General features: G+C 42.2%; 9 protein-coding genes across 15 annotated transcripts; 3 read left to right on the top strand and 6 right to left on the bottom strand.

Moving 5' to 3' along the window:
• Nucleotides 1–33681: 33681 nt before the first annotated feature.
• On the bottom strand, nt 33682–58742 carry nf2a (neurofibromin 2a (merlin)). Of its 3 annotated transcripts, none has more exons than XM_034594902.1 (17): nt 58451–58742; nt 58153–58335; nt 56193–56318; nt 55936–56058; nt 53148–53231; nt 47593–47661; nt 47285–47367; nt 45087–45162; nt 44549–44683; nt 44335–44409; nt 44126–44239; nt 43883–44005; nt 43567–43784; nt 42022–42127; nt 40149–40267; nt 38977–39136; nt 33682–34024 (listed from the first exon to the last, which is right to left on the bottom strand). In XM_034594902.1, the coding sequence occupies exons 2-17, from the start codon at nt 58264–58266 to the stop codon at nt 33974–33976; spliced, it is 1776 nt and encodes a 591-aa protein (XP_034450793.1). In that variant the 5' UTR covers nt 58267–58335; nt 58451–58742; the 3' UTR covers nt 33682–33973. The 3 variants fall into 3 exon arrangements, with proteins under 3 accessions (XP_034450793.1, XP_034450792.1, XP_034450794.1); XM_034594901.1 differs by having other exon boundaries at nt 58153–58402; nt 58566–58741; XM_034594903.1 differs by having other exon boundaries at nt 58566–58741.
• fbxo21 (F-box protein 21) lies at nt 58661–67814 on the top strand. Of its 3 annotated transcripts, none has more exons than XM_034594898.1 (13): nt 58661–58731; nt 59858–60290; nt 61358–61493; nt 62291–62415; nt 62630–62751; nt 63310–63456; nt 63610–63746; nt 63849–63985; nt 64113–64292; nt 64592–64724; nt 64865–65055; nt 65156–65313; nt 66644–67814. In XM_034594898.1, exons 2-13 carry the CDS (start codon nt 60067–60069, stop codon nt 66883–66885), a joined length of 1932 nt encoding a protein of 643 aa, XP_034450789.1. In that variant the 5' UTR covers nt 58661–58731; nt 59858–60066; the 3' UTR covers nt 66886–67814. The 3 variants fall into 3 exon arrangements, with proteins under 3 accessions (XP_034450789.1, XP_034450791.1, XP_034450790.1); XM_034594900.1 differs by having other exon boundaries at nt 58662–58731; nt 62321–62415; XM_034594899.1 differs by having other exon boundaries at nt 58663–58731; nt 62306–62415.
• A 172-nt stretch (nt 67815–67986) lies between these two features.
• tesca (tescalcin a) lies at nt 67987–76000 on the top strand. The gene is made up of 8 exons (XM_034594904.1): nt 67987–68218; nt 70140–70209; nt 70712–70792; nt 72785–72924; nt 74043–74104; nt 74956–75063; nt 75147–75194; nt 75295–76000. The coding sequence occupies exons 1-8, from the start codon at nt 68155–68157 to the stop codon at nt 75385–75387; spliced, it is 666 nt and encodes a 221-aa protein (XP_034450795.1). The 5' UTR covers nt 67987–68154; the 3' UTR covers nt 75388–76000.
• Nucleotides 76001–76146: 146 nt separating this feature from the next.
• fbxw8 (F-box and WD repeat domain containing 8) lies at nt 76147–92530 on the bottom strand. The gene is made up of 11 exons (XM_034594897.1): nt 91895–92530; nt 91561–91665; nt 90299–90463; nt 89928–90016; nt 87670–87827; nt 87314–87510; nt 86508–86726; nt 80959–81086; nt 77437–77613; nt 76923–77039; nt 76147–76537 (listed from the first exon to the last, which is right to left on the bottom strand). Exons 1-11 carry the CDS (start codon nt 92354–92356, stop codon nt 76372–76374), a joined length of 1983 nt encoding a protein of 660 aa, XP_034450788.1. The 5' UTR covers nt 92357–92530; the 3' UTR covers nt 76147–76371.
• A 2734-nt stretch (nt 92531–95264) lies between these two features.
• Nucleotides 95265–103763, bottom strand: rnft2 (ring finger protein, transmembrane 2). Of its 2 annotated transcripts, XR_004614871.1 has the most exons (11): nt 103646–103763; nt 103463–103540; nt 102124–102641; nt 101937–102013; nt 101174–101274; nt 100701–100854; nt 98283–98432; nt 96900–96965; nt 96677–96778; nt 95889–96169; nt 95265–95841 (listed from the first exon to the last, which is right to left on the bottom strand). XR_004614871.1 is itself a non-coding variant. In XM_034594894.1 (10 exons), the coding sequence occupies exons 2-10, from the start codon at nt 103507–103509 to the stop codon at nt 96035–96037; spliced, it is 1350 nt and encodes a 449-aa protein (XP_034450785.1). In that variant the 5' UTR covers nt 103510–103540; nt 103646–103763; the 3' UTR covers nt 95265–96034. The 2 variants fall into 2 exon arrangements, 1 of the variants encoding a protein (XP_034450785.1); XM_034594894.1 differs by having other exon boundaries at nt 95265–96169.
• Nucleotides 103764–103805: 42 nt separating this feature from the next.
• spring1 (SREBF pathway regulator in golgi 1) lies at nt 103806–107007 on the top strand. The gene is made up of 5 exons (XM_034594895.1): nt 103806–104286; nt 105179–105335; nt 105417–105568; nt 105760–105873; nt 106456–107007. The coding sequence occupies exons 1-5, from the start codon at nt 104188–104190 to the stop codon at nt 106537–106539; spliced, it is 606 nt and encodes a 201-aa protein (XP_034450786.1). The 5' UTR covers nt 103806–104187; the 3' UTR covers nt 106540–107007.
• Nucleotides 107008–109768: 2761 nt separating this feature from the next.
• LOC117767953 lies at nt 109769–112565 on the bottom strand. The gene is made up of 4 exons (XM_034595914.1): nt 112501–112565; nt 111354–111493; nt 109935–110495; nt 109769–109885 (listed from the first exon to the last, which is right to left on the bottom strand). The coding sequence occupies exons 1-3, from the start codon at nt 112535–112537 to the stop codon at nt 110034–110036; spliced, it is 639 nt and encodes a 212-aa protein (XP_034451805.1). The 5' UTR covers nt 112538–112565; the 3' UTR covers nt 109769–109885; nt 109935–110033.
• A 1791-nt stretch (nt 112566–114356) lies between these two features.
• castor1 (cytosolic arginine sensor for mTORC1 subunit 1) lies at nt 114357–133803 on the bottom strand. The gene is made up of 9 exons (XM_034596380.1): nt 133488–133803; nt 127403–127473; nt 123270–123463; nt 122875–123010; nt 119899–120022; nt 118968–119084; nt 118778–118860; nt 117081–117175; nt 114357–114758 (listed from the first exon to the last, which is right to left on the bottom strand). The coding sequence occupies exons 1-9, from the start codon at nt 133598–133600 to the stop codon at nt 114687–114689; spliced, it is 1005 nt and encodes a 334-aa protein (XP_034452271.1). The 5' UTR covers nt 133601–133803; the 3' UTR covers nt 114357–114686.
• On the bottom strand, nt 128756–141905 carry nipsnap1 (nipsnap homolog 1 (C. elegans)). Of its 2 annotated transcripts, XM_034596382.1 has the most exons (12): nt 141609–141905; nt 139418–139545; nt 138522–138567; nt 137943–138037; nt 137551–137621; nt 137291–137431; nt 136792–136823; nt 136586–136680; nt 135978–136061; nt 135773–135844; nt 133461–133471; nt 128756–128769 (listed from the first exon to the last, which is right to left on the bottom strand). In XM_034596382.1, the coding sequence occupies exons 1-10, from the start codon at nt 141680–141682 to the stop codon at nt 135780–135782; spliced, it is 831 nt and encodes a 276-aa protein (XP_034452273.1). In that variant the 5' UTR covers nt 141683–141905; the 3' UTR covers nt 128756–128769; nt 133461–133471; nt 135773–135779. The 2 variants fall into 2 exon arrangements, with proteins under 2 accessions (XP_034452273.1, XP_034452272.1); XM_034596381.1 differs by lacking the exons at nt 128756–128769; nt 133461–133471 and having other exon boundaries at nt 135292–135844; nt 141609–141902.
• Between the last annotated feature and the right edge of the window lie 583 nt (nt 141906–142488).

Raw genomic sequence — 142488 nt, 5'->3', positions numbered from 1 at the left:
AAACACTGTAACGTTATGTAATATGACAGAAAATAAGGAGAATCATAAAAGATCCCCTTCAATAATAACCTCCCTCAATCAGCTCCCCTCTGCTCCCCTCACTCTGAGCCTCGCTGTCTCTATTTACAGTGCAAACCTGAGGTTGATCACAACAGTCAATGAGGTCTGACACTCACACTCTCTCACTTGTATTTGTTGGCTGTCAACAGCTCTTCTCCACTTCACCCCCCCCTCCCGAATACCAAACGAGGCTCCGGCTTCCTGTGTCGGTATCTTAACGGTACATTACTAAATTGCTGTGTGACCGAGGAATAAATCTGAGGAAGAGCGGCGATTCCATGAGTTTCCTCTTTATCAGCCTTTTCCTCTCGTATGCTCCCCCCCCCCCCCCCTTCCCACATGGGTCTGCTCCATGAGGTGGAAGCACCAGACTGTGACCGAAGAAATGGAAAAGAAATAGTGGTTGATATGAATTATATATATAGATGAATATATTATATTATATTTACATGCAGTCCAACTTCTCAGTTTTGTCCGTCTCGTTATGAAACAGCAGGAATCTTGTGCATTGACGTTTTTACGCCATTCATTTTGAAATGTCATTTTACTCTCATTTCTCTCTTTGTGATTTTCATTATTTATTTAATTTAAACATCCGACTAATTAAAATGTTTAAATGTCATTTATTTCCAGCTTCTATAAATTGATTTGTGCACCTGCGGCTGTGAGAAATGTAAATATTGGAACGCGTTTAATTGAAAATGGATAAATTCTTCCTCTTTATGGTCTTAATTGGTCTAATTCGCTTTCAGACCTGCACTAATGACATGTACAGGATTCTCTGGGGAGTCCTGCACTGCAGCAGGCACATAGAAAGAGATTATTCTTTAAAATGTAAATGAGAAAACACACCTCATTTAACATCTTTCAAACCCAGGAAGGCATGAGTAATAATCCTCGCCTCCAACTGTCAAGAGCTTACTCTTATTCCAGCGATTTTCTATTATTAACGTTCCGGAATTAGCTTTGTCCAATCGAAGTTGCACCGACTGAGACGTGTGCAGGTGAAATCACTGAGCACTCAGGTGGTTTGTGGGGTCGCATCCTGTCAGAGGAAAACAGCTGGTGTCAGTCTGCGTTTCCCCGACAGCAGTGAAGAAGAACGTGGAGCCTTAGTCGTGGGTGGATGGACCCCGCGGGGGGGGGGGGGGGGGGGGGGGGGATGCTGCAGCGAGGGGTGACGGACAGACCGGTGTGGTGCCCCTCATTCCTGCTCCATTTTCAGGCAGCTCTCTCGTGCAGAAACACCCGCTGCTGATGGATGGACTTGTAACAAAGCAGTAATTCTGCGGAGCCACTCAATGGCTCCTGTCCATCAACCTGGATCCCTGTTATTTCCCCCCACTCCAAACTTTCCATCAGCAAACAGCCGTGTTTGTCCTGCAGGTAACAGCCCGTGGTCGATGCTCCCCCGCCGTCGAAGACTCCATTTCCCCGTGACACCATGACGACGTGTCTGCAGCCAAGAATCCTCGCAGATGGACCCAGTGTTATTTCCCCTTCCAGTCAAGCTGTGTTGGATGGTGACACGTTATATAACTGCGACACAGTAAAAAGCTCCAGAGTCATTTGTTACATCCATGTCAAGATATCAGAGGCAAGGATGTGTCCCTGCCTGCATCAGGGAGGCTGCTGAATTAATCACATTTAACGAGGGCTGAGATATGGACACAAACCAACTTGCATAAAACGTGTTCAAAGAAAAATGTTGTTTCAGTACGGTGAAAAGAAAATGAATTTCTCCAGAGAAATAGATGAAGGATCAAAATCAACTTCTCACATCTCATTTTGACATTTTGAGAATTCCCAATCTGATCTGGGGCACGAGGTGAGGATGAGAAGAACACCCTGTTAGTCTAGGATGACAAAACTGACATGTTGCAAAAGTGACACGTTGAAGATGTTCACTCACTTCAGGTTCAGGAGTTTTGATGATGGCAGCAGCGTTTGCACAACTACAGACTTTGTAAAGTCGACAGCTATGAAATCAAAGTCAAGTTGATGTTGGCTGATGACGTCGTGAATAAAACCACCAGGAGAAGAAGAACGTTTTTGGCAACTGGTGACAATCTGCATTCAGAGAGCAGAATGTATTGAGACAACACATCAAACACACAACGTAAACACAACGTATGCACAGAGCAGAGAGAAGTAAAAACAGCAACAGGTTGGAACTCGGCTGCAACATATGCAACAGTGACTTGCTTGACACATGAAACTCATGCACATTTCTTTATTTTTAATAACTAAATTGACCATAGCTGTGCATATTATAACATGTAATCAAAGGAAGATCATGTTTTTATTACTACAACCTGGAGAGTTCAATTGTTTTACAGTGATTTCTGATAGAGAAAGAACGTGTCTTTTTTACCTTCAAGCAAAAACACCAATGCAGTTGTTTTTATGCTGTGATGCCAAATACAGGTTTAAACTGGAATGTCACTGAGCAGAGCCAACGCCCCCCCACATTTCCTTTGGATTCAAGTTGCTCCAAATTGCTCACACTCAAAGATAGCAGTCCCACAATTGTGAATGATTTTTTAAAATCAAGATGAATGAATCATTTCATGGAAAAGCTGTTAAATGTGAAATCAGAATGTTAATGAGAGAAAAAGAAAACTCCTAGAATTACCCTCTGATTTCATGATTTCATTCTTGGGTCGTGTCCCATCCCTTCACAGAATATCAGGGAAATCGGTTGAGTAGTTTTTTTGCGTAATCCTGCTCAACAACTACCATGTACCTTCAGAAGTACAAGACACGTCGAGGTAAATGTTTCTCGGGCATTAATAAAGACGTTTGATTGATTGAGACCTTGGACTAACCTTCTTCAAAATATCATAACAATCTATCAATCTTTATTTATTTATAAAACACCTGCAGGTTTGAGCAGTTTAAAGTGCTTCACATGATAATGAGACATAAGAAAAAACATAGCAAAGCAAAGAAAGAAACATTTTACACAATTAAAAACTATTTCAGACTAATACATGCAGTAAAATGTAGATGAAAAAATAAAGTAATGAATAAATAGAATTTTTTTAAATAAATTACAATAAATAAAGGTAAGAGTGGTGAAAGGAATACAAACTAAATCTATCTATTTGTCTTTGTTCATATCAATGATAAAAATGCACATTTTGTACTTTATCTTACGCATTGTATACACACACACATTTGAGAACACACAAACTCGTCTTCTTCGAGGTGGATTAAGAGACTGGGGGAGGGGGGGGGGGGGGTGAAGGGTCCTCCTGACCACAGAGCCTTATCTGCAGCAGCTTTACAGCAGCTGCGATGAGCCGGACAGATAACGGAGCAGCAACAGAGCCAGCGTCAGCAAGGTCAGCAGAAGACTGACGGAAACAGTCACGTCCGCCAAAGACAATCTGACGATCTGTCTCTGAAGAGTCCACAACTATCAAAGTCCTAGTCTAACTTTTTTCCTGTACAGTGTTTGACACCGATTATCAATGCACCCTACATAAGTGCAGTTCTGCTCTTAGCAGCAGGATGGATGTTTAACAGAGCAGGTCAGAGGAGCAGGCCGAGGAACCTGCTCTCGGCTTCAGAAGAAAAACTGTGAATACACATATTAACAGAGATGTTCGACAGATACACACACTGCTACACACACACTGCCTCTCTCCTCTGGTGCTCTGCTGGCGGAGCTGCACGGCTCTAATAACCCAGCTCTGATTGTGACCATCGGACCAGAACTATTACACGGGCCGCATACCAATACGTTGCACTCGCTGGCTGAACGGTGAGCGTTCAACAAAACGACTCATAAATCATTTAGCTTTATCGGCAGCTGATTTTTTTTTTTAACTCATTGTTACACAAAGAAAAATTGTCCCCAGCATTTGATTTTCAGCAGCATCTGTGATTTATTGTTTGCTTTACCGACGGCGGAGACTCGAGCCGTCAGTCAGAGCCTCACAGGAGGAAGGAAGAAGTTCTGAGGCGGCCCCTCGGTGCGCTCGCTCTCCTGCCGCTGCCCGCCTGTGTAATGCTGTCAAATGGGAAGCGGACTGTCAGGGGGTAATTTATTTCTGCCTGTCGGGGAATATCAAACCGTGTGCGAGGAGCCTTCATTCGCTCTCCCCTCCTCCCCTCCCCCCACTCTATACTGTCTGAAATGGGATGCCCTCTCCATCCCCGAGTACAGATTAGGGATTCCATTGCTGCGGGATTCAGGTAGCTGATAAAGCCTGGATACTAAAGACTATTAAAGTTTTTTTAATGCAGCTTTGCATCTACAGTAGTTTCCCATTAAAGCAGAGGGAGTAAGAGGTTTTTCCTATACGTCCACATGGGAAACTGCTTAATATGAACTGACAGTTTTAGATTTGAATCCTTGTTATGTCGAGCACGTATGCATGTGTATGTGTTTGATGTCTTTCATTGTTGTGGTCACACATCAGTTTTAATCCCTTGTCAGTTTCTACTGCGTTTACTTATTTGTTTATTTGATTTATCCGCCTTGTTTTATCTCTGTAATAACCTTTAATATTGTTTATTCTTTATCTGCCTTAGCGCCGCTGTTATTCCGTCCCTGCCTTTATTTAATCTGTTGTGTTACATTGTAAAGCTCTTTGTCACATTTCTTCTGAAAAGTGGTGGCCTGTGGGTTGTGGGATAGATTAATATATATTATATTCAAATGGTATTTTTTTTTAAATGGTTTCCAAGAACTGAATCATTTGAACTTGAAAAACCTGAGGCAAGAAAAGGTTTTACATTTTGTGGCAAAAATCCCTTTGTGAAATAGAAAGTGGTTTAAGTTCCACTATCAATGTCTTTTTACAAAACTGACAGCAAGCGTTGTCAAAGGGGGTCGCTTTGGTAATGAGCCCAAGTTACCCCCCCGACAGCAGTGTTACAGACGCATCACTACATACTGACCCCAAGGCTGTTGAAGTTTTAAAGTCCACAAGTGTTTTACTCAGTCTTACTAATCTTATCATTCTCTTTTCTAAGCAGAAAAGGTGTTTGCTAGTTGACAGATAAAGTTTTGCTATAAGCTGAAGTTGAACATCTCAGAAATATTCATATCAGCAGCTGTCAGGAACAAAAAAAATGAGAAGAACAACTGCTAATGTTGTAATTTACCTTGTTTAGTCACATCATCATCATCATCATCATCATCATCATCATCATCATCATCATCATCATCACCTGATACCAGACATCTGACCCCTTGCAAAAGGACGGTTCAAGCTGTTGTTAGGATTAAAATGAAAAGAGTAACATTACAAGTAAGTAAACGTGCGTACTACTGTTCATGCCAACATGCTTCTATTCGTTTCCCTGCAACAACAAATAAAACTGAAACTTGGTTTTCACTCAACAACATTTGTTCACAATCCTGACTCTGGCTGCTGCACTAAAACGTGGACGCTGTCAATGTTGCAGCTGTGGATGAAGTCATGTTAATAGTCTGTCCAGGAAAAACCCCACTGGCCCCCGACCATGTTAACATAGGCCCTTCATCCTGCAGTCAAGTCAATTCTCCCTCTGACAAGTCACTTGACAACTATGGTTATGGAAAGACAGAATGAGCCGGTCATGCCTAAGTGATCTTGATTGATTTCGGATCCAGCCTTCAGTCAATGTTTCAGTGCTGGCGTCAGTGCCCACATGAGGCCGCGCTGTCAATCACAGCCGGAGACAAGGCCTCGGCTAGGTTTGGTGCCGCAAATCAATGCGACATCACCGACTGCCATCACGGGGGTAAATGAAGCCTTTGTGTGGAAGTGAATGAGACGGAAGGAAAATCTTTGTGATATCTTTCTGTCTCGAGTCGACAGTGACGACGCCGACAGAAGCAAATACACATTTTAATATCGAAGGAGGAAAAGGAGCCAGCTGTGGAGATTGAGACGTATTTTATTTCAGTGACAAAGCCCGAACATGCATCATAAAATAAAAGACACACGCTGCACAATCATCTCTTCAAATTGTGACTATTACTTGAACTTATACATCAATGACATATTTACCAGCTGCAGTAAAATGCTGGTATAAACTTTATTGAGATTTACAGAGATAAACAGAACAGACTGGGCTAATCATAAAAAAAACTAGAGCTCTATATCTCAGTAAGTCTTTGTTTTCATTGATCTAAGCTTCACGCATGGATTGGCAGAATTAACGACATGGAAGTTTCCGGTGAACTTATTAAAAGCTGCAGATGAGTAGGACTGGTCCGAGGTTTATAAAGACCCACTACGCACAGATGAGACCACTTCTGCAAATTACTAGGTTATATAAAGTGAGCTCCATGATGGCGATGAATCTGTAACACAAACTCTTGTATTTGAAAGCAGGTAAAAGTTTCCTCCCACACAAACCATACGGATGTGAGCACAGTAAGATGCATCCTCCTCCTCATGAGCTGATCCACTACAACTTAAAAGCAGCAGTCAAGTCAAGAGAGTCTTGTATAAAATGAAATGTAGCTTTTATCTAGCTACAGTATAACACATAAAATCATCTGTAAAATCTTCAGAATTAATTGAACTCCAACTGGCAACTTGTGGACAAACTCTCAACTTGGAGATACGAGCTTGTTTTAGCTGAGCACAGTTTCTAAAGCATGTGTAGCAGGGATACAGATGAGGACTACAACGACAACAGGATGAGAAAAGACACACATTTCCCCAGATGTGTGAAGGTTATGAAATGAGATTACCTCTGACGGACGAGGCATAACTGTCCAACCAAACCATCTGTCGGTGAGACGTAATCCTCTGTGAAACAAAATGTCCCTCCTGTCACAAACTATCTCTGGCATCTCTGGAGAGTGATGCACATCATGTTCTCGTAAAAGCTTTTCAAAACTTTGCTTTGATCTAGAATGACGTCTTTTCAATATGGTCCGAGCCGGCTGTTTCTACACAGCACGTACAAACCGAAAGCTTGGATGCAGCCGTTCATTACATTCACACCGATCTTTCTTTTTCAGTGGAGCGTTCGCCAGCTGGATCAGGTCCACGCTCAGTCGGGAAAACGAGACGCCACTTCCAAACTCATTATGATTGGACAGCTGTTCCGGCGGGGACTCTCCAAAATCAACAATCACTTCCTGGGCAGTCGCTCATGGCTCATGAGTCTCGTCACGGCGCCAAAGACACTCTGGTGCTGCCGCTCTACGTTTTTAACACGTCTCAATTTGGCCCGGTGCCGTAGAACCTGACTGCTAGAACCACACATATCGAGCTGACACCTCTTACCACTATTTTATGGGTATGACAGTCGCGGGGAAGGGAAAAGTCTCTGCAGCAAACTTGAACTGATGAGATTCTCAGCACGTGGTCCTGCAAACTAGAGCAGTTAGAGTTTGATTCCCTGGGGCCACTTGTGCTGAAATGAATGCACTTGACCACCTATCCACCAAATGGCACCTTTCATATTCTACTGAGAGTTAGCAGCCTCATGTTTATTCTATCATGTTGCTTTGGCATGTCATGAATCAACTAGCATTCCTTGACAAGTAAATCTCATTAGGGGTATATTTGTTTGTCTCTAAGTATGTGTGTGTGTGTGTGTGTGTGTGTGTGTGTGTGTGTGTGTGTGTGTGTGTGTGAGTGAGGGTCGATGTTACTCATGTTGTGGGGACCTAAACCTGTTTATACAATTACATTGTGGGGACTTTCCTTATGGGGACATAAAGGTAAGTCCCCATAAACTATTAATTTATATAAATGAAAATATAACATAAACAATGTGAGGGCATGTTTTTAATTAGGTTTAGTTTAAGGTTAGGGTTATGCATGTAGGAGTTATGGTACATGAATGTGTGTGTGTGTGAGTGTGAGTGTGTGTGTGTGTTTGTGTGTGTGAGTGAGAGTAATGAGAAGGGGAGGGGAGGATGAAGAGGAGGATGAAGAGGAGCAGGACTGAGTTTCATCCCGGCAGATGTTCAACATCTCAGCTGTCCAGTCCAACCACAGCACGGCCTTATGGGTAATGCCCAGGTGTGTGACGGGCTCTCTGGGGACACGCGTGTGGGAGAAAGTGTGCACAGAAGTCCAGCTCCTGTCTGGAGCTGATTTACAGCCCAGCCGGTGCAGGGGAAGAGGAGCTGATGTCAGGGCAGACACCCTTATTAGAGGGAGTCGTGATGCAGTGTCTGCGTGTTAATGACTTCAGGATTGCACTCTCATTTGTTTGTGTTGACGTGGCGCTGCTCGGGGGGAAGGGCAGTCCTCTCTGGAAGAGAGCATGTTGAAGTGTCCTTGAGCAAGACACTGAACACCTCACTGCTCTGACTGTCCATGTATATGTGAATGGGTGAATAAGACGTCAACTTTGAGTCAGTGACGGATTAGAGAGAATTAAATAAATGCGGTAAAGTCACGAATTTTATCTTTACATGCAGAGGCTGCTAAATGGAACAATATCAACGTGTCAATAGAAAACCATTAATTTCCAGTGATGCTTCACAGTGAGAACGACAGAGAATGGGTCAGAAATGTTTTTAAAAGCTGAAACATTAGGCATCGCCGTCCTTTTTGCAGCCAGAATCACAATTCACCCGCCAAACTGATTTAATTGTACTGACAGCAGGTGTGCACGTTGCTTCCCAGGTCTCCACAGGTTTAATTTGAGAAAGAAAACGGCCGAGGAGCCACTGGTTGTATCCACCACTGAGGTAGGGAGTCAGCTCCGAGGCACTTTTATTCATTCCTGTTCATTTTCAATTACTTCCTAATCAGTGTCTGCTGGGCAGTGGTTTTAACTCTTCAAAACAACGAGCAATGGGAAATAAAAGACTTGCCTGTTCAGATTTTGCTGCTCTACACAATCCAAGTGGACTAATGATACAGGACAAAGAAATATTGGTTCTATGGTGTGAAGATGTATAATTTTTAATTATCTCTATTCTACATTCAGGAACCAGTATATACAGTGAAATTGGCAGCGGTCAAACCTGGAGTTGCAATATGCTTTAAACACTAAATTGAAAAAGCTTAGTGAATATAAAGTTCTTTTATTTTGAAAACACTAATGAATTTTTGTGTGTTAATATTAGTTTTTCTAAATGTGGCCTTACAGGAAGCCAAAGTTTCATCTGAATGTAACATACACACATTTGAATCTTTTCAATTCTCACTTGTGTTTAGTGTCATAATAACTTTTGTCTGTTATATCATCTGAACAGGTCCCTCTCTCCCCCCCCCCCCCCCCCCCCCCCCCCCCCCTGCTGTGCAGCCCGTCACTAATTATCACTTCCCCCTTTCGATGTAAACATCATAATATGTCATTATGCAAATGCTCAATAATGAATGCCTTTTCCCTGCGCCTCTGTCGGGGACTCAGCGAGGAGATGCCAGCAAATTCATCAGCAAATTCATCAGCAAATTCATCAGCAGATTCATCAGCAAATTCATCAGCAGATTCATCAGCAAATTCATCAGCAGATTCATCAGCATGCAGGAGCAGCGTCCGACTTCAGAGGGAGGGAAGTTGTGCTCGCTTTACTACGACCAGCGCTGCTTTATTTACAGGAAGCTGGATCCTTGCTCCTGGCTGCAGTTTTAATGAGGGCATGGTGGGGCAGGTTTTCAACGATTGACATAGAACATCTTTTATAATTTATTTATAACATTTTTAATGCATTTATTGCTCAGTGCTCCACACCATACTGCTATTTGTTAAAGTTTATATCTAAATGAGAGCATCTATTACCTATGATGACAAAATTGTCCGTACTGAAAGTAAACTAATTCCTGCATATTTTTTAAGTTAATACTTTTTACATACACAAGCTCTATTAACCTTAGCTGATTGCAACAGACAATGTTAATAACAGACTTGTCCTATACTTGGAAATCACACAAAAACATCACCAGGCCTGTAAATGGAGAGACGATTTCTAATATTGACTTCAACCAATCAGGCAAATCTGTTCGGTTTCAAGGAGAGTAACAAAAATACAAATACCTGTGAGCGCGAGGAGAGAATATTGTTTGTCTGACAAGTTGTCTTTTATGGTCAATTTAACATTGAGGAGACGAGCAAATGTCAAAACAACTCTCTGAATTATGTATGTAGTCTTCCACACTTCACTCCCCGTCTCCACCATGTCAAACCACAGCTTATGCTTGTTATTCAAAGCTTTTGTCTGCTTTACGCTATTTGTGATATACGTCTGGGTTTTGAGTTTGCAATCGCAAATGTGTAAGAGGCCAATGCGGGTGCACCAACTCTTCTTCAAACTTACAGGAGTTAAAATGTTTTGTTGCAGGGGCCTTACGCTATGAGTATATTGTTAAATTGGGAATGAATTTTCTGTCTGTCTTTTTAAATTCATATTTGCAATGAACAAAAGTTATATATCTTTATAATCTAGTCTATCGTCACAACTATGTTTGAACCTTTTACCTCATTTGAGTGATTAAACTGACTTTATTCCTCAGGGGGAAATTCCACCTCAGACATTAATTGTTGGACCCTTACATTAAAAGCAATGATAATCTAAACCAGCTCTTCCTCCTACCACAATAAGTGTTCTGACCTTTTGCTCAATACTCAGTTAAGGTACCTTCAGCAGTGAGTATGGTTTGAGTCTTCTCGGCTTTGGCGCAACAAAGTTTGCACATATGGATTCGAGGATTTTCAGCCGTTCTTCTCTGCTCTGTCAGCTTGAATGGGCGCCGTGGATCGACAGCCATTTTCATTGCTCTGCAGAGATATTCAACTTTGGTTCAGGTCAGGTCATCGTCTGGCTGAATCACTCAAGAACACTCAGAGGTTTTTACTTTGCCACCTCTGTGTTTTCCTGGCGGTGTGTTTAAGTTCAGTGCTGTGTTGCAAGATGAACCTTCTGAAGACTCTTTTGGTCAGTTGGTCTGATCCGTGGTCCGAGGAACCAAACATCCCTGTTATCATGGTTCAGAATAAACTGAAACTAAGTTGTGAAAGTGCCAGAAAATTTGAAACGGACAATTCAAATGTATATATATATATTTTTTAGATATAGTTGTCAGGATATTGTTATGTACCCAGATTTATATTATAAAGGAAGTATAAAGCCAAGTGTCAAATAAGATATAAGCCACATATGAGAAAAGGCAAATAAAAATCACAAATGAGTCTTCATATATTTTATCAAGCAGAAAAACCTCCCTTTTAATAACAGACATTTTTCACTACTACAACTGCTTTTCCTGAATAAAATATGCCACAAATAAGAAAAACAAACTGAAACCGCAAATTATTACATATTTATGCAGCTAAATCCTCCTTATTCACGTTCTGTCTCCCCTCAGCCTCGCAGTGACGAACATTTAGAACAGAGTCGGCGTGTTTTTGTCAAACAGAGAGTTTATTTCCCCACTGTACCGCCCTTTGGCTCCTGCAAATATTGGAGGAGCGCCTCAGAAAAGACACTATTTGAGTTGAATGTTAGATCGTGGACGCTTACAATTCCCACACTGACTCACTCGCAAACGCACGTTTGTGTACGTGAACTTGAAGAGGTTGTTTATTTTTTTTCGAGGGGGGGGCTGGCCTCACACCAAACGTAATGGACAGTCTGTGGTAGGTAATAGAATAGTGACAAAATGGCTCTCATCTTCTTCCCTGTTCGTATGTTCTGTTCACTTAAATACACAGCTTGCGGAATGCAGTATCTGCTTCATCTGCTTCGGGGTACTTTCCTTCTCTTACTCACTGTGTGTGTGTGTGTGTGTGTGTGTGTGTGTGTGTCTGTGTCCTTTATGTCTGGGGATTTGGATGGAAAATCCCCATATCTGACAGAAGAGTCCATTAAGATTCTGCACAACACGCCAGTTGAGGTTTCACTCGAGGGCGGAGGGGGGTATTCTCTCGCTTTAGTCTCTCTCTCTCTACCTCGCTGTTCTCACTCGTATGAGACACACACACTTGCACGTGCACACACACACACACACACACACACACTCTCGCCAGTCATCTTTTCGTCTCTCTGCTACAGCTCCCCCCCCCACCCAGAGGCGAACCGCGTTGCACCCCTGCCTTCTTTCTCTCCCTCTGCAACACTTTTGTTTCCAGACTCGAGCTGCGACGGTACTGCAGCACAGTCCACTTCGAAAAAAAGTCTGCCCACCTGGAGAGACCCCAGCAATAAAAAATAAAAAAAACCAGCATGACAGCAGTGAGCAGTAAGAATAGAGGAGACTAGACGCAGCTGGAATGGAATATAATACAGACCAGAGTCAACCAGAGTAGATGAGAACGCAAGGATGAATCTCTTTGTCCTTTTTCTGTTTCATATCCAAGAAGGATGGTATCAGTGCATTTCAGAACCTTGTAGTTTTTAGTGGTATGAACAAAATCCAGGGTCCTGGCTATTAAAGTTGATATGTATGTTTATGCATTAATGCAATAACTTCTGTAGAGATTGCAGCTCTCAGGGAATGAAGTCACATTCCCCCCATTATCCAAGCTTCACTTTGATTTGGTAGCTGGTCTGGTTGCGCTTTTGTTTTAGTGCATGTGTGTGTGTACGAGTTTATTTCTTCGCTGTAAGACTCCAGCTCTGATCTACAGTGACGTTAAACTTTGGATGCGCTAATTCTAACGATGCTATCCCAAGCTCACTCGCTGCTCACCACCATGCAGGCTCAGTGACCAAAGAATGGTGTAGGTACACATGTGGAGGTGTAGAGCCTTTCATGCTTCTTGGATGTTCTCATCATGACAGCAGTACATCAGTTCACACAAATGACTGTAGCCCACTTAAAACTGGACGACACTTACAGTCACTGTGCAAAAAGAAGCAGAAATATTCAGGATATGGGCGCTGCCATCTTGCACTGATGACATCATTTGGAGCCAGAGTCTGTGCAATTTGCCGAGCTGCAGTTTCAAGGTCTCTGCTGTCAATCATGATGTTTCACCCCATTTTTATAGCATCGAACAACTAATTACAACCAAACTTATCAAAAAATGAACACTTCAACACACATGAGTGATAAGAACTACCCTAAAATGATGAATCATCTTTGGGAAGAACCTATTTCTAGTTTTTAGTTTGACCCATGTTCAATCTGTTAACATGAGGTGTTCGTACTTTCCATTCCCATTGTTAATCTATATGCAAATAAACACGACCGTCATTTCTGTTTTCAAAGAGCGAACGCATTGTTGTTGTTTTGTTCTGCTATGACGGACGGGTCTATTGTCAATATGTGTGTGTGTGTGTGTGTGTGTGTGTGTGTGTGTGTGTTTGTGTGTGTGTGTGTGAGTGAGAGAAAGAGGCAAGAAGGGGCTGAGCAAATCAATGTGCTGCAGCTGTAGTAGAAAATAAGATTTTCATCACAAGTGAAAAAAAAAACACATAGAAAATCCATATGTGGGGGTCAATGTTGGGATGATGTATGGGGAACACAGATAACTGTAAATATATTCTCATTATAGAACTGCAGCAGAGCGGAGGACAGCAACATCTGTGTACTTTGTCATATTTACTTTTCTAAAAATGATAAATAACTTTTTGTGTAATGTTTTATCAAAGTATTTGATCTAATTGAAATATTCAATCTTATTTTAGATTGAATATTTAGATGGAACATTACATTATATTACGTTATATTTTTACCGATACAGTAAAAATGAAACACACGTGATTTGTGCCTCCCAGATTTCCTCACCCTCAGTTTCAATGACTCACAGTTTCCACCTTGTTTTCCATGACCTTTAAATGCGCAGCCGACACGACGTCAGAATGGATGTTACCTGCCAGTGACTCACGATCGACACGGAGGTTATTACGTGCGTGTCAGAGTTCTCTCCGATCTGTGCAACACGACCTTAAAGTCGTATCCTGACCTCGACAGTAAGACTGTAACAGCTGTGACAAATCGAAACAGGAAAAAAGGCAGTTTACTTTTTGGTCTTCAGACACGTCGGGAACAGGCAGTCAGCAGGCGAACAAAGACATGAGATGGGGTCAATCAAGTTAGCAGAATGTCTTCACTTGTCATTTCAAGCTTCTTGTATCCATGTTGATAATCTATGTTGACCACATATGAGGAATTATCCGAGTCAACTGTAGCTCAACTTCTTTGTTTAGTTGAATCAGAGGCATTTACATGTGTTTAGGTGATTTTTTGCTGGAAAAATGTCTTCATGAGTTCTGCTTCTCTAATATATCAGTCAACTACAAGCTGTTTGCCATCCATCATCATGTGATGCTTCTCCTTTGAGGGTCGACGTGGGGCAAGAGAGTCGTGGTTCGCCCTGGACAGAGTCTCCAATGAACCCAACCTCAATCTGCATGTGGAGGCCAGAGTAGCAGGAGAAAACCTACCTACTGAGAGACTAACAATGAAAGCCTCCCGGGTGGAGATAACAATGATAAAAACCTGCATCTCTGACTTCTGCACAGATAAACACTAAGGTCATGATGAATCATTGACATATGCACCTGACGCAACAAGTAACTGTACAGATTTAAAGTCTCTCTGTGTGATTTAAAATCCAGATGAGACCCTTTTAATTCAAATGTAACCACACACTGTCCCTGCATATTGCACTCGAGGGACTCGGAGATATCAAGGGAGTCATAAAGCAGCAGAGTGAGGAAGATGCACAGACGGGGAACGGTCAGGTGGGTCGGGAATGAGACAGAGGCTGCAGACAAGTCACCGGTCTTGGGAAGGAATGACAGGGTGTGGAATAAGAGAAGATGTTAGAGCAGGCAGGTATGGATAATGGATAATGGATAATGGATAATGGACAGGGAAACCATCATGACACAGTATGATGGAGCTGAAACAATGACACCGGCTGAGCTGAACGGAAAAGTTGCCTCCTTGCTTCCTGCTGCATGTTCGTGACATAAACCTGTGCTGCACCATTTAACAGATTTTACCACCGATGATATGTAAAGCGACTCATTTTCCAGACTGGCAGAGATTAGAAGAGATAATGGAGGAAACACTTAGAAACATCTCAGATTAATTAGGTGCATAAATAACGTGCACAGGGTGTGACACTTAATTGCCGGTTTTATGGAGGCACACGCAGGTTTTTATGCCGCCTTGGTCAACAAGTAATATTTCACGTGGACCCCGAAGGTTCAAAGTGACGCAATCTTGTCTGAGGTTGTGTATCGGAGGATGCAAACGTCTTTGTTACCAGACGAACTTACTGAGCATTCTTAAAAATAACACATTCCCAAACCACAGCAGGCCCTTCAAACAAAAACTCGTCTCATCGAGTTGTTCTCAATCATCTCGGTTTTCTTCATCCTGTAACTCATCCTCCTTATGAATAAATCTGAATTTCACACAGAAATAACCATCACAGACACAACATTCAATACTAATTCATTGAATTCTGCTCCTTAAACACGGGGCTATAATTCCAACAATATTTCAATAACTGTCATGCATCAGTAACCTGAGAGAAAAAGTAATTTTTCCCACAAGCCCAACATGACCTGGATCCCGTTCATTTAAATGTATCACCTGATCATAGAAGCTTATCTCCCTCTCCTTCCATGATGCCGCCTGCGGATGGAAAAAAAGTCTAATCTTCTAGCTTCAGCTTTGTTTTTCTGTCGAGCTCCTCTCTCACACGTCTCAAGCAAACTTGCACGAGAAGCAAATTCACGATCGTAAAGATATTAACGCCATCTCATTATTCTCAGAGGCAAAATCCTTTGATATGCATTTTTCAAGTGGGGCCCATTCCCTTGTTGCGCGAAGTTTCACGAAGAGAGATATTTATGACATTAGAAAAGCAGACAGAGCTCTGTAGGGGGCCCATAATTGCTACTGGTGGGTAATCCTGAGGATAATTTTGTCATTCTAATGTCAAAGGAAATCCACAAGGATATAAATGAGGTCTAGTAGTTTGGATAAATAAACAAGAAGCAGTAACTGAGGTGTCATAGTGAAATGACTTTGGATACAAACGTGTAACTGTCAAATATGTAAATATGCTTTGCCTCTGTGGCCACTTTACTCAATCAGTTCTCAAACCTTAAAAAACAAATTCAGTGGATTTTTATTACCTTCTGAAATAATAAGGGTTTCTGGATCCAATAGCGTGGAAACGTTTGTTAGTGTCTTATAGACCAGGTACAAAAACTATTCATATTTAGTTTAACTTTGGTTGGGTAGATACTTTAAATCAGTGGATTGTTTTAGGACTTTTCTAATTACATTGTGGTACCAACGTAATCACTGGAGAGATTATGTTGAGAGGCAACGTTTTTTTGTTTTTTTGAATTATACTATAGTGCAGTGTCCCCTCTAAACCTGCCTGTCTGGTTTGTTTGGCCTGTGGTGATGCTGGTTGCTGCTTTTCTTTCTGAAACTGTAACGGTGACCTGCAGTAATTGACCTGCTGCAGGACTGAGTCCTCAGAACCCTGGAGCTGCACCACCGCCGCAGCACAAAGAGCCGATCACCTGTTTATCCAAAGTTCAGTGAAGCTCGACTCTACGCAGAACCCAAACTGGAGATTCAGGTGTTGTTGCCATTGTCGTGAACGAGCTGTTGTTGTGTTATATTTTGAGCCCCGGCCTCTTTAAGTCTCTAAGTATTGAGCCGATAAGATGAACAGTTCTGTAGATGTACGAGCGACATACAGACAGACAGAGATACCGGGAGTTGGATTCACATCAATGTTTAGGTTTAGGGACCAAAAGCATTTTGGTTGAGGTTCGGGAAAGATTGTGGTTTTGGTTGAATGCAAACAAACATGTTGAGTCTGAAGGGACATGAACATTTTCTAAATTAAACCAGACCATAATCTTCGCCTGACTCCAACCAAGAGAGTCTAAACATAAACATAAAAACATGTAATCAAAGCTTCAGTCACTACAAATGTAATAATTTGTGTCGGAGAAAGATTTAAGCTTCTACAATCCACACATGAGCCAAATGAATACGTTCGATGCAAATAGAGTAATTTATAGTGATGCACCCATAAAGTTATAACCATCCCTGCAGTTACTCTCAGTGTTTTAGGAGATAATGGTCTAGTGACTCACTTGCCACCTGCCTATCATCAATTTCACAGTTTATTGGCTGACATAGTGAAGCACTTTGGCTCCTGAGTTTATTTCCCTCTTGTGAAAAACAATGCAGTGCTTCACCACTGGGGAATTGAGCCGGTAATCAGGATCTAAAGCTTTCAGATAACCGTCCTCTCAAGGACGCCGTCTGTACGCAGGGTGACCTTCAGCATAAAACCAATTACACCTGTAATTAATCATGCTCGTGTGCACAACAGAGAACAAATGACAAGCGGCGATACGGGAGGGAGCCGCTCACCAGACGGCAGCAGATGTGATTTGCTTTAACTGGACACATACATCACGGTGAAAAACAAGAATGAGCTCACCCCCACCCTCTCTGGGCCGCCTGTTAGCAGTCAATGAAAACTTAGGACACCCCGAGGCCACATCTGTCTCGCAGAGTGTCCACACTCCATTGTCTTCAAACAGAATCGTTAAGCTTTCTGTGCACATCTTCAGGTGCAAAGAGGGTTTGTTTTTTAAAATGATCTGAGGGCTCTCAGCAGTCTGAACCCTCTTTACTAGAGAAACCACGAAAGCCGTTCACATTATGGACAATATTATTCCAACAGATGGTGACAGCTTCTGCTGAGAGTGTCTCAAATGTGTAATTTTGCCCAATTAGGTTTTAAAAATCTGCAAATATTTCCACGTGTGTATTAAGGGAGACATATTCTGCTCATATTCAGGTTTATAGTTTTAATTTGTGTTATTGCTTGAAAAGGTTTACAGGCTACAGAAAACACATCACTGTCCTGAGACTGTCTGTTGCTGCAGCTCCTCTTTTCAGCCTCTGTCTGAAACAGAGATGATTGACGAGGTGTTTTCAGACGCAGTGATTTCTCCCTTTGAGTGTTTAACTTTAAAGAAGTTTTCACAAAAGATAAGAGAAGCTTTATTGCTGCAGGGAAATTCACTCGCAGCAGCAGAGAGTCAGAATCAGAGACAAGAGAACCTGTGGAAGTACATAAAACTAAAATAGGAGGGTATAAGAATATAGAAAATTGATTTCCTTATGGGCCAACAGCTGAAGAGTGAAATAGACTTGAACACATCTTGATTCCCATTTGATTTAATAACATGTTTTTGTCCCTTTCCCTGTGTGTGTTTGTGTATCCACCCAAGAAACACACAATCTGTGAAACCAGTCATGCGGCGTTTCACGTGCAACAGCTTCTTGTGTGGGGAGTGAAGTGTGGAAGGTCACAGAAGGACACGTCGAGCCTGGAGACGTCTCCGCACAAGTCTTCGAAGTGAGGGATCTCTTCACGAGCACGAGGCTGCACGTTTCAGTGGAGGCTGCGGAAAAAAAGAGGCGGGTTCGGTTGGAGTTATGTAAATCTCCCAGATGGTAATGACTGTGTTTGATCGATGACAGCGACGGAGGATTGTGGAAACAAAGTGATAAGGGTGGGGGGGTGTGGGGGGTTCATCACTGGAGGATGTCTTTATTGTCACGGCGAGGAGAACATGACACCGAGAGGTTACGTGTGTTTTTTTTCGACGTCTTTCTCAATCTGCTCACGAGGTTATCTCGAGGACATCTGCATAATCATGTAATTACTCCCCCGGATTCACATCACCTACATTAACACGAACATGCAAACACGGGCGTCAACACGGAGGAACTTTGCTCCCTTTCAAAAGAAATAAATAAATAAAAAAGGCCAACTTCACAGACTTTCTGCGAAAACACACGGCTCACTCAGCCGTAAGCGCCCGGCAGCAGGAACTCCTTATAACACACCTCCGGGGTTTTTTCACCACAGTCTCTCATTCATTTCACCTTGTTTATTTTTCCGCTAGTTGTGAGGGTAATGGGAACAGGCAGGAAAGCCAATTGTAGACGAACCCAATGAAATTACCAGCAGCAGAACAAGGTGCGCATCGGCTCCCGAGCCGCGCCCGGCCTCGGTATCGATGGCCCCAACAACCAAACTGCCTCCCAATTAAACTCACTCGTGTGTTCAAAAGACAATAAAATGTGAGCTAATGCCGTTTCTTTTTGGCAGACCCACACGGGCCAGAGGGAGGCAGATGGAAGTTTCACCCAAAGCACTTCTCTGCTTTCCTTGTCGAGTTTCACCGAAGGGGCTTGGGTGAAATAATTGGCTTTTTGGCAGCTGTGTTGCGAACACTAGGCGTGACTGCGGGAAAGTAATTTCCAGAGGACAGGCGCCTTAAACGTAATTTGCAACGTCTATTAATGATGCAATTAATTTGCAAGAAATTTGTCCTTTTTTTTGTAAATGCAGTTTGTAATGAGCTTTTTGAATCTGCAGCCATTTTTCTTCTTCTTTGTTTGTGAATTGCTTTATTTCTACTCCGCCTCCCTCACACGCTCTGTTTTGTGTTTCTTCAGTAAAACTGTCACGTTTTGTTTGTTGTTATTATCTTCTGAGAAAAATACTCACCAGATTTCCATCTAATGTTTTTGCAAATTGTGTCTTCGGCTCCACATCTACGTGTCGTGATGACAAAAGATCGAAACAAACAAAACATGATTTGCAATTATATCTTGATACTGCCGCAAATGCTGTGTATTTCCCGAACATAACTTACTGCAATGAGCCGTCCTCGCTGACCCGTGCCTCCGAAATGCTGCGAGAAATTAGTGAGATTAGTTTAATTTAGTTTATACAGCCATAAATCACAGCTGCTATGTAAAACAAATACCAAACTCTCGCAACTATAATTGCAAGTGCAAGGAATCATTAAAGTGATTTTTCTAGAGGCATTAAAAGTCCTGTAGCAAGGATACACATACTGGTGGGATCTGATGGGGTCTGCCAACTGGTTAGGGACTTCCTGATGTGAGTATCTTGCCCAAGGACACTTTGGCACAAGGGGGGATATCGAACCCTTGACCTTCTGGTTAGCAGACAACCTGCACATCTCCTGAGCCGAGGATCAATCAATCTCATTATCATCAAAGATATATAACGGTATTTTTATTTCCTAGTTTTTTTTTATTCTATCCAATAATGCACAATACAGCCAATACAAGAAATTTCACAAACTGTAGAAAAATTTGTCTTTTAAGGAATTTATGAGGACAAATGTTTTAAAAATTATAATATTTCCTCCTGCAATCGTATTATCTATTTATTATTATCATTTCCAAATGAATATTTGAACTATGAGCCAGATAAATTAGAGAGATCCACAGTCGCAGGTCTGAAGAAGATTTAAATTCACTCCCTCTCATCATCCACAGGGTTTGGGGGGGGGGGGGGGGGGTTCACTCCCCTCTGCAGAGCGGGAAGAGCCTGGAAGGATTATGCAGTAATTTCCAAGTCATTCAGAAGCAGAGCACAAATATGCAATTGAAAATCCTTCACAGAGCTTATACCACTCCCCCCAGAATCAGGAAATAGACTCAGGTCCTGGCACGGGTGTGGACGAGCTGATTCATATGCTGTGGCGCTGCCCGGCAGTCGGGTCCTTTGGTCGGAAGTGTTTCACTGGATTTCAGGATTAATGAATATGAATCCCGGAGTTCCGTGGTGTTAGGGGAGACGGCTGCACCGCTGAGGTCAGACGGAAAAAACAATGATTTTATTACGATGAATGATTTGGAAGCCTAATTATTTCTCAATGGAATTCTGGTTTTGGTGTGAAACTAACGATGTGATCAAGAATGCGAGCAGAGTTTATTTATGAACCACCTTTCACAGATTCTGTCTCAAAGGGCCTCGCAGTCAGAGTGATAAAATCTAAAAAGACTCAGTTAAAGATAAACCAGAAACACAAGGGATGAGATAAAATAATACACGTTTCCTAAATGTCTGAACAGAACTTTTCAAAACAGAGTGTAGAATACCTGAAGCTTAGTGGGAGACTGTTCCAAAGCTTAGAGGCGACCGATTGGAAAGCTCAATCCCCCCCCCCCCGAGTCTTAAAGTGTGTCCAAGGTAGAATTGAAAAGTTCTGGGTAAAAGAACTGAGAGTTCGCCTTGAGGTGGTTATACTGCAGAACCTGGACTTGTAGGGCTCTATAGCAACATTTAAAATGGATTCAATAAGCCAGTGTATCGAGGAGTGTCAGATGGGACCACCAGTTTGTATTAAGAGCGGGATTGTAAAAAAACAACAGGCTCTCTTCACTCCTTTCTTTTCCACCCACATCTCCTCTCGTCCCCATTTTTCTGTTGTCCTCAAATGTTGAAAAACGCAATGTTAAAATGTTGCACCAAAATACAATGAGTTCTCTCCTGACTCATGTAATTAGAAGGCCATTCGGAGAGCTCATACCATCACTGCTGCTATCATCCTATATCGCCATGGAGAAGAAAGTGGAAAAAAAGATTCACAGATCAACCAGTTTATCCTCATCCCCTCCTCAACATTTCACAGAAATCAAACTTTTTAAGTCGTCCGTTAACAGACAGACAAACAATTAAAACATAGGATCAGGAGCTAATTTTGTAATCCTTGGTTCTTACAGGACGTTGAAATCGGCCATGATCCATGTATGGGTAACGGACACGCTGTAAAAGAAGGTATTGGAACTCTAAGAAGCGTTGGAGCTGACAGAATCCCAGCAGACAGCTCTTTGCCCCGGGGTCTGTGTCGTCGGGGGGGGGCTGAGGTCACCAGCAGGGTTGCTAGACACTCACACACAAGCCAAGAGGTAAACACAATCCTGGACAGTCGCCCCTGGCGTCAACTGCGCGGCTGGACTTGCGAGCACCTGCTTTCAGAGCTCGGTGGGCGTGAGGTTGAACGGAGCCGCGGTGACGCACGGTATCATCGAGCATCACTTTTCAAAAAATGTTGTCCGCAGTCCTGCAAATGTGAATGAGGTCCGCTTTTGATAATGTGCCAGCCGTGCAGTGCCTTCTCGTTATTTGCACAAAATGCACCAGGAGACATGGGAATGGCCCGACGGTGTCGATTAGCCACGAATCTGAGCCTGTGATATGGAATTGTTGATCAGTACAAACGACTGCGCTGGCGTCACCAGGTGCACGAGGCCTTTCAGAGTGGATTCCCCTGGCCTCTGCGTTCGCTGGCATTTCAACACACAACAGCGTCTCCTCCACCTGCTCACACTCTGTCCGCAGACAGGAGGACAATTCAGCAGCAGGTGGCCGAGCACAATTCAGCTACACGGGAGGACGAGGCCCTTTCTCCAGCCAGAAATCAGATAGAGTTGTCTTTTTGTACCAGTATTTTGTGGTGTGATAAGTGCTTCAGTACTTCATTTGAGATTTTATGGTAAATTTGAAGAGCCAAGCTACACAAGAATCAAGATACATTCTTTGACTGCACATAAAAACGGACGTGGACCCATATTCTCTTGAATGACCAGTAAAGGGCGACTCCACTGGTTGGGAAAAGAACAGAAGTGCACGACCCCACTTCTCACTTGATTTATAGCGCCATTTAAGATTCTCCTAAGCAGCTCGTGAGCACTGAGAGATGTAAATTCAGTCAATCTTCAATTTCAGGCTCCATTTTGCATTTCAAATATCGCTGGCTTATCCAATTTCTTTGGTCTTTCATGTCTATCCAATATTAATAGCCGGAGGACCCCTGTATAAACGAACGACCTCCTTATTAATAAAACAACGGTGCTGAACTGAGATGACACTCACTCTCTTCGGGCTTCCTTGAAAGAATGTAAATACGAGCCACGGGGGTTAATGATTTTTTAGAACGTATCATTTTCTTGATTTCCATCATATCGCAGTTATTAGCACTCTGGTGATTCTTAAAGAGCAGCTCGGGGCCTTTGTGGCATTTTGCTGGATCCTGTGTTGTAACGGCCGTGTCAGTGCTGCATTCTGAGCCATTAAGACACAAAGGAACACTTAAAGTGACCATTACTGGCTTAGTGCTTTCATTCTACACATGCTGAAATAGTGTGCACGATGCTGTAGTAAGAGCAATACTCACTAAATCTAGCCTAAAGCCTATATTCACATTGTTTATACAGTGTTTATAAGAATTCTTTTGTAACTAAATTTGATTTCAATAGTGCAGAATTTGTTGAATCACCTTTATATTGGCCCGTTAAAAAAAAAACTGTATAAATGAGAAGGTACCAAATGTAAAGTGCAGAGTGTCAGTGGACTTTTGAAATAGATTGTCCAATCAATAAAGTTTGTATATTTCGTTTTAAATCTGTGTGTTACTCTTGGGTTAAAACTGTGCAAGAGTATTTGTGCCACTTCACAGGGTAGAAAAAAAACGACAGAAGACCAACTTCCGCTGCAAGTGCGGAGATGTTTGTGTCATATTAACTGGTAAAAGTTACTTTTTACTGTGGACCAGTTAGCTTTAAACTTTGTCTTTAATATTTAAACTTAAATTTCAGTTAACAAAATCAGCTAGAAGTATATATTGTACATATATAGTACATATATTAGTACATATGCCACCATTATTGTAAACTACCTATACACAGTGTAAACGCAGTAAACTTGTGTACTGTAGCAACAGAAGCTAACAGGGGCCTGGTGTAGCAAACAGGAAATAGCAGTGACCCTCTGTATAGTTGACTGAAATGAAAATATTGTATCGTCTGCATATAGTGTCAGAATATGTTGCACATTCTCTACGACAGATCACACATCAGTGTTCATGCATCCTCAACAGCAAGCGTGTAGACCAGTCACCTCTGGATGAGGTTTTATATAGAAACCACACAGGCTGAATAACAAGGCGTCCTTTGTACTAAGTCAGCGGTGGCAGCGAATAGACGTCCATGCAAATCAACGACGCCCGTGAGATGCAAGGAGATGACAAGCCGGGGAAATGTTACGCTCCCCGAATGCCAACAAATAGGTCACCAAACCACAACCTCTCACAAGGAGGCGAGGAAGTGGGGGTGACGTGATTCATGCTGCAGACACACAGAGAGAAAACAAGGCAGAAAAATACGGGACGGACCGACAACCTCTGCTGAGAAACATCTGCGACAAGTTTCTAATCACGCTGCAGAGACAGATTCACAATGTGTTGTATGTTTTGTTGATGCTAAGTGAGTCACGTGACAATGAGCAGCGGAGAGAGAAGGAGAATCCAGGAGAGACGAACATGACAAGACTGAGGAAGAAGGGGAAGAAAAATGGATTCCTTGCACATGTATGGATTTCATGCAGGGGGAGAAAATGCATTAAGCAGAAACCAAATGTGCCGTTTCACCGCCGGACTAAAAATAGGGACGAGGCGGGAGCACTTCCAGAGCTGACAGTGCTTTGAGTGCTGTTTCTTCAGTTGTTAAGAAACAGAGAAAGAGGGACAGTGAGAGAACAGACGCCTCTGCCAAGTGTGTGCGTTTGGAATCCCTTACGCTCAACCAGGGATGTTGGGACGTCTGCCACCAGGATGTTGGAGGGATCGCAGCTCGGAGAGGAAGAGAAGCACATGAATGAACAATGCAACTGACATCGCTACCCACAGCAAGACGTCCGTCTGTGCTGCATTCTGCTCCAATCTCTGCCGGTTACATAACATTATATTCCATCCAAATTCCCCCAGAGCAGGAATAATCCAAATCTGGCACACTTGGATTCAGTGCCACTTCCTTTTTTATTATAATTATCATAGTTTTGATTTCACAAAGAAGTAAAACCCAGTATTACAATACAAGGCTGCGCATATTTTATATTTTTCTCTCTCGGGCAATGGATCCAAAACGCCGGTTTGGATAACAATGGTTGTAAATGGCACAAAAAGAATAGGATACATCAGGATTTGGCTTCATAGACAATACTTCTTAGTAGGACACGTTGTTGGTTTTCATGTCTTTTATTTTCTTGTGTTAAAGATAAGAAAAACAAGTGTAGTGGAAACAAGCCATGAACGTACCGTCACTTTTTAAGGTGGATATGACAAACTTAGCAAACAGTTACACCCTCAGTATTTGGATTCCTCTGAAATGTGTCTATTCTCTCTGTTTTCGGTCTCCACCAACTCTGGGGGGGTTATAAATGACTCTTTAGCTGCCAATGCTCCACCATGTCATCTGACTCTCATCCACCAGAACTGCTGCAAAACATCTACCTGCTGGTTTTGTTGTGTTGAGCTGCAAGAGGCCGTAGAACCACGTCGATACAGAGGCAAGCATTTTTCTCAGTGGTTTTCACATTTCATATTATTGTTAAAAGAAAAATATCTTGTTTATGGCAGATTTGAGGGATTTGATTCTTGAGCGCATTTGGTAAACATTACAAAGTTATTGCACATCGCAGCCTTATTGACATTTGTGGTGTATCAGACATTCTGCACACAAGTCTTGACAGCACCATCATCACAGAGTCAGAAACACATCTGAGGAAAAGAAAATCGTAATTTCTTCGATCCTGCCCTTGAAGTCTTGGTCTACGAGTACAGTCTTGTCTCAAGAGATTTAATCAATACACGTAACACCATCATCCCCCCCCCCGACACTTGTGTGTTGTGTTGCCGCTGCTGCAGGAGTGTGCAAGTCATAAATAGAGCAGCCAATTACAGAAGCACCGCTGGTCCGCTGCTCCACCACCTCCCCCAACACTCGGACGCTCTTTGATTGGCCCTTTGGATTTAACCTGGAGATGTTTGCATCATATACGGTTTAGCAGAAAAATAAAAAGGCTAAAGCGAAGGCATGTAGAGTTCAACCCGTCCACATGGGGGCCAACAGTCAGAGGCAAAGTCTGCATGGGACTTACTGACCTCATCTTCCTCTGCAATGTGCAAACAAGGGAGGTTGATTCCCCCCCCCCCCCCCCCCCCAGGTCTCTGATGGAATAAACTGTAAGGTTAGATGAGGTACTTTAAACATCGCAGCACACAGAGAGATTCACAGACATTCTGCAGCAAAACAAAAAGATCCTTTATGCAAATATCTTCTCCCCGAGCATCTCTGATCTACAAGATCTACAAAAACCTCAGCAGACCGGCAGGTAGCCAAGGAAGTGGGTCAGTTAAACAGGTGGAGCTGGATGAGCGTTCTTCTTACCATCTAATTAATACCTCCAAGACTTTTCCCAGGCTATTTATCACTCTCTCTGCTAGTATTTGGGTTTAAAGCCAGACTGACACAAACAAGCCACCAGTGGCCCGGCAGTCAGACCATTAGCATGACTGGGAGAAAAGGCTGATGTCCCATCTGTCACGCCACCAGACGAGGAGATTGGGATGGAGGCTATGCAAAGAGAAACTCATTTGGAAATAACATGAGAGGAATTGGGAGGTAAAGGTGCAGTGAGCAGCCCCTCGGGGTGTGTGCATGCTGAATGAGGGTTTTGCAATCGAGGAGGAAAATTCAGTTTAATTCAGGACGCCGGCCTTAAATATTAACAAATACCGTTTGGCTCATTAATAATTCACAGCTGACTTCTCATCGTGTGTCTGAAAGTCAAAGAATGATTAACAGTCTCTGCATTGACGGTCCATACAATGCTTTTTGGCAGACACGCTCTTTCTTTATCTTCTGCAGAGGAGGGTGTGAGGAGGGACACCGGAGGACGACCACCGACTCCCACAGAAGCCCCCAAAGACAGAGAAGAAGAAGAAGCAGATATAAGGAGACATATTACTGAAGATTGATTCGTATATATCACGATGAGAGACACTATTTCTCATATTATCATTTATAAATGGACTGAGACAATTAAAACAGAGCTCGTCGTTATCTCAAGGTCACGAGAACATTTATTCACGGCCCCTCATCATGTGCTGTTGAAACAGGCAGCAGCGCTTCTCTCACTCTAACAAGCTGATGTAGTTAAAATACCAAACTCACCCCCCCCCCCCCCCCCCCCCTTGCAGGAAACATAATGAACCCAATCATGGTGATTTTCCACAGGTATTTCACTCAGAGACATCTGCATCCCCGGGTATGAAAGAGGATCCTAATTTGGCCGGAAGGGCCGGGGAGGATTTTGTGATTCTGTGCATGTGTGTGGGAAAGTGAACGTCTGTCAGGAGTGTGGGTGGATGAATTTTGAGAGAAATACAAATAAGCTGGGAACCTGATGCAGCACGGCATCGGCTTCCAAGTTTTGCAAATCCTATACGCCCCCCCCCCCCCCACCACCACCACCACCACCACCACCACCACCACCACACAGAGGGTCTCCGGGGAGGGGGGGAGAAATGTAATCACACTGAACACACGCGTGAGGGGAGGTGACGCACCATCAAATAAATAGCGTCATGAAGAGAAGCAGAAAGGAGCGATGTCAAGAGGATGGAATATTTCGTGGATAAAATGCATTCCCACGGGAGCCGGCAGCCTGACGCACCTCACCCCCACACATGGAGGAGAGTGGGGGGGGGGGATTCACCCCTTTGATTAAGTGTTTCATAATGAAGGAGTCAATGGATCCTCCTGGCAGGACAAATCTGCTCCAGATACCGATAAATGTGCTTATTGCTCGCAGATGAGCGGCGGTACAGTGCACACTCGTACATTTAGATGTGGTTTCAAATTTGCCGTCTGTCTGTTCGCAAGCCAAAATCCTAATGTGCTTACACGACGACTAAAAACCCACGTTTTTGACGCCTCGTTCGGATTCTTGTGCAGGAAATGAAAAACCTCACTCCCACATCATATTTCCATGAATGAACATCTGTACATGCAGCTCAGATTACACTGGTTGTGTCCTTGTAGTGGTGATTTTGGTGCTGAGGCAGTTTGAGTGAGTCGATTGCCGCACCAGAGCAGAAACCTGGAACATCAGGTGTCTTCAGATGTGCACGAGCATGATCTGGCTTTAGAGTCAGTCAGTCAAGCTGGAGAAGTGAGATCAATGTGTGGCTGCGCAGCATCAACCATCGAGGAAGGAAACAGATCTAGTCCAGGCTTTCAGTGTTTTGTCAGCGATGACTCACTGGAGAGGAGCGAGGTCCCGGCAGCACGTGGAGCATATTGAACTACTCTACTTTTCTACAAAGACATTGAAGGTTGCTCACTGCTGGAGGATACGTTTTTATTTGTCTTGATTACACACACGCACACACACAAACAACGACACACACACACACACACACACACACTGTAGTCATTATTTAGAGGCAGCTGATCGTGGACTATGATTTCATCGAGACTACTTCATATAAAATATTCTACCATTACTGACAATAACTCCTCAATCCCTTTGTCATTGCTGCTCCCCTCATCTCTATCATTAGATACGTTTTCTTATGTATAAATACTTTAACCATCGACAATTGTTGTATTTTTAAGAGTTGTTAATACTTTATTTTTGTGAATTTGTTTGGAAGAACCCAGAATTACAAATCAAACTGAGCAGACACGTCACCGAAGGCCGTACAATGCAGTTCATAGGTTGTTATTAAGTACGAGTGAAGGGGAAGCAACGTGGTTCTGAAAGGCTGAACCAACAGTATATAAAGAGCAAGTGATTAAAATAAATAAAGTCCATTTGGGTCCTGGTTTTAAAAGTAAACTGTAAATATATATATCACATTATTAGTAACAACACACTGTATCTGCTTGGACGTTTTTCGATTGGACGATATATTGCTTTGCTTATTGATCCTGTCTGACGTTGCAGAGAAGATAAGACTGATGTTCCTGCATCTATTGACACCTCGCTGGTCTGAACACAGGCTCAGAGACACCAGTGTTGTTAGGGATTATTCTCAGGCGGACTAATGAGACGAGGCAAGAGCAAGACGTCCTCACAAAAAAAAAGGATTCATTTGACCGTTTCAAAAGTATCTCGTAGTTTTTTCTATCCCTCATCTCTGTACATTTACTTCTAAAACTACATGAGTAGATTTTCAACGACATTTAAGGCCGTGGGTGAGTAACAGTTAAGGTACCTGGTGGTGATAATCCAATGTTTTAAAGCCAGTGTGGCTCCTGACACAAAGACGGCTTATCACAAAGAAGTCACAGAGGATTGTGGACACTATCTCCATACTGTATCTGGAAGAGGTATTTAAGTCCATGCAGCTGAGCTTAGCGATAAGGTTCAGAAGACAAGTGCAGCTTTATCCCTCATATTAGGGTGAAACAGGGCAAAGAGGAGGAACAGGGTTGAACGGGGGTGACGCACAGGGCAACCTTTACCGAGAATATTCCCCCGAGGGACAAGCAGGCTGGTGTTGGAGAGAGTGCGTCAGCAGGAGGAAGCAGACAGGTAAGAGTCGTCGAAACAGTCAGTGGATGAATCTTGAACGTGAAGTGAAGGAAACTGGACTGAAGGGACATTCGTGGTAGAAGGCAAACAAGATCAAATTCACGAGTTAGCTATGATTTTAGCACATTTCAGGTTACATCCATTTACAAATCTCCTACTGTTCAAATCACTCAACTGAAAATGTCAGACTACAGATAAGTGAAGTCTCCTCCTGTCCTTTATGTTCAGTTTGTCCGAGCACGATAAGCCGGGCGAACACGAATTATCCAGCAGCAGCAACTGAGAGCACATAGAGTTTCATTTATCATCAGGGGAGAATGAATTGTAACATTTACCCAAAGTGCTGTTAAAGAAAACGACTTCAGCGCTGGCATATTTTAAAGAGCGGCATGGTCGGGAGGAGATTAGCTCACAGAGGTATATTTGAGGGAAGCGGTTGATAAGCCCACAGGAAATGGTGAGCCCTTCCATAGCTGCTGCAGATAAAACACACAATAGATGGTTTTAGTCTGTGCGGCTCACAATGTCACGGGAGGACACGGCCGATGTGGAGGAAAAATGCTTCGGTGCAACGAGGTGGGGACGGAGATGGAGCCATGTGGGTGAAAGGTTGGTCAGGAGCTGGTTTGGTAAATTACTACTTACAAAGAGTGGTCGTCCGGGGGCAGGAATAGACATTAGCCTTCGAATGCTGCATTTTAAGACCGATTGCGTCACAGAGGCGAGGCTTGGCCGTCTTTTTACCTTAGAATAAATGCTTCAAAATCATTTTGATGGTACACAAACCTATAGTGGGTAGATTGGTGCCTGCGTCGTTGCCACAGCTCTGCCGGAACGCCTGGTGTCGCCCTATGAAACTCTGCTGTACCCAGCATGCTTGAGGGAAAATGTCTGTTGGGCCATGGTTTTGTGTGAAACCACACTTCGGCCTACATGTGCCATCAAAGCCGGAAGCAGCATGTCCCTCCAGGACTCCGTCTCCCAGGGGCCATTAAAAACCAGAGCAAGGAACTCAATGTCCCAGAGGGCATCAACTTCACACAGAGGGGTGGAAACCCCCCCCAGGGACACAGGTTTCAACTCCCATTGGTCCCCATGACCTGTGAGGTCACCGGGCCAATATAAGCTAAGTTCTCCAGCTTCTCGCTCTCGAGCTCTCTTTCTAAACTCCCTCAACGGGGAGAAGGGTGTCTCTTTTTCTACACTCCCTCCAAGGAGAGAAGGCTGTCGAGCCAGTTCCTGCCTCTTCCTACAATCCTTCTACAGGAGGGAAGGCTGTGGAGCCTCTTCTCCAGCTCACATCTTCTCTTCCCATCCAACTCTTCGAGAGGAGCACAAAGGTGCAGCTTCCAGCTCATCTCAGCAAGGAAACCTCCTCGCCCTCCAAGCTCTACCAACGTCCTAGCAGCGACTCGATGTCCTGCTTGCAAACTTCAGCCAGCAACTGAACTGAACTCAACAGGAACCAGCAAGACGACACAAAACTGCGAACTGCACAGCAACTTCCGTTTTCCCCTTTCCACGGACTGGTAACACATCTGGGCTTAATAATTATACTAGGCTAAGCAAGACTGTTTATTCGATTCTGTGTGAGGTTTACAAGTTTGATTTGTGGTGTTGTGATATTTTGGGTACAAGTTATTGAGAAAGTAATGTTAGTCTGTTATGCTCTTCACAGTCTTTCGTTGCATCCAATCTAGTAACTTCCTCTAATTTGGCACACACACAGACACACGCATAACTCTTCACCTCATTATCTCTACAGGTCGTAAACATTCCAATAGGTGGGGGACGGGTGTTATCTCTTTGGCCAGCCACCATCTTGAAAGCACGCTGACTCACACAGACACACACACATGTATACACACATACCTATCTTTGTTTAGCAATTAGACCGTTAGTAATTTGTGTTTTTTATACTTTATTATATTCATAATAAATGTTTTTCTTTCACAAATGTTTTTTATTAATGTTGCATAAGTGAATTTCGCCAACCTCTACACTGTCAAGAACCCCATATCTTTCAACTTAGCTAACTATCTATATGGTAATTTTGGTTATAGTTATTAATTTAATTGTTAATCAGAGTTCCAAAATTTGTAGTTAGAACCTTAATCTATGAGACTTAATCAATAAATTGGCTATCTTTTCGCTTCCTTTGAAGGGTGGTGCCCCGAGGTAACTTTAATCAATTAAAGTTATTATTTAATATTAATAATAAAATATTAATATCTAATATTTTATTTTGATAACCAAATTTATTGAATGCCGAAAGGCACACCATTTTATGGTATCACGTTTGATGCATTATGGCACAACATGTCACATGGCAAATAACAGTGCTGGAGTTGGCAGCTATAGCTATAAGATGTCCTATGTGGTAATGTGTATGAGTGGTATATTTCAGGCGTTGCCGAATTTGATGCAATACTATTTAAATTTGTTCCTGTTTGCAAACAGGGGTGAACAATATGTGTGTGTGTGTGTGTGTGTGTGTGTGTGTGTGTGTGTGTGTGTGTGTGTGTGTGTGTGTGTGTGTGTGTGTGTGTGTGTGTGTGTGTGTGTGTGTGTGTGAAATGAATGCATATACCAGCAGAAGAGTGACGTAATTGAACTTCTATTTAAATTCGTAATTGAAAGGCAGATTGGCAGTTTAGGTTTATTCGGGGGCTTTAATGAAGACACAGTGCCTTTTATAGTGTGAGTCACTTGGGTGTAAAGGTTCCTCCCCCTCGTGCAGTCACATGTAAAATGGCACAGGGAGATTTTATTGGCTACTGTACTAAGCCAATAAAACTGTAACTACATCACTCTTTGTAAGCCTGAGTCGTGTCCCTGAATTAAGGCTCAGCCCAGACAACGACACAAGGGTTTTTCCCGCTTATTGTGTGTTTGTGTGTTCTGTATTCAAGCCCTCGGCAGGTGCTGCTCCCGCTCGGCACTCAACTAAGAACCTTTTTCCAATCTGCTGCGAGACGAGTGTGTTCCTGTGTTCACGCCAGCGTGTGCAGGCGTGACGTCAACTGTGATCCCCTGAGAACGGACAAATGACAACAGATCCTTCCTATCTCGTCCCCTCTCAGTGTTTCAGAGGACAGGGTTGAGGGGGCGGCAGCCGGGAAGGAGATGTGTGTCTGTCATTTTTTTTCCTGATGCCCCTGCAGACCTCCCACCCCCAGCCCCCCCCCCCCCCCCGTCGAGGGAGAGCTGGCTCCTGAAGACGTCTTGTCTGTCACAACACAGACAAAGCCAAGGGTGGTCATTCTCCAGCTGAGCCCAGAGGTGACGGAGCCATGGAGAAGCCCCCCCCTCCCCCCCCCCCACACCACTCTCCAAGTCAGAGAGCTGTCAGTCCCAGGGACCTGAAGTCACGGGTAGAGCCTCACATCAAAGGGTTAATGTGGTGACACAAACACACACACACGTAAGCACACAAGCAGACACACAAAGCCCTTGTCACTCAAGCAAACAGGGTATGTGATCTGACACAAGATGGAGGGTGCTTACATAACACTTGATTCGTTTCAAAGGTGTAATTGGATGTCTGTTTGGGTCGGGGGGGGGAAGAGAGGCTCCTGGCACCGGCAGAATCAAAGCTGACATTCATCAAAGTCGGCAAAATAACTAACAGTGTTATTTCTGTACGGGAAAGAAACTCAAATACACACACAGATAACACCTGATATTCATTTATTTTACAGGAGGAACATACACATCTGTCACGTTGTTCACGTAGAAATATGTAACTTCACCACAGGTTGTATTTTAAATACTGCTTCCTGTTCGTGTGATAAATGTAGGCAAAGAAAAAATAAAATGTCTTCACATTACAATTCCCAAAAATAAATTGCTTTAAAAAGGGAGCGAGCACATTAATTCAAGAAAGACACATCAGATCAAAATAGATGCAAATTCATGTTTCGCAAAAAAAAGTGGTTTGTTCCACATAATAAAATGAGATCGATGATACATGTGACATAAGCTCACATCTACAAAATAAAATCCCAGTTCCTTCTTCCAGTTCAGATTCTAAGAAACAACAAATGATCGTCTCTTCACTTTTCGAGAGCGGAGCGTAGCTACTCAACTGCTGGAGGCAGCGACAGACATGAGGTTGTTAAGCTAAGACAGAATATCTGATGTATTATACGGAGGAAATCGTTGGCATTTTGAATTAATTGGAATACGATAAATGGTCAGTTTTTAAAGGAAGAAGGAAGTCAAGGAGTATTTATCTGTACATACTGCAATTGGGTCAGAGTCTCAGCCATAGGATCCCTCTCCTGTTCGACTTCATCCCTCCGTGGCTCGTTTTCTGTTTGAATTTCTAAAACCAGCGAATCAGTGAATGTAGGTCAGCCCGTTTGAACGCGATACAATAACCGCTCCACAAACACTGTCTCGTTAGGCCCACAGTGTAACGAGAGCCGCCAAAGATCATATCACACCACTTTTTCTTTTTTGTTCGTTCCCTTTTTCGCATTGTCTATCTTTTTATTCTCCAACGCTAATAAAACCCTCAGCGGAGTTCACTTCAAAATTTATAGAAGGGAATGTTCTGTATTTCACACACTCGCTGAACACACGTTTAAAAATCCCAGATTTAGTACAAGAAATAATATGCAGGAACATATTCAAGGCAGTGGTCATGTTTTTGTTCATAGTGGTTCTCAGGAAGTAATGAGATATGAGGCCTCGTGGTGTCGTCAGTCATTTGCACTGAGCAGGAATGTAGAAACGAGAGGTTCATGGCTGTTTGTGCGTCCTTCACCTTCACGTCGTTTTAAAGCTCCTCGAAGAAGGCCACTCTGGTCTTGGTGCTCTGTAGTGTCAGCTGTGGAGGAGATAACAAGCCCACAGGGTTTATTCCATCAGTGGGTGAAAGTAAACAAGAGGAGAAAAATACTGCAGTGGAGCAACATGTGTAAACAGGAAATCCTTATTGGAAACGAGAGTTAGTGAAATCGTTTCCATCAGCTTTTCTGCCTGATCCAGCCCTTCCACTCCAACCACTCCCTGTCTGCTCAAACCTTCAACCTGAGAGACCATTAAAACCAGTGTGGATGGTCAACAAGCTGACTGGGTCGAAGCCTGTTAACAGAACTTAGCTTTTAGAATTTCCTGGTTGTCAACAGCCCTTTGGATTGTGTGAATCGGTTGCAGGTTGCTTGTTTTCCCTGATTACAGTCGTGTACAGTGTCAAAAAAAATAACCCTGTCCCAACACGCTTAATCTGAGTATCCACATCCAATTTCCACTTTAATTAAAGTACAGAAGTGATATTAGCAAATACTACTTACGAAGTAAAAGTACTCATTAAACAGAACCACCCCCGTAAGTGTCTAATGATTTTTATATTGAATTATTATTATTATTAGTGATGCATTAAGGTGTAAGAAATATTTAAATGTGCCTCCTGAACCACCAGTTGTGGTAAATTTACTTTAATCAATGATCATGTTTTGTTTGTTTGTTAAAGCTTAAATTTCCCTTGTTAGCTATGTATTGTATTACGGGTCGCAAGATGCTGAACCCTTATTGTACTATATGTCCATGTTCTTTTATGTTTTCTGTGTTGTACTTTGCTGTAAACACAAAGTTGAAAGTTAAACCTGCACTTAATAACAACAACGGCCTCAAAGATGCTTGATTTGACTGATGTTCGCGGAGCTTTGATATAAATGTACATTTATTCCTGTTCAATCCAGTCGTGCCTCCGTTGAACATCAGAGTAAATTCCACGAGGCTCCAGAAACAGCACATCCCGCCACAAGCCGTGATCTGAGTGGTTTCCCTTGACTAATCAAAAGACTAAGTGATCATAAGGAGAAGATAATTAGACAGTGTTTGTGCACTTTGCTGTGTTTACTGAGAACATACCCCCAAGGTTACTGTTTGTGATAAATCTCTGATGTGACGTGACGGCGTGCGGCGTTGTTGATACATCTTACACCGATTCTAATTTACATCAACTGAAAAGCAGAATCAGCCTCACTCTGGGTTTACAACTGGCTCTGATAGACAAAGAAACCCGTGACTTACTCCGACTCTCTACTCCGGCAGAGATAATGAAAGAGACAGGGGGGGTGGGGGGGGGGGGGCAGGGCAGGTAGGAGATCGATGCCAGTCAGAGAAGCACCGTTAACTGTTTTTCTCTCCAGGTTCAAATGAGCTGCTGACGGATTAATTCGGGCCACTGGCTGTGCTTTTACCCCCTCAGCAAACTTTACTATCAGCTCATCTAATGCAGCGTAACAGGGGGGGGACTTCAATCAGGAGGGGCAAACTTTCTCTCCTGTCCTCAACGTGAGCAGGGTGAGGGGAATTAGAGCAGCTGCCAAAGTAAATATTATATCAGGGATGAAGGAGGACAGTTAGTGAAATCCAGGTTATTTCTGGGAAGCGTGTATATCAGGGGACTTAAGCAAAATCCAAACAGAAAATTGTGTGGGCGAGGGAAGGATTTGCAGGGTAATGTTTACCAGTCACCTTCTATTGTCCCTGCTGACAGAAAGTATGAGCGGTGTGAGTTCATCTATGACTGAGGCTGTATCCACACTACTCTGGTGTTTTAGAGATGCTGAGACAAAGAAGTTTGGAAAAACTTCTGGCTCTGTTTGAGTTTGAAAACTCCGGGGGGGCAGCGTTTTAATCTGGACGAGCAGAAACTGAGATGTTTGTAAATGACGACGTAGACTTGGTGATTGGGTCTTTTCGGCCAAAACGTAGCCTTCGCTAATTCGTCAGGCTCCCGTCACATGACCTCCCTCTGGAAGAAAACAACTGGCATTTGCTTCGCCGACCAGTGTAGAGCGTGACATGGATGATGAAGGATGAGTGTTACTGACCCTGTTGTCTTTGTCTAAATCTCATTTGTCGCCTAGCTCATTCTGCGAGTAACAACCACATGCTAACTGTGTCCAGCAGCACGTGCATGCCTTCCTGTTTACACCGGGTGGTCACGTGATATGGGGATGGAAACCGATACAGAGCTAAAACACTTTGAACACAGACTGTTTTAGTTTGAAAACAGCTTTGTGTGCCGCTCTGTTCACCCTCCACATGAAGAGCAACACCGCTAAATCCAACATCCCAGGTATGAACAGTTTGAACGGCACAACAGTGAGCTACTTCCAGAAAACCAATATTTCCGTAAATCGTTAAGCACAAATAGATACAAGCTCCCGATGGTTGAATTCCTTTGACTTCCTGAGACTTTACACAGCATCAGAGCAGTTGTTGTGTTGTGATTCAGTTGTTGAGACTAAGCTCTCCTGACAGGCCCGGGGCCAACGGAGCAGAACCTGCGGCCTGCTGGATGTGCCGAGGCGCTGGCCCATGTTCAGGGCCTGTTCATTAATCATCCAGAGGGCAGAGAGGGAATCTGGACAGGGACGACCTCGCTCCGGGGGGGTGCAGCCGGTCCTGACGCCTCTGGCTCAGAGATCTGTGCTTCATTCCAAATTCGATCTGACCTTCTTATTCCCCCCACCGTGTGTTCCCCCCCCCCCCCTCTCCGTGACTCTGCCTCTCTTAAAGTCCTCACCCTTTGAACATTTTCGGTCAACCTCAGCCTTTCGAAAAGTTCACATCTCTTTTGGCACGGCAGACTAAGTTTCCTCACTCTCGATTTTCTCCTCCCCTCTTCTCTGCAGTGCCGGGTGCACCCCCACCTCCCCCCCGCCCGTCTCACCCTTTCCCCCTCACTAATCAGATGAATGCCAGGCGCCTCTGGTTCAATTAAACCAACACTTTTAACTTCGCTCCTTCTCCCCTCCTGCACGCTAGAAGTGCCCCCATCCATCCAAATGACTAATCACCATGCAGAAATCAATTAGTGCTCCCTTAACAAGTATATTTTACACTAGGAGACAAAACGGAAGGGGGGGGGGGGGCTTTTTCTTACACAATGTGCTGAAAACAGCTCGAATTCTCAATGGATAATTTTACAGAAATTGGAGAGAGCGTGGGTAGATGGAGGGGAAATTTGTCTAATCTGCCAGTTCATCATAAGACGGGTGGAAATAGAATCCACTTTTTATAACAGTTTTAATTTTGCCTTTGACCAATCAATTAAAAAAATATCCCTCATGCCTCCAGCAAGTTTTACAATTTTTTCCTCTCTGTTAATATTTCTAGTACGTGTTTTCAATCCAAGTCTTTTATCACTTTTATTGATTTTATGACTTTTAAAATCTATTTTGTGGAATTTCATCATCAGCTTTTTTATTTGTTTTGTCAATTCTTGGCTTATGAACTGTACTAACCAGCATGAAAGGTGCTAGACAAATAAAGTTTGATGGATTGATGGATTGATGGATTGATTGATTGATTGATTGATTGATTGATGAAGACAGAATTGAGAAAAGCCCCAAAAGTTTTGTTCTCAGTGAATATTTGTGCTATATTTGAAAGGATTCTCTTTTTTGCAAGGTCACAGTGACCTTGACCAGCAAATCCTAATCAGATCATTACCAAATCCTCAGGAATTGCCCTGAGGCGTTCCTGAGAGATCGTGTTCTTCATAATGTGACGGACAGATGGGCCGACAACCTGAAAACATAATGTCTCCAGCCACCTGCTGCTGCCGGCATGGAGGCATAAAAAACACTAATTTCCCTCTCAGTTGTTTTTCTATTTCCTTCAATAAACATAAGAGCGGTAATCACTGTGCACTTGTAGAGGTCACGGTGGAGAATGAATAATCGCTGCCCCACCCCCTCCCCCTCTTGCATCATCCAAGAGAAAAACAGAAAAATGAACCCGGGCCCAAGTGGAGACTGTTGTTATTAGCTGATGCTCTGAATCAAATCCCAGCCTTAAAACAAGATGAGGGTTGAGACGTGAGTGTTGTACGAGAGAGGATTATAATTTGATGGACAGTTTTCCTCAGTAGATGATGTAAGATCATATAAAGACTCCAGTCACACTTCACCAGCTTTGTGTAACTGGAGCTGATCCGACATCTTTTGACGAGATACAAACTAATATTTCACATATCGACATAAACAGACACCGACATTCCCCAAGCTTTTCAAATTTTACAATACTGAATTGGAAAAAAAAACACAAATAGAGTTTCTCTGCTGCACCGACAGTAGGAAGCAGCTTCACTGTGTCTCTGTGGCTTCGTTTGCAGTCCGACTCCCAGGAGGAGGAACTTAAATGCTGCTGGCTGGTTGGTTTTTTTTCAACCTCAGCTCCTGAGTCAGTAATTTTCTTCAAATTTCGGTACTTAAATTCAATTCAAGAGGAGTGAGGACGTGTCCCCGTGAATGAAACACCACACGGCTGCAGTCACTGCAGGTTTGCTTCTAACCAGGAGAAGTTGAGGGACCAGCTGGAAGTGGCATTTCCTGCTGACAGTTGTCTCTTGGGTTCCTCTTCATAACTTTACTTTCAGCGGACATGTCAGACCCCAGCATATGTGAAATGTAAAGATTTCAAGGAAGAGTTGTACAGGATGTTCCCAAAATCTCAGGTTTCAGGTTTGTCGTACCCACGTGTATAGACAGATAGATAGAGATCATTTTTTTGACAGCTGCATCAGACTTTTTAGGAGAATTTGGATTAGATTTGTGGTTGTGTATGGATTTAATCAAGGTTTTTATATTGATTTTCCAATCTCACTTTGAGGGGCAGATGTAATCAGATTTCTTTTCTGCGTGGATCAAGCACGACACGTGATCACTATGCGTGTTTTGGACGATATGAGGGGTTATTTTGCTGCATGTGTGACAGTGTGTATTCATGTGTCTGCCACGCAAGCAGCGTGCTGGTAGCTACCTTTTTAAAGTTGCTCTGCTTGCTCGTCCCCTGCTCTGCGTTCTGGTTGTGGATGATGTCCAGAGGAGTCTCTCTCTCTTTCAGCTTCAGGCTTTCAATCTCCGTCTTCAGCTCGTTCAGCTGCTCCTGCAGGTGCTTGCTCTTCTCCATGTACTCGACCCTTGACACAGACAAGTTGTAGGTTGGGAGATTTAACTTTCTGCTTTTTTTTTTTTTAAAGATACACACAAACAGATGAGAAATGTGCCATTTTTCAGGACCAGGTGCTAATTACAAAATGGTATGTAAATGGATCATTACATGGACTGATGGGTCTGTTTATGCCCTGGATGTTGTAATTCTGGAGAACTGGAGAGCTTTGTCGAATTAAAAAGGACAGTTGGTTGTGAAAGACACAAAATAATAGAAGGGGAACACATCAACACATCAACAAGATTTTTCTGGTCAATTTATTTTCATAGTGAATGGACTGTATTTATTGAGCGTAGCATTTTTCTAGGTTTAATCACCACTCAAAGAGCTTTTACACCCATTCAAATGGGTGTACACCCTTTTCTACCACTCACACATCCAATTTACATAAGAGGACCTGGGGAAATCGAACCTCCAACTTTTCGATTAGTAGACAACCCGCCCTATCTCCTGAGCCACTGCAGCACCTTTTATATATCGGCCACTTCAATCCCAGTCTTTCTTTAAGTTTTACGACCAGTTAGTGGACCTGTCGTCTCTCTGCTCACTTGCTAACCTAATTACCTCATTAGATGACAATGAAGACCCAGGTAATTATTCGACTCCACAGCCAGGGTCATACTCGTTTAAACACTTTCCTGTCTGCAATCACTGACACAGCGAGGGGGGGTAAAATGCGTGAAAGCGGGCAGCGACATCAGTGACAGCTGAAGGTCAATTGCTCAACTGAACTCCTGAATTAAAATGTACATATTTAAACGTTTTCCCAAGTAAAATACAGCACTAAGTTTGAATCTATCTCAAACACATTTTGAGGTAAAGAGATGTTCCTGCTAAACAATTCCCAATTAAAAGGACACAATCAAACCACTGGAATCAGGCTACACCACATAACCAGAGAGTGTTGAATTCAAACTCGCTGATGCCCCCAAAAAAATATGATATCAGGCAGCATCAGCGAGGTACCAACGGCGACTCACTTCTCTTTTTCGATCTCCATGGAGAGGCGTTTCATGTCCGTGTCTTTAAAGTCGAAGCTGAGGTTCTCTCTGCTGAAGCTCAGATCGGGAGGCATGCTGTCGCCCGGGTGTCCAGGGGACTAGAGGACGGACGGAGAGATTAGACGGGAGAAACAGATGCAGACACACAGATACACAAAAAATAAAGTGTGAAATTGGAAAGAACAAAGACGAAACTTAATAAAAAATATTAACAAAAGGAAAAGTGAGGGGAAATATTGGAGAGGTTAAAGATAGAAATCAAGAAGAGGAAGAAAGAAAGTAGTAGCATATATCAAGGGAAGTACAGATGTACACCAGTATACCTCTAGGACACATAGATGGAGAGAGCAGTCAGAGGAAGAGAAAGAAAGATGACCAATTTGATGGTCACACACCATGAATTCAGAAATATATTCCCTTAGATCCAGGCCACATGTCTCAAATGTATTGGCCACACAGCACTTGAAAAAGAAATGGACCTGATACACAATATAAATGTAAATCCATTTGTTGGCACGTTAATCTAAACTACACGGAGGATATATCCGACATAAACGCGGTCTGGCAGAGCATGGAGGGCAATCAGAGGCTGACGGAAGTGGGAACAGAGAACATTGTGTACTGGTGTGATCGTGAGTGTGTATGTGTGTTTGTGTAGTTTTCACCAGGGGGCTGATAAGCGTACACTAGAGATCCCGTGGCAATCTGTCTTTAATATGTATGTGCACTAGTGTGTGTGTGTGTGTTTTGGCTTTTCATTCATAAGCTTGCAGGAGAGTTCTCTATCGATGTCCAGCATCTCAATGTACATCTGTGTGTGTGTGTGTGTTCATGTTTGTGAGCAGATGAACATGTAGTGTGTGGGATTTTTGCATGTTGCATGCTCTTGCGTGGGCTGCCTCATGTGCAGTCTGTTCTTATGCAAGTATCTCTTGTTCAGTGTGGATTTTTGTGGCTACAATTGCACGTGCGAGTCTGTGTGTATTTGTGTGACTGTATGTGTTTGTGTATATATATATATGTGTGATATTAGCAGTCAAGATAAAACTGTCAAACCTGTACAGCTATGACATATTTTCATACAAGCAGCAGCAGCAGCTCGTACTCCCGATGAGAAAGTGAACAATATTTATAAAACACGACTGCATGTACAGTTCCTCCCAACGGGCACATTGTGTTCATGTACTGCATAACATGTGTAGTATTTGCAATAGTTTATATGCATGTATTTACATGTAAACATATATTGTCTGGGGGTTTTCAACACACATATATATATATATATATATATATATATATTGTGTAATCTGTAAATCTTGTAGAGCTGCAACGATTAATTGATCAGTCCAAAGATAATTGGTCAGCAACTCTTGATTCATTTGTTAATCAATAAATCAATCAAGTTATTTTCTATCGAAAATGCCAAACATTTAATCATTCCATGTTCTCAAACTTGAGAAATGAGAGTTTTCTTTTTGTTCATCATAATTTTGGGGTTTCACGACCTTTAAAGACGACACCAAGATATTGTGAGCTGCAATTTTCACTGTTTTCGGGTGTTGAAGAGACCAAATTAATTGAGAAAAGAAAATAATTGTGAGCTGCAGCCTTCTCTCCTCATTGGATAAACTGGTAAATAAGCACATTTCTGCAGCAGAGGAGCTGTAATCAGTAAATATTTGGTTATTTCACTTGATCGAATTTTCATTGATTTAACTTTTCCCATAAACTAATCAGTTAATAGCTTGGGCCGACTAGTTTGTTCTCCAACATTTACATCAGACTTTGTACCAGTGTATGACTTGTGTGAGTCTTCCTGCCTGTTTCATATGTATGTGTGTGTAATGGTTACCGTGTACACAGCCTTGGTGGTAATCTCCAGCAGCTTGTGCTTGGCCCTGCGCTCCGACTCCCTGGCTTCCTGCAGGTCCTGTTTCAGCTGCTCAGCCTCCTTGGCCCTGAGGGACAAACACACACAGACAGATGCAGTTCATACTTTAATTCACCTCGCGCTCCCTCAAAGAATCATCTAAATTAAATCCCAAACGATCGTACGTAATCGACACATCAGCACTCGATGAACCAGGAATGTCACTCTGTTAATACCCAAGTGATCAAATGTATCAGACAATCATTCCTGACTCCATTACAGCGCCAACGAGCCTTTGCACATCTTGGTAAGAATTTTTATATGGCGATGATCACGTTTCTTTTGATTGTGTTCCTGAACACTCAGCAGTTCCTCGTTGATGTGGGGGAGCTCTGTGCCTCGAGGGTTTGAGTGGACCGAGTCATTTACATGTTGAGTGCCACAGGTTTAAATTTCTCTGGTGCTGAAAAGTGCTCATCCAGAAATTGCAGTTACTGGCAAGTGGTTAATGGTGCCCATTTGAAATGATTGCCTAATAAATTGTGGAGTAGGGGCTGTGAAGTGATATTCTATCTATATGTGGTCTTTTATTATGAAAATGACTTCAGCTCTTTTCTACAATGATTGGCAGAGTGCGGATTCTGATTGCCGATCACTCATCGAGGCCTAATCTCCTTGTCCAGCTGACATCTAGAGACATTTTTTAAAAAAAGCATTTGATTTGAACAACTCAGGGAAGAACAAAAGTGAAAATCACAAACTTTCTTTTTCAAAAAACAAATCAAAAAGTCAGTGACAGCACAGTGGAGCTTCAGTGTGCAGTGAAAGAAACCGTTAGATAGGGTCTCCTACCTTCAATCGATACCACTGCTAACAATTAACTAACAAGAATTAACCTCTGTGCCTCAGACCTAAGGGGGAGGGCAGCTGAACAAAAGATCCCCCCCCCCTCTTTGTGCAGCTGTAAGCGCTTGATTACCTGCTTTTCAGCTGCAGCGCAAGAACAAAGCCTTTGAAATGAAATGATTTGAAATAAGTTAGAAGTTCTCATTCTTTGATCAGTTTAAATGCGGCTGCACTTCCGTGGCTCGGAGCATATCGACCGACTCCTGAGCTGCAGAGCAAACTGTGGTGCAGCTGCATGTTTGTGCATCTTGACATCGAACACTTCAGCAGCTCATAAACATGAGCTCACGAGATGAGGAAGTTATTTGTTGTATTTAACTGTTCCTCTAAAAACAACTTACTCTGTTTGAGGAGATTTGTATTTCAAATTTCAAAAGTGTCTTGAAAAGTAAGAAAGATGTAAAAACAGAAGTGTGTGTGTGTGTGTGTGTGTGTGTGTGTGTGTGTGTGTGTGTGTGTGTGTGTGTGTGTGTGTGTGTGTAATGGATCCATAGAGAGAGATAGTGATAACAGAGACAAAGGCACTTAGTGGCCAAAGCTAAACAGATGTATATTGACTGCAGCACACATGGCTCTACTCTCGACATTCATCCTCCCGCTCCTCCTTCCTACGCTCCCCACCTCCTCTCCGACTCCTCAGCCATCTTGAGAGCCAGCATCTCCGCCTCCAGCATCTTCTGCTCCATGAGCCGGCGCTCCTCCTGACCGCGGATGGCACTGACTTTGATGCGCTGCATCTCTGTCACAGCCTCGGCAGCTTTCTGGGCCAGCAGCTTGGCCTCCTCCTCCGCGATCTGGGCCTTTTCAGCCAGCAGGTCGGCCGTCTGCTCCGAGCGCAGCTGGAGAGGAGCAGGGAGAAGGGGAGAAACACAAAAAGGTGAGACGAGCGACAAGAAAAGGGGAAGATTTGGGTTGAAGCTAACCAATCCAGTCTTACCAGGGCATCGTTGGCCATGTGGGCCTCATCCTGCAGCTGCATCAGTCTCCTCTCCAGCTCGTCCCTGGCTCTCTCTGCCTCCTCCCGCAGCTGCTTCTCCCTTTGCAGACGCTGCCTCTCCACCTGAGCAACACAGACAGGTGGCAAATGAAAACATGATTTATTGGGAAAGTACATGGAAAGTTAAAACCTTTGCAATCAACATGTTCAACCCTATCCCCTCTGTTTCTCCGTTATCAGTACCTGTTTTCTGGCCCTCTCCTCTCTGGCCTGGGCCCTCATCTGCTGCACTTCAAGCGAGTCTACCCGTCGCCGGCGCATAAACAGGTCATGGTTCCCTATACACAGCTGAAGGATCTGCACACGAGAAACAAATAACAAGAATGTTTCCAAAAGCATTTGGCCACTGGACATCATCAAAAAACAGCTTTTACAGTTTCAGCTGAACTCACCAATTTGTTGACTCTCAGCCGTGAAGAGTTGAACTTGAAAACATTGGTCTTTTTGTCCAGAGGTTTGATGGTAAACTAAACAATGAGAAGACAAGAATCTCGGTCAGGAACGCATCACAGGGCCAACATACACACGCTCACATTCACACCTATGGACAATGTATAGTCTCCAATGAACCTAATCTGCATATCTTTGGACTCTTGGATCTCCCACCTCCTTGTCGCTGTAGGAGATGTTGCGGATCTCATTCCAGGGGAAGGAGCACTTGGGCGTCAGCCTGTTGTCCGGCTCGTAGATGTGCAGGCCCAGGGCGTCCACTCCCAGGAGGAGATCTGTTCCCTTTTTATTCTAAACCACATCCGCGGAGCACACAAAGGGCACTAGTGAGACGTTTTCAGACCAAACTTCCAGCCAACAGTTATCTGTTCTTGTGTTTGACAGAGGTGGCATTACCGTGACTCTACCTGCGAGCTGAGCTTGAACAATGCCAGATGCGGTGTGTATACACGCCGTCTGGGCTTGTTTACTTGGAACAGTAGTGCTACAGTGAATCACTAAGGCTGAGGTTGACTTGGTGGTATTTTAAAATGTCTTGGCCTTTTAGAGAATGCCTCGATCAAGGCCAGCGTCACCTCCAGTGAATTTCTGTTTGTTAAGAGTTATTACTTTGTTTCTGTTATGACTCACCCCCCCTGCCAATCCTTCATATTAGCTCACTTTGTAAAGATACAGCAAAACACTATTGACTCACCCTGATTAAAAAGTAATTGACGCCATACATGTCCAGGTCCTGAGCTATTTTTAAATACTCCATCTCGGCTTCATCCCTGGTTCAAAGACAGACAGAGAGAGAGAGGAAGAGATTGAGAGGGAGCCAAGGGAATTGAGAGGAGGAGGGAAGGAAGGCAGGAAGGGAGGAGGTGCAGAAGAGGAGAGAAAAGGGAGATCAGACCTTGTTTCCTCTGCTTTTGTGTGTAGCATCTGTCATGTTGTTGTGATCTCTGAAAAATGCCACACAGCTGAAAACATGAGCACAGTACTGACACAAAACACAACTATAAGTCTCTAATAGGATTTAGAGGTTATGCTTGATGGAAAAGACGACTTATTAAGATGCCTCAGAGTCTTTAAATACTGCGATAGAGAAAACAAATCCCTTAAAACTATTTCTTCCTCTCTCTCCCTCTCCCTCTCTCTCTCTGTAGCCTTGTTGGCAGATCTGTATTTTCAGGGTCAACTCAGAAAAAAAAATTAAATACATTAGCATACTTTGATGGCTGAGGAGAAATCAGGGCATCCTGGTTCCTAAACTTTTAATAAGTGCCTGTTTGATATGGGTGGTAGAAAAATTGATGATTCAAGCTTCATCAAAGTTTAAACAGGCAGGAGAGTGTTATGCCAAGTAAACAAATCTTAACTGGGTTGGACACCAAGTAGATTCTGAGGGTCGGGGGAAATTTAAATAAAAGTGAAAACCAATAGAGCTGTGTCCTATAAAAAGAAGAACATGCAGAGAAGGAGGAACAGTGCATTGAATGTCTTTCAAATAACTTTGAAGTTGTGCTGTGATCATGTTTGTATAAATTAAATTCCACAATAATATAGACCAAAATACAGATGAAACAAAACTTTTAACTGTAGGATGTCACCTGGAGCTGGATATTAAACCTGAATACTAATTTGACTACTGCTTAAAAAAAAACAGCTCCTAATGTCACGGCAGATTTGCAATTGTGTCTTTGACTAGATTGTTCCTGATTGGAGTCAAAATGTATTTCTATTTCGTTTCCACAAAAGTCTTAGACGTTCAAACAAAGTTAAACACTTTTTTGTATTGTGGAAAATCCGTTAATGGAAAGAATTAAGAGTCTATAGACGAGCCTGTGGCTTTGGAATGCTGTACTTACACACATCAGCGTAATATCACAATAACAACGCTAATGCCAAGTTGAAATTTCACTGCACTGTGCAATTTCAGTATCTTCTATTTGCAATAACATTTTCAACAAAGTTACTACAATTCATTCTGAGGGAGAAACAGAAAATGTCTGCAGACAATTTCATATCAACCCATTCAAGGATTGTGGAGATATATTTCAGTCTGGACCAAAGTGGTGGAACATTCTTGGAGCGATGCAAGCATCGATAAAATCAAGTTTGTATTTGTCAAAGAAAAGTATCACAAAAAAGATCAAATTGATTTGTAATTGATGCCAAACTCAGTTTATTCAGTAACACAACAGTGTCGGCATTAGGCCAGTGACCTCTCTCCTCCCGCTACACTACATGACATGCTAAACAATTAAAATGCTGAAGGTGTGAGGACCACCATCTGCGTTTCTTCTGCTGGGGTGGAAAAGGATTATTGATCAGCACCAGTGACTCAATTATTACTTTTTTTTTCAAAGTGCTGAGGCTTCTGTCTTTTCAACTTCAATTTCCAGCACAAAACACTCCACCCACGGGGGTTTTAAGAGACTTCACATCCCTCACACTTACTCTCAACCCACTTTTAACTTTGTTCAGCTCAACGGTGGAACACAGTGCAACGACAGAACCACAGATTTTCATTCACGTGTCATTTCTGTAGCCCTCTTCATGACATTATGTTTGCTGCACATGAATCAAATAATCAAAGTCTCCCCTGTGAATATAAATACAGTTAATTGATAGGATGTAAGCTGTGCCATTCGGTGCTGTGGAGTTCACATGGTCAGAGGTACATTTTGAAAAAGTTTTATGCTGTTCATTAATTCACCTTCAAATAACTTTCCCACAGACACAACTTGCATGTCTCTTTGCATCTCACTGCCAAAAGTGGACTGTGGTTTTGCATAAAACATTTCCTGCGGAACCGACTTTTAAACACACACTACGTGAACTCCAGACTCAAGATTGTGCTGATGACGGCGGAATTTCAGTGGTGCAGTTCAGTGCAGCAGTTCTTACCTTGTCCTGCCCCTGTGCTCCGCGTAGCACGCTGTGATCCTCTCCTCCCACATTTCTGCAGTCATCTGGTACAAGTTAATCACCTGAAATGGAAAGAGACAGACATAAATATCCATTAATGCAGGCGGAAAATACAGTAGCTGCTGCAATGCCGCATACTGTATCCTACTGCAGGTGTAGGCCTGGGTGGGGAGACCAAGGTGTAAACATCATTCATGAATAATAATAATAATAATAATAATAATAATAATAATAATAATAATAATAATAATAATAATAATAATAAGTAAAACCCAACTGTCACTCACTCTCTTAGGCAGAAGTTCCTCCTCAGCCAGGAAGCCAGGTTTGTGAACATTGGGCTCGTAGTCTCCGTACTGTGAAATAAAAATGGAGCAAAAGTGCCAAAAGGATTAAAAATCACTCCAAACGAATCACCACTATCCACCTTCCCACCAAAAACCGCCCAGACTACGTGTCCCCCGGGAGCCGTTCATAAGACAGCAGCAGTGAGGGAAGTGTCTCTCAGTGAACGAATGGCCGCTGCTCTGCCATCAGGCCATTAAACGTGCACCGCACACCCAGTGGCCCAGTTGTTGCGAGACAGTATAAATGACGCTATTAGAAAATATCTCTGAGAGAACGGAGACGGATCGCTTATCATCTGAGGGCTGGGGCACAAATTATATCACCCATGTTTGAAGAGCGATATGAATGGATTGGGCATGACTGAGTGGCTGCGGGGAAATTCCTCTCTCAGCTACTGCAAAACTGGAGGAAGAATATGAATTAAACATGTAGCTACAGTTTATGACTGTAGATTTATGCAAGTAGGTTAACACGGACATTTACCTGCACCTCTGCATTGGTACATGTTTTAATCACAATCAAATCTAGTTGTTTCTTTCCTTTGTGATTTGTTCAGTTGGTTCATTTTATTGTTAAAGTCAGAGGAGGTGATCGAAGATAGAGCCTGACAGACAGGTGGCTGATAAAAACCAGCTGATATGAGCCTTTCACAGACATACATATGTTTGCCACTATGCTCTGATATGGAAATTCCTATTTTGCAGAATAAACAACGCAGAAAAGATGTGTTTTACGTTTTACGGTTGTGTTTGTGTTCTTTATTCTTCGTTATTCATTATCGAGTTCATGGTTAAACCGTAAAATGCCAGTGCGCCGGTGGAGAATCTGTAGAAAGAAAGACACTCTCTTTATTTTTGAGTCTGATGCCAAAGTCGGACGTCATCACGCAGACGAGCCTTCTGCTGGTGCTCAGGTGTTTTTGAAGTCAAATTTAATTGCTGTGTCATCTTCAATTGGACGACTACCTGGAGGAGCAGAAAATATTTCAAACATACAGAGTGAAAGGACCAACACCAAAACCCAAGGATTCTAATGCTTCATGACACGAAATTTGATAGAAAAAACATCATTAAGTCCTTAAATGTTTTTATGGTGGACTTTTTGCACAGTGGCTCATTTGCACAGAATAAATTAGACACCCTGGACCATTTCTGTGGCTCTAACTAATATTTATAGTGTTTATAGTGGTTCTTTTATGGGATTTGATTTGATTTTCCTCATTCTTTTCTTTTTGTGCACACAAGTCTGAAAACAGTACTGAACAGGGCTGGATTTAATAAGCTCGACACAGACTGGAAACCCTGGAACTGGTGCAGTGGCCAACGTAGTGGAGAGGCAAAGGGGCATTTAATTAGATCTTTTCTCTTCAGTTTCCATCCGCGCAGCTTTAACTCCCTCATTTCCTCACCTGTTTGTTGGTAACTGCTATATAATTGATCATATATTTTTATATATATATATATATATATATACCGGGGGGGGGGGGTATAACTCAGGGAGACAGGGTGACATTTTGACAGTGACGCTGCCTTCAGAAGCTTTCTGCTTACAGACCATTCTTCCAATTATTTCAAGCCAGCCCAAACTCACAGCAACATTCGATCCTCTGAAGACAGCTATGTGTCAATATTTTCACTTAACATCATCACCAGCAGCACAACAGTGACCACCCCCCCCCTAATGGATTTATTCTGCTCGATAAATCCGCTTTTCTAAATCTAGGAAATGCATTTTCTCACACTCTCCAGGCACTTTGAGGAAAAAATCCATTTTGCAGCACAATACTGAGAAATACAGGTTTTCTCATATCAAGCCATAAAATACAAAGCAATGAAAGGCTTTAGTGTTACGTAGATTAAAATGGGACTTTTTCTTAGTAGCACTGGTGAGGCTTCTCCCACAGAAGTTTAGTTTAACACAATGACTCCCATCAGTGTCATTTACGCCTGTTTGTTTAATCCTCCTCACTTGGTTGGACAAAGTTCCCGGTGGTGGAGAAGCTGAGGGAGTTCACCTCACTTTACCGAATCATTCTCTGCACCACAGTGACTCCCTCTGCATTTTTTTTTTCCAGAGCAGAGCAACTGTCTCTCGAAACTCCCCATCGAAGCCTCCTTGCAGCACGGCACCCGCTCAGAATACAAAGCAGGAGGTCGTGAAAAACCTCTGCAGAGGCTGAGCAGTTAGGATACGCGCGCGCACACACACACACACACACACACACACACACACACACACACACACACACACACACACACACTGAAAAGTTACTGTGGTTCTTATATCTCATGATTTAGAACATTGGAGTGGTTTAAAGAAAAGGTAGAAACCAACATATCACCTGTAACTAACTGTGAATATGACAATGGCACTAACATGCAACTAAGCTGTGCCAGGTGTGTTCAAATTCCAAAAAGTAAATTTAGAAAATTGTATTATTTCTCTTCTCCTTACAGTCACCAGATGTCAGCCTGAACATTTAGACAGTGTTAGGGAGAGAAGCTCCATGAGGATTATGTTCAATTAATGACAACGAGGAAATAAAGTCTTTATCTTAGCAGGAAAAAACTTGTATTAAAAGACAGAGTACATGTTTAAACACACATTTCTCCATAATTTCCATTATCCCCTCGATTCACGCGCTCTCTGTAACTCATAGAAGATAATGGTAGCTTTTATTGCTCCCTACTGTATCTGTTGTGAATCATATGACAATCAACAACGTGTGCAACTGTCCGCACCTGAATCTGAACATCCCGTAGCTATGATTCACATTGTAGAAGAAAAATAAATCCCTTTTAGACATTAAAAGTCAAATTGAGAATACGCCTTTACTCTCTCCACGCTGCTATCTTTAGGCCGGCATAATAATGATTAAAGATGAGTCAGGATGCCGAAGTAGATCCCACTGTGGGATACACTCCACATCACAGGCTGCAGTGTAGTTCTGCACAATAACAAGTCCTGATGAGAAAAGGAGAAAGGAGCAATCTGCCAAAAACCTCTCAGCAGCTGCACTGCTAAACAAGAACCTGTCTTCTCTTTACAATTCCAATTTACGCACACTGGCTCTAATCAAAGTGGACTGACGGCTGATTAAATGAAAACAGATTGTGGCCACATATTATTTTCTTGCTGTTTCCAGATCGACGGGACTGACAGCAAGTCTCTGATCCACGTAGTCTCCTTTATCCCGGGCCTGTAAATTGGCATGGGAGAGGCGAGTCTCTGAGGGCACCAGGCCAAATCTTTGAGGTAGCGCGCCCGGTCTCACTAGACCCTGTCTGCCTGTCAGAAAAGTTGCACCTCGCTCACTCTCAGTATCTTTTTCTTGAGGATTTCAGAGAGATGGGATCCTTCAACCAAAACGACTGAGATCGCTGAAGGTTTATTAAGGGAGCCTCTTCCTGTGGAGAGATTTGTATACACACCACATGTGGTTCGATCCTCGCCCAATAAACCGATGGACATGTTTATTCACTTCCTGTCCATTCAGGACGATGCAGTTTATAGTGCTCATAAAGTATGCATAACAAAATGCTAAATAATGAAAACACAAATGCGACAAATTGAAAGATAAGTGAAAAGAGCATTAAAGGAAATCAAACAATATTGATTAAATAATACAATTGTAGCACAAATATCATAAACACACATTTGGTAAAAGCCAGTGTAAAAAGGTCAGTTTGGAGCCGGGCTGCACGATATGACATAAAATCTTTATCTGAATGAACTGTCACATTTAGTTTCCCTGCATAGATCCCATTTACAATTCTCTGCCTCCACTTTGCTCACATCAGCCTCCAGGCCTGCCCACAAATCTGAACCATTACTGTGAGCAGTCACCTAAGGGGGTTGTTCTGATCGGACGTGTGAACTAACTTAACGTCGAGCTGTGTCAGCTGGTGTGGACTAGAGCATGTGTTGATATTCAGGGTTGGATTCGTGCTGGATTTCACCAGAGTAGGATCCTACAGACTGATACTGGCATCTCCTCTGCCCCTCTAAAAGTCTGTAAATAATCTGTACTGTCATTCTTTCATTTCCCATAGAAGATATTTGTTAATTCTTTGTTTTTCTTATTTTGGGTTTGTCTATTCTGGGCTCGAATGTCACATCAGATTCTTGCATTTGTTGTCTCCTCTGTTTAAGCTATGCATCTATAAAAAAAAATTAAAATAAAATTACTAGCAGAGATACATGCAGCCAGCTTCAGAACCATGGACAGCCCTGTGTAGGTGCCCCACTGTAAAAGAACTTAAACTGTTTCTAAGTGTTTCCCCGCTGCTGGTATAATTATGAGTTATAATTGTGGAGGCTGATTATTAAAGTAATCTTCAATGCTTTGTTTGTGATGACTATTTACTTTTAACAACAAGCACTCGGGTAGTCAGCAGTGCTCCAGGCACCGTGGATTTTCCGTGACTTTCTCTCCCCAGACCTGCTGGAGCAGCACCATCTATGTGTTCCCCAGCATGTCCTGACTTTCAAAATAAAGTAGTTTACCAGAACAGTCATGCTCTATCTAAGAAGACTCTAAAATACCCAACCTCCTTCACTTGGAGCAGCCACTTAATGTCTGAACCTCAGAATAAATAGATGAAAGCAGAGATGCAATCCTGAGGCCACTATCCTGACACTCTGCACCACTTGCAGCTCTTCAGCAGCTACTGGATCCTCAAGTTAATTAAATGAGATTGTGATATTTTATTAAGCTGTGATTTTCTACCTGCAGATCTGCTAAGTGCCTGCTCTGATGGGTCGCTGCTGCTTTGGCAGAGCTGCTTGTTCTGCATTTTAAAAACAGTTAAAAGTTAAAAGGCTACTTCCTGAGCACCCAGACTCCTGGTTTGTTTGTTTAGCACAAACATTTCCTGCAAGGGCCCTGAAGCACTTTGGGAAACACAGAGAAATTTAAAAAATCAATACCAAGTGTATACGGTGAAGGTGTAATGTCTTCTGGTTCTTATCAGGACTCAGACGGCAGGTTTCTATATTAATTCTGCCTGAGGTTACACTAGTCAAACCCATAGGTGACAAAAACATGCAGTCTGTGCTGTTATATAGCAATGTGACATTTCTCAGATAACGAACAACTACAGCAAATTCTCCTCAACTTCAAAGTGGCGCACGAGCTAATCACGATTATTGTTTTTAGATAGTCTTCTACAGCCGCATGAAGTGTAGTTAATTAATTCAGTAGATGATGGTTCCAGATGGGCCAATATATTCTCTCAGTCAGTTCACACTGATTTGATGACCCACTTTGTCAGATACTGAAAAACTGCTGCGTCTTCACAGCTTTTCTTTAGAGCTGTAGTGAGTCACAACTTTTACCATCTCGGACCAGTAATTCAAAGACGCTGCCATTTGTTCACACAAATTTCAAAGGATGCATAAAAAGTTAAATGTTACCCAGACAGACAGATGGATGGATGGATGGATGTGAGGATCTCGTTTGAGTAAAAACTGAAATTCCAGTAAAAGCACGAACCTTGGCGTGGACAGCGTAGGACGCCAGGAGAACGGAGGCCTCGGGCGGACAGTGAATCTCCTCCTCCAGGATCCGCCTCTTTACCTGAGGAGACGCCAAATTTAATTAGCTTTGAGACACAACCAATTTTGTTATGCATGCAACCACCTGAAAAACAAAGCCCTCTTCATTCCGCCTAACACAAAAATCCATTCAGGATTAACCATGCAGCTAATGAATGTTCTCTGCCATTTAGTTGTTTGTTGAATTATAGAAGCTTTTCACTGTTAAATGTTGAAGCAGCATGGAAGACATTTACAGAAAGGCTGGGACTAATACCTGCATTATAAATCAGGAGAGGAAGTTTATGTCTTTATTTTAGTTTAAATATTACTCCTCCTTTTGTGTTGATTTTCACGAGAGGAACACAACGACTCCTGACTCAGACACAATGAAAACAGTCTTGATACCTCAGAGTGTGACTTTCTGACACAACTTCTGACATCCACGACTCTATTCCCTTAATTCTAATCTGTGAGTGTCACATGCAGCTGAAACACAGTGTTCAGGAGTGTTCAGGAGTGTTCAGGAGTGTTCAGGAGTCACAAAAGGAGTTTTTATGCGCCGCACACCAGGTAAATAAACATGCAGGTACCACAGCTACACAACACTGGCACTAGCTCAATTCAGAGAGGACTGGAAGGAGGACAAACTGTGCCAAATAAATTTTGTACGAGTTAAGTATCACACCCACATGGGGACCTATTAGAAACTAAGCCAGGAACTATGTACCTCAGCCAACAGTACTGCATATGATCTTTAAGCCGCTCCAGGAATATGGGCTTGCTAGTCAGCAGAGCACAATGACGTGACAGAGAGTCGGAGAAAAGCTCCCGATGATACTGTAAGGAGAACCGCCCGTTCTTACAAGAACTGTTATTCCTAAGCCCCCAGGATTTCTGACTTTATGTTTGTTTTGTTCTCCAATTTATATCTTAAGGAAAGAATGGCTCATGTTTACAGGGGATGCCTTCACTGTCATGGATCACTGTAATAATATGTTTTCCTATTAAGGGTGGAAATCCCCTTTAACAAGCTCCTTCCAGATTAAAGTGCCACTTCTCGCTGGGCGTCACATCCCGAGCTCCGTCACCTGTCAAACTAATTGAATCCCAAACTTGTGTAGCTACATGTATAGACCACAGAGCTGGATTGTAAGGTTGCTCAATTAAAACTGTGCAGAGCTGTAGGTACAGTGTGTGGATTTTTTGGTTGTTATCAGAATCTTGCCTTCAAGGTTACACAGGGCAAACACGCTTCTGCCGTAGTTATGCGAGTGAGCAATTTAATGCTTCAAGCCTTATCATTTGCAAAGCCAGTCATGCTGTCTTCTCGTGTTTCGAACTAACACAGGTGTGAAGCCAGAGGTGACAGCCCCTCAATCGGGGGGTGAGCGCTAAGTGGCTGAGCTGCAATCTGGTTGTTTACAAATGACACCATGTTGTTGCAAAGATTGCAGGTCCAGAAAAGTGTCTGTCAGTGTGTGAGGCGTGTGTGTGTGTGTGTAACAGGGTCAGTGATCATTTCTGATAAGCACTAATCCTGCTGTCGTGCCTGTGACACTATTTGAATGAAGGCCTGCTCCCGACATCATGGGAATTAATGTCAGCAAAGTTATAAGGAGACGGGCGAAGCGAGGCGCTGCACATTTGTTTTCTTCGCCCCTTGTAGCTGTGAATGGATTTAACTGTTGAGTAATTTGTCAGCTGTAGTCGTTTTTTTAAGCACGGTTTCCCTCTGAAATAAATAAATTGCTCCGACTGCCTCTAAACGGATTAATGACACGGATACACCAGTTTTGAGAAGGCATGTGCCGCTATCCAAAATCCAACACCAATGCTCTGCTGTCTGAAGCCACAGCACAATGGGGTGAGTGTGAAAGGAGTGATTTGGAAGACGAGGATCCCATGGAGAATATGTCATTAACTGGGCCAATAACTAAGCCCCTTAAAGCCTAATTGGTAATTGATAAATGTGGCTGGTAGTACTGGGCGACGGGAGCCCGGTTACAAATCTCATCTCTTGTGAGCAGAATGGTGTTGCAGGCTCCGCGGGAATTCCCCCGGAGAGTATTAAGTGGAGAGAAAGGGCAGCGGTAATATGTCGCACATTGATTCCACGCGGCTGCACACAATCGGACGGGGACAGAAAGTGAGGAAAGTGTAAGTCGGAGAGTGTGGATGCGTGCCCCCTGTTGGGACCGAGTCCGAACAGTAAGGAAGCCACAGATACAAGAGCGTAAGCCAAATCCCCGGTGGGCAAGGGTGAAATGGAAAATGTGAAAATGGCCGAGCTCATGGGGGCTCGTGTTTTTATAAACTTATTTTCTAAAGTATTTATTTTCTAACTAATTAAGATCACACTCGCTTTTAAGGGTGTTTTCTTTTAAAGCCTCAAACACAGCAGACCCTCCAGGAAGATTACTATCAAAGAAAAAGAGATTTTTTTTAAGTGTCTGCCCACTAGCCAGACAGTAATCCACAGCTTCCTCTGGGAGGCTCGGTGGATTTTAGGGTTAGCTGTACGCCCGTGGCAATTTCAATTTAGAGAGCAATAGAGAAAGAAGGGATGCTGTCGGTCAACGTACGGGTTAAGTCTACAAAGAACCTTCTTGTGGACTGATGAAGTGAAACCGATAGGAAGACGACAAGTAGTCACTTTTGATTTGATTCACCGACAAAAGAAGAATATAAAACTCTTCAATATGACCAGAATGAGAAAACAGGATGTGTGTACTATGTATAGTTACTTGTAAGAAGAAGAGATGCTGTGTAATATCTTGCACGAGCTCCTCCTCTGCATTTTCAGGGTAAAACTTTGCCAGGAAGTGGAGGGTAATCGGTTCCTCCTTTGGCACCTCCTGATCCAGAACCTGCGACGGTGAACCAAAACAAGCGTTAAGGGAAATCCATTTCCTTTTCATGGCTGCTACACCTACTGAATATCAACGACGGTTACATGGCTCAAGGCTGTTAACAAAACCAGTGTGATATTAGAATCACTTACCCTCTTTTCCATCTTCAGCCAAGCAACGGTGTCCTTGATGTTGTACTGGAGCCCAAAGAACCATGTCTCCCTCAGTCCCAGAGCTCGGCATACCATGTCGAAAAGGTCTTTTCCTTTCCACTTGGACTGAAATGTGCAAACGTTTTAGTCTCGGGACAGTAACTCAACGAACATACAAACGAAATTTCAGTCTGTTAGAGCAAAGTTTTGACAGTAAAATTCACATCATGCCCCGACTTCCCCTGATGTTTTAAAATTTTCAAGAGGACAGAAACACATCATTCTTTTATAAGGTTGAAGATTGAAAACCCATTCATAAGATGCAACGTGTACTGAATCCAGACATCCCAGCATTTCTATCATTACCTCGGTCTCTGGTTCAAAGCTAGGAGCAAAACATGGTCTCTACGAGGCAGCCATATGAGGCCCACATATCCAATTTAGAAAGCTTTCATCTGCAGCCTCGGAGATAAATCAGGGTACAAGCTACTGTCAGGAGTATTCACGGTTGGCGTGGGAAAAACGTTTGAAACTATGAGAAGTGTCGGCTCCACAATGCGGCAGCAGGGTTTGCAGCTGGGGCCAATCGAAAAAGTCCCACGCAGGGCAGAATGAATATTTGGTCTGTATGAGCTACACCTTTTTTTATAAATGCTATTTACAAAAACCCATAATTGATCAAATTATCACCCCGGGACAGAAAATAGAAACCCAAAACTAGCATCACGCTGCTCTTTGTAATTACAAACCGCACACTTCGGCGGGGTTCCTCCCTTTTTAAGTACAGAGACGGTGCCTGCAAGTCATTTTGATGGCTTTCCGCTCTGGTATATAATCAACCAAGTCATATACTCATCCAGGGACACAGATATAGGCAGAATATTCTGTATCAGGCACAAACATGACATGACGCTCATGTTAACACTGTAGGGGAAGCGATGCACACTTTCCTTTGCAGCATTTCGCCAAAGTCTTACACTGCATTGGGCTTCGCCACTGAATAATGTTCCTGATTCCATTGCTGCATACAACAGAGATAAATTATCAGCGATATGGAGAAGCTGCAGAGCACAGTTCAAAGTCACTTGCTGCCACCTAGTGTTGAAAAGAGAAACTCATATATCTTCATATGATACAAACTTTGTACTAAGGTTGGGAAATAAAACAATATCAATATTTAGTGCAATATCATTTACAGAAGATATTAAGTTAAGAGAAGTGTACAAAATAAACAATGGACAGTATATACGAAGAGGGATGAATGGGAAATTAATACACTGACTCTAGTGTGTGTAAATCAGCTGTAGTAACCAGGTTATATGTACATATGTATATTTGAGTGTTATTTACATTATACAGAATATGTATGTAAGAGTTTACATGTTAAAGACATTTATTAGATGGTGAATGTGTGTATGTTACTGTGTGACTTATTAACTGTTTGGTAAAGTGTAGTTTAAAACCACAACCTTAACTCAGGAGCAAAAAACCTGAACAAAACAATAATGTGACATTTATCGTGATGATTAATGACATCGACTGATGTGAATATGTTTATCTACATCATTTACAATTGCAATAGAATAATGGGTACTTGTACTCGGTGCTGTGTTTACATGCATGTACTTTCTTTACAGTATGTCTGCTTGGATTAATATCTATCTATCTATCTATCTATCTATCTATCTATCTATCTATCTATCTATCTATCTATCTCATTTACAGTTGCAATAGAAGAACAAGTGTGTGTGTGTGTGTGTGTACTTGGTGTTGTGTTTACATGCACTATATCTACTTTCTTTAAAGTATAGTAGCTTGGCTTAATATCCACTTATCTATCTGCATCACTTGCAGTTTAAATAGAACAACAGGTGTGTACTCTGTGTTGTGTCTAGACTATAAATGTGGTATTTGGATGAATAGAGGTAGAATAAACCTCGGTTGCAGGACAGACCCTCACCTCGCAGCTGAACTCCATGTCTGACTCCATCGTGCAGATCCTCACGTTGAAGTTCCTGCTCTGTTTCCTCAGCAGCGAGTTGAATCCCAACTTGGCAGCCAAGGCACTCGCCATGACGACGACCCGTGCAGGTGTCTCCCAGGGACTCACACTCCTGCAGGCTGCACTTTACAGAGAAGTCATCTGATGGAGGCAGCAGCAGATCAACACCTCATAACTTGATGCTGGTAAACTTCTGTTACACGTTTACCTTTCGCACATATTACTGGTTTGTTAATGTCTTACTCGCTTCACGTGCTTTTAAAGTAGTTTCTTTTGTGAAGTTCACTCAGGAAACTGTTTACAAAAGAGCTAATGATTCAACCAGACTTGCTGCTAACGCTAAAGCTAAATAAAAAAACAAGTTAGCTAACTTTGTTTCCTGTCCACTGTTGGCTTTTGTCTTTCGCTGCAGTCGTTCTCATCTATACTGTGAAAAACCTCAGCGCTTCCGTGAAGTTATAAATCCAGCAGGTTCCCTGTGTGTGTGGGGGGGAGGGGGGGGGGGGACACTTTGGTTGTAGCATCGCATCGCCACAGGTTCTGGAGTGAAGCTAACTGCTAGCACTCATCTGCTAGCTAGGTTAGCCCCACAGGCAATGCTGCGTTCATGTGCCGTCCGGGAGTGTGTAATAACAGTGTAGCAACTAGTGAAATACTCTTTCAAGTTCAAAAGCTCATAATAAAACTGTTTGATCAGATTTAATGGTTTTTGATAGCCTGGGTTATGTGGCCTCAATAAAAGAGATTTACATTGATACTGAAATAAAGAAAAAACACACAAATATACAGAAATTAAGTTACTTAAAGGTCATTATTTGTTGGTTAATCTAATAATCAGCTACTATTTTGAAAGTTAGTTAATTGTTTGAGGCATCGTTTAAGGAAAAGGGGGGGGGGGGGGGGGGGGGGGGGGGCTACTGTTTAACTTTGCAAAAGTTGCTGCTTCTCCTTTGAGAGGATTGAACACTTTTTTACCTTGATCACATACTTCATACATTTATGTTTTTTGGACTGTTGGCAACAGAAAATAAGAAAAAAATGATGATGTTCCCCTCGACCTTTAAGGCAGTGTGATGGTGTAGCTTTGTTACTATAAAATAATAAAAGCAATAATAATAAAAATAATATCAGGTAAGCTTTATTTCAGACTCTTGGGTCCATATGAGTTATATAATATACAAGATGCAGCACAAGAATATATCAAATACAACAACTATCCCACTTAACAAGTGGGCTACACATGGATTTAAAAAACATAGACTTTTGTTCCACTTTTTCCAAAAACAATGTTTATTATGATCATGTTTATTGACTCAGTTAATTGAAACATAAAATCATGCATTTTCCCATTGTCCATCTGCAAGCACAACAACAACTAATAATAATAATAATAATTGGTTTCGTCACTAATTAATTAACAAAATGACTTATTATTAACCATTATATTAGGTTTTTAGCTCTTTGTAAAACCACACATTAATTCTTCAAAATATTCTGTACAGGAATTTTCCAGCGAAGTCCAGTAAAGTTAAAGCTTTATTTTACTGCTATAAAAACACTCTGATTCATAAATTCCATGTATTCTGTATTTTAATAAAAAAATAAAACAGAATCTATACAGATATTGTATTTGACATGGTACCGTTAACCCTGTGTTAACTAGCATATGACAAATACAATTTGAAACTCGAACCTTGAAAATCCAACTTTCCGCGGTACCTGAAAGCAGCAACCCGTCCCCCTTTTTTCCCTCTGCCCGAATCAACCAATCACGGACCGCCTCACGCCGCACACCCCGCCTCTGGCCCGGCCCCCTGCGCCATAAGGGGGCGGGGCCGGCACAATGAGGTAATCGGGGGGTAAACAGAAAAGATGGCGACGTCTGTAGCCGGAGACGCGCAGCAGAGCCTCAATGGGATTATCTCCGAGCCCCGCGACAAGAAGCTCACCGACCTGCCGAGCGAGCTGCTGGAGCACATCCTCTGCTTCCCCGTCCTGCAGCACGGGGACATCTGCAACGTGTCCTGCTGCTGCAAGCGGCTGCACGACGTCTGCCACGGGAGGGGGACGGTCTGGGGACACCAGTACAAACTCAGGTGCTCGTGATCGTGTCGTGATCGTTTCCCCCCCTCTCTCCCGGTTCCTGCTCGTGTGTGTGTGTTGTGTGTCAATTCCACTTTCACCCGGGAGTCGGACATGTGTGGTTTGTTGTGTGTGTGTGTGTGTGTGGGGGTGGGGGTGGGGGGGGAGCTGCGTTTGTTTCCCCTGCGAGCTCCCAGGCAGCTGTCAGCCATTGACGTGCTGCTGCTCATGCACCAAATCCAACCAGGGCCAGTGTGGAGCTGCAGGCTGGTAGTGGGTGAAGCGTGGGGGGAGCTTCTACAAATCCCAGTTTGATCCCAGTTTGACACCAGAAAGACAGAGAAGGGAAACTGCGTGACCTTGGATGCAGGAGATTACAGCTCCGGCCAGAAAGCTGAGCTCTCCTCCTGCCTCACTTGGCTCCATGCTGCTGTCCTCAAGAGAAATGTGCAATATTCAAGATTCAGGACTTCATTGCAACACAAGTCAGTTGTTTAGACATTTCCTCAGTTTGCCCACGAGGAGACATTGATACACATAACCCCCCCACCACATAAAAACCACAACATACATCTGTGGATGTGAAATAAAGAAGAAATACAGGATAAACTCAAATACAGTAAAACTAGTGAGAATAGCTGCTTTAAAAACACACTAAAATACAAGTAAACTATTGCTTTGGAAAGTGCTGATGCAGGATTGAGGATCCATTTAGTGATTTGATGATGTCATGTGTAACATCCCATATTACTTACTCATCTTGTCCTTTCTACTTACTGCCACTTGTGTTGAGTAGTAGTTTCCCTTTCACGTATCTTATTCTCAAATCTATTGTTATTTACTACCAGGCACTGGTTCTGAATTACTGGGTATAAACTTTATATTTCCATTTTTATTTGCATAGAATAAGCGTATTTTCCCTTATGTTTTCCGACTGTATTCTATTATATAGGACAAGACCTAAACCCAAGTCTACAGCATTTAACAGACAAGTCTTGTTCTGCTTGAGGCCACAGGCTGCTGAAATGATTCTGTGTCCCCAGAGTTACTGACACACCAGTTTTACTGCCTCTGTCAACAGATGGCCGCGGCTGCAGAGGTTTTACCGTCAGAACGAGTGCTGCGACTGGCTCCGAGAGTACAAAACACGCCATCGAGTGGGAATACAGATCAGACGGACGGTGGAATCCATCTCGAAGAGATTCTTTACAGAAGTTGTAAGTAATTTATGATCTAGAATGGCTCTGAGTAGAGTGTTTACCTCCGCCAAGGCCCTACAGGCCCCGAATGAAACCACATTTATATTCACTGGATCCAGATCTTTATTTGGATCTGCACCAACTTGCACACACTCATAATTATCAGTCCCCTAAACATGCCTGATTAAAAGTGTTGCAATAGCCCAATCTATCTAGAAAATAAATCTGGATCAGCATCATAATTTAATGGATTCTTCTGTGAGTCATACATTGGCCCCTCCTCTAAATTTCATGGAAGTCAATTAGGAAGAATAGTACTCAGTAGAACGCATACTTCTTCCAAACAGCTCCCTTAAATCCAAGCAAGCTGCTCCAAATTACACTCAGAGATATCACTCCTCTTAACATGTCAGATTGTTTTCATTGAGATCCATAAATGATTCCCTGGGAAATTGGTGAAATAGTCAAAATATCTCTCAGTGAAAATAAAGATCCTGGCCAAATTGTAATGGGTCCTTTCTTGGCCCCTGTCCCATCCTTTAACCAAGTTCCCTGAAAATCCATTCAGATGTTTTCACATAATCTTGATAAGCAAACAAACGTACAGGGGCTGAATCACAGCCTCCTTGGTGGAGGTAATAAGAAATACATCATTATTATCATGCTGTTCCATCAGACTATGTTTCAGATGCATCATTTGATTAAAACAAACACGATTGTTACGTGTCTCTGTGGAATATGCTGGCATGTTGTTGATGTGGCCACATGTTGGTGCAAATAAACCGTGAGCTTTTCCATTTTCCAAACTAACCCAGAGATCTGTAACTCAGCCTTGCGTTGGCCAGGTGCTCGGAGACAGCTTTGCAGAGATTGAGTCGCTCGGGATGCCAGAGCACTTTTGTGAAGACGAGCTCCTCTTCATACTCAACTCTGACAAGAGGTGAGAGCCACACTGAGCCCAACACACAACACAACACACATCACACCATACACACACACAGACACTGCATTTTAGCATCATTAATGGACTTGGGTGTTGATCTCCTGTTAATCCTCCCTGAGACCTTCCTCCGTGACTATGAAAGCTGTTGTGTTGCACACGCTTGTCCTCAGACCTTGAATGTGTGTTTCTGCTGCTCTCTGCCCTTCATCAGAAAAAGCTTGACTTTGAAGTACTATGCAAAGAAAATCCTTTACTTCCTGAGACAGCAGAACATCCTGAGGAGTCTGAAGACGTTTCTGGAGCGGCCTGTGGAGCAGCAGTCGGCTGTAGAAGGTGAGGAATCATAAGCTGCTTTCAGACATGCACCGAACTCCGGATATCCTCTTTAAATTATCCAGAGGGGCTGTCTGTGAGAACACAAACCTCCATGTCAGTTCCTCCTGACATTTCCCAGAGTATTTCCTGCCAGTCCCCTTACTAAGAAATCTGGAGAATCTCTGAGTGAGTCCATGTGAGAAAACAGCAGAATCATGTCCGGGAAATTCCCAGCGAGTGAGTTGGTGTGTTGATGACGTCTTTAACACGAGAAACCTGCAAAAGTGATAGAACAACATTTTAAAAATACAGAGAAAGAGAAAGAAAGAGCAGCCATACACGTACAAGACGTCAACTTTGAAAGACGACGAGATTCAAGGGTTTATTCGAGAAGTTATACGTCATGTCCTTCCTCCTGCTGCTCCACCCAGACTCCTCCCCTCACCTTAATACTCCAGAAACTCTCCAGTTGTTGTTAACCTGCTGCATATTCTCATTTGATTTGTATCTTTGTCTCTGTGCATTAAGCAGCTTTACCTCATGCCTCCCCTCTCTGCTCCTCTCCTGCCCCTCTAGGTGCTGTACTGGTGGATCAGTATTGTAACCCGCTGGCCGAGGTAACACTGGAGAGCATATCAGCCCAGGTGGACGAGATCGCAGAGAAAGTGAAGAAGATGCTGAGAATCAAGAACCCGTCTCACCCCAGTCTGCGAATCGCTCAAGGTGGGCACTTAAAAGTAGGATTGAAAAGATGTTGCGTTGATACAAGTCATGTAAAACTTGAGCCTCCACTTTCGCTGCATAAATGTGATGTGCACAAGATCCATATTTCCCTCTCAGCCAAAGTCTAATGAAGTTCAATCTCTCGTCTCGTAGGTGACTGTTTGGTCGTAGAAGATTCTGACCTCCAGCGGCAGGTGGTGTCTGCCTTAAACTCCGTCTTGTATGAGCAACTTCAATACAAAGGCAACGAGTTCGACTACTACAACCCCCTCAACTCTTACATCCACCAGGTACCTGGTTGTCTGCTTTAAGTCACAAGCTTTTATTTTTTTGAATAATTTTCTTTTTAAATATTTCACTCAACTGACTAAACCTTCTTGGGTTAAATTCAGGTGCTAGTACGCCACACAGGAATCCCCATAAGCCTCTCTGTCCTCTACATGACTCTGTCCCGGAAGTTGGGTGTTCAGGTGGAACCGGTCAACTTTCCAAATCACTTCCTGCTGCGCTGGTGCCAAAAACCAAGAGGGTACAGTTTGACGTTCATATCTCTAAAAAGTCTAAAAGTTATTTTATAGTTTCAGTCATCTCATATCAGTTGAACCTGTTTGTGATGAGCGTCTGGTAAAAACATTTATTACACTGTTTTCCTGCAGGAGTGAGGACATCTACGACTTTGTCTACATCGATGCCTTCGGTAAAGGCAAGCAGTTGACAGCCAAGGAGTGCGAGTACCTCATCGGCCACCAGGTGACGGCAGACTACTACAGTGCCATCAGCACCACGGAGGTGCTGCTCAGGATGGTGGGAAACCTGCTCAACATCGGCAAGAGAGGGTGAGAGAAACCGAACAGCTGACTCCTGAATCTCCTCCGCTGGAGACATGAGGGGGGGCTGAGGGAGGCAGGACAGATAGTCGGTATATGTAGGATGATGATTATGGATTATTCACACATAAGAACAACTTATTCCTTAACTAAAACTATTTGATCTTTATCCCGTCATCTCACAAGACTAGAGAGCAAACACTTCAAAACTGAATTTATAATTAGTGTGCATTTAATTGGCTGCTTTTAATAAACCAATGCATTCTCCTGGTCGAATAACGTCACCTGCACTACTTGGTTTCTTTCAGCGAGGGCAACGAGAAATCCTACCAGCTGCTGAGAGACTCTCTGGACCTCTACCTCACTATCAACCCAGATAACGTGCAGTACCTGCTGCTGCAGGCGCGTCTCTACTTCCATCTGGGCATCTGGCCAGAAAAGGTCACTACACACAACCTGGAATCTGATTTTCTCCGTGACAGTGTTGTTAAAATCTATTATTGTGCTCTTGTAAAGTAGTCGCACAGTAGGTCACAGCTCTCAGCTGATAACAGTCCATTAATGTTTGTCCTTCATCTCAGGTGCTCGACATCCTGCAGCACATCCAGGCGTTGGACCCGTCCCAGCACGGGGCAGTGGGTTACCTGGTGCAACACACGCTGGAGCACATCCAGCACAAGAAACACCCCGTGAGCCCTGAGGTGAAGAGACGCAGCGCTGAGGAGCACCTGGAGGTCCAGTACTCAGTCGGCCTGATCATGAAACACAAGAGGTGGGCTCAGAGTAACATGTGGAGCAGCGATGCTCCTCCTCGCTCTGTGGTCTTTTTATATATGAGATCATTCAAGCATCTTTCCCACCTCCTCCACCAGGTCGGGTTACAACTGTGTGATTTACGGCTGGGACCCCAAATGCACCATGAGTCAGGAGTGGATCACAACCATGAGGGTCCACCAGCTGTCCAACGGTGCCAACCAGCCCTTCTACAACGTCCTGGTGCAGGATGGGACATGCCGCTACGCAGCGCAGGGTATGGATTCTGTACATCCAGGGATCAGTGCACAAAATCCTCTTTCATTTATTTTGCCTCAACTGTAAAAAATAGAACAAACTGATGTGTTTTTTACAAAATAAGCCAGTTCAATTGGAAAACGTCAAGTTCTCATAAATCTATACACAGAATGTTACACAGGCGTATCAAGACGATCTATTCCAGCTGCATGTGGGACAGATAAATCATCCACATACACTCGTGAAGCTGTAAAGCTGCTGTGTTGGACTTAATAGAAATGTCAACTGCAGGTCCCCCACCTAAAGTGACAGGATTTATTAGAGCCGGACTAATTTATGGCTTATCAGATAAATATCGACCAATATGAGCCTTACACGGGCACTAGTATCATTTATATGTCTGTAGATATAAAAAATGTTATTTTACAGAATAAAAATGCCAAAAAGATGCACATTAATGTTTATTTTCTGAATTTGAGTCCTTAATAATTGGTTGTATTTAAGTTTTTGTTTAAGTTTAAGGTAAAATGTAGTTATTTATGGTTTATAAAGTATAAAAATACCAAACGTCAATTACATTTCTTTGTCGTAAGGGTGTGATAACAACATTTTAGGAATCATTGCCTATTTTTTAAATATATATCCATCAGCCAAAATATCGGTATTGACATCAGCCGACAAAAATCTATAGTGTTTGGGCTTTAGTGGTTATTAGATTGTGCAGCTTTCTGAACGTACAACTAACTTTAATGCTTGATAATATCATATTAATAATAATAATAATGGAGTGAAGTTCATGCTGTGTATGTTGACACGGACCAGAATGTCCTATTGCTGCATTAATAAGATTGAACATTAATACAAAGCTGCACGCTCGGTTTGAGGGAAGCTCCTCAGTCGTGCTGCATGTGCGACTTGTAGGTTTTCCCCACTGAGCAGAGCTGCTCTGGAACAGGCTGACTCATGCTGGATGTTCCCCTGTGCTCACCTGCTCACTCTGCGGCTCACTCTGCTGCTCACTCTGCTGATCACTCTGCTGATTCCGCTCTCAAGCAGCTTCCCTTGTTTGTTCGTGTTATCTTTGCTCTCGCCACCACTTCAACATCCACCTGCAGGCTTTGTTCTCCACGGACCCTGAGGGGGGATTTGTATTGATCGATTCCCGGCTGCTCAGTCGGCCTCACAGGAAGTGGAAATAAAATACATTTTTGATAAGCTTAAAATGTTGAAGTGTCAGTTTAACCTAGTTTTTATGTATATAAATCATAGTTTTTTCATTCATCAACAGTCTAGGTTACCATAATTCAGTATATATGATCTCTTATCAGTTTGTCTTCTCTGTTCTTTAGAAAACCTGGAGCCCCACTCAGCCCCCCTGGAGATCGGCCACCCGGAGGTGGGCCGCTATTTCTCCGAGTTCGCCGACACCCACTACGTTGCCAACGAGGAGCTGCAGACACGATACCCAGAGGACATGAGTGAAACCCTGGGCTCAGTGCAGGAGCTCTACCACAGACCGACGCCTGGCTCTGAGAACCAGGAGCCGGCCGCTGCCTCAGACCAAAACAACCACCAAGCCATGTCCATGTAGCAGAGCAGCTGTGACCCACATGGTGCTGACCCAGGCTGAGCCACCACTGGTCCCCCGGGCTCAATTTACTGTCCATTTAGTTGTTGCTCAATTGCACAGACTCAAGGAAAAGAGCATATGTAATAGATGTGGAAACAATTCATAAATGTGGTTTTGTATCGCGGACGGGCTCCTGTCGAGGACTGGACAGATATTCTCAACATATCCGAATCTGGGAAAAGATCCAAAAAGTCTGGAAAAGTCGTTGTTAAATATTGTTAATATTTCTGCTTCAATACTCGTCTCTGAAAACTACAGTATATTTGTTGTGAAAACAAAGGCGTTGTTGACGAGTTCCATTTCTCACAACCCAAAAAACATCAATATCTTAAAATCCAGTTTTGGATAAAGAGTTTGGAAACTCGTCTCAGCCGCCCGCTTGAAGGATTAAAGAAAATGGGTTTGACGTCAACACCTAAGTGGACGTGTAAATTCAGGATGGGTGTCCAGGTGCTGTAAATCTACCTTTACCTAAAAACCACGGAATGCGCCTTTACCCAGAGAGCTCCTCCAGAACCCCCCCCCCCCTTTCTCCCTGCATCCAGCACCAGTCAAACAAGCCCCCCCCAGCGCAGAGCCTAAACCCACCAGTTACAGTGCCACAGAATATAATATTATCAAGAAAAAGACTTTGTAAATTGACCTTTACTTTTTATTCCCTGTATTTTACTCAAGTTTGACGCACTTACAGAAAAGTTTAACTTTCTCATTTCTAGAGTAAAGTTTTTCTTTCTTTTTTTTGTTTGTTTGTTTTTTCTCCTGTATATTTACAAGTAATAGGCTTCGTGTCGAGTCTCATCTCTGTGGTGTGAGCTTGCGAAACAAAAGAGGAACCAAATAAAGACTCTCCTGTCTTAGAATAAGAGCCATGAGGAAATGAGCGAAAAAAATAAAAAGCATTTCAACTTTTACTTTCTCCTCTCTGGTTTGTTTCACCGAGCTGGAATCAATATTGTTCTTTACCTGTAATGCGCAATAAAGCAGGTTGTTTGCAGCAGGAGGAGGAGGAGGAGGAGGAGGAGGAAGCCACGCGGGACTTCTGTCCACAGGCTGTGTGGGTTTAGGACCTTGAGGACGCCAGATGTGTCCAGGAGCTGCACACTTCAGTTGCACTGTCCCGCCGATAGCAGCGCGATAAAGCGCGGGGGGGCGTGGGGGGGGGAGCAGAGGAAAGTTGAGCCAGTCGAGCCGGATCGTTGTGCGTCCTGACGCACCGGCGGAGCAGCGACGATGGGAGCTTCACACACGCGCACTGAGCCCATCGAGTTCCAGGACCTGATAGACAAAACTGGATGTAAGTAGGTGAAGACCCCCCTACGAGTAAAACCCACTTTATCTTGCTTTTACTTTGCTAAGTGTGTGTGCGTGTGTGCGTGTGATTGAGAGTGTGAGTGTGTGTGTGAGAGAGAGAGAGAGAGGTGTTTCTGTTCAATCGAACCGCGTCCGTGCGTAAAAAGTGTTGGCCACAGATGAAATCAAGGAAATGAACACGTTCAACGAGACAAGTGGAAACCTGATCACGAGCAGCAGCTCGTGATCCGAGTTCTCTTTACCAGTTTAACATTCAGATAATGACTCAACTTCACATCAGTAAACAAATGAAGTTATTTCTTAAATAAAACGCACAAGCAATCTGACGTTCTGCTTTGATTTTACTTCTGCATTTTCAGTTTCAATGATAGTTAACAGACAGTAAAACATAATCTGGCTTTATGGTTTTATCTGACTTCATGGATTAAGATTAATTGAATGGAAACGTTTATTTAGCCAAAGAGCAACACGTAAAAACAGTTAAAAAGGAGAAGGATGTAGATGTTTCTGCAGGATGTTGATGCAGAAGCATGAAAACTCTCAGAGATGAAGTTTGGGTCTCAGACCGAGCTCAACTTTATTGAAACTGAACATTTGAGACTTTGAACCTTTCTTTATTGCCTTTGTTTCCTCAGGGTGGAGCTTTGACCCTGTTTTTATCTCTGGGCTCAAGTGAAGGAGATAAATATCTATATTGATTTATTTGTTCTCCACTTTGACGATAACTAGAACAGTGACCGTTCTAAACCTTATTCACTTGTCCTTTGTTGAGGCTCTGGAGCTTCAGAATTATTCCTCGTCTTTAGTCCGTCCTCCTCAAACTGTGAAACAACACACTGTCCCTTTTCATCCTTTGTTGTGCAGAGCTTTTTTATCAACGGTCTATGGTTCAGAGTGAAGTTAGAAAACTTTGCGTTCATCCTACCTGGTTTATCTGCAGTGCAGATTTGTTTGTCAATGTTTTTTCATAAAACAAAAGCCGAGTTTTGCTTTATTACTGTTCACATGTGTGGTTTATATATGAGTTTAAATGATTTCTAACCCTAACCCAAGCGACACAATCTTCACACCAAACTCGACACTGCACTTTCTCGGGCAAATTTACAATACACATGCACGCGTGAGGCGGGTTAGATGAACATACAGATGGATGTTTGTAGAATTAGTTGGTAGATAATAATTATTAACACTTTTCAAAGCATGAGATGGATCTTAAACTGCTTAAACATGGAACTGAACAATAGGAGCTTAAGAACCGATCATGAGGAAATGCTTCTTTGGGACTGACAGGCTCACACTTGTCGCAGCGACCACAGATTCGTCATTGTTTTTGTATTTGCTGCAATAGTTGCGCACTTTATTGAGATCTACCTGTATCTTTTGATCTGTGCACATGTAATCGTGACACCTCCCATTCCAACCAGCAGACTTGTTTCTGCATGAGGCTGCAATCGGTCTAAGTGCACGTTCTTCACCCAGCTACACTTGCTACTGCAAACATCTATTTAATAGCTTCTGTAAAAAAAAAAAAAAAAGTGTTTACAGAAACAATTGAAAATGGCCGACCTGTCGTGATGTGTGATCAGGCCGAGGCAGAGCACGGTGTTTCAGTGTGTGGCCACGAGTGAGTTAATGATTCAGGGAAGCCTTTTGAAAAGGTATAAAAAGCAATATCAGTGCTGCACAGTGTGTTTGCTTTGTCATTAGAGTGATAGAGCAGCTGCACCTGAACGCAGCGGCCCCGGGATCGAATCCAGTCTGTGCCGCTTGCTGCTTGTTATCCCTCCTGTGTCTATGTACACTGAGAAAAGAAGAATAAATCATCTGTTTATTGCTGTTCGATTGCATGTGGAGTGACGGGTGACTCATTGTCATTCATTAGTGTTGTTTGTGTTTCTTCTCAGTTTCAGCGGAGCAGATCAAAAACCTCCAGAAACGCTTCCTGCAGCTGAGTGGAAACGAAGAAACAATAAGGTAAAATGGAAAGATCACAAAGTGAATAGCTTCCCCTGGTCAGCTGCGCGTGGTTCTGATGGAAACTATTCGGCCTCAGCCACAAAGGATGAAATACTACCTGCGTGGCTGTGGTGTTGAATTGTGGGTATTCCTGGTATCTGGCAGAGACGCAAACAAGCAGCACATGGTGAAAACAAGCAGGCACACTGGACAAATACAGTATGTGGATGCATCAGCCACACGGAGCTGACATGTCCTGTACACACACACACACACACACACACACACACACACACACACACATATGCTGGTATGGTGATGAATCACTCCCTTCCCTTTAAAAAGAACCAGATCACATGTTGCAGACAGCAGGTATTTTCTCCTCACAGTTTACCTTCAGACTGAGATCCTGTTACTTCCCATAAATAACGTTCAGTGTTATTTAAATGTGCGGGAACCGGCTGACTCTGTTCTGCAGTGAGTGTTTTACGATAATGGATCTTGTCTTGTCGCACTGCAGTCGAGAAAACCTGGACAGCATACCGGCCCTCGCCAACAATCCAATCAAAAGGGAAATCATCGGCGCATTCTTCGATAAAAGGTGGGTCACGTCAAATTATAGCATAGAGCATATAACTCTTGTCCTATGTTAATATTATTATCATCATTACTAATAAGGTTGAACATTAATACAATAGTCCACCACTTTTAACTCAACCCCCTATTATACAGCTGTATGCAAATGTTTGGACTAATATCATATTTAAATTTTTGAAGTGATAAGAAGTAAAGATGGATAAAATGAAGTAAGATCTGTCAATAATGAATAATATCTTGAAATATCACTAGAGCACAAACCTCCTCTACATTTAAATTCACTAGATCCTGATATATATTATTTCCATAAAGACCCATGAAATATTCTCTAGATCAACGAAAATGTTGGAAAAAAACAAACAACATTTTTAATAAAGCAAAATTAATTCCTGGATTCTGCACCAAACTTATTTGATTCTTTTTTTTGTGTCATTGGTTGAGTAGGATATCTTTTTCACAATCCTGCTAACAAACAAACAAATGCGGACGAAAACATAAGTTAATAAACTTTATTTGTGAATTACTTCTCTTAACAAACTGACAAAACGCTTCACAAAAGGATGAAACCAACAATAAGATAAACAGTAAAAGTCTGATATAAAAGACTTGATCAAAGGTTAGTTTCTCTGAGCAATGGCCGCCTGCAGCCTCTATAGTAAATATAAAAAAACTGTCCCCAGCCTTTATCATGTCATCAGTATGATGGAGGAATTTCTTCCTGGTTCTTAAAGGCATAAATACAACCTGTAAAAGTTGATGATTCCTGGACTGTGAACTTAATATATAACAGTTTGACATTTTTTGAAATATGCTTGTTGGTTCTTCTGAGGAGCCTGAGATGAGAATATTGATATCACAAAATAAAATGTATTGTGAATGAGAAGGTTGTTATCTTATAAACACCGGAGGAAACCATGAGCTGTTCCTTTGTGCTTCGGTTTCTCTTTTACCGCTTCTTCTAATCTTTGTGATAAGATGGACAAAGGAGTGGTTCTGTTCCTTTATGCTGAATATCTGCAGTGACTCAGCTTCACTGTTAAAGAATTAAATCAGATTTAAACGGAGGGTTTGATGTTTACGACGGTTTCATCAAGCTCTAGAATGTTTAGTGCTTTATTTCCGTTTGTTTAGTTGAATAAAGTCAAACATGGCTCAGCAGAAAATACCTTTAATGCGCCGAGAAGGCGGATAATGTTGGTTTCAGTCTCCATCCTGAGGAACTGTGCAGCAGATAGTGAAAACAAAATGAGTGATTCATCCATTAACTGAAGGAAACAACACGAGGGGTTTTATTGCTGTGCACAGACACTTGTTTGACATTTTAAATCCAGCAGTTTCCTCATGCTTTGGAAAGACGAGGCGAACAACATGGACTGTCCATTAAAAGCACAGGTTATTTAAACAGCGGTAACTTAATGGAACCAAATATAAATATACATCAGTAACAGCCTTAACAGAAAGGGACCTAATGCAAAAATAACTTATAAGTTAACTTATTTGTATCTTTTCTTTTGGTTCAGATTTTAGAAAAGAGGGTGTGAGAGCAACCACAGAATCAAACTATAGAAACAACCCCACACATGATTGTCTGTCTCTCATAGAAATATAAAAGGAAGTGGTTTGATGATCTAGATTATTTTATTGAGTCAGAAACAGTGAAAAATAAAGATCAGTGCCTTTATTAAAAGTTATTAAAAATAATCCTCGATCCGCCCCTTAAACAGTGTTCGCCCCAGAATGTGCTGCGTCACCAAGCTGCTGATATCAGCTCAGTAGATTTTATGTAATGACAGATGAAAACATAACCTCTGTAGCGGAGGTAATAATAATCGAAGTTTCACATTTTCCAGATTTGTCACCAGACAAAAATGTTTAAAAACCAGAAGATGCAGAATAACAGAAACTGGTCTGTTAGGAAGGTATTAAAGTTGGTGTAGACCTTCAAAATAACATAATGGTTGAACTGTAAACTGTGATTTCTCCCCTATGGGACCAGGAACCAGCATGACAGCGAGGTGGGCTCCTTCCAGGAGATTGGCTTCGAGCAGTTCCTCATGGTCATGTCTCACTTCCGCCCTCCGACCCTGAAGACCACGGTGGAGGAGAAGGAAGCCTTGAGAAAGGAGAAGCTTCGCTGTAAGTACCTTGCCTCTATTTTTAATAACAGTTCTACGAGTGCAGCTGTCTGGGACCCTTCATGTGTGGCTCGGTTTCCAAATGCCGAGAAGAAAAGTGCAGCGCCGATCGTAGATAACAAACCAGCGATGTGGATCTCTTATTTCAGGAGTGTGTCCATGCATAGCTGCATGTGTGGGCACCGGATTCCTCGCTGCCCGACGGGTATCCCACTGGAGAGGCGTGTTGGTATTCACGGCTCGACCGGGCACGTGGCCAGAGCGAGTAGAGCAGGAACAACTTGATTCTGTTCCAACATATCTTTTATAACCTCACACTATTTTTGTTTTTTTCCATCTTTGCCAGGAGTCATTGTAGTTTAATCTGTTTCTCCTCAACATGCCTTGTGTGGTTTGTGACTTTTTTCTTCATCATGCTCTCTCCTGGTATGAAACGAGGTGGTCACACTGTTGGTACTGTTTCCTTTTGGCATAAAAACCCCAAAACACAAAGGTTTTGATTCAGGAGAATCCACAAGCGTCACTGTCACGGCCACTAAAGCTGCTGTCAGACATGCACTGAACTCCGGAGAACCTCTGGACCTTCTCCGGAGGGATGTGAGAACGCAGATGTCAGAGCCCCGAGTTAAAAACACCACAGAATGTCTGGAGCAGTGGAAAACTCGTGTGTCTCAGTTGTCTCTTGTTGTGTCACAATCTTTATTTCCCTTCATATTTTTAATAGATTTTAATGTATTTTGGTGAAACCATCAGTTCTCTGCTCTCAGGGTGATGAGCTCATTTGACATTAAGATGATGGAGGAACGCCGCACAGTGAAAATGTCATTAGAAGTTGCCTCAGGAAACAATATTGCTATTTTTTTCGTTGTCACATCACAAGACTTCAAGACATGAAGTTTTGCCACAGGCCTGAATCTTGTAAATGTCACTGTAAGTTAAAGCAGAACCATTTTAAAGGTGCTTCTTTCATGTGAGTGTTTACAGCAACATTCTCTCTTCTTATCGCTGCATCTTCAGAAACTTTCCTCTCATCACAGATTCCTCAGATCCTGGGATTAGATGATGGAAATCTGCTTTCAGACCGTGAACTAAATATGTTTTCCCCGTCTTTATTCCCAGTTCTGTTCAACATGCACGACACAGACAACGACGGCACCATCACCCTGGATGAGTACAGGAAGGTGAGACCACTTTAAAACACTTTGACTGAGGTCAATGAGTCGTGTGCAGAAGACTGGGAAGATGTCTCTGCAAATGATAGAATTACAATCTTAAACTTAAATTCATCATATGATAGGTGACGTCATGAAGGAGTGAGAACATTTCCCAGGTATCTCTGACATCATGATGTCATAACTATTGAAGTTGTGTCGTAAACTTTTACAATCAATAAGATTAGATACCACAGCTTGTTTAGATTCACCAATCATTTGTCATTATATGGTATAAATCCCCTCACGATGAGAGAAAAACTTTCAATTGCAACTTAAGTGAAGTTTTGGAAGAAAGCTGGTGACCAAACATGAATTCAATTTGATCCACATCACACTTTCATAACATTATTCACGGTGGAGCTGTTCTGGACAAAACTACATGTTTTTTCCTAATCATAAGCTTCAGGTTGTCCAGCAGCTACAGATCAACACATGTGTAATAGAGCGAATGGAGCCGTGTGTCTACACCCTGTGAACAGGTGTAATTACAGACCAGAGGAAAATATCTGTGTGGGTGGATCATCAAGGTGCAGTGCTGCTGCTGCTGCTGTTGTTGTTGATGTTCTGGTTATTCTAGTAGTTAGTTTGAAAAACAATTATAAATTCAAATGAAAAGCTCTCGCCCTACTTTTTGTGTAGCATGGGAATAACACAAGAAATATATATCAGGGATAAAGTAAGTTAGTGAAGAATTATGTCAATGTTTAGTTTAAACAGAGAGAAACTCATAAACAACATATTGACACGACAAAATATATAAAACTGATGCTGTTCAAACCTCAGTGAGGATTTAAAGCCTGTTGACGTTTTAATCTGAGGTCGTCGAGGAACTGCTGTCGAAGAGCGGCGCCATCGAGCTGGAGACCGCCAAGGCCATAGCAGATGCTGCCATGTTGGAGGTGGCGAGCATCAACGTGCCGCACATGGTACGTGACCTTAACCACAACTGAACCGTTAACTTTGAATTCTCACTGTCAAATATAATTAATATGTCCTTTAATCATTTCAGGCCCCAGACGACTTTTATGAAGGAATTACATTTGAGCATTTTGAACAGGTTTGAACTTTTCTTCGTCTTCATCATCAACCAAATCAAACTAAAATCGGACTCTTAATTTGTCACTTACTGATGAAACCGTTTCCCCGTCTCCCCTCAGATACTCAAAGGCCTTGAGATGGAGACCAGGATGCACATTCGCTTCCTGGATGTAGACACCACAACGATGCGCTGTGGGAGGTCGACGTCTTGAAGGAGTCGCTCTCTCGTAAAGACGGATGTTTATGTTGCTGCTGTTTTTAGCAGAATCTCCTTAAACGGAATGAAGCCAAATACTTTTTGATATATTTTGGGACGGTGAGGGAATAATCAGACTTTTTTCTTTTTATAGTGATTATATAAAAGAATGTCCTGGTCTGCTGCTGATGCAGTTTGACTAGAGGGACATAGTTGAAGTCAAAGGACATTGTTACTTCCCCAGCTCACGTTTAAGCCCGAGTGATTCAGTTGAATATAATCCAACGTTCAAACATTCGGACCCTGTCACGTATCTTCACTTCTTCTGTCGCGCTCCACTTCTCTTCTATCAGGTTTCACACTAACACTCTACCTCTCTGTGCTCTCTCCTGCTGTTCTGTAAATCTGTGACAAGAATGTAAGTGAAGGATTCTTCAGTCAGAACGTTCCCATGTTGGGTGAAGTCACTTGTGCCCAGCGGCTGCTCTGGTTTCCATCTTATTATGTCGAACATCCAAAAACCTGAGATTCAACAAATCATTCCTCTGACGTTTCCTGTATCTGTTCCGCTGAGACTCTGTAACACTTATCTTACTACAAAATAAATGTCAGACTTGTGATAAAAGAAATGCACGTGTAAGAGCTTTTTGTTGTGAAACTTTGACACATTATTTAACCAAAATGAGGTACAAATATAACTTTTTTTTGTATTTATGTTGCACAGCGACATTGATTAAAATCCACTGAGCCAAACATCATTTAAAAAATATATTTTCACTAATGATTACTGAGGTTGTGATCATGTGCATCAAGTAAAGAATTCCTATGCAACAGTTAATAAACACATTAGCACATATTACAAAGCTTGATTTGACCACGACGCTAAAAGGAAAGTCATAAAATTAAAGGACCCAGTCTGCAGAATGACAAAATGATAAAATGTGAAGCTGTCTGTTCTCTGTTCAGTCCCTCACTGAGTCACGGTTTGGGAAGGTGCATGTCAGTGTGATGGGTGGGAGCCGGACAGTCGGTCGTACGGCATCGCCAGACCGATGTTGTAGTTGTAGCCGTCGGATTCGTTGTAGTCGGACCTGCAGATGGGCAGGATGTGGTCCTGGGACAGCGCGTCCTCAGAGAAGTCAAAGTGGCAGATGACTCCCCGGTGTCTAAAGCATGACAGAAAGAAAAAACATGAACACCTTATTTCACTTTGATTTACCTGGCTGTGGAAGGGGGGGGTGGGGGTTCCAGACGAGCTGCTAGGGCGTATATTATGCAAATGTGGGGCTTTGTGATATCATGTGACTTCACGATGGTGCTGAAGTATTGAATCACTGACAAGGTGTTTCAGGAGCATCAGTGTTTTCTGTGGGGGAGGGGAGCTCCTTTTACCACAGACTGTGGGCATCTTAACTTTGCAGAACTTTTACAAACACAACAAACCTATAAAACAAACTAGAGGAAAGCTCACTAACCTCTAAAGCTGATTAAAACACTATACAGCCTTTGTTTGATTCTATAGAAGAAGAGTGTGGGAGTGAGATCAGTGACCTGCGGTGAGCTGTGAGGTCATCGTCGGTGATGCAGGCCCCCCGCGGTGACTTGTCGTCTGGGATGTTGGCTGTTACCAGGGTGCTGGTGTTGAAGCGTACATGCCTGACAGGATGCCTGCAGGACGCAAAACAACACAATCAGGACACACACATCCATCACATCACTGCTTTTTTCACCGGTGGACTTCTTACACACTAATAATAATAATAAACTGTATTTATATAGCACCTTTTTAAAGCAATATAAAACTTTCTGCGTCTACACAATATTGAAAAGTGAAAAGAAAAGTTCAAATTCCTTTTTTGATTATAGGATCATGTGGTTGTGGTAATAAATTCCAACTGTGACCTACATGAAAGCTGTGTTTCTTAAAATGAATCACTTTTGCGACACCATAAAATAAACAAATCATTCACCTGAGACTATTTTAATTGGGGCAATAAAAGACAATAAGACAGAAACAGTCACAGAAGCCGATCTGTTAGATCAGACATCTTTTCTCTCCTCTCACCTGTTGTGCGTCTCCCACAGCTTCGCTCCCATCCTCAGCTCCCACACACACGCCAGTCCCTCGCCGCCGCCACTCACGATCTTCCAGTCGTCCGCCTGCACCGACGTCACGCCCAGGTGGTGGGCGTACAGGGACGCCACGGAGGAGTCGCCGGCTCGCAGGTCAAAGACCCTCACCCTGAAAGACGGCACAGGACAACACGTGTTTTCTTATTTTTGTGTTCTAGATGTTGTCACTGGCAGCTTTTTGATGATAACATGATAATTTAACACTAAGTGGTTTTCAGAGTGATTCACACTGAAGACAACAGATGAATAAGAAGTGAAGTGAGGACAATAGTATCAGTCATCTCCAGTGAAGCGTGGTCATTTTGGGTTTCACTTCCTGCCAACAGAAGCGGAGATCTCATACCAAGACTGCACTAGAGAGGACAGTTTGTCAAAGAGTGCATTCATGTACAGACAAAAGGACACTATTCTTACTTTGAGAAGGAAGCAGCACGAGAACCTTTCAACATCCAGCCGAGAGCCCGAAGACAAATAAAGGCTGAAGCAGATGTGTCACTGAAGACTGTAGTTCCTGCTCTATTTACCCTGGACTTCACCAAAGTAACACATCATTTCTCTGAGCTAACTTTACAAAAACACACACAATAAACTTGTACAAATATGAACAAGATATAAAGTATGGCACCAAAGACTATGTTTTTGTTGATTCATTTTGTTTTAATGTAATTTTGTCTATAAGTATTTTAGTAAATATTCAGATTTTGATATTTGTTTCTCATCCTTTACGTGAAACACTTCATAACTTGTGCTTTTAGATGCTTTAAATGCTATTCTATGATTACTTTAATCTTATCAGTTATTGAGTCATACGTAATTGTGTTAGTTTTTATTATACAAAATGCAGAGCAGGGTTTTTTTTTCTTGTTGGGTTCCATGAGCAACATGAGCCCAGGGGAGCTTGAGCTCCATCTGTTGTCATTGTGGCTTTATTGCAGCAGAGAGGATCCAGGACATGACTCTATCCAGGATCAACCCTCTTCCAAGACCTCATTACCATAATCCAATTCACTCCGGGGACTCACACAGATTTCATTTCCTCCTCCAATTAAAAAAAAAGAAGAAGAATCACAGTTAAATGGCTAAATGGGCACCGTGGACTTGTTGTGTGCAGTTTGTGTGTTTAGTGGCTTTACGTGATGGAGGCGCACATTTCAACAATGAGGACTGAACATTTCTGGCAGACCCAGTGGAACCATTAATCTAATGCTGGAGGCCACTGGGGCATCGGTGAGCTGTCCGTGGCCAGACTCCTCTTCATCACTCAGAAGATCTGCGTGATAAGAGAAGAGTGGAAGACGCTCGTCTAACTCCTGAACAGTTTCCTGCAGACGGACGAGACGTTTATCATCATACACAGAGGATTATGTTTGAGTTGTTCATCTCTCTGTGTTGTAATAGACTGTCAGTCTGTCCAGGACGAACCCGCCTCTCGCACATTGTCAGCTGGGATTGGCTACAGCCCCCGACCCTCAAAGGATTGGAGGGATAAGATAGGATGGATGGATGTTTGATGCAAAAGTGTGATTCGCTGAATCCACTCTTCCACTCAAACAGATCACCTTCAAAATGATTCCACATCTCGGATGTTGAAATGAACAATGACAGCTTTGTCCGAACTGTGTTTCAGGTTTCATGCTCTGCAGACACTTCAGTTACATCCACCTGTATCCTGAAATCTACGATCTGGACAAGACCAAGTCAAGAATGAACCAAATTCAATGACAGATGAAGAAAACTACAGCCCGACTGACAATGTTGAAGATTAAAAAAGATCTGATACATCAACATCTGGATGCTTCCTTCTACATTCACATTCTTGTAACTGCAGCTTTCAACCAGCAGGGGATGTCGTCAGGTGGTGTCCAACCTTCGTCTGGCATTTTAAAGTTGTATTGAGATATGTGAACAGCAAAAAGTCAGTCAGGCTCTAGAAAAAACTCCTCAATCTTTAAGACAGAACTGGACAAATTAAAATGTTGACCCTTGAGGGCAGTAAATGAAATATAAAACAGTCTGGACCAGTGTGCTAGACGAATCTTGCAATCCAGAGTCAAGCCGCCAGCATCACATCGGAGACGAGTGAAAGATGTAAGGAAACTGGTCCCACAGCTGGACTCAAGAAGTGCAGTCCTGCATTATGATAAGTGAGCGACAGCCACAGGTATTATTCACTTATTCATTTCCCCCCTCTCTCCTATTTGAATCCAACCTCGCTCTTTGCCCACATCTTTCCCGTCCGTGCGGGTCTGGCCTTGTTCCAGCCGTTATCAGGACCCGTCGCTTGCTCCCAGGAGCTCAACACAAAAAAACAACAGAGGGACAAAACTCATTTGGACAAAAAGAAGGGCTGTATTAGACTCTGGCCTGAAGCCACAGTGTTGGACGGCCAAGCTCGCCCACTGTCCCTCAGTATCAGCGATTTCCATTTGTCCTCGACTGTGCTCTGCATCAGCCAGGGCCAAAGTGGAAGAGCCAAGCTGGGGTGTGTGTGTGTGTGTGTGTGTGTGTGTCTCTCTGAACAAAGCTACACATCTCTCAGAAAGAAAGCAACAACAAAAAACAACACAAAAGCATAAAGCAGTTGGACAAAGACTCAACCGATGCTCTGGCCAGAAAACAACCATTTGAATTCTTCATTCAAATGCTGCCGTTCAATTATTTCTTCTAGAATCAAAACAATGTCGAACATTTTTCTTTTGGCGTCACAGAGCATCTTTAACCAAGCATTGTTTTGTCTTCGCATTGGTTGCTAAGTAAAAAGAGAAGGGGAAAAAAACCCAGAAACTAAACAAAATAATGTGGTCTGTCTTTCGTCCTTTACGCCAACTACTTAACAGCCAGATGGATTCGGTGTTGAATAGACACAGCGGGGGCGGCTTTGGACGAGGACGTGCCAGGGATTTTTTCCTCTCCTGCCAGCTCATGCACTGCCGCTCCCGCTAACAAGGGCAGAATAGATGAGAATGGGTCCTTTATGCGTCTTCTCCTCATCTGGAGAGGCAGGTTAGCGATGTGGCAAGTGCGTGCACACGCGCATGGACACGCGTGTGTTGTCGGATTTGATCGAGATGGACAGATTTTCTTCTTCTAAAGCATTCCAGGTAACAAAGGCAACATTTTCCATTCAAGAGCAAAACGCAGCACATCTGAGTATTTCAATGCCTCCTCTCTTTCCTTTTGAGTTATTCAAAGCTTTGTCTTCCAAGGCAACACCGACGGAGACGTGTGAATAATGCACCAAAGCCTTTACTTCTCACACATTTTCGAAACACCTGTTTTTACGCTGCAAGTAGCCGCAGCTTCCCGCTTCAGGTGTCACTGTGAGAAAACTATTACCATCTTAAGTTCCTGGCTCCGATTCAGCCATTCGTGATGTGTATTATCGTTATTGGGAGATTCAGCCCATGTGCACGATCGACGTGTTTTGTCCATCTGTGTCTGAAAGCGTCTTTACCTCCTGTCCTTGTTTCCACACACCAGCAGGTGAGGAGCGGAGTCCCTCAGGTTGATGCAGGTGAAGTCTCCCGGCGAGCTGCCGACGCACCCGGCGGATTTGCCCGTCTCCAGGCTGTAGATGTGGATCTGAGACAAGAGAACACACGTGAAAAGAGAATTAAAGTTTTTCTTGGCCCTTGTCCCATCCTTCCACCAAGTTATGTGTAAAAAAGTTCTGTAGATGTTTGCGAAATCATGCTGACGAACAAACAAACCAAATTAACTAAATTAAGGTATTTGTTGTTGTTGATTCATCACTGCAAAGGAACTGAATATAAACAAACTAGAACGACGCTCAGGAGAGCTCACACCTCCGCTAAGGCTGGTTTGAAATACAATCAAACAAACAGGAACAACCTAATTGACAAAGGCCATAATCACTTTAACTTTATAACTCTTTATACTTTCTCTGCCCTAAATTTAAAGATCATGAGATAAAGGGCATCAAATCTACAACATTCATCAGACCTGGACATAAAAACACTCAAATTAAAGCTGAAAGTTAGAAGTTTGACATAATGGCGTAAAACAAATCTCTGCTCAGTGTTGTAATATATTTCTGATAATATCCCTTAAATCATTTTTTCCCATTTTAAATTACAGCTGCTCACTTTAGCATCAGGTCCATCATCTGCTAAATGCTGGATCACATCAGAAGCAACCGGCCGCAGCAGTGGTTTAGAATATCATCTTGGATTAAATCAGACAGATGGAAACTCACACAAACTCCAGTTCAAATCAGTTGAAACTCTAGTTTCCACCTGAACAAAATTCCTAATTCATCCTGCTTATTCTTTGTAGCTGCACAATACGACACTGAGATAGAAGTGATGACACTGGATACAAGCCAATGATAAATCATTAAACACTCTAATATAACTACCTGCAGTGATGCCTTGCCAGTTAATTAAATGCACAGCAACACTTAAACATTTAAGCTTCAGTGAGGAGGGGGTTCGACAGAAGGGCAAACTTCAGCTGCAGTCAGAGGTGCACATCAGCGCCTGTGGCTCCACGGCTGCACACAAACTTTCTTCTCCGCAAGTTACAATGATGTCATCTGGAGCCGGCCTAATTGGTCAATTAGCGGCTGGTGTTTTCTCATCCAAACGAGACAGAGCAAACAGGATGGCCGCCAGGCAAAAAAAAAAAATCGTCTTTGAATAATTAAAACCATAAAGAAATTGGAGGGAGGGAGGGAGGGAGAAGGTGGGAGACAGAAAGTGAGAGAGTGAGAGATAAAGACATGTGAAGGAAGAGGAAAGACGAGGCATGATGTCAGCCTTGAGGAGCTGCCAGCAGTTTTTATGTGTCCCTGATTTGGGCCAAGCGGAGCTTTAATTGTGTACCACCCTGGGGCAAAGCCCAAATCACACCGGACTTTGAAATGACAGCTTGATAGGATTTGGACAACGGAGGAGAAGTGGACGGGGGGGGGGGACGAGGTTCAGGCTGCCGTTGTCAATGAATCATTATTTCTTATTAAATATCTGCCCACTTTGCCGACTAAAACGAATTAACGTCACTGAGGGAATCAAAAGATTTGTTTTGTTGTAATATTGGCTGCAGCAGAATATTTTTGATGAAGAATCATCACGAGCGTCACCGTAGAGGAGTCGTTACGTTAATGCATTCGCTGGAGGCCCAGTGAGGCTTCCAGACAAAGGGAACTCTAATGGTGGCTTGTGCCGGGATGTTAATGGAATTACTCTCTTTGCTGTTTAAAGATGAAATGTTTGGCAATTACTGCAGCGCTCGGAAGGAAAGTCTTTCATGCTGCCGATGCCTGAGCACATTTGGCAAAAGAGTCGAATTTGACTTGGCTATTAATCAGGGTTTCTGCAGGTTTAAGTAAAATTTACGACAGATATGAAGGGATATCGGATATATCGTTACAAACTAACTAAAAGACCTAGTACATCATGTTTTAACACATTTAAGACTTTTTAAGGCCTAAAATTCTGACTTTTTAACCCTATAATTCATCCCAAATGTCATATCAATGACCAGGAATGGAAAAACAAAGTTAGCCATTGAGGGCCAACCAACAGAGGAACTCGCCGGTGAAACCTGCAGACTGTTTGCTCTCCAAGGCACAAACACCCACGTCTAAGCAAACACGGAGTCAGAGCAACATTTGGTTCAGAGACCATGTGGACAAACAGAGATTATTACCACATTGGGCCAAACGCACAACAACAGGCAGGTTTGTGGCGTCATGTCATTTGGTTTTTTTGCAGCTCGTCTCACAGGACTGAGAAGTGAGTATTTAGGACCCTCTTTTTCTCGGCCGCTCATCTGGAAACTCTGGATGTAACTGTTTGTATATAGAATCAAATTACAGTCTATTAACCCTTATATCCCGACATCCACCTGTAGACTCCGAGTTCATCATAATATCCTCACACACCATCTCTGCTGTGCTACTGACATTAGTCTGTCCAGACATACAGCTGCAGTGTAGCACATATTCATATACTGTACATCCAACCATTCATCCATCATGCAGCCCTCTGTGGCAGATCCACTACAGCGCATGGACAGTTTGACAGTGGAGACGCCAGCTCGTGCTGAATGGCCAGACACGAGCTGGGTGGATGCCTGGGCACCGCCGGTCCACTGGCAAAGAACGAGGCGAGTAGTAATGAGGATCTGGAGACTGGCTTCAACCACACACACACACACAGACACAAACAGACACACACACACACACACACACACACACACACACACACACTCTCTCTCTCTCTCTCTCTGCTTTTACAAAACAAAGCTGCAGCAGAATCAGCGAGAACCAACGAGTCTGAGTCAAGTTAAAACACGACAATGTGGTCGAGTTCATCCGAGTCAAAATGCTGGAAAGGAAAATAAATCACTTCATAGGAGAAGAGGAAAGGTGTGAGATGATGTCACCTTCGTACATTCTGACAGATTTTAATGAAGCATATGTTTTCTTACTAAAGGATGCGTAGAAAAAAAATGTCTGGCATCGCCGTTCACTTCTCGTGTTTAGAGAAAGAAATTGCTGTTTGAAGTGTGACAAGAGTGACAGACAGGTTCATTAAATCTGTAAAATATATTAATTAGTAAGAGACACATGCTAATCTCATATCATTGATATGAGAGTTTGGGCTCACGTCACCATGGAAACAATAAAGTTTTAAAGAAACTGAATCTACAATCCAACGTATATTTATAATTCTTTAATACAGTGGACTAGAAAATGTGTGTCAGCTCCAATGTGGGAATTCAGTAATTTAGAGAGTCCACATGTTTGAGGACTGGATGAGCAGCTGCTGCCATAGGTCGGAAAAAACAAACTAAAAGAACTTCCAGAAAGAAAAAATACAAACAACAATGTTGGGATTAAACTTCAAACCTCAGGATGAAAGTTTAACTGAGGAATAACTAATGAGTATTTTCATTACTATTAAATCTTTTCATTATCTTTAATCCATTTATCTCTTTTTCATCTATAAAATGTCAGAATTTCCAGTTTCTATTGTCTAAGGTGACATCATCAGCATTCATTAATAATCAATATTTGGTTTAATATCACAGTTCCGTATCTAATAAGAGAACCTGGTATCAAAAATGGACTTAAAACATTTTTACTTGATTATCGAATTATTCATATTATACCAAATATTAAATCTAAAAATTGTTTGAGTAATAAATTTACATCTGCATCCGAAGCCCAGTAAAACAATATTGCAGGTATAATTTTACTTGACTAACTTAATATTTCTCACTTGAAAAATGGTTTTATTTACGTATTTATTTATTTAGCTTCATCTTGTTACAACGGTGATTACACTGAGATCTTTGTTATGTGAAGCCTTGATATCTCTCAGTGCTACGCTCCCCTCTGGCCACCGTGTGGTGCTTTGGATCTGCGTTTGCTGCAGCAGAATTCATTTTTCAATACGAGTGACATCACCGCAGCAGCTTTGCCGAAGACCTGTCAATCAAAAACACAGATCGCTGCTCGACACAAAAAGGCCACATGGGTGCAAACCTCTCCAGTCGCTGCACAAACTGTAAACTGAGGAACACATAGTGTAAGAGGAAAATATCCTCGGATACGTTTTGATGCAGCTGATTTCAGCATTTTTAACAATAACAACAAATAACTTGACGAAGAGTAATAAGTTCGACATATTTGCTTCACGATCCCAACAGAACCGTCTGTCTCAGGGCTCCTTGTTCTTTCTATGTAAAGCCTCAAGAGTCAATTAGGTGCACAGGGTCCTTGGAAACACAACATTATTAGAAACAAACAGATGCAGCTCAGGGAATGAGACTTTATTAAAGGACACTTCAAGGTTGTAGTAATTAGGAGCAGGGCCCAAGGTGAACCTGTTGCTATTTAAACCCCCCCGCAGGTACATCACAGTCATTTCTAATGGGAGCCCAGGGGGGTCTAAGGGGGCACGGAGTAATAGTGACTGCCAAGAGACACAGTTTACATTTAAACAGATGACGTGTTTTTAAGAAACTATTTTTTGTTTTTGCTGCGTCTAAAATTCAAATCAGATGAAACTTTTAATGAAACTAAATGAAAAGTTCTCTCTGTGTTTAGTTTTTTCTAAAGACACCTTGATACAGCTCCATCACTTCCATTAACATACAAACACTAGATGATTACTTCATAATATGAGAGTGCTGTTCACAATGAAGCAGATAATCATCGTCACACTGTTTGAACCAGAGGCAGCTTTTAGTTCAAATAACACTCGAATGACGCTGCAAGTCCCTTTTTATAAAGAAACACACATTTGTTTTCCGCCTCCTGTAAAACTCAGTACATCTGTGTTCTCGTCTTATTCTTTAGGGGTCAGCTGACATTGGGGGGGGGGGGGGGGGGGGGGGGGTACAGCATGTCCATCACAGCGCCACCACACAGGGACACACTCACACCTACAGTCAGTTTAGAGTCACCGATTAACCTCCATCTGTCTGTGGGCTGTGGGAGGAAGCAGGAGAAAACCCACACAGACACAGGGAGAACATGCAAACTCCTCCTCACAGAAAGAACTCGGGCGAACCAGGATTTGAACCATTAACCTTCTTGCTGTGAAGTGACAGTGCGAACCACTGCACCACCATGCCGGCTCGCTGGATAATTATTATATTTATAATAGTTTCTATTTGTTAATATAATACTAACAAATGTCGAACGTATTGAATTTGTGTTATTGCTACTAGCCATGAGAATCTGAGAATATGTTTTATGTGCTTTTTAGCAACATTTGATGAAACAAACTGTATATTTCAAATTTATAGCACAATTTCAGTATTTATTGACGACATAACATTTTAGCTTTGGTTGTACAGATTATAGAATCATGAAGAATTTGAAGGTAACATCAAAATAAGCAAAAACACCATTGTAGGCAGTGGCAGACTATTTCTGTTGCAGAGTTTAAAATAGTTAAAATCTTGTAGCACATTGTGCAAGAACAAGCAATCAATCAATATCTCCCTGTTTCCACCCACTGAACTTACCTTGTTGCCTCCGTCGTGCATTGTCCAGCCTGAGCGCTTCACCCCGAGAGCAACATGGGAGTCGGAGGCATCCAGGCACGTGACAGGATGTCCATAGACCGAGTGGAGCGTCCGCGGCTTTTCGTCTCGTGGGTCGAGCAGGTGAACAGTGTCTCCTGCTGCCAGAGCCGCCAGCGGGCTCTGGTGAACCCGGCCTGGCACCATGACCAGGCTCTCTACCTGCCACACACACACACAGTGGACAAACAGTTTACATCTATCATGCTGCAGTAACACGTAATGAGCTCTCATACAACAATTTAACTCAGTTTCACTCTTTTTATGCATATGTGGCGTGATCAGAAATCCAAAGAAATAAAGTCAAATATCTATTATACATATTTTGAGTTTCCAACCCTTATCAAATATTTGTTTAATTTAATATTTGTACAATTTCCACAATCCCAAGGGGACATCTTTCAATTTTTTGTCCAAATATCAGAGTAACCTCCAAAAATATTTCATTTACTGTTAAAGAAATATGTTTGTTTTTTTTTAAACCAGACAAGCTATAACAAGTCAGCTCTGGTCAAATAAATATTGAATCATTTTAACATTCCCACAACATCCTTCCAGAAACTTTAAAGCCACAATGGAACCAGTCAAGGTTGTCGAATGCTTCCTTCATTATTTCTCACATAAACCGAGACATTTTCAAACGAAAGTCACAAGAAGAAAAAAGTGTGAATCACAACCTATTAATTAAAACAATAACACATCAGTATGGATTTATTCAGTCGCATGAGGAATTCATCTGTGCGACTCACAGTGTTCGGGAGCCGAGTCTGGCAGATTGTCCTCCAGTAGCCGCGATCGTCTGCGCAGTCGAGCCGAACATCAGGCCCGGCCGCGGAGCCCAGGACGGGGCTGTCGGGGCTCAGGGCCAGAGCCTGGATCCTCCCTGGGCTCTGGTAGTGGTGGATGGGCTCCCCGCCTGTCTCCGTGCTCCACAGGTCCACACAGCCTGAACCGAGGACAGTGGAATACATTTTAGACCTTTTCTGTTAAAAGGTAATACCGTTGTATTTTCTGATTTGTTGTGATTTGCACTTCAGGGCCACTGTTCACTTGTGATTGTGACGTCTTTCTATCACCAGGGAGCTGAACACACACACACACTCACCATCTTCATAAGCAGCAGCAGCCACGGTGCTGTTGACTTGGACGTGAAGAACATGAGGTCTGGGCTCCGTGTTCGCTGACAGGCTGTTGGGCTTCAGGTACGAGGCGTTAGAGTCCCAGTGCAGCGTGTCCCACAGCCGCACGTCACCTGACGTGTACCTGAGAAACACACAAGAAACACTGAGTCACACTAAACACATCCTCTCAGCACTGAATCATTTCCCCTCTCGCACCTTCCGCCTCTACTCACTTAGACTTCTTTTTTTGCATTTGAGAAGATTTAACCTTTAAATTCTGTATAATACATATATTTTAACAGATTTTCTGAACTGGTGTCAATTAATTTTCTCTTAAATACATTAAGCACAAGGTTACACAACTTGTTAACTCACATACTGGCAGTATTTGTCAAACTTTACACACAACACTCGCTCTGGAAAACTGTGATGAGCATTTTCTGACATTTAAGAGACGAAGCAAATAATCGATGAATAATCAGCAATAAATAATCAGATTAGTAATAATGAAAGTACTTAGATAGATAGATAGATAGATAAAGCTTAAAACAACTGAGCCTTTCATCGCTTCCTCTACTTCCTGTAGCATGAACTTAAAGTTTCTGTTTCTTTGAGCAGAATGTTCAAACTTCAGTAAATGTTCCATAGAACGAGACCTTTCTGAGCCTGGAGGCAAAGCAACTGATTTATTTCAAAGTCCAACCACTGATCCACAGTGTGAAGAGCAGAGGTCAACAGAGGTCGCCCAGCTCCTCAGTTACACAGACAGAAGTTACTGTGCTATCGTTTTATTGATTATAAAATACTGCACGAAGTCAGAAGTCAAGTTTGATCCAGCTTCAGTTCTTCAACACGCTACACTGTGACCTTCTGCTGTTCTCGAACACCCTCACTTCACTTCATCTCGTGTTGGCGTCTTTATCTCGCATCCACAAGTAACAACAGTCACCCCGTGGCCCCCCCGACGGGTTCCTGTTCCAGTCTGTTCTCGACCGACCCCCCCCCACCCCCCTCCCCTCCCCTCGCCTCCTTCGCTCTAAACCAGAGTCAATGAGCTCTCGCTGTGGGAGACGACAAACTGCCGGCGTTACCACCTCCACAGATACCATCATGTCTGAGCAAGTATCCGCCTCGCAGCCAGAGTGTGTGACACAGTGACAGAGTGTGTGACAGAGGGTGTACATGTGGGCGCCTGTATGTGCATGTGTGTGTGTGCGTGTGCGTGTGCGTGTGATTGGCATCTCAGAATCCGGCAGGAAGTAAACAATAGGATTACACACTTTCACTTAATTAGTGCATCACCTCAATGCCAATTATCCACAGGATGATGATGCTGAATCCAAGAAATGTGTCAAAACTTTCACTTGCTAATAAAACGTGCACGAATAAAAGCAAACTTTGTGCAACTTCTTATAATTAATTAATGAGTTAATGACTGATCGTCTCCTGTTGCCTCTTAAATGCCAAATTTCATTCTACCGATTTTATAACAACATTTTCTGAACACAATCGAATCATTCTTGATTAACTGCTATTGATTCTTTTCTCGTTAAACAGATTCCACTACCTTCACTGAGATAAATGACCCTTAAAGTAAAAAATAATGGGAAAAGTATTGATGTTGTGAATTTGTTAATAGCTACGGCATAAAGAAAGGAACTTAAAAGCACATTTAGCAAAGTGGGTTTCTTATTTTGTACGTAGACTGTTTTGGTACAGTGTGTCCTACATCTGCCAACATGAACCAGATACAAACAATTCTCCAATGAGACACAGCAAAGACTGATGGGAATCTAATCACATGACTCCCTGGAGATGAGGCCCGTCTCCTGGTGGGCCGTCTGTTGGGCTCCTGAGGGCCACGCACAATCTATCACTGTCTCAGCTCGCAGGTTTGGTTTAGTTTGGCTGTTGTTCATACAGTCTTCCCTCAAATTACTACAGCCATTAGTAGAAGGGAAAAAAAATACACAAACCGTGACTTCATGCATAAACAGCTGAAACCGAAATCCCAAAATGAAATAAATCTGATCGGCAATGACTCAAACTGATTATTTTATCAGTTTAAATGTGACATATGGAACAGTCATTAAACTGAAGATTTATAGACTCTGGTTATTTACATGCTTAGATTTATATGACTTTATGAAGAGTGACTAACGAGGCAGAAGAATTCAGAGTACATGAGCAGATGATGTCAGAAGTGACCTGTGCGTTTTTTTATAATTCCATAAAAACTCACCCGGCGAAGACAAAGTTGTCACAGGAGCTGACGTCACACAGCACCTTGCCCAGCTCGAACTGCAACTGGCTGATAGATCCCACTCGATTCTACACAAGAAATATATGATAATATTGGAATTCGAACACATCACTGTTTTGTCACCTGTGTGCAGAAGTAGTTGATATATTAAAATCCCTATTTTACTGCTGTTTATTGTACAATACAATAAACAGCCACAGATTCCAGTCAAACAGCATGGAGCACAGTGTACTGTAAACGTGTGATGTGAGGTAAACTGTGCACTAATTGTCCCAGACATACATCTGGATAAGTGTTGTATTTGGGTAATGAAGTGGCAGATTCACTGGAGTAGAAGACCTCGAGCCCACCTTCCAGTTGGAGCGCACGGTTTTGGCCGAGTTCCTGCAGTCTCGCAGTGTGCTCTTCCAGCAGGGGGAGTCGGACACGCTGGCGTCCTGGTGATAGCCCTCCCCCGTGCACATCTTGAACCACAGAACGCCGTCCTCTGCAAGGACTCGCCATGCCCTGCTCACCTGGGAGGAGATTTGGGCAGAGGGACAGGGGATTGAGTCAGCATACATTACATGCTTGCATCACTTAATTGGTTCGTGCTTAACGAGAACGGCCAGCTGCCAAATGGATTCCGTGCACCTCGCGCTGTGGATCGGCTGCACGAAATTTAATTTACTAATCTATACCAAATTAAGTCACATACGGTTTTTAAGACGCCCTGAGCAATCCTGCATAATTGGGAAAGTGCAAGTTTACAGAAATTTAAAGACTTCGCTAGAATCCTGAGACATGACATCAGAAAGTTGCACAAATTGTAATGAGTTTACAGAATCGAAGGGACAACGTTTAGTATGAGGATTTGGTATAAAGCAGTTGCTTTACAACTGCCTGTCTGCAGATTGTTGCATCTGTTCAACACTTTCATCAGAATGTTATCAAGCAAAAAATAGGGTGCCTGACAACCTTATGGAGTTTTTCATTTAGTGTGAGACTCGTGCTCTTCTGTTGCAGACACTTCTTTTTATAATTTATTTATTTTATAAATAGTTTAGGCCCTCTACACCAATCCACAGTCTCGGCTGAATGCTCCTTCTCTGCCAGGGCTCCCGCTCGGTGGAACAATCTCCCTGAGGACAGACCCACTTATCCTGTTTTCAAATCTCTCTTAAAGACACATTTTTATAGATATGCTTTTTCAGCTCTTGTGGTTTGTGTGGTCTGTGTTAAACTTTATTCATACAGCACCTTTCAAAACTGTGTACAGTTGTCCATTTATTATCTTTACAGCTCGGTCTGAAACAAGAAATTCTGCTTTCTTATGAGTATCGTATTAGAGGAAAACTTTCAAAAATAATGGCGTGAAGAATCCAGGTCCAGACCCTCAAAGTGGTTTGAAAAATGTTAAAGGCCTTTATTTAAATGGCTTGAAGCATTAAAATACACCAACGTGTATCGGCTCATGCCTTCATCAGGGTGTAGACAAAAAGAAACAAAGATGATAATAGATATATTATTGCTTTCCATGAGCACCAGTGGTTTGAGGGACACCAGCAGCTCTCCTGCCACTTCTCTCTTTATTATTATTAGTATTATTATTATTGTTATTATAGCAGCTTACCTGTGCACATCGGCCCAGCTCAGTACAGTTCAGATACTGGAAGATCTTTGAAGCTAACTCATACGGCAACTCGATATCAAAGAAGGGGATGTCATCGACTTCATTCTGCAAAGGAAGAGAAATCCAACGTACTCAGCTGATTCTGGTCAACCGTCATCATCATCTTCATCACCTCACTATTATCATCATCCCCATCACCATCACTATCATCGTAATCTTCATCATCAACATCATCATACCGATCACCATCATCATCACCATCATCCATATCCCCATTATCATCTTAATCCTCATCAATATGATCCATAACTCCTCATCTTCATCATCATCGTACCAGGTCCTGAATGAGTTGATCCACCAGCTCTTTCTTCACCTTCCTCTGAGGCTGCTGCTGTTGTTTCGGGGCCGAGCTGCAGACACCGGTCCTGCTGTGAAACTGTCTCTTCCTCCGTGTCCTCTCCTCCTGGATCCTGTGCAGCAGAGGACCGGTCCTCCCGTCCAGCAGACTCCGAGCAATGGACACATACTCCGGCTGCTCCTCTGTCTCTGCCGCCGCTTCTCCTCCTCCTCCTCCTCCAGCCGCGCACCCTTCATCCTCCTCGGTGCAGCCGTCTTCCTCCGGACTACAGGCCTTGTTGAGGTTTTTTAAATCTTCAAAATACCTGTTTTTCGAGTCCCTCTGTCCTGACTGACCTGGGACAACAGCAACAGGTCGCTGCTCCCCTGTTTTACTCGTTAGCTCTTGTTTCCAACTCTCCCTGAACTCAGCAAGTTCGTCCCCGGCCATGTCCTTCATTCCTCATCAACAAAACATAACGTCAGTTTGATATAAATCGTTAAAACGTGATTTATTAGCCACAAATAAAAGATTAAAGAAAACTGAGGCTCGGCCCTGTCGCCAAAACAACAGATGTCCGTCTCTATAAACAGTCCGTGGAGCGACAGAGTGCTGCCGAATTAAAGTTCCGCTCCGTTTTGTATTCCGCAGTTTTATTATAGGCTGGACACAGACCGTGTTTTGTGGTGATTTCTATGAATATAAATGAAGATATTTATTTGTTTCATGCAGATGTGTGTATGTGGAGTCATGTTGGAAAATAATAAATAAATAAATGAGACAAAGAGAAGAGACAATGTCCCCGCTCATAACAAAAGACCCAGATCAGAGCAGATCCAACAGTTAACCATCGCGTGTCTCTTTTGGGAAAAGATGATGTAAACCCCACGTCACGTGACTCTGTAATGAATAATACAGGAGGGAGAGGGACAGAGAGAGAGAGAGAGGGAGAGAAAGGGAGAGAAAGGGAGAGAAAGGGGGGAATAGAAACCCAGTTGAGGTTTGATGAGAGAGGAGAAGGAGGCTCGTTCAGACTGATATTCTGAGAGAGAGACAGAGGAGACAGGATGTGCTGGCTGCCCATAGACCAGCCTCTGCTGCTGCCCGGGGACTGCACCTGCAGCGGCCGCACACCGACGCCCTGCTCGCTGGCGCAGCTGCTGGCGTCGCGCCTGCGGAGGATCGGGGACCAGCTGGAGAAGGGAAGGGCGGCCGGCGGCTGCGGGGACAGCGCCGGGGACAGAGCCGGGGACAGCGCCGGGGACAGAGCCCGGGCGGAGGTGCTGGATGTGTCCGGGCGCGGCCACCTGAGGAGCTTCCTGCGCACGGCCCTGCACCTGACCGTGCTCGTGCTGCTGGTCGCGAGGAGACACCTGTAGAGCGCGAGGCGGCGACAGCAGCAACAGGTGAGTTCAGGCTGTCGGGTCATGACACATATTAATAATAATAATAATATTAATAAAGTGTTTATTTAATCATTTTGGCTGTATGAGGTTAATTTAATACTAAAGTGTAGGATATAGATAAATCGAGGGGAATTTGTCAGCTATATAAAAAGTCACCAGTGTTTTTTTCAGGTTTGTTGTGTAAGTTGAGGAAACCTGATTTTCTAGGTTATTGGATAAACTGCATGAAATGTGTAATAATAATAAAATAACTCCAAAAATAGTTGCTCTGACATGTAGCACTTTGTGGTTTGGATTTTTTTAAGCTAATGTATTTACATGATTCTTGCTGTTCTGGGTTTGTACCCTCATGGTTGGTGTCAGCTAAATTATATGAAATGTAATGTGTAGTTTAATAAAAGAGTGATTTATATCATACTAAAAGTTATAAAATACTGTATGTTCATACAACAGTAGTATGACTCATAAGGGAGAAAACACTGTGAATGAAACACACTTAAATTCAAAATAATGTGAACAACAGGTACATTTGAAATTGGGTTATTTACCCTGTTTTGGCAAATGGTGTAATTGTTTCCAATTCACAATTATCATAACTAATCATAATCCATCTACTGTTGACAAAAAAAATTGTCACTCAAAAACATGTAACATGCAGCACTTTGATGCTTGGCAACTTAAATAAAAAACTTCATGTCATAATAACGTCAATTATGCAGATAAACTGCAGACAAACTAAGTTTTTAATAGGTTAAATTCACATTTAATGGAATAGTAAATGTTTTCCTCCACCACTCACCTGTTCTGTCCTCACTTTGCTTTTATTACTTTATCTTAAAATACCTTATATGTGCATCTGTTTATAACCGTAATGTTGTAATTGTGGTCAGGTTTCTGTTGGAAGTATATTTTGCATCCTTTTGGTTGAAAGGATGAAAACATTTATTGAAAGATGCTATTTATCCTGTGATAGAAACTATAAGAGGAATAAGAAGCTGATGTGTTGGTTCACACCATTAAAAACGTTTCTTAGATGCTTTATGTCAATTAATGTATATTATATATTATATCTCATATAGATGGTGCCTTTAGGACCATGCACGAGGAGCGGGCTCACACCATTTGCACTAAAAGCAAAGGGCTGCAGGAGGATGCCGTCCAGGAAGATGTGCGCAGTGAATGACACACTGTCGGAGGAGGAAGAGGAGGATGAAGCAGGGTCAAATGATTCAGTGTCCGACACGGAGCATCACGTGTCACGCAGACTTACTCAGGTCCACTGTGGAAGCACTAAGAGTCTCACAGGGAGCTGACACGCTGAAGCCCTGCAGTCAGTCAGAGAGCTGCGCGTCCTGCCCCCTGCGCCTCTCTCCCATTCTGTCATCCCGCAGGTTACGAAACAGTGATGTAATCCTCCCCTGGTAGAGTGGAGGGAAAAGCTTACTAATAGGACTGCCTCCCACAGCGGGAGTGCATTCATCACAAAAGGGTTTGAACTGATTCAAGTGTATCTACAGCTAAATTTGTGCAATCCTGAAAATAAACTGCACTGAAATAGACCCGAGCCTCTTCATGCACTGTACCTTCTACATAAGCTATACTGTAAGTGCAAGTGTAGATAATATGAGAGGATGAATGTTTCTATGGGTGTTTTCTACAGTGTTTACATGATGTTTACACATGTTCTTATTCTTTAGCGTTCTCTGTTGGGGGCAGTGTTAAGTGGCTTTTCTATGATAAAGGACCTGTGCATTGGAAGCTTTACTGTTGATGCTGTCTGTGATTTCCTGGAAATAAGCTTTCTCTGATATAACGTGTAATGTCTTTTATAAAGTGTGTGTTATTTATACTTCTTGAATATTTCATATGGATTTTTAAGTAGTCAAAGATAATAAAAGTCTTTCTGAAATAAAGTTCTCTGCTGGTGTCGTTACAGTTGGATAAGAAGTGGGCTGGACACAGTGAGCTAAAGTGCTTTAATTCAAAACATGTTCACATTATTCTAAAGGAAATTACTCATGTTAAGAATATCCACAGATGAAATGAAGTTTCACACGTGAACTCCCACTGTAAGTGAATAAGTGAACATTATTGGAAATTATAATTGTTCATTATCTGCACCAAGTACAGTGAACTGTTGATTAGGATATTTAAAAAAAAAAATCACACACCACCTTATGTTCATTACTCAATATCTAAATAACCTTGTGGAACAAATGTTTGATGTTGTTTTCTACTTGCAATCTTTTGTGAGACATTTCCCTTTTATTCAAATAAATATTGCCGACATTTAAATTATATACCAAACAAAAATTATATTAAAAAAGAAAGTTATACAGGCACGATATATACACGACAAAATCAAAAAGAATAACAACAACTCTGTGATTGCTGTGATTATTTACATTATCGCCACACAAATCAACTCTTTTAGCATGTTTAAAATGTAAAATAAATGTACAACAGGGGCTAAATCAACATGTACACATAAATGGGACTAATGCCACAACAGCACAGCTTTGTTAACGCACGTGGCTCCTACCAGCAGCTTCATGTGACGCTCAACTCGCCTCCAAGATCAAAACCACCACAAGCAGTGTGTGTTACTGCAATTGTGCTAAAACCTGATTTTAAGAATTACCAAAACAGAGAAACACGACACACCATCTTCTTCGTTGTGTCACGGCACAGTTGCGTTTTTGCGGGAGCACATCCATCACGCGGTCACGGCTCAGTATATCTGGAAGTGAGCCGAGGTGGTGCCGTCCTTCCAGCATCGCATGGTCTCGATGACGGTGGAGCGGCACAGCGGACACGTTCTCTCCCGGTCGAACCACAGGCACAAGCACTCCTCACAGAACACGTGCTGCACAAACAACATAATGGCTCTCTCTAAAAATCAGTAGTTAACGCTTTGGCACAAAATATAGATTGTTACTGACTCAGTAGCTGATACTAGAGCCCAGCAGATTTATTGTTTGGATGCTAAATATTCAAAAAACGTATCAGTATCAGCGTTTATGTTTGCCGATATAAAAGTTGCTCTTGCACAGAATAAACAAAGAATTTCTTTCTAAGTTTTATATATTTGGTTGTATTTTATTTACAGTTATTTATAATAAAGTTGTTGATCTTTAAACTGTGAAATATCAAGCTTCACACATTTCTCTGCCATAAGAGTTTGATAACTACACCTTAGGAATCATTGTATATGTACTTCAACGTGTCAGAGGTTAGATTAAAAACATTCAACCAGAGACACAACAGTTAGACATAATTTTTCAGCCTACGTTCTTTAAAAATTTCAATCTTTCAGTTTTAATCTTATTTCTAATTCTTCACCTTGCTCTAATCAGTTTAACCAACTCTTTACCTGACAGAGAAGGGCGATGGGATCTCTGAAATCAGCCTGACAAATGGCGCAGACGTCCCCCGCCTCGCTGCACTGCTGATTGCCGGCCCTCACTCCATAACTCTGGATGAATAAACAACAAGTTTAAGAATCAAACATTTATTAAAACCTTCAATGCAAATTGTGCACATCTTTGTTTGTGTGTCCTCAAATGTGGAATAAATGAAACGAGTGTGAATCTGACCTGGGAGCTGCAAAGCACAGCCCCGGCTTTACATATGGCTGATACACGTCCACAGATGTCAAAGGACTGGAAAACAAAGAGGACAAAGTTAGATCAAAATTTAAAGAGTTAAAACAACTGCACAAAATGTTGCATAGATCCATCCAATAGCTGCTGGGACTCCTGAAAACCACAAATATTAACCTTGTGGAGGTGCTATATGATAAATAAGGAGAATAGTAGAAATCAGCATGAATTCAACCTCTGGAGACCATGAAAATCTGTAAGAAATTTAATGGCAATCCACAGGAAAGTTGTAAATTTTCCGTATTTTCTTTATTTACATTAAGCCTGTATTGCTAGACAGAGTTAAGTGAGAAAGAGTGAGATGGAAGTGGGGAAGACATGCAGCCGAGGGCCGAGTCAGAACCGAACCTGTGGACGCTCCAGACGACTCAAGTCTCCTAACGTCACCTGCTCAACCAGGTTAGCTAATAAACCACCGGATGGTTGCTCAGATATTTCAGTCTGGAGCAAAAGTGTCAGCTCCAAGATACTTAAACTACAGCAATCACAATGTTATTAATGCGGATGTATACATACTGATACATATTGAGATAACAATAATATGGCCTGATCTCGGAAGACACCAAAGTGCAGCACCTCAGCACGCACACAAACACAGACACACCCCCATTCAGCTGAACTGCAGTTGTGAACACACGTTTTAAAAAACGTATGACAGTGTCAGTGTGTAAATATAAATGACAGTTGCATCCTTCAGAGATTCATTCATCCAAGTTCCACTGAAACAGTTTCACTATTTCTGCCGCCCACACAATGGTGTGACTGACTCAAAACTAACTCATGGGCCTAAACGAACTTTCAGGTTCCTCTTTGATGAGTGACTTTGCTGTGACCTCAATGTGGGTTTCCTGTCTTCTTCAATCTTCCATAGATCCCTCAGCTGAGGTGAGGTGACCATACTTATCAATGTGCGTCACTTTTGACACACCACAACTTCCTGTGTGCAAAACCCAGCCCCAAGTTATTTTTAATTTATTGGAATGACCTAAGGTACTGTATTGTTAGAACTAATAGTTTACTCAGTAGCTTTCACTGTATCTATTGTCTTGGGAAACTCAGTTCATATGTTCCACAGCGAGACAACAACTAAACTGAATGAAGATATTCATAGATGTTGGTCACCAGAGGACGATTCCTAATGATTCTTCTGAACTCCTCACTGTCATGTAGCTCCACTCTCCATTCTGGTTTCTCCTTTTCCGTTCTCTCAACGGGAACCTTTACTCCAACAGTTGTCAGAGAAAGTCTTACTCTGACTTCTGCCATTCTTGCCATGTTTCTGGTGAGATAATTGTGCCTATATTGTTCTGTGATTACCTTGCAGAGGCTGTAGATGATGATGAGCGTGGCTCCCAGGAAGTAGCTGTTAGACGGGTCTTCTCCCATGATGTACTTGTACCACAGCTGGATGGGCACCAGCGCCCTGAACAGCTGGCTCAGGTCCTCGATCAGCAGGTAGAACTTACCCTGGATAAACACACACAATTAGAAACTAGAATAGCTGCTGAGGCCTCTTTAGAAGCGTTAATCAAACTGTGTGTCCATGTGCAGATGGCAGTTATGTGAATGTGCCAACTTAATATTTTACTATTTGGAAAGGCAGTGTTTTTGAAGGAGAAACTACAAAACAGAAAGGAACTGGACCCAAGTTTCAAATAAATAAAAATATATAAACAACGTGTTCTTTCTCTGATCCACTCACTGAGAGTCCGAGAAGCAGAAAGAGCTGAACAGCTTCGGGGTACTCTTCTATCTAGTCAAGAGCAGTGCAGTATTAAAAGCTTAAAACAGCACGCCTCCAGCCCAAACATGGCGGCTGTCCAGAGCTCCACAGTTTCACAGCGGTACAGGCAATTTCCCCACTCTGCAAGGGAAACTGGCAGCGGCTCTTTCCACCTGCTACCCAGCGCCCACATTAAACCCAGCCCTACGGGGGCCTCACTGGCTGCCTTTAAAGGACCTCCCCTCCCATCCATAATCACAGAGAAGAAATCAACTTCTCGCTAAGACCCGCACTGCCGCAAAGTGCGCTAAGTGATTTGGGACGCTGAAAAAAAACCCCAGAGGGCGACCGAAATTAAGGCAAACTTGATTCCCCGTTGGTCTCGTGGCATCCCAGCTTGCATAATGACTTCCTGGATGGCAGCTGACAAAGATTGATGACTGTGGGTAAAGAACCACGGGCAGCCAGGTTGGTAGGCGAGGAAGACCTCCGCTCATGGCTAATTCATCTTCCTTATTGTCCCCTCGGCCTCGTATCCCACAGTGCCCATCACGCCCACGCAAAAACAGTCAAATCTGAAGCTTGGACACGAGCCAGGGAGTCTGAGTAAGCTGCACTTCAGGCCGTGTCTGAGTGGTTTCCTACTTATTTGGTTTCATTACTTTGTCTGATCGCTTAATCTCCTCCACCACAGCACAATAACACAACTTTACATTTTCATCTTTACTTTGGGGCTGGGTGGGGGATGTAATTGAGTTTTTAAAATGTTGGCTCCAATTTCCATATCCTGATCAAAACAGAAATCACTTGTTAATCCATCTTTTCCTTTTCTGCTCAGGTGTCTACAACCATTTTTGTAAACAGTCTATGTTTGAGGCCAATAGAACAGACAAAGTACAAAATCACCACAAATTAAAAGAAAGAACTTCCAGCCATGAAAATTTAAATTCAACAATGAATATTCCTACACACGTAATTAATAAGATTAAAAAACAAACAGTAAATACAAGCCTAAGAGGTCATGGAACTTCTGTGTGTGTGTGGCTGTGTTGCGCAGACTCGTGCTGACTGCAGACATAGGATCATTAGTGTATCACTCGTTGGATGCACTAATGAAGAAGACAGGTTTATTATGACTGATTGTGACTTCATCGAGTTCAGAATAGACTCTATGAAATGAAATCTGAGACTTCCTAAAACTCAACATGTGTCCTATGAAAGCTATCAAATCCTCTTTGTGTGTATAGCATATCTGTGTGTGTGTGTGTGTGTGTGTGTGTGTGTGTGTGTGTGTGTGTGTGTGTGTGTGTGTGGAGGGTACAGGTAATGGTCGAGCTCCGGGGAGGGATGACCTCACCCCTGCAACCCTCTCGAGGGCGAATGAGCTCAGTTGCTGGCTGCCGTGGTTCTGACAGGCCTGTAGGTCTGTTTATCAGTGGAAAATGTAATCCTAATACTTTGTAACCCGTCACTCGCCAAACACACAAACACACACACCAGGGCTGTACCTGTATGGAAGTCTAAATGCATGTGTGTGTGTGTGTGTGTGTGTGTGTGTGTGTGTGTGTGTGTGTGTGTGTGTGTGTGTGTGTGGGTGCGCGTTTCCAGACACAATCTGTTGCCTCGGGCCAGAACAATGCACACAGACATGCACAAGCTCACCTAAGGAGGGACCATTTAAAACCTTATGAATACAAAACAGTTTCACACTGTGACCCTTCAGCACTTTCTTCACTCTGCGGAGCATTTCATCATGGCTGAGCAAATTTCCTTTTTCGTAAATTATGAACAAAGTTTCACAACTTCGACTGTGAACTTTTCTGCGACCGAGTTAATGTTTAGCCTGAAAAACAACATCTGTGGCAGGCTGTCAAAATTGCATTTTAAAGGGGCAATCCACAGATTTGTATCTTAGATTATTAACATTTAAACTTGTATTGATTACTATGTTTATAACAACAGATTTTCTGTGGATGTGCTCAGGGTCAGAGGGATGAATGAGGATTTCTTACCCTGGATTTGAACGCCAGGAGGATCTTGGGCAAAAAGAGGACGAAGCATTTCAGGCCGATGGTGAAATACTTCAGGACAAAGTCAGTGATGCCCACAGCCCAAATCAGGTCGAAGAAGTCAAAGCTGCTGAGGTTGGGCTTGGAAAATATAAGGCTGGAAGAGAGAATATTGGAGAATATTGGAGAATCTGTTGTTTTCACTCAGGATGGTTGAACGACCAACAACAGCAAAACAAATGTTAAACATGAAGTGAAAAACTAAAAACAATGAAATTAAACACAAAATACTCACAGGACAAGACCAAACAAGAAGAGAAAGACTCCCTAAAGGAAATGGAAGTAAAAACAAAATGACTTGCACAACAGAGAATGAACGGAAAAACCTAATTAAGTTGAATCAATCCAAATCATAAGATGGCAGGGAAAGAAAAACAAAGCGACAATAAAAAACACACTTGTATTTTGGCTTGTACCTGTTGTGCAGCTCCTCGTGACTGAATGTGTAGTAGATATAGAATATATTCCCTGAAAGGAACATTAAGATCCAAAGAGCAACAATAACAGAACGTTCCTCCTGGTAAAACAAAACAGACTCATTATAATAATGGATTACTTTGAATTTAAAATTGCAATTCAATGCTATTTTTTGCAAGACTGTCTGGTGCATTACACTAGAGAGCAGCACAGCTAAATAAAATATGTACAAGGTAAGAAACTGATGAATTAAGGGGAAGGCAAATCAAACCTTAACATATTTATGACATATACTAGGGATCATTTTACGCAGAATATCCACTAATATTATGTTGTGGTCATGTTAACACAAAACCATCAGACTATGGGAGGAAAGACTTCCCGTGTCGAGAGGGAAACGTGTATATTGTTGCTATAAACAAAGTATTAACACAACTTTTCAGATGCATTCCTTTTTCAGCTAATTACCAGGTTCGCCTCAAAGATATTTAATGTCGACGATTGATCGTAAGATGGGAATTTTGTGATTTTATCCCTCTGTGTTTGTAAATTACAACTGTTGCAGTATATGTCATAGATCTTGCCTCCTCCATGTTAGTGTAGGGGACACGGTCAATGTACTCGTCAAATGAAACTATGGCATTGTAGGTAGTTCTTATCGCTACACCATGGACTCGTGGTCAGGGTCAGTATCAGAACAAGTCTTGTCAACGTTGAAAAAATATCAGTTATAGCAGTTACAATATTGTATTTCTCTTTTACCCGTAATGACACTTGGTGCCTGAATGTGGAGTTGGCATAAGCGAATGTACTGGCCATCCCCACGCACACAGCGATACCTGCAGAGGAGAGAAGCAACACCATCACTAAACCAGACCTAGTGAGTTGTAAGTGGTGCACAACTAGACACTGGTAGTAGCACTAGTATCTGCTCTACAGGCTGGTGTACCGAGCTTATGCTGAAAGCAGACTTTAGCCAGCAGAATCAGGATGAAGGGGAAACCCCTCTGCAGCCAGGTGACCACTGCCTTCAGCTCGGACAGGGCTGGGGCCGGCGTGGACGGGTCCTCCTGGCCCTCCTCCCTGGAGCCATGCCTCTCCGAGCCGGCCGACGTGGCGGCCTGCTGGAGCAGAGAGGACGTCCTGTGCTGCAGCGCCTGGTGGTGGAAGTGGTGATGGTGGTGGTGATGGTGGTGCTGCGGCGGGCGAGAGAGAAAGGATCCCCCCTCAGAGCGGTGGGGGCCCCCTTCTTCTCTGGATGATGCGGTCATCTGGATAAAAACTTCAGGGGGAGAGCCCAGGACTAAGCCGGCTGCCTGGAACTGGGCGGAGGAGACAGAACCGGAGGGGACACCCACAAGGCCGGAGAAGATTTGCTGGGGGGAGGAGACTGAGTCGGGCTTCAGGCAGTCGAAGACGCCTCCCTCATCAAGGCTGCTCTCGGATCCTAGAGTTTGGCTTCGGCTCCTGAATGGGGAGAAAAAAGATGGATGCCAAAAAAATTATTAGTCTGGAAGATTTAGAGATTTTCTCCCATTCAGCCACAATGGTGTTTGATAGAGTTGAGGTCAGGTTCTTTAGCTCCAAACTGGGAAAACATTTCTTTTGGAAGGGAACTCAATTACACAACCTTTATCCTTATCTTTTTTTATTGCAGCCTTGTAGTATTCCCATTTTCATTGAATGTAGTTTTTCTATTGTTATTTCTTACAACATTTTTCCCTTGTGATGCTCCGTCGATTGTGAATTTCCTCAATGGATGATCAATACAGGTCTTATCGTATCCTATCGTATCTTATCTTATCTTGACTTATCATATCTTATCTTATCCTATTCTCCTATCCTATCCTGCTATATTATATTATCTTATCCTATTCTATCTTATCTTATCCTGTCTTATCTTATCCTATCCTCCTACCCTATCGTATATTATCGTATATTACCTTATCTATAGTATCCTATCTTATCTTATCCTATTCTCCTATCCTATCCTAGTCTATCCGATCCTATCCTGCTATATTATATTTTCTTATCCTATCCTATCTTATCCTATTCTCCTATCCTATCCTATATTATCTTATCCTATCCTAACTTATCTTATCCTCCTATCCTATATTATCTCATCTTATCTTATCCTTTAGTATCTTATCTTATCCCTGGTGAAGCCCATGAGAAACGCCTCAGACTGTGAATGTAGGACAGAAGCTTCACACATGACACTAACTCTCTAGTATAAAACCCGCTGGAGGAGAATGAGCAGCTGCCCTGTGAGGATCCAGCTGACCCACCTTTCAGAGGGCATGCCATCCGTGTTGCTGCTGTGTCTCCTCTGCATGGCCCGGCGCTCATCCCCGCATGGTGCAGCCCTGAAGACACACATCACCGATAACACAATATGTTATTCACGCGTGCGTGCGTGTGTGTGTGTGTTTTCTTGCGTAGATCTGTAAAGACGTGTTTTAATGTTTTACCTGAATCGGTTTCGTGAATCGCTCCTTGTCTCTCCTCATCGTTAAAACAAGCTGCCTTGTCTGCGGCCGGACACTTCCTGTATGACGTCACCGCGGTGCGCGGTATCCGACCAATCAGCGGCCCCAATCCCGCCGAACCACTTCCGCGTTGGGAGTGTGTTTTGCTGGCTCTTCGCTGCCTGAACGTCACAGGCGCTGGAAACCGGACTTTTAATTTTTTTCCCTGTAAACGACACGAAAACACGTCACTGGACTTCGCTGCAGCTTATTTGTCTTGTTTTAAAAATAGCAGCGGTTAGCTTCTAATGCTAACGGCAGCTAGCTAGCAGTTCCAACTAAGCAGGCTTTTTGTGATGTTAGCTTAGCCGCTGAGACGTGTTTACCACAGCTGAGTGACCCAGCCTGCACCATGGGTTAGCTAGCACGGCTGTGTGGATGCTGTCCGGACACAACCCCTCTGGTTAGCTGTCACATTGAAGCTAACTAGCCCCCTGGAGGTTGGATGCTCGGCGCCGTCACCATCTCCGCAACCAAGCCATGCTATGATGATGGTGCTGCGGCGGCTACTGAGGAAGCGCTGGGTGCTGGGGGTCGTCTTCGGACTGTCGCTCATCTACTTCCTCACCAGCACACTCAAACAGGTAGAGAAGCCCCCCCCCCCCATCCCCACCGCACCTCCTGCACCAGCTGGTGATGGAGGTGGAGGAGGTGCTCGGTACATGGGATGTGTAGCCAGAGAGAGTGCAAGGGATCCTGGAGCTGCACAACTTTCTCAACCTTCTAAGATATTGCAAAAAAAACATGTCACAGTGAATATGCATTATATATTTATATATTGCACGTGTGGCAGGGAGATTCAAAGTGTGTCAGAGGGGAGAGGGCCTTGAATCTGATGTTAATCACCACATAAAGCAAATTGTTCTCACTCCTGAGTAATCCTTATGGCACAATATTAAAACTCATGAGATCCATTGTTATTTGGATCTGCACAATTTCACACCCCTGTAAATATCATTCTCTGAAAACACATCTGATTTTCTTTTTCAATGTTAAAGAAGGTGATACAAATTCTTGGATCTGCCCCCTGATCTCCTCCCTGACCCTCGATACATCCTTCAACCAAGTTTCACTGAGTTATCCTGCCAACAAAATACAAACACAGACAAAAACATAACCTCCTTGGCGAAAGTATAAACAATTGAATTGGTCACATTTAGTTATATAATGACCTCTAGAAGGTTTGGTCTTTGGTTTTTGAGTTGTTGCTGATTTATCATTACTTATCTAAAGTGGCATCACATCACTAACTCAACTCACTAACTGCATGGTCTGGCACATGCAAAGTACCAATGTATTACTTTGTTATTGGGCTCTGGATAAATGCTGAGGTGGTAATGAACCTTTAAGAAGCAGTGGCCATTCTTATATTCTGCTCTTCCAGAACCTTTTGTCTTTGCTCCACATTGTTTTATGTCTGCACTTTAAATTGTGTTTTCATGACCTCTCACGACCTCCCTGTGTGAATTTGTGCAGGAGGAAAGAACCATACGGGACCGCACTCTCTTAGAGGTCCGAGACTCAGACCATCGCATCCCCTGGAAGGTCCGATTCAACCTGGGCAACAGCAGCCGACAGATCACTCAGTGCAGGAACTCCATCCAGGGCAAGACACTGCTCACAGACGAACTTGGTGAGTAATCCAGCTCTCTACCATCAAATGTTTTGTTCCCTTTGATCAACGCACATGCTTATCTGTGGTAATGTTTTTCAGGTTACGTCTGCGAGAGAATAGACTTGCTGGTTAACGGCTGCTGCAACGTCATTGCACCCAGCTCCAGGCAGTTCATTTGTAAAAGCTGCCTGGCCAACGGCTGCTGTAGCATCTACGAGTATTGCGTGTCGTGTTGTCTGCAGCCTGATAAGGTATCTGATCTGTCACATTAAGGATGTTCAGGGGCTTGGTTTCGTTACTGCAATCAGACACTAATCAATTTTGCAAGACTTCAGGGTTTATACATCTTAAAACGATGATCTGTAAATTCAAGAAGTTGAATCTTGTTATGAAAAAGAAAAAAAACTAATTGAACACATGCTCCGTCTCTTATCTCCTACAGCAACCTCTGCTCGAGCACTTCCTGAATCGAGCAGCTGAAGGGTTCCAGAATCTCTTCACTGCTGTGGAGGATCATTTCGAGCTCTGCCTGGCCAAGTGTAGAACGTCTTCACAAGTATGTGATGAGACAGAAAGATTTAAAAAGTCATCAGGGATGAAGATGTTTCTCCCACAGATAATCAACCATATGTCTCACTTATCTGTCAATGAACAGAGTCACTATTTTGCTCATATATTATCCATTAATGTACTTTTCACAAGCTGCCGTAGTAATATAGAAGAGTAGCTATAAAGAAAGAAATTAATGTATTTAATTCAAAAGTATGACTCCTGCAGTCGAGTATTATAATTTCAGTTCATGATTAAATTCTCTGGGGATTAAAATATCTGTTCACATTTATTCTTCTGAGGCTTTGATTGTTCTTCCCAGTATTCAATATTAACTTCTTATAAAATTCTGAATATTAACTTTTTCTAAATCCCCTGTTATTTTCGATGAGAGCATTATTCCAAAATCAGTGTTTTATTGTTTCTGGAGTTGATTGAATGTTTTATTTAAATTTCTTCTTGGTTTGCTTTTCAAAAATCAACCACCTATAAATATTCAAACGTGTGCTGTTTAATAATGTCCATCTGCATTGTAACAAACACAAACTTAAATGTAAGAAATAGTTTAACGTTTGTTTCTCTCGTGCAGAGTGTTCAACATGAGAACACCTACAGAAACCCTCAAGCAAAGTACTGCTATGGAGAGAGTCCTCCAGAGCTTCTCCCCGTATAAGCATCTCCTCCCGAGTGAAGGACTTACAGGAACAGCAGTGGGCCCATGAAGCCTCCTGGTTGGACGCCTAAGGCTGTTTGGAGCAGAGACTCTCTACACATGAACTGCTGTCTTGGATAATTTTGCATCATAGTGGCAAAGGAAGGACAGAAGACATCCGAGACCAGCTTCGGGAAAAAAAAAATGGACAAATTCTATATGTGATTTGATTATTTACACTTCATAAGTGCATAGAATGCTTCATACATTCATCCGTGATGATCATCAGGTTGTAATAGCAGGCAGCTCATCCATCAGGACTAGCTTCAAACCAGTTCACGTCATCAAGTCTTCATTTTTAAACTGGGAACATTTAACAGCTGTTTTAATGTTTCGTTGAATATTTTCAAACAGCAGAGAATGTGTCGTTAGGTCTGTGTATAGTGCATGCATATGGAACGGCTATTTAATAAAAGTGACTGTGAAATAAAATCACTTAGGATAATAGTTGTGCTTTTTATGACATAAATTCATCATTTCTTAAAATGTTGCCCCGATGTGAAGGGCAGTTTGACACTGGGGTCGTTTGTAGTTTATCACATGGACTATATAAATATGGACGACGCATATCTACTTCCTCGTACTATCCAGAAATTAAGCCCAAAAATATCCTGGATACGGGAGCTGGAGTCTGCACAGTGGCGATTGGGGGACGGTCGAGGTCCCGCCTATACATGTGCTCGACAATCACACATTAGTCTCGGCTGTCAATCATTACGTTTTACCATTTTTAAAGCATCACATGACTAATTGAAACCAAACTTAGCGGAAAAAATAAAAACTTGATCAATTATCAAATTTGACATGTACTTTGACATTTTAGTTTGGTCCATGTCCCATCTACTAACATGGGGGAGTCACGACCTATACTGCAGCCAGCCACCAGGAGGTGATCAAGACACTTTGGCTTCACTGTGGGAGCTGTCATGTCGTCCGTCTTTACACACATTCTATGGTTTAGCAAAGGCCACAAGAAAATCCTGAATTTTAAGGTTTGTTCAAGAAGTTTATGGCTGAAATTTTGTTGAAGAAAACGTCTGATCAAGCAATCACCAATAATTTCGGTTTCTCCGCCAAAATGAGTAAACTTTAATTATATTAATATTAATGGTGAAATTCAGGTACAATAGTAAAAGTTAAAATAGATAACTGGAACAATTTCAATCAGTCACAATCGTCTGAAAGAAATTTAAGGAACATAAAAAATGATGTTTTCCAAAGTGTTTAACGTTTCAAGAACTTTGTGTTTCAGCGATAAAGATTAATTTGAGGCTCGTACAGAACAAAACATGAGAACTTCTAACAGAACATTAATCGATCACTTCATTTGACGAGCACCAGACTCACATTAATCTCTGTTACGGAGCTGCTGTTCTCCTGCATTGTTCTGACGAGCCTCTGACAGACGTATCTGCCTTTGCTCTGCACTGTCCATCTGTCCTCGGATTTCACTGTGCAACACGGTGACTGGAGTCCAAACCCGCAGCTCTCTGAAGGTGATTCTTCTGAGCTTCTCCCTCCACCTCAGGCGCTGTGGCCCGCTCACAGGGGAGAGATGGCCACAGCTAAACAATTAATCATCGGCGAAGGCTGAGAAAACAAACTGTCGTAATTAGGAAATGTATCAGAGCCCCCATCTCATTTGGCAAGTTGATTAATTACCGTCACACGGGAGCCGCGTCAATCCTTACAAAGTTTTAATTGAACAAATCTGTTTCTGAGGTATTCAGGGAAATTCACTTACTTGGCAAAAATTAGATGAGAAGATTGATACCATTCTTTTCAGCGACAGCTAGCAGCCAATTTGATGAGCTTTCCATATTGGAAATAATGAAACTGCAAACCTCAACCTCTCTCAAACTGTCCTTTCAAACACCAATCAGTAAATAACGGTCATTTGATGAGCTGCATCAGCCACATTAAAAAGTTACCCTTTGCATTTACACTGAATTCAAGGTTAAAAAATCTACCAACACACATGTCAACACTTTACTTTTAAGACAAACTAGAATGGAGCTGAATTATTCCCTGGGAAATTATTGGAAAAATCACAATGTTTAAGAAATTCCTGGATCCACATCAAAATGTAATGGGTTATTTTTGGGTCCAGGTCATATCCCTCCATCGAATTTCATTGAAATCTGTTGTGTGGCTTTTGCGTCATCCTGCTGTTATATATATATATATATATATATATATATATATATATATCTCCAAATGCACACAGACTGTATTTATGTCAAATAAGTGTTTACAAGTCATTTAAGTCTTTTAAAGTCAAAGAAAAGCATTAACTGCAACAACATCTGCAGCACAAACTGATTTTAGTTGATAGTTACAGGATTAATCTGTATTTATGATACTCTGCCAAAGTAACTTTTATGTTTATTTGTCTTTATTTGTTTATTTGACCTTTGACATGTGGAACCAGTGCTCCGGCCACTTCAGAGAGTTCCTGGCTGACTTCAACAGAGTGCGACTCCACCGCTTCCTCTCAAACACACGCGTGGACAAGGCCCGGAGGAGCAGTCCCCTCCGAGGATGTGCTCCGAGATGCAGGAGAATAATTAGATCAGAGGACATGTGCAAACAAAGTTTTTTATTCAGTAACAAAAATATTAATGACAAAGTCAAATTCATGTTTCAAGACTTCAGGTTTTATACATCTTCATCTGTAAACTCAAAAAGGTGAAACGTATGATGAGCTCAACGGAAAAAAAAAGATGTCAAACCACACAAAATAATATTTCTTGGTAGATGCTGCAATTACAACTTATGTTTTTGTTTGGTTTCCTTTCTGATAAATTATTAAATAAAAAACTGAAATACATAAACACTTGAATTAAATAAAAATAGATATACATATAAATAAATAAAAACGGCATAGAATCAGCCTTCAAATAATAACAATAACAATAATCCTCAGAATAATATCAGAATAATGACATCAGCCTTTTTTTTAGAAAATAATGACATATTCAAGATATAAATATAAAGATCTAATCTAGATCTCATTCCAATAAATGTAAATTTGATTCACATAAATTCATATTTTAAACCAGAGGTCTTCAACAAGGGGTCCACGACCCCTAGGGGGTCCGCGGAGGTACTGCAGGGGGGTCGCGAAATTTTTGGTTGATTAGACAATTTTTTATAAAACACAATTTTATACAATATATACAGTAGGGGGTCCCTGCTCCATCTCTCCATCAGTTTGGGGGTCCTTGGCCTGAAAAACGTTGAAGACCCATGTTTTAAACAAATAAATATTTGACTTGGATTCGGGGCTTTAACACCAACATGTGACCTCTGGTAAGAGTTGGATTTTATCTTGGCTCAATTTGATGGCAGAGCAAAATGAAGGAGGAAATCTTTGGAAAATTTGGTCCAGTTGTGAATTCACAGTTTCAGTGTACGTAACTTTACTATCGCAGGTGTTGGGAAAGTGGGTTTCTTCAGAGTAAACTGTAAAATGTGTGGCGTGACCGTTTAACCTTCTGCTGGACACACATGCTGTCCATCTCCTCCAGTAGCTGCAGCACGTGTTTTTCCCAGTCCCTCAGTCTGACAATGACAAGCCATCCATACTCTTTTTTAGCATAAGTGTGACCAGTGGGGGAGTTCGGCGGGGCCGGCGTTGGTGGCAAAGGCATGTCAGGAAAGAAATCTGTGAGAAGGAGCTTTACTTTAGACAAATGGTGTGAGAGTCGGCCCTTGACCTGCGACAGGTTCCTGGCAACAGGTTCTTTGTTTCCCCATAATTGTAAGTGATGCTGCTCAACGTTTAAAACGTGCCACTGAAAGAGCCTGTTCTTGACGTAGACGTCCTGCAGCTTCTCAAAAACGTTGACCCCGGACACGGTGGAGTCAGGAACATCATCTGTGCTGGAATTAGACCTGGGTCCATGAAATTTTATCTGTAAGAAAGAAAGAAAAGATCTTATATGATTTCATGGAGTTGTAAGTTGGTGATTGCAAAATGCAAATAGGAGTAAAAAAGAAGGAATTGTAGTTTCAGAAAATAAAATGCATTTATTTACATCTGATGTGGAATTCAAGTGTAAAGGAAATCATTTGAATTAACAATATAATAATTCAAATTTAAAGACAAGAAAATCAATTCTATTTTCCTTCTTAGTCTATTTTACAGATTCTCTTTCAGATGAAAATATGTTTTTGTATCAAGCATTTTTCAGCTGAAAGAGATGTTTTTTTTGTTGAAGTCTATTTAAAACTACAAGATTAATTAATTTGTACAAAACGTCTTTGATATTTTTGAGAACTAGTCGTGCACAGAATGGAACCGGATTGTTGTTTCTGTCATGATTGACTCAGCTCATTCGTTTGTTCTGCTGCACTAAAAACAAAAGCACCAACGGCTCCTCTGCTGTATCTGTGTTGAAGTAGCTGCTCGATAAGTGTTTGCGACAGTATTTAAATGTACTTGCTGTTTCCATGGTTACCACAGTTGTCGCCAAATCAACCAGGACTGACTTTAAAAGTTTAGTGCGGTTTTAAACTGACTTCCTGAGTAGAAAGATATGAGGTGAAGCTTCGTTTTTACAAAAGCAGATTAGGTCATTTTTTTCAATAATCGATCAAAGGAAGCAGTGGAGGAAGGAGTTCAAAGAAAAATATCTTTAAGATCATTTTGTCAGATAACAAATCAACAGCTGTGCAAGATCAGAAATAAAATACCTGGTGCAAAATGTCCCCACAACTCAAAAATATACAAAATACAGGAGATATGTAATCTGTAGATATATGACACTTACATAGTGATTCAGTAGGTCCTTCACTTCATGAAGCAACAGCTTTGAGAGAAGCTTGGTGTTTTTTAAGTCGTTGCAGTCGTTGTGAGCTGGAGCAGAAAACACAGGCCTCCACTGCAACTCCAGGATCATGTAGACGAGAACTGAACAAAGATAAAGAGGATACGTGAGACTCGAGTGTAACACAGAATATGAGGTAAAAAAATGCATCTTTAAAAGCACATTGATACTATCTGAAAAATACTGCGACTTACAGAACTACTATGTGATTGATTTCTTTTTGATGATGCTCCAAGTAAGGAAGGAAGAACCCTGATTATTGATCTCAAACTCTGGACCAGTTTCAGTTTAAAATCATATTTTGAATCTTAATCTAAAGAGATTGAGAAACTCGCAAGTGGTAACAAGGCACATTTGAAGAGTTGTTGGAGGATAGTAAAGCAAAATACACTGACGTTGCAGAAAATGTGGTTATTTAAATTTTCAGATTTTCCTGTCATCTTTGCCTTTTCCCTGTAAATTAGTGGATATTGTTTTTTAACTAGTTTATTACAGGTATTACAAGTATTCAGACTCAAGGTGTCAGTCCCCCTGCAGCATTTACCTTAAGAATTAACAAACCAAATTAAAGATGCAAGTGGTTGTAGAAATATAACTAAAGAACAAAACAAACCAAAGACAGAAATAAAAGGAAATGGAGATTTATAGATACTGTTTCCTCTGCAAACGATTAAAAGGAAATAAAAGCTGTTTAAATCATCAGATCAGTGTTAAAACAATGTTTAGTCAGTTGTCAAATAAAAGTAAAACAGGAAACATAAACAATACGTATTAAATGCAGTTCAAAATGGAAATCCTTCAACATCAATATTTTCACAAAAGTATTTCCTTGGTCAAGACTATTTCCTGCAGGTAGTTTAAAGTGCATGTTACAAGACAACATTTGAATTGTGGGGGAGAACTCAATCAAAATTTATAGATCTGCAGATTCAAAAAAAAATACACACGTGTGAATAAAAGCTTGCATGCAACATGATTCAAGTAGAAAATAAAATGTGAAAGGTTATTCTCACAGGACATCTAATATTAAATTGTGTCATTAAATACATTAGATAACAATATACTTATTGCAAATCATAAAGATATTTACCACAGTGTCTCAGAACTTCCCGGACTTTAAAATCCATAGCGACGACTGGAGCAGATTCACTTAGCAAACCAAATGCAAAGTGACACACAACATATTTTCACCTGTAAACTGGCCTTTATATACGATCATATGCACGGTCATCTGCACCCACCCATTACAAAAAGTTTCCATTTACAGTTCAGCATATCACTCATGTTATGACAGCGTGCTACATGTCTCACCATCAGAGGTGACATCACCGCCTCATGTGCTCCTTGGATACCAGGACTCAGAATCATCAAACAAATAAATAATTCAAATAAAAAATATCAATACTTTTAACAATACAACGTTACACTCTAGTCTGTTTGGTATCTTTGAATCAAATATGATTAATTCACTGTTTGGGATTTTGGTAACGTTTAGATTTTTCTTTTTGAATTATAAAAAAAAAAAAGTGAAAATGGGAAAGTTTAATTCTTCCATATATTAATGGAAAAGTTCAAATAAAACACTCACAACCGTGATTATATATCAATTTCCACTTGTTCAGTGAAAATAAGACTTTAGACGTCAGGGCACAAATCCTCCCCCGAAGGTTCCAGCTTTATCGTCAGCAAGTTTCCACCGACACCCACAATGTGTTTGAGTACAAAGCCCCTCCTCTTCCGATAAAGTTTATGTTAACACAGATAAATGCTGAAAAGTCGATGTTTTTTTTCTTACCTCTTACATAGAAGCTTGGTGCACCGGTGTGCCGCAAGTTTCTGTTCTGGGTCCCATTTTCTTTTCCTTGTAAAAGCTTCCTCTTCAGATCAAATCAACAGTTTAAAAGGTGCATCTCTTTTATATGCAGATGATATTAAAATACCTTTAATTTTAACCATCACAATATCAACAAAGAGCTGGTTTGTGACCTGTGACCTTTGCCCGTAGAGGCCGATCACTAATTGGAACCCCATTGTTTCTCTAAGCCTTTAAGGCTCATTATACCACAATCTGTCATCTTCAAATTACTGTATATACTTGACTCATGCATGATTAAAGTCAGATCTGCCAATCTTGAAATAATCACAATTTGTTGGAACATGCATTTGTGCTATGACCCTGAATTTATTCCTTAAAAATGTTAAAAACCAAACAATTTCATGCCAAGAGCCCAACAAAGGTATTTTGAATATTCTTTATTGAACGAAGCAGCACAAAAATTACAAATGTTTACAGAATACTTTTACTTCAAAATGTACAAAATGTAGTTGTACCAAAGAAAACGTCTACGTGATACTAGCTAAACTAAAAGTTTATTGTGCAAATAACAAAAGAAATAAGACATAGTGTTATTGACCTCGGGTACTGCTATAGTTAAGAAATGCTGACCTCCTGAAAAACAAAATACTGACCACGTCTCCTGTTAGACTGCATTCTGAGTCGTTTTAATATCGTAGAACCACCTGCACATTCTTCTCAGACCAACACGATCAAATAATAAAACGATCAGTTTTCCTTTGCATGAAAACACCTGCCTCGTATTTCACGCTGTTTTGCAAAATTGCACCTATTATGAAGGCGTTCGATTAAAAAAGAAAAAGGGTTGCTCAGACACATGGCGTTATGATTATACAAATTACTGGAAGACTACAATTGTTTGTTTATAGCACTGGTCAAATGTGTGTGAGTATATTCTGCAGTAATGTAACCACACGGTCCATGAGATCTCAGCGCCTGCATTAGAGAATGAGTCTTTCATACGAGCCCCTTTATCCGACTTTGTGCTTGTGAGTTTGAATGTGCAGGTGTGTGTCTGTGTGTGTGTGTGTGTGTGTGTGTGTGTGTGTGTGTGTGTGTGTGTGTGTGTGTGTGTGTGTGTGTGTGTGTGTGTGTGTGTGTGTGTGTGTGTGTGTGTGTTGTGGAGTGATTGTGCATGTGTGAGCGTGTGGGCCCCCCGTCGACTCAGTGCATCCAGCCTCGGAAAGGTAAAGACAGGAGGCCGCACAGGCAGACCCAACGCGCACGCCACGAAGAAGCGGTGCTTCTGGTGTTCGTAAGTTCGTGGGTGTTAATACTGCCGGAGATGCAGCGCTAGTCTAGGCACAGAGTTAACCCCCCGCCCCCCCGTTCCTGCTGCTCTGCCGCCCCACTACCACTGATGTGGGAGAGTGAGAGGGTGGGAATGGGTGGGGGTGGGGTCTTAAATGGGACTTCAGAGATCAGCTGGTGGCTGGTTCCTTCCTCTGATGCTGCAGCATGTCCGTCACACTCACTATGTCCTCCTCAGGGACCTGGGACAAAAAGAGTGAAAGCGGTAACAGCTTTGTTAGCAGAACAAACTTTAAACTTTAAACACTGACTACGCTCACGTGGACGACATTATTCTGACTATTGAGCCTAATCAGAGTAAGACATTATTTCGATTATCGTGTTCGCATCATCTGACGTTATTCCACCAGTTTTGAAACCTCAACCTGAAATAGTTTAATGTGGCATTTTGGGTGTTTGCACTCTAATTTTGCAAAAGCTACAACTTCTTTTTATTTTTCTTGTTTACACCCAGAACAAACTGTCACATGTCGATGTCACAATATGCTGAAAACTCCAGTAGGAAAAGGTCAGAAGACTCCACGTGTGTTTATTTGATTATTGCTCATTCACAGATCGGCCTTATTTGGGTTATGGTAAACGAAAAATGCGGTTCACATATATGACACAACAAAACCATTATTTACGGATGTTTCCAAATCTTCCGCCTTTAGTTTTTCTCATGAAATTCAATGGGGCCAGGAACTCCCCTCAGAATATAAGGAGGATACAATGATTCAGACTGATTCAACGTTAACTACTTCTGTCTTGTGACGACTCCATCCACAGCGTTCTGAATGACTTCCATCCGCTTCGTTCTTCCTCTTTACAGACATTTGGATGATTTTTTAAAACAAATTCAGACATTAGCCTAAAAAAGAATAAAAGACAATCCCAACGTATAAACTTCAATCATCTCAAGGCTCTTCACAAAGTAAGGGTTGAGACTTATTATAGAGTAAAACCCGTTCAGTGGAGATTCCGGGTTGACGCTCATCTGCCTCGACCGGTTGGATTGAAGGGGAAAGAAATAGAAGGAAGAGGAAGAGACCACCCATAATATCTATGTCCAATAGATCTGTGCTATTGCCACTGATTCACTGATTACTTTCAGTACCAGGCAGCTGTGATGCAGAGCGTTTCTCAGAAGTGAATAAGCGGAAGTTTGTGATGTCACTTTGTTTAAATTTCCTCGAATGGGGCTTCATACCCCTAAATGACCCTTCATAGATGTTGAATGCACTCAATGTAAGTCGCTTTGGATAAAAGCGTCTGCCAAATGACATGTAATGTAATATTGTTAGGACTAATAATGTTGGTTGTTAAAAACAGATCCAGGACTAATTGTAGAATTACAGGAACAAATGTAGAACTACATGACACTAAACAAGTGGAATGACTTTCTGCGGCTATGACACTTTGTGGTTGCATCAAGTGAGTTGCACACTTGTTTCCAAAGCACGCGCAACATTTAACACATGTTATAATTCAGCGATGACGGTCACTCGCTGGCAAAGGTTCCTTTATAGTCAATCTAATGAAAATTTGTTTTGTGTAAACGCTGCAGGAACAAAACAAAGGCCAGTATTAACATATACGTATTGCTGATGATTTACACATCACGCCTCCACATCGCTGATGTAAGTGGAAATTCTCTGATTGAATCTGTTATTCTCTGCAATAAGTTTCTGTGTAAAAGGAATACGACGGAAAGAAATACGACCGAGATGAACTCTTCTTGGTAATTTTCAAGTGTGGTGAGGAGACCATGAAACAACTCTAGTATAGAGTTAACCTCAAGATTAAACTCACCACATCATTCACATTCTTAAACCAAAGGTTCGAGATTAAAGGCAGAAAATGAGAAGTATTTATTAGGCTGCATCATAAAATTCTCACCCTTATATCATCATGTATAAAAATCAATTTGTGAACAATATATTATAAATGGAATCTCCTCCATAAATATAATATACTGCATGAGTCTTTAAATACAAATACTACTTTAAACAATAAATTCAAGAAGTAATTTATGACCTTCAAAATTCAAATAATCATGTTTGAGGCAAAGAATGAGATCAGATGATCAACATGTTTTTTTTTTTTAAACTTTCGATCTTCTGTTATCTTTCTATCTGGTGCCGTGTCTGCAGGAGCTGGGCCACACACACTGAAGGCGATAACAAGGACGCTTCTCAGAACAAGATATCTGGAATTAGTAGATAAATATTTATCGGCATTACAGGATTTAAAAATACACTTTTTTTCCAAATAGGTAAATAAGCTCACATCAGTAAAAATTAGATTTGAAATCACTTTCCTGAAGCTTCTGAGTAAACCGTACACGATTCCTGCTAACGGTGACGCGCTCGCTTGTTATCTGTCTCCATCTCCCACAGGAAGAGACCGCGCCGAACCGTATGTCTTTAAGTATCTGAGCCGAGTGTGATACATGTTTGAGTCAGTTTTAAGTTTTTTGACCTTTGTGAACTAGGCAGTAACGACTGTGAAGATGTCGGACTCACCAGCGCGTGGTCGAAGCTGAAGGTGCTGATGTAATAGGCGGAAATGTCGCTGTCTGCGAGAGGCTGAGATATCTGGGCGACGATACCGCACTCATCTAGAAAACACAGGAGAAATATCACGTAGGAATTTGACCACATGATAACATCAGGGTTCCCGTCTTCCAGGAGCCCTCCCTGACATATCAGGACAGACATCGGTCACATCCTCATCACAGTTCTAGAGTCTAGACTGGAAACGAGAAGGCTGAGTTTTAACTTCTGTTACTGTGCAAACTGACATTATAGATTGTTTCATCGAGCAAGTCAAAACGATTCAGTTTTAGTTTGTTTAATAATAAATATGCACAGTTTATGCATGCACCACATTCAGTTTACGTGGCCAATATATGTAAGCAGCTAAAATACAGTTTAAAATTGTTTCAATTTCTGGAAAAGCACGATCTAGATTTTTCCATGTTTTCCAGGATGCGTGGGAATGACCATATATGACTATTAAGTTTCTAGAAAACCTGTCGTCTGGAGCAAGAATGTGAATTAATCTCAGTATGTGAAAAACACAAGAAGTTACACTTTTGTTGGTCCCATTCAAATAGTTTCAAACCACTTACATGTACATAAGTTTTCAATCACAAATCTACACATTAAAGGGGACATATCATGCAAATTCCACTTTGTTAGTGCTTCTATACGTTAATGTGGGTATCTGGCATGTCTACCAACCCAAAAAACACTCACGCGTTTTGTTATGGTTCCTCTAAGTCAGAAACGTCATGCTTGAGTGACTCGAATGAGCTTCCTGTGTATTGTGTCATAACAATGCACTGGAAGTCTCCCTACATGGCCTTGGCCCACCCCCCACCTCATCCCCCCCTGCCCCCCCACACTCGTTACGCGGGTTTACACCGGACACGGAAGCGCCGTTCTCAAGCGCGCAGCCGCCTGGCTGTTCACACGGGACGCGCATTTCTCCGCGCTGGTCAGCCCCATAGACTGTATATATAAGGTCAGCCCGCGATTCTGCTTTCTCCGCTTGTTGTTGTACCCGTTGAATGTCGGGGTTCGAGGGTAAATGATGGTCTTCATAGCCCCCCCCACCCTCTCTTTCTCTCTCTGTCTGTCTGCTTGTGTGCTTGTAGTGGGGGGGCAGAGGGGGACATTTAATTATGTGATTGGGAAAATTAAAACTCCAGGACAACAGAAGGGGAATACAAAGTATGGGATGCATATTTGATAATTTATATCATATAAAATATGTAATTTATATCGTTTAAAATCATGGGGGGAGAGGGGGGAGGGGGGAGGGGGGAGCTGGCTCATTAGCATTTAAAGGAACAGGCACTCAAAACAGGTCACTCTGTGGAGGGCTGTTTTATAACATTAAGGCTAAAAAACTATGAAAATAATTACACCTGCAATCACAACGATTTTTATATTCTAAGAAATATTTTAGTGTTTCTTAGTAAACTGAGGATTTAACATTTCACACAGTCACATGATATAAAAGATTTCCAAGATACGATTACTGTGAATCTGCTCTGAGCCCACGAGAGATAATCATTTTCTATGTGACCGAGATAAGTATTTCCAGAAGCAGGGGTGGGACTGTTGTTGTGTGACTGACATCTATAGTCCTCTATAGGGGACGTAGAATAAAACTCCTAACACGTGTGGAGGTATGTGAAACGAGGAGGCCTTACCGAAGCCGAGCGGCTGTCCTCCGATACGCACCATCCTCCACAGCTCCCCGGAGGAGCTGGTGAAGAGAAGGTCCGCGGGAAACCTAGAACACAGGAAATCAAGCTCTGACGTCCACGAAGCAAAACATTCATTTCTATATGCAGCTCCACTGTTTTTAATTTTAATAAAGCACAACTTGGGATTCCTCACTGTCTCTGAGCCTCGGTGTCCATCACCAGTGAGATGTAGCCGTCGATGAGGGAGAAGGAGAAGAACTTGATGCAGTCTAAGTCCTGGTTGGGAGACGAGTGTGTGTCCTCTTTAGGGCTGAAGAGGAGGAAGCACATTCAGCAGCATTCGTTTAATCATATTAACCTGCTTTCATAACACAGTTACAAGGGGCTTTTCAAGTTAAAGATGAAAAAATTTAAGGCAAAGCAAGTTAAAAAGCAATTTGAAGATCAGACAAGTTACAGAAGAGAAAAATCAAGATAATAAAACAAAAATTAAAATAAAAGAGCAGACCTATAAAAATGTGTTTTTAAGAGAAATGACAAAAATAAAAGACAGAAGCCATTTATAGTAAAATAACATGTGAAATCATTTACACTTTAGAATCATCAACAGTGCGTTTTAAAGGGAACAGAAGGTTTAACTTTAAGAGCACAAATCACAAAGATGCATTTATGTTTTACTTTATTGACATTATTCAAATGCAAAGTAGTTTCATGTGTTAAATATATAGAATATACAGCCGGATCCAAAAGTCTGAGACCTTGGATTTCACTGTTTATTATCAGTTTATGTTAAAATCTCAAATCTCAATCTCAAAATCTCAAAAGTCCTGCATAAGCGTCATTTTAAATGTTACTCTCATCGTGATCAAGGTCTGATTAACTTCTATATAAATCTTCGAAATAAAGAATAGCTGCATATGAAAATGTTCCTCTGTGTAAACAATATGTTTATTTTGTGCGTCTCATATCAAACTTTTCAAACATCAAGTCCGATCACACTAAACCGACTCTGTCACCATTGAGGTGCGACATCAAGCCATTGAGCTGATGTGGACTTTGCATCATGTGCTGCCACCTTGTGTTTCCCACAGGTCGCACAGTGACGTGAGCGAGCTGCACCTCACCTGCTGGAGTAGAAGAGCACGTCGATGAGCGTGGTGGCGATGGACGGCAGCGTGTCCGGGTCCAGGGACATGACACAGAAGTGGTTCTGGGGGATCAGCACCGGATGAACAGTGGGCAGGATCGCTGGGAGGAGGGAGACGAGGACGGTACTGGTTTATACACACAGCTTTTCACAGGGAACAATAAAACACCAATGTACACATGATTAAAACAAATTTTTCTTATATTTTTCGAGTGATTGAATTAAAATTTGAGACATTTCTAAAAATGTAAACAATGCATTTCTTAATGCAGGTGATATTTTCTGCATTTCTGTCCAAAATACATGTGTTTTTAAAAGAAATCTGTTTATTTGACTTCACCCACAGGTTTATAAACATATAAAACAAAATGTGCACATGCTTTACCAACCCAAGGTGCCACGCCCCCACTACCCACCCAGCTACACCCAGAATAAGGAAAACAAAATACAGTCAGCACAGAATCTACCGAAATGAGCAGTAATTCATAGAAAAGGAGAGAAAAGGGAAGAGCAGAAGTTATTTATGTTTTCCAGGAAGTGTCTCTTTGTCTTGCTCAAGGTTTTAAAGGTTGAGCTTTCACAGAGAATCGACAGGACATCAAAGTTGTGAGAACCAGGATGATGTGGGAGCGTTTTAGTTATGACTGTGAGTGGGTTTGGATCGATGACCGTGTTGCAAGTAAAGAGTTTTAAACAACTTCCCTTGAAGGAAACAGTCGTTCAATGTAAGTTCCCTTAGGATTTAAAAGCAGTGAGGTCCCACCCTGTCGTCATTGTTTCACTATAGAACCATATGATGTGAAGTTTGTTTAAAGTCAATCACGGCTTTGTTCAGCACAGCAGGTGTCCGTGCACAACAGGTTCCTCTGGTTATAAAGACATATGATCGCTGTGCAATGATCCACAGGCCGGATACACAGGTTGGTTCATTTTGAATAACGCTGGTAGGTTCATGTTAAAAATGTTAAAATGTTGAAAATGTAATTCTATCTCTTGAAAGTGGATTTTTAACTTTTCCTGCAGAATTTTAGACCCGGTAACGTTAGCGATCGCTTTCCACGATCAGCCCTGAGTTCTGCGTGTATCTTGTGCATGAGTGTGAGGATATGAACGTGCACGTGGGTATCCAGCAGAGGCAGGGAAAACATGGATATATACCGGGATTGATATGATAACAATGGATTTAAAACTAGAACCACTCAGGAGAGTCTCTCCCTTTAGATTAAATCTAACTGCACCGAATTTCACAAACTCATCGACGTCAGTTTCCTAAATATGTTGAATTCTTTTCATCAAGATTCATGAATTATTCCCTTGGAATTTGATGAAAATGTCAAAAAACACCCTCACAATGGGAAAGAAAGTGACATTTGTTGGAACCTCACAGTGTGTTCAAAATAACCCTGAATGTAAAAATTAAGTTTGTGAGTTTACAAGAAAAACTCCACAGCACCTCTATGATTTTACATTTCCTGTCATGGTGCCATAAAGAAGCAGTTTCCACTTCTCCCAGCCGTGTTGCAGTGGAGAGCTACCGGCTGCTGGGACGTGTGCATACTGATATGCATTTGGTCCGGTTGCCGCGTTAGACCTTTTCTCGCTATTCGTTTCACACAGACTACAGAACAATGGAGGCTTCAAATAACCCCGTGAGGCACAAAACTGTGGCACGGCTGCCAAGTGGGAAAATAATAACCATGAGGAAGCGCCACTGTTCTCGGAGCTTGCACACAGGCCGGGCTCCACTGTAACGGCCCCTTTTTGAAGCCGAGTCATTGTTAGTGTCCGTGGCTTGATTACAGAGGCTGAGCGACAGAACCCTGCTGCGTGTTTCACAGGCTGAAAGCAGTCGAGCTGCACAGCTGATCACACACTGTGGATTTTGCATTTAGAGCTCTTTTAATGGGTTTTAATCCCAGTGTGCAGTTGGAAGGAATTTGATTTGAAAGGTGAGACAAGGCTAGTTTATATGTAGAGCACATGCCAACAGCAGAATGAGATCTGAAAGGCATCGTGACGAATTGGAAAAGCGACATTAGACAATACAACAAAAATGTTGAATTTATTTTTGAATTTAGTAATATTTTATCAAAACATTTAACATTTTAATTTAACATTACATAAACAAATACAATATATATTAAAAAAAAGTAATAGTGCAGTGAATTAAGTTATTAAATATTTGATTAAATAAATGGCAGTGACAAACACAAATGTTTTAATTTGAAAGAAATACAATTTGCAGCCAACCTGCAAATATGAGCTTCAGAAATGTTATTCTGACGTATAAATAATAAAATAAGTATTTACAGTGAGTTGGCCAAGAAACAGTTTTTCTGTGTGAGGTCATATTTAAGCTCAGCTGCAACAATACTTAAGTTACTCCTTCAGTTTCAGAGAAAAAGTGATGATCACTCATGTGTCTGTGACAAGTTTTAATTTCACTTCCTGTGAGATGAGGAGCCTCTTTACACTTTGTACAAACAACCTGAGGGGGGTGCTAAAGGACTCTAAACGGCAACCTGAGAGGAGCCGGGGCAGGAAAACACACACTCATACCCTGGTGGCCACTCAGCAGAGCACACAGCTTCACCAAGGCCCAACAAGAGGATCCTGTCTCGCTATGTTACAGAAAGGGATGAGAAAAGTCCTGTGTCCGTCCTTTTTACCGGATCCACGCAGAGATTACAGTCATTTGTTCAGTTGCTTTAACTTCACAACTCTGGTAATGCAAACACGATAAATGGTACATTCCTTAACATAAATTATCTTTTTTCTATTTTTTGTGAGTTGTGAGTTAATGTTACATCCTAATGCAGCTTCTGAAACAAACGTCCAAGTGACTTTTGTTTGTCCTTTTGTGGAAATTCATTCAGCCGGTTTAGCATAATCCTGCTCAGGGGTGAGAACATAACCTCCTCGGTGGAGGTAATAACCGGGTCGTGACCTCTACCTTCTTTGCCGTTCTTCTGGAGGCAGCCGGAAACGTCCTGGCAGTGCACCGGCTCCGACTCTCCTCCCAACTCCCTGTAGATGTTGAACTCCTCCTCCAGAGTGCTGACGACGACAGACAGGTCCTTCTCTCGCACCTACACAATATAGATGGGAAGTGTAAATATTGATAGGAAAACATACACACACACCTTGATCCACCAGCTGCTCAGGGTCAGTACACAGTATTAACAGGATACTTCAGCTCCACCGGCATGTCGACCATTCATGTACTTGCTGACACCAACGTCTGTCGGGCTGTTATCTATTTCCGCCAACTTAACACTTTCACATTTAATACATCAACCAGCTTTTCAGTGACCTCAGCTCAGTGGACCACATGTACACGGAGCTCACCAGGATGAAGTCGGTCTGATACGTGGACAGCATGAAGACCGAGACGTGCTGCTGGGCCAGAGGGGCGATGACCGACTTGGCAATCTTGGTCACGCCGACAGCCTGTGAGCTGCTGGAGGCGTTACCGTTGGAGACCACGTTGAGCGGCAGCCAGATGGAGCCTTCTACCTTGAGGTGCTCCGAGGGCTGCAGCTCTGAGTGGGAAGGAAGAAGGATGGGAAAGGTTGTGGGTACACGTTGTAAAGATTTATGCTAATGTACAAGGGTGAACATGCACAGTCACAGAAACACAAACTAGAAAACATATAGTTTATATAATGAGGAGATTTAACTGGCAGGGAAGGGTAAGAATAAGTGATGCATTGTGGGAAATGCAGGATGAGGTGTTTTTCGAACCTGACTTATAGCAGCGAGGGGAAAAAGTCAGGATATCGCTCATTTCCTTCAATTTTGCCAAATTTATTTTACATTTTACAATCCCCTATCTTTACATCAGTGCAATACAGAAATGCTAAATATAAAAACAACTTAACAATGGTGCAACTGCCACACTAAGACCAAATCAGATATTCCCATGAGGAGGAGCAAACTCTGCAGGTGCAAAACTTCCTAAATTGTGAGTCTTGTTGATACAGTTTGTTGAGCATGTTTAAAACACTTTAAACATTGATACACCTCTGCATCCACTGGACTGTCCTTTCTCATAAATGTTGTGACTCTCTCTGAGGCGTCTACGTTTATTTTATTGGTAGTTTCTCCTCACCCATGTCGACGGTTCAGGGCAGAGGATGTTGCACCTTGGACAGATTGTTGAGCCCTATGAGGCTAAATGTGATTTATGAATATGTATATATATATATATATATCAAAGAAAATGTGATTGATTGAGGAGGATGGCTACATAGGCTTCTTGACAACATTAATGAAAAGTCTTTGAAATCAGCATTACAGACGCTGCTAGTGTCATCTTTATGTTCTATGTGAGTGTACAAAGCCAAACAAACACAAACTGTAGCTCTAAAAAACAACTAACTTTCTTCTACATTCAGATTAAAAGGAAGTGAAGAGTAATATCAGTCACAAGCAGAAACAGAACCACCGAGGATGTGACAGACGATGATCTATAGAGGGGGGGCGTTGCTCTACTAACATTTATATAAGAACGACAATAATTTAGTAGCTTCAGAGTTAAAGCCCTCATTATAATTTATATATTATCAAATGTGCATTTTATATTCATGAAGGTGCAAATTTGTTGTCTGCTGAACGTTAAGTACAAACTTCCTCTCCCCCACCTCCCGTTACTTCCTTCACCACAGAGACCTCAAACGACTCTGCTATTTATACCACCTAGCTACGGTATACGATCACGCTCCGGAGCCTACACCAGTGTGACCTGAAACCAGTGCCCTCATTTGCTCCCAGTAAGGTAGTGAGGAGGGTTTAAAGTTCAGACAGGGCGATCCCTCAGACGAGGCTGTAAAATCCTGAGTGTCTGAGCCAAAAGAAACATTAGGATGTTTCACTCTTCTTCCTGAGATGAGACCGAAACTGAAGCTGCCAACAACCTGGGGAACAGGTGTCTGTCCAGGAAGTGAACAGGGAATTGGAAGAATGAGAAGCTGTGAGAAACCTTTGATTGAGTCTGATTTAGATTCTAAAGTGATTCTGCTGACTTCAATGTGTGTTTTGAGCTGTAAACTAAATGATATGTATAAATTCTTGGGTTGAACATGGCTAACAACGCCACCTAGTGTTGTAGACCTCTTGAACCTCTCAGGGTGAACACTTACCAACTTTGCTTTGGGACGTCTGTGCGTCATGACCACTTGTGAAAGGTGGAAGCTAGAAAGCTGCTCTCATTTTCAAATCTATGCTGAAACTAAAACCCTAAACCATCACATCATCTACCGTTCGGAGACGTCCCCCATCCTCTCCTGCTCCTCCATGTTCCCAGACACGGCTGCGTCAGCACCGGCTGCCTCTGCCAACGGTTTAAACTCGGTACCACCGTGCTCTTGGCCATTAGAAAACTCAGGAGGGGAGAAGCCTGTGTTTGCTGCGACCGGAGCCATCGCCAAGATAGACAACCTATATATCTTAGCTTTAGTAAGCCTATTTGTAGAGAGAGACGCTTCAGTTAAAACTTAGCGGTGAAGTTACACATAAAAAAACGGATCAAACTTCTGAACACTGACTGGATGAGGGGAACTTTCCTTTGATCTTGAATATGCATCTTCCAACCTCCAGAGACGGCTCAAAGTGTCCTGGTCAGGGTTTCATTAGGATTCAGCTAACTGGAAACATTTCACGTTTTCAAAATGTTGTCTCCCTCCTGCAGTGAACACTCTATTTTCTCTTTCTTCGCTCCCCTTCAAAGGCTCACTGTTCTGGTTGGCGTACTTTGTCACAGCCCCTTGTGGCTGCGCTACACCAGCTTCCACCTCTTAAAATAGGCACTCGGTTACAAGGAGGCCGAGGAGGACAGAGGGAGAAGCAGGGCACCCCGAGGCAACATGTGCCTTTACAACTACATCTGTGTAAAAAGGACCAGATATAATGGCTGGATGAGGAGTGGATGGGACTTTAACTTGTACACAGAAAGTTATAATGTTCACGAGAGTGTTCACAAGCAGTCGGGCACATTCTAGAGGTCAATTATCTACGGTGGCCCCAAGGGACCAAACACAATCAGGTTTCACAAAACACAACAGGAAGATAATCCCTTGTGATGTCACTTTTTGAAGCAGGGTTTGTGAAATGCTCTTGTGTTTCTTGGGTTTTTAATTTGTAAACAGTTCTCCAGATTGTAGAAACTGTTTTATAAATGAAGACAGGAACGTATCACAATTAACCAAAATCATCCAAAACATTTAATTCAAAATTAATTGAAGTAAAAATTTAACCGATTGATGCATATTTTTTAGAAATTACTTGATTGATTAGCTAAAAATATATATATGATTACCCATCAAACCAATCTCCGACCCACTGAAAAGGTGTTTTTGTGTGTTGACCGTAGACTGTGAATAAAAATGGATGATGCAACTCTTCTTCTTCCCAACAATCTGGAAATGAAGCCCAAATTTGACCCAGATACGAACGTCGCCATCTTGTGCCTCGGAGCCAATTTTATAGCATTAAAAAAAACGAATTAAGACCAAAATTATCAGAAAAATGTGCACTTGAAAAAAAGCATCTGTGTGATAAGAACTACATAAAATTACAGAAAGCATCTTCTAGTAAAACGTATATTTGCTGTGCTCTCTTGAGTTTGGTCTTTATACACAGTCCATGGTGTTGACTTGCAGAATAACTACGAGTGTTTTTTACGCTTGTGTGTCCACAAACATGCACTAATGCACATGCATGTCTCGCTAAAATGTTTTATCAGAGCAGCTTCACCTTTGTTTCCCAAAGAAAACACTTCACCTCTGATAAGTCGGAAGCAGATACTCAAAAAGGGAAGTTGGAAGTGAGGAAAATCACCACTATGTATTTGTGAAACCATTTAAAAGTTACTTTTAGCTCTACTTCATTTAACCTCACAAAACATAATTTCCTCACGCAGCTTTTTTCCCCCTTCATTTCATGGTTGTCTACACCCATCCTACCACGCGAGGGGGGCGAGGAAGGAAGGAAGTAACATTGCAGCGGTGAAACAACAGAATATTGTGGCTCAACACAAAACTACACACGAGTTCATGACCATGTTTTGAGTATGTTGCATGTTCATACAGAGGAAAGGTTGTGTTGTTGGAACGCTGGAGGACCGACTCACAACTGGTCAAAACAGATTGTGTGCAATTGTTGAGCCGACTCCAAGGACTGAGTGTTTGGGATAAAAAACCTTTTGCCTTGTTAAAAAAGCACTCAAGCTTTTATACTTCAGTTAAGAGACAAGTGGAAAAGGTCAAATTGATGCAACGCACGACTCTCAAACTCCACGCCTCGCTTTTTAATGCAGGCTTTTCAATATCAAACAGATATCGTTTAATTTCTGGTATCATTTATGTTCATATACTGCTTGTAGTCTAGCTACCAAACATGATACTATACATTTTAGTATATGGTTCAGTATGGGACTGGAGTGGGAGTGACTCTGTGGATGTGCCTGCTCAAGGGCGTTTTACCTTTGAATCCTTCCTCGTCAAGGACGACTGTGTAGTTCTCTGGCGTCTCTGTCAGGCTGAAAAACTTGCATCTGAAACAGAGGGAGGAAGAACAGATGGAGAGAGGCATGCGGTTGGAAGTTGATAGAACATGAAGGCAGGAGATAAGGAGGAGGGGAAGAGGAAGGGGAGAGAGAGAGAGAGAGAGTGGAAGACTGGTGTCATTCATTGTGTGTAAATGCATCAAGTTCATAACTTTCTGAAACATCTCTGCACCGGAACCACTGAGATCTGCAAAGCTTCAAGTCGTCCGTTTGTCCACAATCTTATGCAATCTGCTTCTAGAATCTAGCCATTAGGGTTAAAGTCTTTGAAAAGTCTTTGCTGTTATTCCAACTGGTGCAGTGTTAAAAGTGTACAAAGTAAATACAGGAAAGAAAACAGCAGATGATATAAAGTTGTTGTTGTTGTTTGAGCCGCTCTCCTTTAAATCCCTTGATTACAATTTACTTTGCCTCTTCTCTCCAGTTGGGTGTTTGTGTCTTCGTTGGGCTCGGGGCCAAAAGCATTTGCTTTCAAAGGCCTCTGCTTGGTCCGGCTACAGTGCTCGGTTCTTTTGAATGTGGCCTTTGTGAAATGTTCAAAAAAACAGAAAACGCAGGGGTGCGGGGGGGGGGGGGGGGGGGGGGGGGCAATAGGCCCATGCGATTCAGACTGGGGAATAAACTGGGCAGTGAGATGCACATTTTCCTGGATTACATCTGATTGCAAGGCCAATATACTCTGTTTCTGGACTGGAGACATTTTGCTTGTTCCACTTCCATATGTTTGGTATAAAAGTAAAAACAGAAACCGGAGCAGAGCTAAATATTGTGTTACTCAGGAGATGGACCGGCCCTTAAGCTTCTTGGACTGTCCGAGTTATCATGCTGCTAATGACAAACTCAAGCTACAGATTAAACCTTCCAGAAATCTGACAGAACACACAGCCATTGAGTTTGTACTGCTTTTATTTTTTGCTAAAGATAAACGATTGCTAATTCCTTTGTGGGCGTCTTCTCTTTGTTTTCCCTTGAATCCCTGAAAAGGAAGTGCTACATATTCCAGTTTTCTTTAAAAAAAAATCACCTCTCTGGAGTTACACCTTCCTCTTCCCTCTGCTTATCAGTCAGCTGGGGTTATTACAGCAGAAGCCTGAGTGAGACGGCAAAACTGCAGAGTCAGCAAAAAGTAAATCCCTTCCATGAGACGGGACAATCGCGCCACAGAGAGCCAGACAACACTGTAACTCTAACTACCAGCTGTGTTGGCAAGCTCAGCCGGCCCATTGTGTTATAATACCCCCCTCATTTCCTGTGGACCCTTCACCTTCCCCTGGTTGCAGTTTCCTGCAGGTGGTGAATGGCGAGCATCTACGCCACGAGTGGGGGGTGTTTTTTTGGAGGAGGCAGCAAAGGTTCTTATATTGCACCTGCAAGGCAGCTCAAACCGGTTGTGTGCTGTCGAGCAACCGGGAAAATCCATCTGTGAGATAACTTGTCTTCTTCATGACGGGGAAATTCATTTACCTAACAATGTTTACTTCTATTTACAATGACTGTTCAACCCTCTTCTTCATCAGCCTGTGGACGGTTGCTTTTAACCACAATCAGTACGAGACAAAGGCTTCTTATGATATCAAGAGGAAGAGAAAACTTTGACACCTCTTGTTGAAGAAATGCAAAAGGTAGTTTCCTCCCATTTACATCAAAAACTGAATCTGCTCAACTATACATTTTGAGATGTGTGCCCCGCCTCCTGCCCAATGTCCATTGAGAGGGGGTGCTGGGATAGGCTCCACCCCCCCGCGACCCTTAAGGATAAGCAGTATAAATGATGGATGGATGGTTTTGTCAAATAAATGCATATGGAAGTTTGAAGGTCTGGGAACCCATCCCCAAAACAAAGCTTTCTGCCCTCACCCTTGAATCTACCCTCGTCTCCACATCGACACATAAAGGAAAACCAGACCAGTGGAGGACACAGTGTCTAAGGGTTGGGTTAAGTTTATTATGCACATTATAGTTAATCATTATCAATCATCATAATTTATCATGTCATCAATTAGACTTGCTGATAAGCTTTCAGATTCCACTTTTCTGAGGTCAGAAATCTGAAGACGCGTCTTTAGGCCGTGGAAAACAATGATTAACTGACTGACTCAACGTGTTTGTGCAGCACTCAACAAAACAAGCTCCCTTCCACTGAAGCATGAAGGAACATGACGAAGAGGAGACAGAAAACAACAGAGAGGAGACGGGGAAGCAACAGGTCGCCAGGGGAAGATGAAAACCCAGCACACAACAGTCTGGACTTTGATCCGGTGGCTGCACAGAGCGCCGGGCGGTAACGGAGGTGAGGGAGTGAGGGCTGACGGTGGAGAGCGACTGTTTGCAATGATGCACCAGCTGAGAAAACATGATAAGAGCGGAGCAAACTGATGTTGAAGTGCGTGTGGGGCCTCGAGCTATCAGCCAATCGTCAGCGGCCGACCGAGCTGCCTTCACCACTTCCTACTAACACACAGCGTTCTCATGGGCTCCACTTTTTTATAGAACAAAGGGAAAGTTTTTCTTCTTGAAATCGCTGCTTGTTATTAGAGGGTGGGGGAGAGAGGGGAGGGAGGGAGGGAGCAGCCTTGTGTACATGAGGGGACCGAGAGCCCCAACCTTGACTGATCCCTGAAGCAGACAAGTGGAAAACTCCCCGCTGCGCTTCTGGATCAGCTGAGGCATTGTTCCGAGCCATGCTCTCGTTAGTGAGCTGCCCAGAGAGAAGAGAGCAGGACTGTGTGGAGCCTGCAGGGCTGCAGCCACACCACAGCCACACCACAGCGATATACTGTGCTCATACTGGGGTTTAAATACTACCACACCCACAGACTCCAAACAACAACACTTGACAATACACGACTCCAGGTCCCTGCTCCAGGAATCATTCACATCTCGGGGTATTTCATAGAATCTAACAATATGGAGCAGATACCTAAGTGCACACACTTTTGCAAGAGTGCATGAAAATACACACACAAATTCCCACACTCACTTATTAACCTTGTGCGTTGTGTCAATTTAATATTAAACCAAAGCATTATTTTTCAACTCATGCCGGACAAAAGGATTCAACCAGTGCACTACTTTATTGTTTTTTTAACTCAACAGTATAAGATAAAGAAACATGGCTGATATTCTGATAACATTTTCAACTCATACTAAAATAAAAAGACTAAAACACAGTAAATCTGGAGTGGCCCCAGTAGTCCACTCAAATTCAAACAAGCTGCACAAACTCACAGACATTAGTCCCCTAAAAATGCCGGATTTCATCGAGATCCATTAATAACTCTCTGGGAAATTGGTGAAAATGTACAAAAACACACGTAAACCTTTTCGTGGATTTGCACAAAAATGTCCCAGACGTCTTCCAGGTTTCGTGGAAATCCTTTGATTTTGTGTAATGTTGAGACAAACCAAGAGACAGGGACAAAACCAGGAACTTCTTGGCAGAGATAATGAAAAAGAATCCCCACTTTTGCTGACGTTTCTCAAATATCTTCACACTGTTTGACGATTTGTCTCCTGAATAACTACAAGCACGGCTGAGCTTCACAGATTAACACTGGAGCTGATAGTACGCAGGCTGTGCCTCATCAAATAGAAGTAATTTCCAGTCGAGACAAAGATGTTGGATGTTAAATATACAGTGAACTGTGGAATCAGTGCTCATTTTCATAACGTGCAATAGTCAGGTGGCTGTGGCCCAGGAGGTAGAGAGGGTCGTCCTCTAACCACAGTGGTGTGATCCCCAGCTCTTCCAAATCCCAAATGGCCCCCGACGGCTGTGCTGATGAGTGTGTAACGGCAAACGTGCTGTGTGAATGTGTGTGAATGGGTGAACACTACTTTATACAGTAAAGTGCAATATAAATACAGTCCATTGCATATTAAAATCAAAGATGATGTCTGTATACCTCGGAAAATTAAAAGTAAACACGTTGAAAAGAAAAGGAGAAACATTTACATACATGCGTTTATACTAAAAAGAAATAAAGCTGCATGTAGGAGCGGGAACAGAAGTCAGTTAAGGTGGTGTAAGAACTATTGGAGGAAAATCTGCATGTTTACTGAGGAAAGTCCTGTCTCCTCGAAGCGGCTCCCCCCTTAACACTCTGCTCACGACTGCTCTCACATCACTTTGAGAGCGGAGCTGTTCTCTAATGAATGGCAGGGGCCGGAGAGAGGGAGGCCGCCAACTGAGGCAACCAGGCCTGTGTCTGTTTTCCTTTGCTCTGTGGTTGTTTTGAGTTGCCGCTCTGCATCGGCCATTAAAAAGAAAAAAAACCCTGCTTCAGAAAAAAGAACAGGAAAAACCAGGCAAAACGCATCCACACAACCACAACGATGACATAACTCCGAAGCGTGCACAACAACACAGACGAGCTGCTAATCCGAGCCTCGGCATGCTTTTGCTTTTTCTGGTTCACTGGGAGCTCACTTCGTTGTTTTTTTCCCAACCAGACACTGAATGATTTAAAGAGTTTAAAATTAAAGTGTTGACTCGTGCTTTTGAAAACACAACACTGACTGTGAACCCGTGCTGATGCAACTCGAAGGCTAGTTATACAGTGACTAGTTGTTTCCTTAGTACAGAAGTTTACGAGGGAGTCATCGTGACACAGTGACATGTCATGACCTACTGGAAGAGACGTGAGATTAAAATGGGAAGATATCGACAAGAAGTGTTTTCCAGCGTCACGATCCCATCATGCATCACGTTTACCGAGAGAACGGTTGATTAAAGGGCCGAGCCGCACAAAGAGGATGCTCAGGACGAAGCAAATCCTTGAGGACGGTGTCATGTCTGGCATCACAAGAGCGACGAGAGGAGGGAAATCTCCCGCTGACGTTCGCCTTCTTTTTAAACTCGACCGCTGTCCCGTATCACGACCGGCAGCTTGAGGACAGATGTGGAGCTCATCTTCAAGCCGTGCACATGTGGGGCAACCACAGAGAAAACAAACACTTGCATAACAATGGGAGGAAATCCAGGGATTAACTGAAAACTGGTGCTGGTGACAAACACGAGATCCGGACGACATGCACTCTGGTTCAAGGAGGTCAAGGGTCACGGCTGTGCCTGCAGAAACAGGATTCCCACCAAAATACAGGCTGTGTCTCGATTCAGGGCCCGCATCCTTCGGAGGAGCCGCTCTATCCTTCATCGGCCGTGTAGAAATTCTACGATCTGCTCTTCTTATTGCATCGTCAGCTTGTCCCGCCCTTACAGCCATCGCCTAGCAACAGGGCTACGGACGAAAAAGTTCTTTGGTTGATTTAAAGCGTATTTTTAGCATGTGTACCGTTAGCTGTTCGGCTGAGTACCTAAATTCTTCTGACGCTTTCGCCTCTTTGAAAAACAGTTGGTCGCAGAGGCGCAATGAATCATGGGATATGTTGGTCCGGTAAGGATCCACCTGGTGGAGCCTCTGTAGTTCTGGGGTGGAAGGACACAATTTGACCTTATTTTGAGAAACCTTTGAATCGGGACAGACAAGTCGCGCCACTGTGACGCAACCGGTCTTGAAATGCGGCCCCCGAAGTGAGACCCAGCTACATCGGAGGGGCCCTACAGTAGCATGCATCAAAGGCCATTCAATAAATGAGGTCTTAGTTTTCGTGCAAACAGGGATAGGACACAATAACGCATGCGGTCCTATCTCCACAGTTAGAACGCGTTCTTCAGGTTGATGGTTGATGTGCAGTTTTGATGCTCAGTTTTCCCAACATGACATGATGTGTCACAAACTAACTTGTGCAAGGGAGTGATTCCCTGGAAGCCTCATGCATTGCAGTGCATCATCCGTGGAGGCAGAGCAGGGACATGCACAGGCAAATATCTGAGGAAAGGCTCAGTCACCCAATGAATGGAGAGGCTCTGCAGGTTATCTCAAATATCCGGACTGGATTACACACACACACACACACACACACACACACACACACACACACACACACACACAGACAGACACACACACACACACACTCTCTCTCTGGACCAGTCTTCTTACCGTGTCCTGTTCCGGAGGAAGATCAGCTTTATGAGCGGGTGTGTGAAATTCACCAGCCCGTTCTTGGATATGCTGGTGACCCGGAGTCTGTGGTCCAAGATGTGCAGATCCATGTTGTCGGTGGGGGAGCGGTGCAGTGTGTGTGTGTGTGCGTGTGTGTGTGTGCGTGCGTGTGAGAGAGAAAACGCCTCCTATCTGTCTGGTAGCATCCAGATGTTGAACTCGGGCCTGATGTTGACGGATTCAACCTCCAGGTTCCGCTGAGCTCGAGTCAGACACGAAAAACAGACTCAGGCTCCTTCCACTACTGTATATTCAAATGCAGGACACGCCCCCCTCCTCTTAAAGCTGCAGGAGCCCGTCACGTGTTTCAGAATAAAAGATTTAATGATTAAAGGAACGTGTTTCATTCACTGGAGAAACGAATCTACGGTTTCTTCTGAATCAATGAGAAGTTATTTCTGTTTTTGTGAGGTGAAAATAAAAGGTGCTGTTTATTTTAATTGTCTTTTTTAATTTTCTGTTTTCAGAAGAAATACAAATGTGCAGTCTTTTTTGAATTAACAAAAAAAAGAAATTCTGTTTTTGTGAGAAAAATATCTCCTCTGTTTTCTTGAATTATCAAGATGTTTATTTCAGATTTTAAGAGGGGGACAATTAACTGTTTTTTTTTTTTTAAAGTAAATTAGATAATTGTCTTTTTTCACAGGAAAAACAGTGCTCTGTTATTTTTCTGCAAGAAACAAAACTCTGCCCTGTTTTTTCAGTCGTTTTTCTGAATTGATGAGATGATTTTTTCCTCTCTATTTCTGAAAAAACAGAGAAGTTTTTGTTTCTCAGGTGGATGAAATATGCTTCCATGCATTTCACTCCTGTTCACCTGCAAATTGATCTGTTTGTTATTATTTTACACACTTTACCCGCTGTTTTCATCCCACAGACGCTAGTGCCAGTCCTCACCTCCACACAGACACCTCCCAACACTTTGGTTTCCGTGTTATCATTCAGGTCACATTACAGGCCCTTCTCCAGACTGATCTTGGTTTAATGTAATTAAAATGATTGTGGGAGCATCAACTGGTTTTCGTCCCTTCTGTCTAGTACCTGGTGCTCATCAAGTTTGGACGTGCTTTCGTATAGTTTCATCCTTACTTCTCATTCATGTGCAAAGCCAGCTTCTTACAGAAATAGTTTGAAAGGTTTGTTGGAGAATTTCACCGGCCTGCACAGCGATAGGGCATCATCACCAAACATCAGACACTGAGCTAGTTGATGCTCTTATGTCTGAATGGAAGGAAACCTCTGCTGACTGGTTCCAAAACCTGCTGGGAAGCCTTCACAGAAAGGTTTCCAGGTGCCAACGTGCCCAGAAACAAAATAAACAGGTTGGAATAATAGATGTGTGTATAATGCCTTTCCTTCATCTTCCTTCTTCTGCTCTTACACCATGTTTTAAAATCAATCAGAGCAATATACACTTTCTTGTTCTTTATGTATTGTCTTCTTTTTCCTGGTCTTTTTGTTTTCAATTCAATCACATCTCAGTAATTATTTTAACAGCTGTAATGTCTCTTCCTTATAAATTGAAAACATCTTTAGTGCTTTGGTCATTTTGTTGTTTTAATGATTTGCTCAGAAGGATGTCAGGCTCTAACTATTGAAAATGTTCAAAAAGATATGAAAAGTTATGTTACTATCACACGTTGCCTCGAAAACCTGACTGACTACAACTCCCAAGATGCAGTTTCCCTTTTCAAACATTGTAGTGTAACACTGGTGATATATTTTACAACACAGCTTTATGTATTAGACAGCTTTTATTTTGAAAACACTGGTCAAAGTAAACATGTGCCCCTCATCACACCTTTGTTTATTGTAATCATTACAATGATCATATATATTATTGATTGAGGTAGTAGACAAGCTTTATTTGATTAAATATTAGATTCACAGTAGTGAAGCTCGGTGTTATTCTTTGGCTACAGACATAAAAACGCAGACATAAAAAAAAAGTTGGGATTATTTTTTCACAGTGAAAAACAAATAAACTCTCATCAGTCATGATTAAAACAAAAAGCAGCATCTCAGGCTTGATAATCATAATGTCAATTACTCTCATTAGTGCAGTATTACGTCAGCAATGTCCTTTTGTATTTCACAGATTCAGTTTGTCAAAGCTTGTTCCACAGACTTGACCTAAACACAAAAACACAATCAGTAAGACCAGGATCATTCCATGTTGCTCTGGCAGTCGGTGAATGAGTGGTGGTCATTCGGTTGTTTGTCTCTGTCTCACTGTAATGGTGAACTCTTGGTGGGAATCATTATTCTAGACTCCATGCTTCTGATCAAAGGCACTGAGGACGGACAGACAGAGACAGACAGAGACAGACATGTTCGAGTTAAAAACGTGTCTCTGTTAAAACAACACAGACATACTGGACGTTTCTATTTCTATTCCACATTTCCTTGCTCTATATGCATCCCTACCTGTGTAATACACATTTGCATCCCATCCCTCCTTCAGCCACGCAGAGTTTCTTGTCTCCTCCCGGGATTGGAGGCTTTCATAAGCTGTAAACAAGAAAACGTTATCAAACCACAGCATCACTGCATGTGTATCAGTCTAATGAAACACTGGAAAATAATCTTATTAACTTAATTAATCTCAGTGAGTAGAGCCAAAGAAACTGTAACTCTAAATAATGCAATGTTTTTCATTTGGCCTGAGTTGTGTTTTTAACAATAAAAGATAACAAACACCTATAAAATGGTGGTAAATAAATGCATGTATCTTCATTTAAATAGGTTAGTTTCTTATCATTATCTCCACATCCTTCAGTTGTACATAAATTGAACACCTTGTGAAACAGTCTAAATATATAAACACTCACTTTATCTACCTGTCTTGTGTCATTTCTTCCTTGTAAAGCACTTAGTAACATTTTAAACAAATAGTGTCTTATTATTATTATAAATAACACTTTTGTAGTTTTCTAGGGCTGAATATCACTTAACAACAACGTGTGACCTTCTGTGAACCTGTTTTAATTCATTAAATCAATCTAAATGTTCACAGTGGATTTGTGTTCGCTCACCCCACAAGTGATGAACAACATACAGGTCACCGATCTGTGAGAAGAAGCCGCCCACTGCCTCACTGTTCTCCTGTCGGTAATTAATGGCCCTCGCCCTGTACAGATGATCATTACCTCAAATACTTAATGCTTCATTGGGAAAGAAAGTTAAGACAGTTGATATGATTTATAGTTTAAAGTTTTAAATTAAGATTGCTGAGTCTTACCAGTGGTTGCCCCATTCGATCATGGTTCCTGGCTGAAACACACGTGAAGAGTTCAAACATTAACATCGTGTTGGAAGTCTTGCAAAATATTAGAATTGAAAAGATATGAAAATGGTTTTATGGCACTTCACACAATATCTAAGCTCAACAAACTAAACCTTTTATGACAAGTGAAGCTAACACAGGTTCTCTGTCATGTCTGGAAGGGGAGGGTGAAGTGAGGGGTATTCAGCTGCAACATGCAACTTCACCACTAGATGTCACTGAATTCTACACAGTGAACCATATTTAACTGAAAGTGTACAATCTGCCAAAGAGGCAGGCGTCCACGTGGAGTGTCACCTCAGTAGGCTCCAGACATTCAAGCTGTTTTAAAAGCAAATGTGAACCTTTTCAAGACAATATCAATAATACTGGTTCATATGGTTCTCGTGAGCGTTTACATATCTGAAGTACATGTAGATCATTCACTCTTTATTTGTGACGTAGGTGTGGATACCTTGAGTTGATATGTTCGCATTTCATAGATGTTCGGTCCTGGTCTGGGCAGAGGTTCGTTCCAAAAGCTGAACTCCAGGAGAAGCTGGTTTCGCCTTGAAATCAACATTTTCGCCCTCTCTTTGCGAAATTCTAAATACTCCTGAAGAGAGACGATGAAGTAAATAGTTACTGTACAGTACTTTTCTACTGTGACAGTTCTGTAAAGATAAAACTCAAATCAGTTCAATTTGGACTTTAAATACTGCTTATGTAACAAACCTTGTTGTTTTTCAACTTCTCCAGACATTCAGTCAAGGCTGGGTAACCTCCCTTGTATCGCCACAGATGCACTGCACAAAAAGAACAGCAGATGTCACTGTAGGACTGTGTGGGGACTGATGCCACCCACACAGCCAAGAGAAGCAGGACCTCCACCACCCTGTGTGATCACTTTGTCACTGGATACACTTCAGACAGTATTACACACTGTAAACATTCATATGAAGAAGGAGAGTCATATGGTTGTGTGTGTGTGTGTGTGTGTCTGCATTTTTCTGTGACACTGCAGCCACTCAACAGACGTGTGCGAGGCCTTAAACCAAACAATACAGATAGGAAATAAGAAAACAGGATTTTTCATAAACTCTGTTTTCTGTCACACTGCTGCTCACCAGCTTGATCCTGTTCTCCGTACCAGGTATTCCAGCTTCCCACCACCTCACATGGGTAGTCCTGGTCCTGATGGAGCCTGTTTTGCACCTCAGCCCTAGAGTCAGCATAAAATAAGTAAATACAAACTCTTCACTCACACACAAACACAGATTCCCTGAATGTGGGTAATCATATACTGTCACTTCACCATCATGACCAACTAGAGGGCACTCAGACAGCAGAAACACTACGATTATCCAACCCTCTATTACACCCAAAGACATTATTCTAATTTCCTTAATTTTATGCTAAATTAATCTTATGATTCTGCAAGAATCCCATTACGATGGAATAAAGACTATCTTGTTAACTGGGGAAACCCTAAACTTGTGTCTTCAATTAAATAGAATTAGCTGGTACTTGGATAAAAAAATATATATAACCATAACCTAATTATAGAAAACATGGGCTATATACTAGATCTTTTTAAAGAGAGTAACCAAATAATTAAAAAATATTGAACACAACTTTGTTGGATTGATTGATTTGATTGGTTGTGGTAATGCAGAGAATCTTTTAAAAGAAGTGAACACACTTACTCTAGACTGTTGTACGCTTCCATGCACTCTGGCTTGATATTGTGAACTAAAAAAAAAAGGAAGAGACCCAGACTTTGGTGGGGTTTTTTTAAATACAAGCAACAATCAAATTCTTCAACAAAGTAATTTCACACTCCAATTCAGCAAAGACTTCTATATACAAAAACGATTTGCTTTCAATAGGTTATAGGCTACGGCTGATAGAGAGTTCAAATTGAAATCCCCACATGGTGTGACGTACGCCGCGAGAAACATCAAAGCTCAGGGAGAGTGATAGATTCCTCTAAGAGACACAGACACAGTTAGAACCAAAGACTGGAAAGAAAACCAGACAAAAAGGTTCTGATGTCGCTTATAATTCTTTGCCGACTTGAAACCTCACGCTTGTTTAACTTGTTGCTGCCTATTTGAGATGCATAAAGTCATAAAGGCCAGTTTGGATTGAATTTATTTATTTAGCCTTTTTCCGCAGAGACACATGGATAATAGATGGTTGAGATTTTAAGCAGAATCCATTTCATTACAATAGAGCTGCTCTCAGACATGCACTGGGTATTCTCCTGGAATTATCCGGAGGGGCTGTATGTGAGAGCGCTCACGTAACATCGGTTGCTCCAGACGTTCTCCGAGAGAATTTTAGAGTTTATCCTGACGGGCCCGTCATATGAAAAAGAGGAGCCATACAGGTTAAAGACGCAGGAGAAGATTCAAGAGCTTTTGTTGAGAAACGCCAACCTGATGTCAACGTGATGTCAACAAGAACTTGTGATTTCTGCAGAGGAATTTTTACTTTATGTCCTGCCTCCGGCATGTTAACGGATTCCCTGCTGCGACCTCATGCTTAAAAAGAAAATCAACCTTCACTTTGTAAGTATGTTAGAAAGTCTTGTGCCTACATTGAATTTTGTAAAGGTTGCTGGTCTCCCTCTTTGACAGCAGGTTGGAGTGGGCATCTTTCCTGGCATCGACTTTGTGCACAAATAAGGAACGAAACCAGCCTTTGTCGCTGTTCTCTGAAAACCTCCTACACAGGAACGAGATGAAAGAAAGTTTCACAAAGGCTCAAAGCAACAACAGCAGAACAGCAGAGAAGTTGTCGATGGGAAAAAAGAAAAACTTAAAAGGAACATGAAGATGTGCATGTCATATGGGCTAAAAGATAGTCATGCTAATATGCTTTGATATTAAAAAAACATGCATACTGTATGAGTGAGTGGGCTGAGTGTGGTAGCTTGAGTCTTTGGCATTCAATTTCCTTTCACCCACTCTGGAGCGAATAAAAGGGGAATATCATCCACTTTATCAGCTACTGTTACAATCTAACAGGCTCCACTCAGTAAATGAACATGACTGTCACTCTCTCTAAGTCACAGAGCGGAAAAATAAAGATATGAATCAGTGAGTGTGTGTTCAGGCTGCGCTTATAGAGCTCTGCCACAAAAAAAAAACATCCTGAAGAAGACAGCAGTGGCATTAAAGCAAAAAGGGGCCAGAAATACTCAAAACGTTACATAGAGCTCGGCGTTTTAAATTTTGAGGGTAAAAATGGGAAAAGAAATGAAACTGTCGCCCTTTAAATTTAGTGATAAAAGCTTAAAATTAAAAGCAAAATTGGACAAATAAATCTTTCGATTAAAATCAAGAGGAAAAGCTGCTTCACTATTGATATGCGCTTTTCAACAGAGCTCCCACACTCAGCTGGAAATCAAATCCAAGGACATTTCATTGACTTGATAATATTTGAAACCAAGTCCACATTAAAGGAGAACAGTTGGAATGGGCCCACTCATGGATTAGGGAGCTGTACATTACGCATACGTTCACCCTCATGTAGGACTTTCAAGGCCGTCTGTTAATTCACAAATGCTTCCTAAGCTTTTTATTTTATTATCCTGAAATAGACAAACTTTCAAGGTCAGTGGGACGTCTTTTGTTATTAATAACCTCATGGGCCACTGGCTTTAATTGGGATCTATAATTAGAAATGAATTTCCCATGGCACCCTCACCTAAAAACAACAACAACTAAGTAAAAAAAAAAAAAAACTTAATTCAATCAGCCACAGAGGAAAGACACACAATGCAGAGGCACAGATAAGTTAACATGATGAAGCTGTAGTCCATGTTTGGTTTAGTGTAGCTTTAGAGAACAAAGTTCAGAGGTCCTGTCAATGATTACAGCTGGTTTGGGAAAACACAGTTAATAAATGTTTGGAATTTCTGAAACCTTTCTGCATTTGGGAAAAATACTAAAATGGTACATTTCACAACCAATATAACTTGACGCGTCAGATTTTAACTTAATCATCACAAAGAGGCTAAAGATTTCTGTAAAACACAGTTTGTGTGGTTTGGGGAAAATTAATAAAAGGGACATTTCATAGTTTTTAAATCATACTTAAACCACATTAGAGCAGGTCCTGGTCAAAAACCACTATACCCAGACTTGTCAAACTGGTCTCAATTATCACAGAGAAGCTAAACATGCTTAGTTATGATTAGTGAAAATGCATTTTTCACACTTAAACCACATCAGACCAGTTTCAGATTCAACAGCCACTGTATCCAGACTTGTCACATCTAAACCAGATTAACCCACAGATTCTAAATATGCTTGTATGTTTGTGATTTGGGAAGTGAAAATGCACAAAAAAAGGGACATTGCACTGCGTTTATTTACACTTTAGACAAAAAACACTATTTCCAAATTTGTCAAATCTGGACTAAATTAATCAGAAACAGTTAAATCTTAAAATATAAGATTCTTTGGTTTGCATTAACTGTCGAATCAGCTGAAACGAATCGGAGGCTTAACTTCAGAATCTAGATAGGAAAGTTTTGTTTGAAGTAAAGTGAGCTAGCTTAGCGGTTAGCAAACAGAAAAGTCTTGTTTCACTATGTTTCAGTTCGGGTGTTTACTTGCCCAAAGCTACCCACCTGAAGCTAACCGACGCTAACTGACGCTAACTGGCTGATCAGTACTGACATGTCTTAAATCTACTGACAGCGACTCACTCGAGGCAGCTTCCGTGTTGTGCACCACTTCCGGGTTCGAATAAGAACTACCGTTAGCTACGAACCGTCTCACCTGCTCGCCTGCTTCACGGAGCCCCTGAACCACATCTGTCCCCTGAGGCACACGGCAGAAGACGCTGCCGCCATGTTCCACGCTCCAGAGACACTGGGACACTGGGACACTTGGACACTGGGACACGCTCCCACTCGGTCCTCTGGTTAATGTTTACCTCCGGTCACCGGCGGCCTGGCGAGTTTAATCCGGTTTAATCGCGCTCACGAGCGGATTCACGCGACGTTCACCCGCCGGAGGTTTTAAAAACACACGTGACTCGGTGACGCAGGACGTTTAGTCGATCAGACCCGATTAGACGAACGTGTCTGATCCAAGATAATTATAATTATTATTATTATGATCATTATTATTATTAATATTTTTGTTGTTGTTGTTGTTATTAACATGTATAATGTATTGATAATACTGTCTTCTTCTCAGACTGTTTTATTCCATTTAAATAGTATTTCTTCAAACCTATTTTGTAAATATATATTTATTTTGTATGTATATTTATGATACATTTTACCACCATCATGTCATGTGTGTACATCCTCTGAACTACCTGTATTTAACAAAGAGTTAAGTCACAAAGGTAGTACAACCAGAAGTGAGAATGACTCATTTCAAATAGTCAAACTTAATAAATGAATGTATTAATTCAATAAATAAATTATTACTTTAATTATCTTCACAGATTTTATGTACAACTTACTGTTTTATTATTTTACAACCATTTAATGTTTTTTGTAGCCTAATATCTTAGATAAATATTCAAATTATTACAATGTTTTCAACCACCATGTTATGTAGTTTGAATACATATCTCCTCAATAAATACCCAATGGAGAGAGACATAGCTAAAAAAACCTGTATACAATAGTTTACTGAGAATTCA

Source organism: Hippoglossus hippoglossus, chromosome 9, assembly GCF_009819705.1.
Source record: "Hippoglossus hippoglossus isolate fHipHip1 chromosome 9, fHipHip1.pri, whole genome shotgun sequence".
Taxonomy (NCBI): domain Eukaryota; kingdom Metazoa; phylum Chordata; class Actinopteri; order Pleuronectiformes; family Pleuronectidae; genus Hippoglossus; species Hippoglossus hippoglossus.
This window is presented reverse-complemented; position numbering and strand designations above follow the sequence as displayed.

Coding starts and splice junctions, on each gene's coding strand:
- nf2a (XM_034594902.1), bottom strand. CDS start 58,266: ATGGCGAGTGCCTTGGCTGCCAAGTTGGGATTCAACTCGCTGCTGAGG. Junction 43,785..43,882: donor ACATGGCCAACGATGCCCTG/GTAAGACTGGAT, acceptor GCTCCTCTCCAG/CTGCGCTCGGAGCAGACGGC. Junction 40,268..42,021: donor CCACCAAGGCTGTGTACACG/GTAACCATTACA, acceptor TCCGTCCTCTAG/TCCCCTGGACACCCGGGCGA.
- fbxo21 (XM_034594898.1), top strand. CDS start 60,067: ATGGCGACGTCTGTAGCCGGAGACGCGCAGCAGAGCCTCAATGGGATT. Junction 60,291..61,357: donor GGACACCAGTACAAACTCAG/GTGCTCGTGATC, acceptor CTCTGTCAACAG/ATGGCCGCGGCTGCAGAGGT. Junction 63,457..63,609: donor CAGTCTGCGAATCGCTCAAG/GTGGGCACTTAA, acceptor CTCGTCTCGTAG/GTGACTGTTTGGTCGTAGAA.
- tesca (XM_034594904.1), top strand. CDS start 68,155: ATGGGAGCTTCACACACGCGCACTGAGCCCATCGAGTTCCAGGACCTG. Junction 68,219..70,139: donor CCTGATAGACAAAACTGGAT/GTAAGTAGGTGA, acceptor GTTTCTTCTCAG/TTTCAGCGGAGCAGATCAAA. Junction 72,925..74,042: donor GAGAAAGGAGAAGCTTCGCT/GTAAGTACCTTG, acceptor CTTTATTCCCAG/TTCTGTTCAACATGCACGAC.
- fbxw8 (XM_034594897.1), bottom strand. CDS start 92,356: ATGAAGGACATGGCCGGGGACGAACTTGCTGAGTTCAGGGAGAGTTGG. Junction 90,464..91,560: donor AGCTGGGCCGATGTGCACAG/GTAAGCTGCTAT, acceptor ATCTCCTCCCAG/GTGAGCAGGGCATGGCGAGT. Junction 87,511..87,669: donor TGCTGCTGCTTATGAAGATG/GTGAGTGTGTGT, acceptor TCCTCGGTTCAG/GCTGTGTGGACCTGTGGAGC.
- rnft2 (XM_034594894.1), bottom strand. CDS start 103,509: ATGCAGAGGAGACACAGCAGCAACACGGATGGCATGCCCTCTGAAAG. Junction 96,779..96,899: donor CTGTGCTTTGCAGCTCCCAG/GTCAGATTCACA, acceptor TTATTCATCCAG/AGTTATGGAGTGAGGGCCGG. Junction 96,170..96,676: donor CCATCGCCCTTCTCTGTCAG/GTAAAGAGTTGG, acceptor TTGTTTGTGCAG/CACGTGTTCTGTGAGGAGTG.
- spring1 (XM_034594895.1), top strand. CDS start 104,188: ATGATGATGGTGCTGCGGCGGCTACTGAGGAAGCGCTGGGTGCTGGGG. Junction 104,287..105,178: donor TCACCAGCACACTCAAACAG/GTAGAGAAGCCC, acceptor GAATTTGTGCAG/GAGGAAAGAACCATACGGGA. Junction 105,874..106,455: donor AGTGTAGAACGTCTTCACAA/GTATGTGATGAG, acceptor TCTCTCGTGCAG/AGTGTTCAACATGAGAACAC.
- LOC117767953 (XM_034595914.1), bottom strand. CDS start 112,537: ATGGATTTTAAAGTCCGGGAAGTTCTGAGACACTGTG. Junction 111,494..112,500: donor GGAAGTTCTGAGACACTGTG/GTAAATATCTTT, acceptor ATCTTTGTTCAG/TTCTCGTCTACATGATCCTG. Junction 110,496..111,353: donor AGGACCTACTGAATCACTAT/GTAAGTGTCATA, acceptor TCTTTCTTACAG/ATAAAATTTCATGGACCCAG.
- castor1 (XM_034596380.1), bottom strand. CDS start 133,600: ATGGATCTGCACATCTTGGACCACAGACTCCGGGTCACCAGCATATCC. Junction 118,861..118,967: donor GACACCGAGGCTCAGAGACA/GTGAGGAATCCC, acceptor CCTGTGTTCTAG/GTTTCCCGCGGACCTTCTCT. Junction 114,759..117,080: donor TCAGCTTCGACCACGCGCTG/GTGAGTCCGACA, acceptor TTTTTGTCCCAG/GTCCCTGAGGAGGACATAGT.
- nipsnap1 (XM_034596382.1), bottom strand. CDS start 141,682: ATGGCGGCAGCGTCTTCTGCCGTGTGCCTCAGGGGACAGATGTGGTTC. Junction 138,568..139,417: donor CAACCTTTACAAAATTCAAT/GTAGGCACAAGA, acceptor TTTTTTTTTTAG/TTCACAATATCAAGCCAGAG. Junction 135,845..135,977: donor TGCAAATGTGTATTACACAG/GTAGGGATGCAT, acceptor GTCCGTCCTCAG/TGCCTTTGATCAGAAGCATG.